At 38.8% G+C, this 129,377-nt stretch overlaps 2 protein-coding genes and 1 non-coding gene across 11 annotated transcripts; 2 read left to right on the top strand and 1 right to left on the bottom strand.

Annotated features, from left to right (window-relative positions):
• Positions 1–4,665: 4,665 nt before the first annotated feature.
• LOC124981618 (U6 spliceosomal RNA) lies at positions 4,666–4,772 on the top strand. The gene has a single exon (XR_007108107.1). It is a non-coding gene; the product is annotated as a U6 spliceosomal RNA (small nuclear RNA).
• Positions 4,773–18,151: 13,379 nt separating this feature from the next.
• Fn1 (fibronectin 1) lies at positions 18,152–81,615 on the top strand. Of its 9 annotated transcripts, none has more exons than XM_047542989.1 (46): positions 18,152–18,573; positions 19,547–19,675; positions 20,548–20,685; positions 22,003–22,134; positions 23,243–23,380; positions 25,182–25,340; positions 27,154–27,345; positions 28,122–28,304; positions 28,876–29,052; positions 30,258–30,410; positions 32,048–32,176; positions 33,160–33,303; positions 38,054–38,175; positions 40,278–40,455; positions 40,648–40,824; positions 41,163–41,291; positions 41,393–41,482; positions 42,128–42,322; positions 43,273–43,545; positions 44,953–45,219; positions 49,308–49,402; positions 50,814–50,982; positions 51,434–51,520; positions 53,562–53,753; positions 55,072–55,344; positions 56,494–56,676; positions 58,994–59,083; positions 60,251–60,520; positions 61,276–61,392; positions 62,047–62,211; positions 62,835–62,990; positions 63,684–63,797; positions 64,613–64,882; positions 66,036–66,223; positions 67,084–67,171; positions 68,046–68,222; positions 69,088–69,177; positions 69,399–69,578; positions 70,179–70,268; positions 71,576–71,682; positions 72,610–72,748; positions 75,223–75,387; positions 77,380–77,505; positions 77,975–78,081; positions 80,338–80,439; positions 80,857–81,615. In XM_047542989.1, exons 1-46 carry the CDS (start codon positions 18,426–18,428, stop codon positions 80,926–80,928), a joined length of 7,065 nt encoding a protein of 2,354 aa, XP_047398945.1. In that variant the 5' UTR covers positions 18,152–18,425; the 3' UTR covers positions 80,929–81,615. The 9 variants fall into 9 exon arrangements, with proteins under 9 accessions (XP_047398945.1, XP_047398941.1, XP_047398944.1 ...); XM_047542985.1 differs by having other exon boundaries at positions 71,225–71,682; XM_047542988.1 differs by lacking the exon at positions 43,273–43,545 and having other exon boundaries at positions 71,225–71,682.
• Positions 81,616–88,975: 7,360 nt separating this feature from the next.
• Atic (5-aminoimidazole-4-carboxamide ribonucleotide formyltransferase/IMP cyclohydrolase) lies at positions 88,976–122,684 on the bottom strand. The gene is given in 17 exon segments (XM_047547172.1): positions 88,976–89,196; positions 89,487–89,642; positions 91,454–91,636; positions 94,173–94,265; positions 97,777–97,905; positions 99,606–99,695; positions 100,582–100,667; positions 101,458–101,565; positions 102,899–103,024; positions 112,779–112,935; positions 113,447–113,598; positions 113,908–113,996; positions 117,188–117,254; positions 118,197–118,236; positions 118,238–118,274; positions 122,105–122,231; positions 122,562–122,684. Coding segments are annotated over 17 exon segments (1,779 nt in total). The 5' UTR covers positions 122,581–122,684; the 3' UTR covers positions 88,976–89,076.
• Between the last annotated feature and the right edge of the window lie 6,693 nt (positions 122,685–129,377).

Genomic DNA, 129,377 nt, shown 5'->3' with positions numbered 1-129,377 from the left:
CATTAACATGGGAGCTTTGGGGGATACCACATATCCGAACGATAACGTAAGTCTAGAGGGGAATTCTTCAAATTGCCACGCGTGGAATAAACATAAAAACTTTCGCTTAATCATTGTTTCCAGCACTGTTTCGCCTCTACCACCCTCCCTGATGATGAGTTTGGAGGTTTCCTGCATAACTCCTGAATCCTACCTGAGCAAGGTTGGGGAGGGTTGAACCAGTCCTAGACTGTGTGGACTATGGGAAGGGCATGAAATTTTTGGTCTTTGTAATTAGTTCTCTATCTGCTTTCCTTCTTCTAAAAGTTTATCACTGTCTGATCTGCTGTCTTCTTTTGTTTTTTATTCTTGTGGGTTTAGATAGTTTTCATCTGAACTATCATATCCACAAGGTTTCAGGAGGGCATGAAGGAAATAAGTGTGTTCAGTCTACCATATTTTAGGTATGTGCATTTTAATTACTGTCAAAATGTCAACATTGTGAAAAGAGCTCATCAATTTACATTCCAAAAATCTGTGTACATGTATAACTTCTTCCAACAGGCACGCTTGCTAATATTGTGTAAATCAAACTTCTTCCCTGCTAACTAAGTTTTACTTTCTGTAAGTTTCAGGCTTACTCTTACCTGTCTTTGTCTCATATACAATGCTTGGCACAGAAACATCTGCAGAAAAGAGCATGTACCAAAACATTCATTCATTCCAGCCCTTCTCCTAGAAGTCTGCCTTTGGGCTTGTCACGTCATGATTTTAGACCTCTGTTAGTCAGGATTCACTGCTAACACTCTTCTCGTCATGAATACTCTAGGCACTTGGATTGATTTGCTAGGCTTGCCATAACAATGTTACTAGGTGCCTTTAAAACAGAAATGCGTTATTCTACAGTTCTAAAGGCTACAAATCCAAAACCAAGGTGTCTGGGAGTCATGAGACAGAACCGATTCCTTGCTTCTCCTCTAGAGTCTACTGGTTAGCTGGCCATCTTTGGTGTTCTTTGGCTTGTAGATGCATCATCCTGATCTCTGCCTTCAGCCTTATGTAGACTTCTCTCTGTGTCAATGTCTGTCTTAAAATTTCCCCTTTTTGTAAGGTCAGTAGTCATATTGAGTAAGGGCTTATCCTAATGAACTTGTTTTAACTTAATGACTTCTTTAAAGGCCCTGTCTCCAAATCAGGGCTAACTGTGAAGTACTGAGGGTTAGGGCTTCAATATTTGAATTTGAGAGAAGAAACCCCTCAAACCATAACAGCACTCATAGCGGATGCTCAAAGGTGTTGAATGGATGACCTGGATTTATTATCTAGAAATAAAGTGTCAGGGAAGTTTAGCATAGAAGCTAAAATTCCGCATGTGCGTGTGAAGAGTCAGGAAAAGAGAGAAGACTCTAGTGCAGAATTGCAAATTTTAGGGCAAAGTTAGTAAGTAAACCAGATGCCTTCCCCAAGAACAGGATATCTTGAACACAGGAAGGAAGGTAATGAAGGCCCACTGTAAAAGTTGGGCTGCTGTCCAAAGGGGCCAAGCAGCCCAGATGCTCAGTGAAAAAAGACATGTTTTCTTCCATCTCATGCAACAGTCCCAGTGTGGATGGCCCAGGTCAGTGGTCAAGCTCTACATTTCATGGTGTTTCAGGTCTCAAGCTTCTCTAAGACACTTTTGTCATCTGCATGGTTAACAGCTGGGTGTCTTCCATGCCTGCATTGCAGCTGGTGGGAACGAACAAAAGAAACTGGAGGAGGTACGGGAAAGAATTAGGTCTCCAAGTATCAAGAATATAAACAACAATAAGTGTTGGTGGGGAGGTGGGGAAAAAGGTACACCCATCCATTGCTGGTGGGACTGAAAACAGGTGCAACCATTAGGGGAAGGAGTATGGAGATTCCTCAGAAAGCTTGAAATGGAACCACCATTTGACCCAGCTGTCCCACTCCTGGGTTTATACCCAAAGAAATTCAAATCACCATACTACAGTGAGCAGCCACATCAGTGTTTATAGCAGCTCAACTCACAATAGCTAAACTGTGGAACCAACCTAGGTGTCCTTCAACAGATGAATGGAAAAAGAAAATATGATATATACACAATGGAGTATACTCAGTTTTAAAGAAGAATGAAACGATAGTATTTGCTGGTAGGAGGATGGAGCTGGAGAACATTCAAGCGAAGTGAAATAAACCAATCCCAAAACATCAAAGGTTCAATGTTCTCTCTGCTATGCGGATGCTAATTAATAAAAAGGTGGGGGAGGAGAGCTGGGGAAGAACACTTACTTTGGATCAGGCAGAGAGGAGTGAAGGGAGCGGAGTGGGGATGGGAATAGGAAGGATAGCAGAAAGAACTGGACATTATTACCCTATGTACATATATGAGTACATCACCTTTGTGATTCTACATCATGAACAACCAGAAGAATGAGAAGTTATTTATGTATGAGGTGAGTGCATTCTACTGTCATGTATAACTAATTAGAACAAATAAAACAAAGATTCAATGTTTTCTAAAAAAAAGGGAAAAATACAAAAAAAAAAAAAAAAAGAATTAAGTCTCTAACCAGTGATAAAACAGCATGTCCCACAATCCACTGACAAGAACTGTTTCCATTGGCATACCTAACTCCAGGAGAGGCTGTAAAATGGTCTAGTGGTATACAACAGGACTAACCAGGGAAGAAGAGGGTGATTTGGGCACACAACTAACAGTTTTCACTACACTCTTTACAGAACCTCAGTGGAAGTGGTGGGGATGGGCGAAGCTTCCTTATAGGAATGAAGTCAGTGCCCACCAACAGAGTTTACACCACTGCTAGGGAGAAAAGAATCCACACAAAAACCTTAAAGAGCTATAATAATATCTTAGACCACATGGAGAAGAGTATAAATATAATCAAAACGAGAAGAAAAATGACAATCACCATCAGCAGCAACTTCACACAGAACTTAATTTATATCACCTTATTTACATACTAATTGTATTAAATGACAATAGATCCTGTAATTACCTACCAATTAGCTTAATAGCCATTTAACTCACCACCTAGAAAAGCCATGGTTCTAGCATAATTTCCTGTACTGTCTTTTCCCCAATGGACTTTTTTTTTTGCCTCCTTTTCTTTTTTTTATAGTTCTTTTTTAATTTTAGTTTTAGTTTTAGATTTACAGTGTTATTGGTCAGAGTGTTCTTGTACATACCATATCTAAGTTGCCACTATTTTTAACATCTCACATTAGAATGCTGCATTTGTCACAATTACTGAATTGACAGTATATTACCCAATGAATTTTAGTTAATGAGTCAATACTTTACATTGGTTCATTTTTATGGTTTGGATGTGGTGTCCCCCAAAAGCTCAAGTGTGAGACAATGCAAGAAGGTTCAGAGGAGAAATGATTGGGTTGTAAGAGTCTTAACCCAATCAGTGAATTAATCCCTTGATAGGGATTCACTGAGTGGTAACTTAAGTGGTAGGGTGTGGCTGAAGGAGGTGGGAACTGGGGTGTTTTGGGGTATACATTTGCATCTAGTAAGTGAAGTGTCTCTGTTTCCTGATCATGGTGTGAGCTGCTTCCCTCTGCCACACTCTTCTGCCATGATGTTTTGCCTCACCTGGAGCCCTGAAGAATGGAGCCAGGCTTCTATGGACTAAGACCTCTGAAGCTGTGAGCCCTAAAATAAACCTTTCCTCCTCTACAGTTTGTGTTGGTCGGGTCCTTTAGTCACAGCAGTGAAAAAGCTGACCGAAACATTCATTTTTGCCTTATGTCCATTTTCGTGTCAGAATCCTAATAAACCTTCCACTTTCATGTAGCCGTCATATTCTTTAGGTTCTTCCACATTGTTGCTTCTCAGATGTGCCTTGTTTTTGATGACCTTAACAATATTGAGGAGTAATATATTTTGAATATACTTTGAATTTTTTCTCATGATTAAGCCAAAGTAAAATGTTTGGGGGAAGAAAACCACAAAAGAAAAAAAAAAAATTTAAGGGTAAAGCAATAAAGTGCCATTTCATCATATGGATGATGTAATGGATCATCATTTTGAATATGACTAATCATTATTTACGTTCACCTTGATCACTTGGATTCAGGTAGTATTGTTCAAGTATTGCCACTTTGAATTCGCCATGGGATTTCAATTAAACATTCCTTCAATTTCAGTCTTTGACATCATACTTCAAAAAAGTTAAAATTTGTTTTCAATTATCAGATTGATAAAAAGGAGATAATGCTACATAAGTAAAAATGGAATATTAAAAAAACAGCAAAAAATTATGAAATAAAATCCCAGTGACTCAGGAGTATCATAAGCTGTAGGCCAGTCTGGGCAACTTGGAGAGACTGTCTGAAAATGAAAAACTGGTGATGTAGCTCAGAGGTACAGTACCCTTGGATTCAATCCCTGGTACTGAAAACAATGTATAATAGAACCTCAAATTATAATTGAAGTAAGGTGCTCCCCCAAAAAATAATGTTTTGTTTGGTTTTTGAGTTATTGTTTAGTATATTTAAATCACTGAAAACTGAAGGGAGACTCTCACTGAATGTTAAGATGAATTAGGAGGGAACAAATGTTACTGTATCATGTGAAACAACCATATTGTGTTGATAAGGATGTTGGGGAACAGAATGCCCCAATATGTTTGGGGGATATAAAATGGTATAACAGTGCTCGCTTTGGCAGCACATATACTAAAATTGGAAAGATACAGAGAAGATTAGCATGGCCCCTGCGCAAGGATGACACGCAAATTCGTGAAGCGTTCCATATTTTTAACAGAAATCCTTGAAATGAAGGAAACAATAAACCAAATTAAGAACTCCATAGAAAGCATAATCCATAGGATAGAACACCTGGAAGACAGAACTTCAGATATTAAAGACAAAATATTTAACATCGAAAGCAAAGTTGAACAAACAGAGAAGATGGTAAGAAATCATGAACAGAATCTGCAAGAACTATGGGATATCATGAAAAGGCCAAATTTGAGAATTATTGGGATTGAGGAAGGCTTAGAGAAACAAACCAAAGGAATGAATAATCTATTCAATGAAATAATATCAGAAAATTTCCCAAATCTGAAGAATGAAATGGAAAATCAAGTCCAAGAGGCTTATAGGACTCCAAATACACAAAATTACAACAGACCCACACCAAGGCACATTATAATGAAAATACCTAACATACAAAATAAAGACAGAATTTTAAAGGCTGTGAGAGAAAAGAACCAAATTACATTCAGGGGGAAACCAATACGGATATCAGCAGATTTTTCAATCCAGACCCTAAAAGCTAGAAGGGCCTGGAACAACATTTTTCAAGCTCTGAAAGAAAATGGATGCCAACCAAGAATCTTATACCCAGCAAAACTTACCTTCAAATTTGACGAGGAAATAAAAACATTCCATGATAAACAAAAGCTAAAAGAATTTACAAAAAGAAAGCCAGCATTACAGAACATTCTCAGCAAAATATTTCATGAGGAAGAGATAAAAAACAAAGAAGCAAATCAGCAAAGGGAGGAATTACCCTAAAGGAACTTTCAAATAAAGGAGGAACCAAGATGTGTCAAAAAATAAATAAATAAATAAATAAAATTTTAAATATGAACCAAATGACCGGGAATACAAATCATATCTCAATAATAACCCTGAATGTTAATGGCCTGAATTCGTCAATCAAAAGACATAGACTGGCAGATTGGATTAAAAAGAAAGATCCAACAATATGTTGCCTGCAAGAGACTGACCTCATAGAAAGAGATACCCATAGACTAAAGGTGAAAGGATGGGGAAAAACATACCATGCACATGGACTCAGCAAAAAAGCTGGAGTATCCATCCTCATTTCAGATAATGTGGACTTCAAGCCAATGTTAGTCAGAAGGGATAAAGAAGGACATTTCATACTGCTTAAGGGAAGCATAAATCAGCAAGATATAACAATCATAAACATCTGTGCCCCAAACAGTGGCTCATCCATGTATGTTAAACAAATCCTTCTCAATTTTAGAAACCAAATAGACCATAACACAATAATACTAGGTGATTTTAACACGCCTCTCTCACCACTGGACAGATCTTCCAAACAAAAATTGAACAAAGAAACCATAGATCTCAATAACACAATCAATAATTTAGACTTAACAGACATTTATAGAATATACCATCCAACCAAGAGCGAATACACTTTCTTCTCAGCAGCACATGGATCCTTCTCTAAAATAGACCATATATTATGCCACAAAGCTAATGTCAGCAAATACAAGAAGATAGAGACACTACCTTGTATTCTATCAGATCATAATGAATTGAAGTTAGAAATAAATGAAAGAATAAAAAACAGAAACTACTCCAACACCTGGAGATTAAACAATATGCTATTATAAGATGAATGGATAACAGAAGATACTAGGAAGGAAATTAAAAAATTCTTAGAGGTAAATGAGAACAAAGAAACATCATATCAAAATCTCTGGGACACTATGAAAGCAGTACTTAGAGGAAGATTTATTTCATGGAGCGCATTTAATAAAAGAAGTAAAACTCAACAAATAAACGACCTAACACTACAGCTCAAAGCCCTAGAAAAAGAAGAACAGACCAACACCAAAAGTAGTAGAAGACAGGAAATAGTTAAACTCAGAGCTGAAATCAACGAAATTGAAACAAAAGAAACAATACAAAAAATTGACAAAATAAATAGTTGGTTCTTCGAAAAAATAAACAAAATTGATAAACCTTTAGCCACACTAACAAAGAGAAGACGAGAGAAAACCCAAATCACTAAAATTCGGAATGAACAAGGAAATATCACAACAGACACAACTGAAATACAAAACATAATTAGAAGCTATTTTGAAAATCTATACTCCAACAAAATAGAAAATTTTGAAGACATCAACAGGTTTCTAGAGACATATGAATTGCCTAAACTGAACGAGGACATACACAATTTAAATAGACTAACTTCAAGTAATGAAATAGAAGAAGTCATCAAAAGCCTACCAACAAAGAAAAGTCCAGGACCAGATGGGTTCTCAGCCGAGTTCTACAAAACCTTTAAAGAAGAGCTCATTCCAATACTTCTCAAAGTATTCCATAAAATAGAAGAGGGGGGAACCCTCCCAAACTCATTCTATGAAGCCAATATTACCCTGATTCCTAAACCAGACAGAGACACATCAAGGAAAGAAAATTTCACACCAATATCCTTAATGAACCTCGATGTAAAAATTCTCAACAAAATTTTAGCAAATCGCATACAAAAACATATTAAAAAGATAGTGCACCATGATCAAGTGGGTTTCATCCCAGGGATGCAAGGTTGGTTCAACATCAGGAAATCAATAAATGTCATTCACCATATCAATAGACTTAAAGTCAAGAATCACATGATTATTTCGATAGATGCAGAAAAAGCATTTGATAAAATACAGCACCCCTTCATGCTCAAAACACTAGAAAAAATTGGGATAGTGGGAACATTCCTTAACACTGTAAAGGCCATCTATGCTAAGCCCATGGCTAATATCATTCTAAATGGTGAAAAACTGAAAGCATTCCCTCTAAAAACTGGAACAAGGCAGGGATGCCCTCTTTCACCACTTCTAGTCAATATCGTCCTTGAAACTCTAGCCAGAGCAATTAGACAGACCAAAGAAATTAAAGGGATACGAATAGGAAAAGAAGAACTCAAACTATCCCTATTTGCTGATGATATGATTGTATACTTAGAGGAACCAGGAACTTCCACCAGAAAACTGTTAGATCTCATAAGTGAATTCAGTAAAGTAGCGGGATATAAGATCAATGCACATAAATCTAAGGCATTTTTATACATAAGTGATGAATCTTCAGAAAGAGAAATCAGGAAAACTACCCCATTCACAATAGCTTCGAAAAAAATAAAATTCTTGGGAATCAATCTCACAAAAGAGGTGAAAGACCTCTACAATGAGAACTACAGAACACTAAAGAAAGAAATTCAAGAAAACCTTAGAAGATGGAAAGATCTCCCATGTTCTTGGATAGGAAGAATTAATATTGTCAAAATGGCCATACTACCAAAGTGCTATACAGATTCAATGCAATTCCAATTAAAATCCCAATGATGTACCTTACAGAAATAGAGCAAGCAATTATGAAATTCATCTGGAAGAATAAAAAACCCAGAATAGCTAAAGCAATCCTTGGCAGAAAGAGTGAAGCAGGGGGTATCGCAATACCAGATCTTCAACTCTACTACAAAGCAATAGTAACAAAAACGGCATGGTATTGGTACCAAAATACAAAGGTGGATCAATGGTACAGAATAGAGGACATGGACACAAACCCAAATAAATACAATTTTCTCATACTAGACAAAGGGGCCAAAAATATGCAATGGAGAAAAGATAGCCTCTTCAACAAATGGTGCTGGGAGAATTGTAAATCCATATGCAACAGAATGAAACTAAACCCATATCTCTCACCATGCACAAAACTAAACTCAAAATGGATTAAGGATCTCAGAATCAGACCAGAGACCTTGCATCTTATAGAAGAAAAAGTAGGTCCAGAGCTTCAACCTGTCGGCTTAGGACCAGACTTCCTCAACAGGACTCCCATAGCACAAGAAATAAAAGCAAGAATTAATAACTGGGATAGATTCAAACTAAAAAGCTTTCTCTCAGCAAAGGAAACTATCAGCAATGCGAAGAAAGAGCCTACAGAGTGGGAGAAAATCTTTTCCAATCATACTTCAGATAGAGCGCTAATCTCCAGAATCTATAAAGAACTCAAAAAACTCTACACCAAGAATGCAAATAATCCAATCGACAAATGGGCTAAGGAAATGAATAGACACTTCACAGAAGAAGATCTACAAGCAATCAACAAACATGGAAAAATGTTCAACATCTCTAGTAATAAGAGAAATGCAAATCAAAACCACCCTAAGATTCCATCTCACCCCAATTAGAATGGCGATTATCAAGAATACAAGCAACAACAGGTGTTGGTGAGGATGTGGGGAGAAAGGTACACTCATACATTGCTGGTGGGGCTGCAAATTAGTGCAGCCACTCTGGAAAGCAGTGTGGAGACTCCTTAGAAAACTTGGAATGGAACCACCATTTGACCCAGCTATCCCACTCCTTGGCCTATACCCAAAGGACTTAAAATCAGCATACTACAGAGATACAGCCACATCAATGTTCATAGCTGCTCAGTTCACAATAGCCAGATTGTGGAACCAACCTAGATGTCTTTCAATTGATGAATGGATAAAGAAACTGTGGTATATATATACAATGGAATATTACTCAGCCATAAAGAATGATAAAATTATGGCATTTGCAGGCAAATGGATGAAACTGGAGAATATCATGCTAAGTGAGATAAGCCAATCTCAAAAAACCAAAGGAAGAATGATATCGCTAATAAGTGGATGATGACACATAATGGGGGGTGGGAGGGGTTAGTCTTAGGGTTAGAGTTAGGGTTAGGGAGGGTGGCAAGAATGGAGGAAGGAAGGACTGTATAGAGGGAAAAGAGGGGTGGGAGGGGTGGGGGGGAAGGGGAAAAAAATAACAGAATGAATCAAACAACATTACCCTATGTAAATTTATGATTACACAAATGGTATGCCTTTACGCCATGTACAAACAGAGAAACAACATGTATCCCATTTGTTTACAATAAAAAAAAAATGGTATAACAAAGTTAGAAGAAAGGTGTTGTCTTAAAATGCTCGAAATTCGCCCACTATATGATTCAGTCCTTTCACTCATAGATGAAAAAAGAATGTATCTATCCAAACAAAGAATGATCTATTGATACAAGAACCAGAGATGAATCTCAAAATAGTTATATTAAAGAGCCAGATACAAATAGCTATACAAAATTCTAGAAAATGCAAATCAATCCACAGTGACAGAAAGCAGATTAGGGATTGTCTGGGGATGAAAAAAGGTAGAAGGGAAGGGTTGCCAAAGAGCATAAGAGAGTATTTGTGGGTAATGGACATGTCCACTATCTTAATTGTGGTGATCAATTCCTAAGTGTATTCGTGTGTCAAAACCTATTGAATTGTACACCTTACTATATGCAATTATATCTGAAAAGAGCTGTTATTATCTTGAGGGAAACATTTTAGAAAAAACAACACAACCATTTAAAAAATTACTTTAATGCTATAATCATGATCCTTCTGAATCAATTATCCTGATTTGAGAACAACCAGAATACAAATTTGCTGTAAAGTTGTAACTTTAAGAAATTTTAATTTGTCCACAATTAAAAAACAAATTTGAAAAAAGAATAAAAAAGATTTTCATTACTTAAAAAAAAATCTTCTAACTTAATATTTAGTGAGCCTAACTGAAATACTCAGTTCCTCAGAGAGAAAAAATTCAAAACAGAGTTGATATTTTAAAATATCAGTTCCATTTACTTCCTATGACTTTTCTAAACTAAAATGGGTTTATAACTCAGGTCCATAGACATTTGTTTTCTTTTGCTTCAAAACTTGCTGGATAAGAAAAATGGAATGATTAATTTATGTACAAGTTGGTAAAATATCAAAGGCATCTTCCAGACTGTTATATAAACTGACCAAAATATGAATACTGTAATAGACAATGAAGTATCAAATACCTTTAAAATGACCATAGAAAAATTACTGCTCCCACATAAATAACAAAGACATTACTTTTAAATTCCAATGTAACACCAAAATAAATGGGTTCTCTAGTTTTCAAAAGATGAGTAATGTAAGTTGAAATATCTCCAGAACACAAGGAGTTTCAAAGTACTGCAAAAGTGATATTTGTGTTCCTAAATACTATATTGTATTATAAGATTAAAGATATGACAGATGTTTGCATTTGATGGAGAGTCTCTAAAAGGAATAAATGGTACTTGTCTATTGAATCTGCCTAAGGAGTATTTCTATTTACATGAAGAATTTTCTACACTAAATATTGGCAATTTCTGGGAATTTGCAGCTTGCTGAAGTACAGCAGATCTAAGCAAGCTTTCCCTACCCTCAGCTAAATTATTTCCCAATCTCAAGTGAACTCAGAAGCAAACTTGCCTTTTTATACATGCAAAAAGATACCTAGAAATATTTTGTTTTTACATACATGGCTTTGTAGATACATTAGGCACTCTTAAAGATAAACTCTGTTTCTGATGTAGTCGGGCTACTGATCCCAACTTCCTTGCATGAACCAAATTACTTGGTAGACAAATCATTTCCAAGGGAGTTAAGAAGTTAAGACAAACACCATATACTTAAAAATAAAATCCTGGTTTCTTTTCTGTAATTTTATGATCACTGGGTCACAGCATTTTACTCTGGGAAAGATACAATGTTGGAAGAGCACAAGCTCAGCAGAAAGCAAAGAATCAGATCATTCAAGACTTGGGGAATGCATGGGGAAACCGCTACATAATACTAGTTGCTAGGTTTGGGGGGAAAAAAAATTCGTGAATCCTAAATCTATTGTGCTAACATCGAAAACTTAAAACCATAGCTATGTAAGCTGCTCATGTCATGATTAGAGACTGTTAGACTTTGGATCAGCAGCATTTCATCAATAAACAGAATTCAAGAGATTTCCATGGGAAGACTCTGGGAAAGGCACTGTTAATAGAGGCCTCTGCCCAGAGAAGGGACGTTGAGGTGCCCAAGGACCAGCAAGGTAAGTTGTTTTGTCATTCCTGGGCTGCCACCAATGAGAGGGATTAACAACTCAGGAATAAGAGTTTTCTCCAGTAGGATTAAGATATATTTAACCACTCTTCCTCCACCTCCTCCAAGAACCAACTTTCACCCACTTGGGGCACTATTGCCCCCACTGAGAATGTGTGTTCCAGAGAGAGAGCCTGCCAGCAGAACTGCATGCTGAGGCCCAGAGCAGGAAGGGAGGAGGAAAGAGGTTCTCTAGCCCCTTGTCTACCTGAGAGGAACCAGCTGAATAGTCCAAAGAATCAGGTTCTTGGGTCAAGATCTGGATAAAGATAAAACCATCAGAGAGTTTTCCCACACTTCTTATAACTTATGTGGCGAAAATTCACTTTGGGGAAAGTCAGGTATGTCTTGGTTAAGAACATGAATTTTGTGTCAAGGACCTTAATTTAAATTCCAGCTCTGTCCCCTCTTACTGGATAAGCTAAAGGATCATCTTTAAATGCACCCTCAAAGAGTAAAACAAAGCTATTAATATCTATTTCTGGCAGTTGCTGTGAGGATAAAGTGAAATACCATATGCAAAGCATTTACTATTGTGTCTGACTGGATTGTCACTACATGTGACTTAGAGTGTTTATCATCTGCCCTTTTTCCTTTCACTTACTTGTTGATCTTTGCCAAGCAATTACCCAGGTACACTGCACCCAATGCTGGGCATACAAAGTAAACAAGAGAGGCTCTGCCTCCATCACACTTGCTGTCTGATGGAGAGTCCCTGATACACAACTTCCACTTTTTTTGTGGGGGAGGGGGGTATTGGGGATTGAACTGCCCAGGGGTGCTCTTCTATTGAGCTACATCCAATCCTTTTTAATTTTTTTACTTCAAGACACAAGTTGCCCAGACTGGCCTCAAACTTGTAATCCTCCTGCCTTAGCCTCCCCATTAGCTGGGAACTGTCTTTGATTCAAAATGCCCAAACCAGAAGATGGCTCAGTTATAGATCATGTGCTTACCGTGTGCAAGGCCCTGGGATCAATTCCAGAACCAAAAATAAAAATTTAAAAAAGGAGTCAGGCTGCCTGAATGAAATTGATTAACAAAAGAATAGTCCTAATGCAAAAGGTATAAACTGGCAGGGTATCAGTTAACAGGGTTATATGTCTTCTAAATGAATTAGTATCCTGTTGCAGAAACCATCCCCAAAACCCATCAGCCAATTGCTTTGCCTATACTGCCATTCCAAGGGGAGATCATTAAGTGATACCACAATTTCTACAAGGCCAGTGACTTCATTTTAGCAATTTTTCTAAACTGCACATCTTCATCTTTAAGGATGAGAAGATGATGATACTTAGCTGCGCTTGGCGCAGTGGTGCATGCCTGTGATCCCAGCTGATCAGGAGACTGAGGCAGGAGGATCCCAAGTTCAAAGCCAACCTCAGCAAAAGTGAGGTGCTAAGCAATTCAGTGAGACCCTATCTCTAAATAGAATACAAAATAGGGCTGGGGATGTGGCTCAGTGGTCAAGTGCCCCTGAGTTCATCCCTGGTACACCCCCACCCCGCCACCCCCAGAAAAACACTTAGCTGTAAGAGCTGTTGATGGGGACTAGTGGTGTAAATCAATGGTAGAGGACTTGCTTAGCACATGCAAGGCCTTGAGTTTGATTCCCAACTCGGCAGATAAGGAGTTATTGTTGATTGGATTAAAACATTTCATCTAAAGTACTTGGTATTCCATCTGGTTCAGATCAGTACTTAATAAAATCTAGCTATTTATTTCTCGTCCGGAACTATGATCTTTGTGATTCTTGTGTTTGTAAACTGTGCCTCGCTTTCCATGTTTAAGATAGTAATGATTTTTAATGTCCATTCTATCTCAGTGAAACTTTCATAGCTAATGAAAGAATATGTCCAATTTATCTAGACAATGGTTCAGTATAAATTTAGGGCTAACTATATCTATACTTTCATTTTTATAATTCAATTTAATATATCCCTAATTTAGTATAATTAATTAATTAGAAAGAGGGATTATTAACTACCTATATCACAAGTTAATTTTCAGCATAAAAGTTCATTTAAAACACAATGTTCATGTTTAGTCTTAAGCATCTAACTCAACTTGCATGACTAGTGATATATAGATGTATGTGAATGTAAAGGGGATAGAAAATAATTAAAATATTGAAAATCTTTAAAGTTTAAAAAAATGCAGCCCTTCAAGACAAACTGATAACAAAAAAATACTGCAAAACTGGAAAAAGGAGCAATAATACACAAAAATAAAAAATTCCCCAAGAAAGTGCTGCCTATTTTGGAGAGTAAAAAACGTCCTGTAACACAATTTTGGTGATGCGTTCCAGCTACACAGTAGTTATTTCTACTTTACTGGATGAATTAGATTCCTTTACAAAGCCTTTTGGGAGTTACATCACTCTAATGAGAAAAAAGTACTCCTGTTAAGAAGCAAAAGACGTAGATTAGGCTTTTAAAAGTGCTGATTAAAAAAATAAAGTAACTTAAAATATAAACAAAATGCTTGCAAAGTGAAAACCAGCTCGCTTTCATGGCAAAATTTAAAGCACTTATCAGGTATTTTCTGGCTGGTTGCAGGCACCCTGTCAGTTCTAGACAAACTGCTCATTCTACCCACGTGGGCCACCCATGGGGCACTTTATTTTCTTTTCTCACACCTGTGCTTAATGAGTAGCTTTTTTTCAAGGGAAGAAGGAAAGAATTTCATGCCAAAATAATTAAATCAAGATAAGAAATAAAAACTACTGTTATTTATCTCCATCCAACTTACCCAGAAAATACCACGAAATTTATAAGTACACCCCAGAATCTTAAGACTGAAAGTTCCACAGGTCACCCAGTCAATGGCCTCCCCTGAGCAGGACTGGGATTAAGAGCAGGGTAAATGCCAAAGGTTTTTAGGAAAAATGGTCCATTGTCATCTAACTCTAACCCTTGGGGTCAAGAAGTTATTTCTTATCAGAGATAAAGTTTCCCCCCACCCAATAGGGAAGGGATTTAATAGGAGTAATATTGTCTATAATGTGTTTATCAGTCTTAAAGGAAACCCAATTTTTTACTTGGAAAAAAATTATTTTTTTAAAGTTTATCCCTTAAGCTGTTTTAATTTCAATTCTTCTAAATTGGTGAACCTGATAAATTATTTTGGTGCTTAACCCAATGTTTCCTTTGCCAATCTTCAACTTGAATAAAGCCAGTTCAATTCAGATTACCATAACTGCCCATGTTCCTCATTAACCCTCTCCAATAACAAAACATCCAAATAATACCCCACCTCCCTGACACACATACAAATATATGTGCTCCTTCTTGTCTGAAATGCTAGGAAACATTCTATCAACCAACGCAATTCCAGGAAGAAACAAGCCACGATCCTCAATGACAATTTGTTCTGTCTCTGCCATAATGAACCCTCACACATTTCATAAGGAGCCACTGGTGTGTAAGAAAATCCTCTTCGGTAGTCAAGGCAAACTTCCTCTTAGAAAAATAAGAAATGAAGGCACCTTGGGTATGTTGCTATCACTTGGGAGCAAGTCTTTAAAACAAAATCAGGAGATGTCAAAGGCACAACTGAATAAAGAAATGCAGTTTTAAAATCAAAATTTTAAAAGAAAAACAACTCTAGTAAGGTATAATTTACATCCCATAGAACACCCATTGTAAGTGCTTAACTCTGATTTTTCGGAACTACCTAATAGGGCGTTAGTTACCCCTACACCCTAGTTTTAGAACACTTATTTCCATCACCCCAGTACAATTCTTCTGTGTGCAGTTTATTTCTGTTCCCAGCTCCAGATATCCACAATTCACTTTCTGTTGCTATAGATTTTCCTTTCTTGTCATGTTTGCTTCTCCAAATGGAGATTTTTTTTTTTTTTTAATGAGAGAAACCCAAGGGTGTTTCCTACAAGTAAAATGCCACTATTCACTGAAGAAGAACCTACCCTGTCAAACTGTTCAGAGTTCTTAAGGAAGTCCAAGGAAAGCTGGACACTGGAGACATCAGCTGACTTAGTGTGGTCTTTAAGACTTAATTATCTCTCAGTTAGAGATAATAGACTTACAGAGCTACAAGGGATTTGGGTAATGAAAGAATGCTGCAGCGAGCCCTGTTATCTTAACTAAGAAAATGTTTCCATCTCCAAAGTTAGAAAACAACAACAACAAAAAACACAACTTTCAAGCAAAAGGATAAACTCCTAAAGTTCCTACAAAATTCAGCCCAATATTATGATTTTGCTTCTGAGACATTAGAGATTTTACAGTTTCTTAAACAAATTATATTTCTATGAGAATGAAATATAAAAATTTCATCTGAAAAGTGTAGTGGGCTTTTTCCCACCACCAAGCCCTCATAGTATATTATTCTAATGTATTTTGAGTACAGTAAATATAACAAGCCATCATGGTTTTGGTTGACAAAATACTTTTCTGACCACTTATTTCCTTCCTCCAGAATCTATGTATTTTAAGAACGGTTTAGCTTCAGGTTTATCTTGCTTACATCCTGATTTCCAGGTATCCTTTCCTCTGGAAGGAACATTGGGCTTCCCAGAAATTTACTAAGCGTTTTACAAGGAGCCCTTTTATATTTGAAAGAGAAAACTTTTTGTCAAGTGATGATGAGAAATTAAAAAAAAAAAAAAAAAACTCTAACCCAGACGGGATTCTAAATTTGGGGAAATCTATGGCGCTCTTTCAACTTAGAGTATTGGTCACAAAGATTCCTCAAGAATTATTTTATACCACTCACAGGGAACAGATATTTGCTGTGGTTTTTTGTTTTTAATTCCTTACATCAACATAAACAAATGTTAGTTTTGTGTCTTTAATGTGTTGGGGATTTTATAGACCATGGAGCTCCAATTACCCCTACTGCACTTACTGAAGGAGGAACTTTTGGAGCAAACAAATACCTTGCAGAAATAAACATATTTTGCTAGTAGCTTTAATAAATTCTCAAAGCAAACCGAACCTCTGCACTCCTAAGGAGAAAACAGAGCTTTGAGTGTGGATCTCTCAGGGGCTACTGTGAAAGCTGTGGGCTTCCCTTTTGAAATCCTTTAAAAATCAGGTGGGCTTGTGTTTGCCTGGGAAAAAAAAAAAAAAAAAAAAAGGAAAAAAAGGACCAAATGTGAGGAGTTGCAAAATGCTAGAGACTTCTCCGGTTCCCTTTCCACCGCCCGACTTTAGAAGGAAAGATAGAGGAGTCTTAAATGGGAACTTCCCACATTCTTGGAGAAAATAACAATTGAAACATAAAAATCTGGCGGCGGGGACTCGAGGGTGGGGTGGGTGAGGACTTATCTGACGAAACTGATTTCTGCAAAAAAGAAAATGCCAAGCAAACGCAAGCCGGGGGCTATAGGAAGGCAAGACTGTAAAGTTCACCCCGCCCCCATCTCCTCAGCTTTTAGTAATTCTAACAAAATCTCTGCTTTGTGTGTAAACGGCACCGTGAACGTGGCAAGGACGCGGATCTTTTTGTCCGTCCCCAACCGGTCAGACTTCCCAGTTCTCAGCTTGTTCACTACTGAGCTTTCTTCCAGTGGAAACGGGCATCCCGTCCCCAGGGAAGAAAGACTTTTGCACATGGAAAAGGGAAACTGTTGCTTTGTCCTTGCAAACAAACAAAACCCCACTTGGTTCTCTCAGTTTTCCCCAGATCTGCAAAGCACCCCACAGAACTCCTGGCACTTAGTAGAAGCTCATTAAAGGCTCACTTTCCCCCTTCGCCCCCTTCGCTTTCCCAGCTGGCCCTTTTTCCTATCCAGGTAGGTAGAGCGTGGAGGAAAGAAGTCTGAACAGGATGCAGCGAAGTCAAAGAAATGGGGTCCCAAGCCAGAGCACATTAGACGGTAACAGAAAAAAAGCCAGCCCCGCCCTGGGACTGCAAAGTCTGGATTCCTACAGCTGGAAGGTGGTGGCTACTTTATGGTTTTTCCTCCCCCACTAAATGCACTCCTGTGAATACAGACTTTTTTCCCCCCAGAGGTGACGCAATGTCCTCAAACACCACCACCACCCCCAATTAAAAAAAAGAAAGAAAGAAAGAAAAAAGGAAAAGAAAGGACGAGAGAGGGGGAAGCCTTGCACCCCAGTCGCTTCACACCCTCCAGCCCCCTCTCCTCCCAGCCTACTTCTCCACAGTCGTTTCCCATCCCTCCCCCCCATCGCACAAAAAGTTTGACGACCGCAAAGGAAACCAGAAAAAAGTTCTCTTGCCCCAGCCCTGGCGGGCGATCAGCATCTCTTTTGTTCGGGGCTAACCCACAGTCCCCCGTGACGTCACCCGGAGCCGGGGCCAATCGACGCGCGGTCGGCGGCCGCGGCGGCGGCGGCGGTGGGAGGGGGTGGGGAAAGCGGGCCCGTCCCTCCTCCCCTGCGCCCAGGGCTTCGCGTGGGGCGGAGGGGACAGTCCCATATAAGCCCGGGCGCTCGGGGCTCGGTCGCTCGCGCTGTACAGGGGGAGGAGAGGGAGCCCCCGGCGCGAGCGAGGGCAAAGGGACTGCAGCCACAACTTCTCTCGCCCTGTCCATCTCTTCGGTCCTTCCACTGGTTCCCCTCCCCGTCTGCGGCTCCCACCTTCTCAGAAGCGTGTCCCCCTCGGAGGCATCAGAGGGGAGTTTTTCCGCAGGTTGCGAAGGGAACCAAATTTGTTGCCCACTTGCTTTGTGGTGAGGGCGGCTTTCCCCCACCCGCTCAAGATGCTCAGGGGTCCGGGGCCCGGGTTGCTGCTGCTGGCGGTCCTGTACCTGGGGACAGCGGTGCCCTCCACCTGGGCCTCGAAGAGCAAGAGGCAGGCTCAGCAAATCGTGCAACCCCAATCCCCGGTGGCTGTCAGTCAAAGCAAGCGTGAGTACTGACCTCGGGCTGAAAACCGGCTGTGGCCGGGCAGGGACTTTAATGCTAACTAAAGTTGTGGCTGAAGTTTTGCGCGCGTGCGTGTGCATGTGTGGCTGTGAGTGCGCGCTTTTTTGAGAGAAACCAGCTGTGGACACAAAAGGCTGTTGGGTTCTGAGGGCCTAAGAGGAGATAATGCATTGGAGGACAGGGGCTCTGCAGTGTCCCGCACTGTTCTCATCAATTCTACACGTCCAGACTGACCTTCTGTGAATTAATCAAAATTTGCCTTTAAAGAGAAAGATGAAGCGTGCAGATCAGTTTTCCATCTGGGATTAGTGTGGTCCTTACCGCTCCTTACTTTCTTTGTTACTAAATAATTTGTTAAATATTTTCCAAGTGGGGGTGAGAAGAGGTTTGCTAAATAATTCGTTTCTTACTAACTTGAAAGTTACAGAATTGGTTCAAATTGCTCTGAGATCCCTCAGGAGTCTTCACCAAGTAGAGACTGGAATTCCTCTTCCAGTTTTTCAAAGACACACCCTCTCTTTGCCTTAGCTAAAGGAAACTTTAAAGTTCCCCTTCTTGACTTATTTTTCCAAAAGGGTATTGAATGAAGTTCTTTGCGTATTTCAAAATATTAATTTCAATTATCCACCTTTTAGAATGTTTCCATTTCTTTGATGCAGACCCTTGGCCATATGGAAATGACATCATTGCATAACATTTTAGCTAAGTTAAAAGAAAAACAAATCCAAATATCCACTTTACAAATTGTGGTTAACTCCTTGGATAACTAATTTCTATGTCTGTATCTTAGTAGATTGTCACTTTTAATTCTCCCAGCATTCTGGTGATTATGTTCTTTTTCTGTTCAGTGCCCAGATTAATCAATTCCATTGTGTAAAAAAAAAAAAAAAAAATCCATAATTTGGAAAAAAGGAGGAATGGACATTTAATGACTTTTTCTTTCGATTATTTACAGCTGGTTGTTTTGACAATGGAAAACACTATCAGATAAATCAACAGTGGGAGCGCACCTACCTAGGCAACACCTTGGTGTGTACCTGTTATGGAGGGAGCCGAGGTTTCAACTGCGAGAGCAAACCTGAGCGTAAGTGTTGGGGGGGAGGATGTCACTCCTGTCTTTTAGTAGATGAAGCAGTGCTTGTTACTTAAACTTAGCATTAAGTGAAAATATATATACACCATTTTTCTAATAGAATTGCCTATTATTTTTTTCTTTCTAGACATTTTATAACTGCTTATGTGGGCTTTTCATATTCCACTTTTACCTTTAAGCAGTGTATTGCAAACTTGTTTCCAGAGTTGTCTTTTTCTTTTACTCTCCCAAAGTTTTTAATGAGAAAAATGAAAGATTTTGTGAGTCCTTTTTCAAAACAAAAAAAAACTTATAAAAGTTTTTTAGACAGTAATCTCAGATCTTGAACTATAAGATTATGGGCCAGAAAACACTTCAGGGCACTATGTATTGTAAAGTGATTTGTCAGCTGCAGTTCAGTGAAAAACCACTAACCACTTCAAAGTTTTCATACCTTAAGAGCATTGATGTATTTCTTATAAATTATAGCAATGCCTTTAGAGAAGCACCAATGAGGCCAAAATGGGAATACTTAGTAGAATTAACAAGGGTCAGTGCCTAGAGCGGGGTGAGGGTCTTCAAACTGCTTTTTATGTGGCCATGACTCAAATTGGAATCTGAAACCTTTTCTTCAGTATAGCCTAAGCTACTACTTTGGTTTTTTTTTTTTTTTTTTTTTTGTCCTGAGAATTCTTTCTGATAGAAATATTTACAGAAAATTTGCGAACTTGTCAATGCAACAACTGTGGCCTTATTAGTGCCAAGGGTGGAGTCTGTAACTCTTCACTTCATTTTAAACTTGCAGTAGCTGCTCAAAGAATGGAAAAGTGGGGCAGAATTGCTTTCACAGATGTGAGGCTCACAGGGACTTTTTCTTTCCTCAGTTGAAGAGACTTGTTTTGACAAGTATACTGGGAACACTTACCGAGTCGGTGACACTTATGAGCGCCCTAAAGATTCCATGATCTGGGATTGCACCTGCATTGGAGCTGGGCGAGGGAGAATAAGCTGCACCATTGCAAGTAAGGAAAATGTTCTGTAAAATGATGATAAACTCTCAGAAATGTGAATTTTTCTATTTACCCCTGGTGACCAGGTGCTCTTCTGTGGCTACCCAACTGGTTCTGTGCTTCTAGAAGATGGTTTTGAGCACTGGTAGAATAAGTATTTAATGTGTGTGAATTTATGAGTATGTGTTAATGTCCCTGTATGTGTGTGTGTGTGTGTGTGTGTGTGTGTGTGCATCCATAGTGTAATCAAGCTGATCTCTTGGGTTCCATTTCAGTAAAATGCGCTTAGGGGAGTTACTATTTTAAACTACCTGGGCATCTTCAGGCCAGACTGATCATATGATTATCTGCAGTGATTGGAAAGATGTTCATGAAGAGTGAATTAGTCATGTCTTGTCTGCTTTTCTTGTTTGCAATGCAGAGACCTCTTGCATATCAGAACAGTCTGGTTTCTTTGTGACCAATAGGTTAATCCAGGAAGCAGATCTCTGAGACAACAATTCCCAGAGATAATATGGAATGATTAGCCCAGTGGTATGTCCAAAGAACACTGGAAACTGGGCTGATTCTCATCAACTCTGGTGAAGCTAAGGCAATCATTCTAGTATGATTCATTGAGTTACCAATATTTTCTATTAATATAGCTTTTTTAAAATCTTTTAAATTGAAGTCATCTTAAATGATTCTGTCCAAAAGAACAAGCCAGCACCTTGCGAATAAACAAAATCAACTTTCCCCACACTTAACCTAGGGTTTATGAAAGTTCATAGGCAAATCTTAAGATCGGTGATCTAGAGTGCTTACTATCTAGTGAACAATTTAGCTTTGGATGTGCTCTTGGGTTAACAGCCTAGAGAGGTATCAGGATTACCACACTTCATATGCACATATCCATTTGCTTTTCACTAAAATTACATGCCTATTCTAGGGTAAAATATAGGCTCTCTATACACCTGAAAATGGGAATGCTATACCCAAGATGGCCTTTGCACTGAGAGGCCTCAGGCTCAACCAGTTGTGCATGGGTGGAGGCCAAGCCTCCCCACCTTTCTTTTCTGTTGGGACCCATTTCTGTGATCTTTCTGGGGAACCAGGATTTATCACCTCTTCTTTGATACTCAGATTTCTCTGGTTTCCCAATGTGCTTTAGGCCCAAAGACATATAATTGAATTGACCAGAGTGACCAGCTGTGTGAACTTTTCCCTGTCTCTAGTAGGAAAGAGTGTCTCACTTGACCCACATAAGTGCCCATTCTGGGTAGAACACGAAACTTTTTTCCTCCTTAACTCTGTCCCCCTCTATCAACCCTTGACTTTTATCTTAAACAGACCGCTGCCACGAAGGAGGTCAGTCCTACAAGATTGGTGATACCTGGAGGAGACCTCATGAGACTGGTGGTTACATGTTGGAGTGTGTGTGCCTTGGCAACGGGAAAGGAGAGTGGACCTGCAAGCCCATAGGTGTGTGACTTTGGGTGATTAATGGGTGGGGGTGGGTGCACCATGCATAGCTATAATGTTAGGTTGAATCCAAATCACATGTACATGGACTGGAGATCTGAATTCCAATTCAGAAATAGTGAAATGGGAATTTTATTTCAGATAATGAAATGTCATATGACCTGCAGTCTTCTTAAAGAAATCAGATTACAAAGTTCTAACCATATACAGAAGTCTTAATTTTGTTTCAAAAACACAAGATTGAGTTGAAATATTTTGGATGAAGGCACTTTTGTTCATATCTGAACTCAGGACTGAAGCTCTGTGTATCTCAGTGGTGAAGTGCTTGCCTAGCATGTTTGAGGCTCTGGATTTGAGCCCCAGCACTGCAAAATCAAAACAAACCCCAATGCATACATCTGATCTCAGATCCCTCCTTGGTCAAGATATAAATTATTCCAAAGAAAAAAAATGATACTTTTCACACATTGCCTTATTGAAATGCACCAAACTGGAACACAAAATGGCATGTGCTGTTGCATGTTGTCAATTTCCTTTCAAAATAAAAATTTGTGAGCTTTTCTTAGTCTCAATGCTCACCTGCACTCTATAAGTACAAGTCCAAAACTTTTTCTGTTCCCTTTGCTTATTGTTCCCCAATTCAGAGGTTTCTTATTTTGTTTTGATGTTAGTCTTATGGAAATCCAAATTTGAAATAGCTTTATGGTCATCTTATTCAGGCTATTCATAATTCATAATTGGTCATTCATAATTAAGTTTGGAATTTCGCATATGGAGTGTCCCATAGACTAGATACATACATACTATTCACACCAAGTGCTGGTGGGAATCTTGAGACTGGCTGAATATATGCAGTCCACGGGCTCATTAGAAGAACAGAAGTTCTCCTTGCCAGTTCAACTGGAGCTTCCTTTTGCTTTGGCTGCTTACTCTGTGCTTAGGTTCCAGGGTGTGCCTTTCTTTCTGAAGAGAGTGCCACTTAAAAAAAAAATGTGGCTGGATTTTTTTGCTTACCCATTACACTTTAAATTATAGGGAGACAGTACAATTCAAAATAACCTTTTTTTTTTTTTTTTTTTTCTGTTTTTTCTTCCAAATTGTTCTACAGCTGAGAAATGTTTTGATCATGGTGCTGGGACTTCCTATGTTGTTGGGGAAACCTGGGAAAAATCCTATCAAGGCTGGATGATGGTGGATTGTACTTGTCTGGGAGAAGGCAGCGGACGCATCACTTGCACCTCTAGAAGTATGTATTAGGTCTTTGTGTTGAAGAAGAGGCCAGGTACTGCTCTCTGGATTCCTAGAGAGAATAGTAATATGATGTCACTTAGAACACATCCAATATAGTATTAGCCCTGGGGAGTTTAGGATGTCAAGAAAAATTCTATACCCAAAAAACCAAAGGCCGAATGTTTTCTCTGGTAAGTGCATGACAATATATAGCCAATGTATTCTTTATCAGAGAAGACTAGGTAGAAAACAACAATCTTAGTTCAATAAGGCCTTAGGCTACCAGCTACTAAGGAAAAAATCTTATTTATTCAGTTGCTAAATGTATCATGTCCTTGAAGATATTGCTCCAAAGGTTTAGGTTTCCTTTTAGCTTTAAAATTTAAATAAGGCATATTTATGAGCAAAATTGATGAAAATAAAAAGGTATTTATCCCGTAGGTTAAAGTTTGTCAACTCTGACATTAAAGATAGTATCTCTTACCCAACTTATTAGTGCTATTGAGAAGTTGGCCTCAGGAATCTTTATTGCTCCTTCTTAAACTGTCTTGAAGTATAAATTGTTGCCTTTGTTTTCAAGTCTCCTTTGTAGAATTTCAAACAGACAGCAGCTATGGCATTTGTTGATGTAAAACAATCATTAACTATTGATGTAGTAAATGAATTTAAAATCAAATCTAAATATCTTGCACCTATTTTACTAAATTAACTTAAAACACTTAATTCTCTTAAAATACTCTTTCAAATTCAAATTCTTTTGCTAACAAGCACACACACACACACAAAAGTCTCATAACAATTATTCTGACCAAGTATTTCTCAGAAACTTACTGGTTCATTAGATTTATTTAAAATGTTATGATCCTCAGACTCCTAAGTCCATTGTGGCAATATTTTAGGTTAAGATAAATTCAAAATCTAACTTTTGTTTTTGTTCAGCCTCCATTCTTGTGTCAGATCCCCTGGTGGATTTGTGTGTGCCTACACCAACTATCTAATTATTATTTTTTCTAACCCAACAGTTTTAATAATATCTGACTCACAAACATATCATCTGTATTCACCTTGTAGCATATGGACAAAGCTAGATTACAGTTTAAACAATCTGTCCGCCAAATAAATGAGCCCATAGACTAATGGTAATTTAGTTCCCAATTATCATTACACATGAAAAATCCCACTTTTCCATTAGAGTGGTAACAGTGAACAATTCAAAAGAGGCTGTTTTGTTAGTGATTTTTAAATAGGTATTTTGGGGGAGGGTAAGAGAACATTTTAGTCAGAGATTGTTCCTCCCCTGAATTTTTTTACATAACAAATGAATAAAGAGATCCTACTGTCTTTTTATAGCTTCCTTGGGGCAATTGGTAGAGACCCTGGAGACCTGCAGGACTTCCTGTTGTTTTTGGTGTTCTAAAGAAAGTTCCTATTTAAAGGCAGCCCATAGATAATTATTACTAAGAGAAGGCCTGGGAGAGCCTAAGAAGGAAAAAGACAAAATAATAGAATACCGAGATTGAATTTGGTTAAAAGAACAGTGTGAAGGGTGTTTTAAAAGACTAATGAAAGATGATGAACAAGTTTTTTGGCGGACAGAGAGGTAGAATTAGTCAGAACCTCCCAATGACCTTTCCACTTAACAAATGCAATTCCAATCTTTCAGAAATGTAACCTCTACAGCACCAGAACTGAATCTAAACATATTACAGAAATGTGGGTTACCAAATATTAAACTACTGTCTTCCTTTTTTGGTTTGAATTAAGCACTTGCAATCTTGACCTGATTTATATATTTAAATGCTTCTTTTCTGAAACAGACAGATGCAATGATCAGGACACAAGGACATCCTATAAAATTGGAGATACCTGGAGCAAGAAGGATAATCAAGGAAACCTGCTGCAGTGCCTGTGCACAGGCAATGGTCGAGGGGAATGGAAGTGTGAAAGACACGTAACCCTGCAGTCTGCATCCACTGGTGAGGCATGGGATGAGCAGGGGCCAGAAATGCGAAGTGGCTCAAGAGAGATTTCTGCAAATCCACCTTTTCCTTGACGTGCCATTTGAGAATTTGCAGAGTTTCAGTTATTAAGCTGAGATCATTTACAGATTCTTAGTTGCTAAAACTTTTTTTAATGTCAGGTTTTAAATTTTGGAGGGAAATTGAAGTGAAACAAAAACAGATCTTAGTGGGGGGAAATATGTTGAAAAGCATGATAGGAGGTGGGATTATAGCTCAGTGACAGAGTGCATGCTTAAGCCTTCTAGAGGCTTTGGTTGCAATTCCCAGCAGGAAAACAAATAGCAATAATTATAACTTCAAATTTGTAAAAGAGAAATTTTTAATAATTTCTGATATGAAAAAAGAGGTTTTTTTTTGCATCACAGATGTTTTGTAAGAGTCTGAAGAAAGAAATACAGTTATCAAGGGTATATGCATGCTCAGCTGTTATTCTCAATACATTATCATCAAGTTTTCACCCTATAAAGTGCCATCAGTGCTACTTAGCCCCTTAGCAATCAGCCTTTTAGCTAAAAATATTAATTGATTAGATTTTTCTCCTTTTGATGAGGTTTTATTTTGATCTTACACATATAAAAATGAGCAAAATTAGATTTGATGATCCCTTTGAGTTATTTATTATCAATAAAGTTGTTGTTGAATAAAAAGCAAAAACGAAGCAAAACAAAATCACAATTACCTACTGAAATAGATTGAAGAGGTCATTGGAGTCCACACTCATTAAATATTACCTATTTTTATTAATTACTAATACTATACTAAAGAGGTTTCCCTGTTCCAAAAAAGCTGCACAGGTCTTTTATGTACCTTTTCCTCCTGATTCTCATGGTAGGGCATATGGAGACAGGACCATCTCCCCACTATGTTTGACCTGGAATCCTTTCTCTGGGCTCTAGTGTACTGAATTGAGTCTAGCAGTCATTCTAGCCTCAGTTCTGACTCTGCTTGGGGGCCTTGGTCTTCAGGAGAACAAATTTCCAAAAGTTGCAAGAAAAAATCAGCACATTCTAGTGTGTTAATCCAGAAGGAAATTTATTGAGAAAGGATTAATTAATTTTAGAAACATAAATAACAAAAGCACAAGTAATCCTGTTGAGAAACAAGATGCGTAAGATAGGAACAACTTGTAGGGAATCCAGTCCACGCGCTCAGGGTGCCCTCCCATTACACAGGTGACAAGAGGTCTGCTGCAGAGTGGCAGAGGCTCCTAAAATTGGTATCAGAAGAAGCAGTGCCCAGATGTGTTGACTTATTGCAGCTGCTAAGAAAGGAAGGGCCAGGCAGATCATATTAAGGTGAAGGGAGATGCCCAAGGAAAGGTCAGAATGTTACTCCAGGTATACTTGGGGTGTACAGCTCAGTGGACTGAGGCAGAGAGCAGAGAAGAAAGTGACCAGAAGTGAGGCTGGTAGGAAGTTACTGTGCAGGATTGTGACACTCATGGACTGTGAGTTTCCTGGCTTGAGTGGGTATTTGTTTAAGGTATCTGCTCTGTGAAATGGCAGTGATGTCTGTCATTTAGAAACATAATCCCAGTAGCACAGATGAACTGGAAGATGGAGATTATTTGGTAAAGTTTGGTGGATAATTTCTTAGACTGAATGCAAAAGCTACAGTGCAGAATGGAAGGGACACCTCTTTCTATTTCCGGGCCAGTGACACTTGGATTTCAGAGCACTCTCTGTGAGCACCTAAGGATTCTGACTCCAGAAGTCCTTCACTGTCTTTTCTCATCCAGTTTTGTGATTTTCATTTCTCATGACCCTAGGCTCTGTCCGCTACTCAGATGTCCGAGCAGCCGTTTACCAGCCCCAGCCTTACCCCCAGCCTGCTTCATATGGCCACTGTGTCACAGACAGTGGTATGATCTACTCTGTGGGGATGCAGTGGTTGAAGACCCAAGGAGACAAACAAATGATTTGCACTTGTTTGGGCCATGGAGTCAGCTGCCGGGAGACAGGTATGCATTATCTTTTCAAAAAAATAATACAGGTGATTTTGCCATTTATATTTTGCAAGGCAATACATTCATTTACAAAATATATAAAGCAATAAAACAAGAAAATCTTATAATATTACCCTCCTGCGATGACAGTCGGGGTGACATTTGATGTGTTTTCTTCCAATCTTTTAATTTATGTATTTCCTTCCTATTGTGGAGCTCAAACTGCTATGCATTATCTTTATTGGCCTAAAATATTGCTACAAGAGGGTTGTTTTCGGAATAACTAAGCACCCATATTTTATACTCTACATCTCAAATTTCATCAGCTTTGTGATGCAAATGTCTTTCAATAACCTAATGCACCTCTTCTGGGCTACAATCATGGTAGCAACTCTAGCAATAATAAATGGGCACCCTTTTAAAAAGAAATTGCCCTAAAATAGCCTCAAGCGTTGTTTCTTGTGGCTGATAGTCATATGTATCCCCTCAGCATCTTCAAGCCCCATCTTTAATTAACTTGTATAAATATAGCCTTACAAATAAAGAAAGCAAGGCATGGTAGCAGAAGTGGTAACAAAAGACACGAGTAGCGGACTCAGGTCCACAGTTCTACCCGTAGCAGGCACCCGGTTTCCTGAGTAATGCATTTTGACTGAAATGAACCAGATGATCATCCATCTTTCTAGCTTTTTCCTTTGTGGGCACAAGCTCAGTCTCTCATTTAAGCTATAAATAAGCAGCCATTGGTGAGAGAGCTCTATTGACTGAGATTCTTTTGGTTATGCTTGTAGCCGTGACCCAAACTTATGGTGGCAATTCAAACGGGGAGCCATGTGTCCTACCATTCACCTACAACGGCAGGATTTTCTACTCCTGCACCACAGAAGGGCGACAGGATGGGTATCATTGGTGCAGCACAACTTCAAATTATGAACAGGACCAGAGATATTCTTTCTGTACAGACGACCATATTGGTGAGTGTTCCAGGAGAAACCACAGCAGTGAGAACAACCCATTTTATTTGCCAGCAGTCTAACCATTAATTGTGAGGTTGCACAAGAAGCATCATTTTTGATCTGTCTGGACCCAAAAGACGTGGTGACTTAGCAGCTGGGTATCTCCCCATGTTCCTCAGCATTGCTGGGAATGCCACTTAGGGAAAAGTCCTTTAGTTCATTTATTCTGATATGTAGGGATTATGATGTGACTAAAGATACATCTTGAAATCCCACTGAGCTGAAAAGGACTCAGGAAGGGTGTGTGAGTATCTTCTGGTTAAAAGTGTGTTTTATTCAAAGCTATTTTTTATTTTTATTTTTTGCTGGGAAAATGAGAGTGAAAATGGGATTTAACTCTGTTTTGAAGGTGAAGGTGAATACACTAAGAAGCTTAGAAGTAAATTATCAGACCTCTTTTATTCTGGGATAGACTCTCTGGGAATTAATGCAGAAATCTGGATCTCTCAGAACCATGCTGTAGTAATCCCCCTGTGTACCAGGGAAAGCTCAGTTGTAATCTTCTTCTTTCTGTTTGTGTGTTGGGCAGTTTTGGTTCAAACTCGAGGTGGAAATTCCAATGGTGCCTTGTGCCACTTCCCCTTCCTATACAACAACCACAATTACACCGATTGTACTTCCGAGGGCAGGAGAGACAACATGAAATGGTGTGGAACCACACAGAACTATGATGCTGACCAGAAGTTTGGATTCTGCCCCATGGCTGGTAAGAGGAAGCCCCCTGTGGACAACCATTCGGGGAGTAGAGACAGATGAATGTCCTGTTTATTCCTGCTTCACCACCCAATAAGACAATTTGGAAAAGAAAAATGTATGTGATATACGTGTGTGTATACATGTTACATCATATACATTAGAACTGAAAAGATATGATTATATAATTACTTGAATGCTTTTAAAATCTCATTGACATGATTTAATGTCCAAAATACACAGACAATTAAAAATGTTTTTTTAGAAGTCTGGAAATACAAATTTGCAAAGGTCTGCCTTTTGTCAAGAGCACATAACTGAGTCACTTAAAACAATCTATGTTGAAGTCACAGAGCTACAGTATTGACACATGACTGGCTGGCATTAGCTTTAACACTTATTAAATACCAAAGTGATGGAAACAAGTCAGAAAATTTGTTTTCATTTTCTGACAAGTAGGGAATTTTTTTTCCTTTTAATCTCCAGTTTATATGAATGGAGAAAGGGGAACCAATACCTTTTATTTGTTTTCAAATTTCAAGAGTTCCAAAGAGTACATTTGATTTTTCTGGTTGTGGAACCAAGAACCTGTGTACCCTACAGTGTCGAGCGTGAACAAGACTCAAGGAAACTACCCGCGCTTTTATTGCTCTCATTTCAACAAAAGATCACATCCAGTTTAAAAGGAAAACTCACTTTTGCTTACAATTCAACACCCAACATAGTTTTCCTTCGAACTAGAATAAACTGGAAATAGGAAAATTGCAAGGCAGTACTCAATTCAGGCTTTTGGAACAGAGTGAACCCTTAGTAAACATGTAGGCATCACATCAGTTTAACATGCCCAACCCTTCCTGCAAATGTCCTACAACATACTTCCCCTAAAGGACCAAATTATATCCTGTGCATGTACAAATGTGGCATCATGAGTCCCACTATTATGTATAATCTTAATACATCAATAGTAAGAAATGAGAAAAAAAAAAAAAAAAAAAAACAAGCAAATGGAAAAACATACTTTCCCTCCGGATGATGCTGCCTCTCTCCGGGACTCAGAACACTATGCCTCTGCCTTGCAGCTGGTATTTTTGAGGCACACAAGTCTTCGCAAGTGAGAGTTCTCAGGATGACCAGACTGGACGGGTAACAGTGCTTGCACACCTGTGCCTTGACCCTGTGATCATTTACCAAATGCATTTCTTCTCCATTTCAAAACAGCCCATGAGGAAATCTGCACAACCAACGAAGGGGTCATGTATCGCATTGGAGACCAGTGGGATAAGCAGCATGATATGGGCCACATGATGAGGTGCACATGTGTTGGGAATGGCCGTGGGGAGTGGACATGTGTCGCCTACTCCCAGCTTCGAGGTATGCTGCCTTATAAACTGAAGCATTTGAGAAAGCAAAGGGTTCAGAGAGAGGCTTTCATGGGAAAACTTGTAGCCAATGCCACTCCATTAGTCAGTCTACCATGCTGGAGAAGTTCATCGTTTGGGGCAGCCAGTTAAGAAAAGCTGGTATGGTAATTCTTTTCTTTTCTCAAAGAGATTTCCAGTGATTATGTTTGATGGGACACTATAACACTGAAAGGATTTTAGAAAGATTTTGGAAGAACTTTATAGAAACCTATGATCTTTGCAATTTTTTCCATTTTTAGTATTTTTCTTTGTCTCAGTAGCAATGAACAAAAGCATTAAAATGGAATGGCTCTGAACATTCGCCCTGTGGCATTGAAGGACAGGGGAGAGGGAAATTGATTCTTGAAGGAAGTACATTGGGTGATATCAGCTCAGAAATAGAGGAAATGCACCAAGTCTCTAGACCTCTAGCAAAAAGATAAGAAAACCTAATGGAGTCAGATTGGGCTTGGGCTTGGCTCTAACTTTGACATCAAAAGGTCCATGAGGTTCACTGAGAGATAAGGTGGCACAGTGATTCTAAGGCTCTGAAGCATTCTGAAGTTGGAAGAACTTAGACTGAGCCAAAAGGGTGGCTTTAAAAGCAAGAACACAGATATCTGATCCTCTGAGCTTTACATGATATCATGGCATTTGTGTCTAAAAGAGATGGGATTATTTCTACACACACACACACACAAAAATGCCATTCTAAAATCAGATCCTTGCAGATTTGAATTTAAGAAGAATTTAAGAATAGAGTGATTAATTTCCTTTGCTCAGATCACTTTTCTCCCTTTGAACCCACATATATAATGTGAGGAAGTGTTGATTCATTGAAACTTTCAGTTTTCCATTTCTTTGATTTGAAAAGTAATATTTAGGTAGAACTGTGAGCTAATAAATCGTTCATAATAGTAGCTAGTAAGCAGATATTGGCTTGAACTTGTTCCTTTTGTGGTGTTGAATGGATAACACAGTCCAGGAATAATAGTAGTTGAATATGATGTGGCAGAGCTGAAAGGAGCCTTACTTAATTCTGTGTGCAAACCAAGTCTTCCTTTTACAAATGGAGATACTGAGACCCAAAGAGCAAAGCCATTTTCTCAGGCTCTCTCAGGGAGCAAGGCATAGAGTTGAGCTTGATTTAACTTTTCAAACACCCAGAGATATAATTTTATTTCCCTAATTCAATGTCTCCTCCCTTCTCCCCATTCCAGAGACCAGCTCACAACACTGTGCTGTATACTGTATAAGATGTTAAAACATCTTTTTTATAGCAGTCAGAGATTTAAAGAAATTTATTACCTAAGTAAGAACTTTACAGAAACTAAGACATATATTTGTTCAAAAACTGGCTTTTAGTTGTATTTGTTGTAATCTTCAACAGTCCTAAGTGTAGAAGAGAAAATCTGGGGGAGGGGAAAAAATTGTAATACTGACTAAGCTTTGAAAAAAAAGTTTATTCTATATCAGTAGAAAGTTCTTCTCATGGAATTTTTGATAATTAAGTGGGAAAAATCTATATGCTTTGAAAAGTTTAACTCATTTTATTTCGTCAGCAAGATTTTTAAAAGTTCCTCACCCATCTGACTGCTCTCTAAACAGATCAGTGCATTGTTGATGACATCACTTACAATGTAAATGACACATTCCACAAACGACATGAAGAGGGACACATGCTGAATTGTACCTGCTTTGGCCAGGGCCGGGGCCGATGGAAGTGCGATCCCATTGGTAAGTAGCCCTTCTTCTGGGATGGTTCAGCCAGCTTTGGATAAGGAAAGTTATTCAATGCTGTATGACTGAAGCTGACGCCAGAGTTTGCTTAGTTGTTTACAGAGATTTGCAAAGTCTTTTCTCTCTCAGTAGTGATAATCATCTGGTTGTTTTTGGTTTTTTGTTTGTTTGTTTGTTGCAGAATTTGATGACAAATGCAGATTCATTTCAATTCAGTGCAGTTAGTTCTTTAGTTCTGAATCGTGTTAGGAAAAGGCACTTTTATTTACAGACTCTGCAGTAACATGGGCAAAGAAGTATGCCAGTACTATCTCCTTCTAGAACACTCCATTTTTTGGCTGCTCTTTATAGTAGCACTGAGCAAAAAGTAAAGGTTGCATCTTAAAAGAGCTGGGTTACTAGTACTCCAAAGTTTTAGGGTAATTCATTAAGACTCCTTTACTGAAAGAGGCAAGTTACTCACCAAGAAAACAAACTGATAACAACTGTTGTTATCAGTTTCCCTGAGATTGATCAAGCTGGGAAGGATCCTAGGAGGTTTTCTTAGAAGCTGCTCAGAGGGTACTCATAGTTAAAATCTAGTTCCTCCAGATTTTGAAGAAATATATAAAGTGAAATTATTGTAAGTGTTTCCTAGCCATTCAAATGGTAAGCTAGTTACATTGATATCATTAAAATGTGTAATTTTTAAAAAATTAATGCTCAGATTATCAATATATACTGATCTTAATCTTTTCATTTTTACTTAGAAATATGTCCTTTTAAGAAAACTAAATATTTCTTCCCATGGATAGTTTTTTAAACTAATCATCCCATAAGGCAAAGAATGTGAACAAAGTATTTTTTAACTGCATGTATTTGTAAGGAGAGTTGGACAGTTTTACTTAAATTTCTAAGAATCCATGCTCTAGCACACTGAAATTAACTTTTGTACCCTTAAATCTTCAAGGCTATTTATCTTTTTCTTGCATATATTCTAGACCAGTGCCAAGATTCAGAAACCCGGACATTTTACCAAATTGGAGACTCGTGGGATAAACACGTGCATGGTGTCAGATACCAGTGCTACTGCTACGGCCGTGGCATTGGGGAGTGGCACTGCCAGCCCTTGCAGACCTATCCAGGTAGGCAGCTCTGTGACTGCAGACCGAGAACTGTCAGTGGTTGGAACAGACAGCACCAATGCTCTTCATAGTCTGAGACCCAGGGTGGGGGCTCCTCTCTTTCCCATTCTTTTCTCATATCGTTGTTCAATAATAGATTGAATTTTTGACTTACATGATTTTCCTTTCTCCCCCACCCAATCCATCCAGAAAAAGGCACGAAGGCTCTGAAAAGGTGCATATATGTAATGTTCTTTCTTACGCTGTAGAGCATTCCATTAGGTTACAACACTGGCTAATTTTATCTTCCCAGCCATACATGGAAATAGAAAATACAAAGTGAGTGATGCTGGGTGTTTGGGTTTTCTATGATGGTTTTTGATGAAGTTGCCTGGAGAGGGCATGACATGCAACATGGGGCATGTGTCCGCTCCCCATGTCACCTAAGCCCTCTTTGTGTCAAGCTTTTATTTGTTTGATCAGTTGGAATGTGGAACAAAGTATCCTGGGCCAAGAGTTGAGTAACTTGGTCATCTCTGCCTGCACAGTTCAAATACCCTCAAATATTTGTTGCTGGGTGTTTTCAGGACACAAAGACATTATTCCTAGCTGTAGGTGTTATTAATTCATTTTGGGAAAATTTAAAAATTTTTAAATTTGCTGAGTGATTATAATAAAACATGTTAAATTATGAAAGTCTACTTATTCAGCATCAGTTTTTTTGAGCAACTACTGAGGAATAAGGTCTCTAAGTCTCCATTAATTTTAGAGAGAATATGGCCTACTTTCAGAAAGAAAAAGATTTTGGGGGTACCAGAATCTGCATGCAATAGAAATTAAGATTAAATTAACTTCCTCCCCCTGTAATGGGGTAGCAGACTGTCTCACAGAGAGTGAGCTATGGGAGCCGTTGGCCAAAAGCATCTTTAGCCAAACCCTGGGTCCCAGCCCTGCATGTGCTGCCAAAGGGATGCCAGTCAAGCTTCTCTCCCCCATTTCCTCATCCATGAACTGGGGGGGATTGTAGCTAATTACCTTTAAAGTTCCTTCCACACTAATGATCTGACAGTTTGTGATCCTAAATACCAGCCACCCACTGCATCCTTTCTGTGACCTTGGAAGATTCAGCTCTTGCCAATCCTCATACAGTCAGGCCTGGAGAAGGTGAGCCTGTGGGCTCAGACCTCAGACTCACCTGACCCTTAAGTTGTATTTCTTGGTAGATTTAGGCTAAAGAATCACTTTAATTTTTTTTTTTTTTTTAATTCAACTGGGTGCTGTGGCACACACCTGTAATATCAACAGCTTGGGAGGCTGAGGCAGGCGGATTGCCAAGTTCAAAGCCAGCCTCAGCAACTTAGTGAGATCCTGTCTCAAATTTTAAAAAATAAATTAAAAAGGGCTGTGGTTAAGGACACCTTGGTTCAATCCCTGGCACAAAATATTCTTGTTTTTATGTTTATGATTATTGAAATTGATGTGGCAATTGTTGAAAACCGCTTTCTCCTGAGTGATTTAGAGAGATCTTTTCTCTTTCTTTTGAAATAAACCTGTCCACATACCTGCTTGCATTTAGATGGATCTGTTAGAGATAAAATCTGTCTGGGAAGGAGTCCTCTGTTTATAGAGTTTTACCTGATACCTTTGTTCCAATTCTCTGAAAAGGGGAAGGGCCAGGAGCCCATAGGGCACAGGAGATCCTGGGGAAAGGGGCTGGACGTTTGATCTCAGCCTCATTCTTGGGTGTTTATCTCTTGGGTGTTTATCTCTTGGGTGTTTATCTCTTTGCTCAATGGCTCATGCCAAGCATGTGGGGCTTTAAGAGTGTGGAAAGAATAAAGGGACAACAGATTACCAATAGATGGTCTCTGAGCCCTGGCTCTGTTTGTTCCTCCTACATAGGACTTGGTAGACTTGTTCAAACTAGCAAAAGATAAGCGGCTTTTGGTTTGTCAATAAGCAACTAGGAGAGCACAGATCTTAGCAAATTAAATAGAGGAAAAAGTGACTGAGCCTAAAAATCATGAATGTTTAACTTCTACGGGGTCACGATTACTGGAAATTACTCATTTTGACCTTATTTTAAGCTGATGTTATAAGGGTAGACATGGTGTCTATCTTAACTACATTATTGTTTGTTCGATTGTACTAAAGAAGAAAGGGAGTAAAGATGTTGGTGGTGAATAATTGCTAGTGTATCGCTACTATATGCCAGATAAGTTAATTGAAAAAGTTCTACCAACCAGCCAATATTAAAAGGATGAGCAAACCCAACATGGTTATGCACCCTGTAATCCCAGCTACTCTGAAACCTCAGGCAGAAGGATCTCAAGTTCAAAGCCAGTGTGAGCAATTTAGTGAGACCCTGTTTCCAAATAAAATTTTAAAAGGGCTGGTGATGTAGTTCAGTGATAGAGAGCTTGCTTATTAGCACATAGGAGTCCCTGGATTCAATCCCAGCACCACCAAAAAAGCAGGTCAAAAATTTAAATCTAAATAATGTGTAAACAGTGTCTGAACTATATGGAGTATAAAGTAGAGCATAGTGATTAAAAGGAATTTAATTGACTTAACAAATAACCGACACAGTTTCCTTTGCTTCCTGGACGAAAATATGCTAAATCCCCGTTTGTTATTCAGTGCAGTTTCCTTAGAGGTATGCCACAGCATAAGCCTAAATGTTAAAGCCTAGACTTTCAGAACAGGGAAGGAAAAGAGGCTTCTGTGGTGTACTCCTTTCCCGCTGGGGCAAAACCATCATGGTAATCTTTTCCCATATCCTTTGATTCCCCTTTGCCATCCTCCTCTTTGTGTGGACATGGGAGTATGATTACTCTTAAAGGTGACTTATTGTCTTTTTAAAACAATCTTCACAGACATTCAATCTTCATATACTTTCCCCCCTCAAAATCATGATTGACATACTAAATAAAATGCATACTAGGTGTCTCTATCTGAAGTGTAGGATTTCTTTAAAGGATCAATATTTAAACAACCTTATGCCAGTGATCATAAATAACTTAAGGATCTGATAGTCCTCTATTTACTGACTTATATGAATGTACTTTAAATAGTCACATCTCTAAAACTTAAATATTTATTTTTAAAAATATATTCATATTTGTGAGACTATCCATAAACAGAGGGATGATTCAAAGAGGGCCATGTGAGTAACTTCTGCCAATCGATTAAAACAAACATCCTGCATGTTCTGTGAAATATATGTCACTTTAGGATGGAAAACTGAGAATTTTATGTGTGAACGTTTTTTTTTGTTTTTGTTTTTGTTTCTGAGTGCTGGGGATTGGACTCAGGGGTACTCAAACACTGAGCCACATCCCCAGCCCTATTTTGTATTTTATTTAGAGACAGGGTCTCACTGAGTTGCTTAGTGCCTCGATTTTACTGAGGCTGACTTTGAACTTGAGATATTCCTGCCTCAGCCTCTCAAGCTGCTGAGATTACAGATTGTGCCGTTGAACCTGGCTATATGTGAACTTTGATAACCATGTGGCTTGGAAATATGTGCACTCAATGAAACTAAGATTCAAAGAATATTTGAATTTCCAACCAACTTTGAATTATCAGTATGAAAGTTAGTATATTATTCCAGAACTTTTGAGTCCACATAGATCTACATGTTTATTCTGCTGGAAAGAATTTAATGGCTAAGATACTAAATACATTTACAAATAAATTATATATATTTGAAAATAAATATACTTTTTCCTAAGACCTTTCAGAAAACTTGAATCTGATAATAATCTGGTGAAGTGCTTTATTAAACATACAAAATTCTTGGAAAGGTTATTTATTACAAATAACTTTATTTGTTTACTTCTAGCAAATTGAACATTGACATTATAAAGAATATAGCATGTAGGAGAAAGATAGTTTTCTGTTCTCTAAACCTAAATATTTCAGTGCTGTTTTGTTTTATCCCAAGTGGAGTTTATTATATAAAGAAATTGATCCCTTTTCCTTATTTTTCCTTTTCTTTAAACAAAAGAACCAAGTTCATATTTTAGATTTTGTTGGCAACAGTCACACATACCAATATGTGGAAACATTGAATTTATTATATACCTTATAATGTCATTTTAGTTGTTAACTCCTTTTGAAAAAAACTTTGATCTTTTAATAATTCTACCACTGATGTAATTTTAGTGGATATGTCTTGAATAGAAATTTTTTTTCCAAAGTGACAGAATTCTTAGGCCAATGAGAAATAAAACTGGGGTTTTAATTATTACCTTTGTCTATTTGCCTAAGATTCAAACATTTAGAAATGTTTGTTTTACATCACATCATATGGCCTTTGGAATGTTGTTTCCTTCTTAGATAGCAGATTCATTGGTGATGAAATCTTCCACAAATTAGAATTTTCTTTAAAGGAAACTTAATATAATCAGTAAATGAAGTTTATATTCTGAATTATATTATTTGTGTCACAGCAGGTTTCACAATTGTTTTGCAATTCTTCCTTTGAAAATAAAGAAGAAAACAGACTAAAGAGATTTTTTTAATTGTTTAATTTGTTATAAACATTTCCGTTTCTCATTTGAAGAACAATAATATTCACCTAAGAAAGTATTTGCTGTATTGATTTTCAATGTCAGGAGGTAAAAGACTTAACCAAGCCCAGTTCATTTTTATTATACTAATATTAACTGATAAGCAGTCTGTTTTTAATGATGGTCCATGTATATTAAATTTTAAATTGAAGTGAGCAAACACTCTATATAACCAAATCCCATCTTTTCATTTTTAGGCAACACTGGTCCTGTCCAAGTAACCATCACTGAGACTGCCAGTCAGGCCAACTCTCACCCCATCCAATGGAATGCACCAGAACAATCTCAAATAATCAAGTACATTCTCAGGTGGAGACCTGTGAGTATCACCCAGAAACCTTGAACATTAAGTATCCCCACCTTACCAAATTCTCATGTTTTCTTTGTTTCTAGCTTTTGAGTCGACACATCTGATGAACTGTCACACAGTATATTTTCTTAGTGAGAATATGTAGTCAATCAAATTGACTTTTTTGTATTTAGAATTTAGAAATTTATGTTATAATGATCTTAGCAAGGAGTTAGAAATGATGGCATAAACAGCCTTGCCCGATATGGGAAGAGAATCTATTTTTTTGGCATATTTTTCAACTCTATTAAAGGAAGGATTTATTGGGATCCTTTCCACAAATTAGCTCCTTTCTTTTTGGATTCACTTTTTAAGGCATATGTTTGGGTTTTTGTTTTGTTTTGTTTTGTTTTGTGTGTGGTACTGAAGATCAAAACCAGGGCATCCTGCATGCCAGGCACTGAACCACATCCCCAACCATATCTCCAGTTCATTGTTTAAAGCATTAATTTTATTCTCTGAAGTTATTTAGATAAAAGAGAAAGAGGTGATGAGAGGAAGGTGCAGATGAGGGGTGATAGTTGGTTTATTTAAAGAACAAGCCCTGTAATTTTATAAATGTCTAGAAATTGAAGAAACCACAGCAAGGAGGATATTGATCTATTAAGGTTTGGTTTCTCTTGACCTCTCAAACCTGCCCTGATATAACTCCTAGATTCATAATGTAATTTGAGGAACAGTACTTAAAATACAGGAGAAAATGTCTATTAAAACTAAAACTTTCAGATTGTTTCCTAATGAGTATATTTTCTAATATTTTATTCTGATAGCTAATTTTAAAAGCTCCATTGAATGTTATCATTGGAGATAACATTAATGACTAATTTCAAAATTTTTCACAGTGTATTTGAGTTAAATTTAAGTTCAGAGAATACTAGGATCACCTTCATTTATCCCCAAATATAAATGGGCACTTGAGCATTTGAATTATTGAGAAAGCAGTTGATTGGATAATTAAAAAGAAAAATCACTGAGAATATAAAATGTGTTTTGATACTCATACTACTTTGAATATTTATACTTAAAAGAATTTCATCTTGTTTGAAGTTAGGGTGTTTCTTTTCCACACATTCTATTGCAATGAGCTTTGTGATCCATGACATATTAATGAAGTTAGACAGGATGTGAAAATGTAAACTAGAAGCAAAAGATTAAATAAACTGAAATTAAGTTCTTCTATAGTCTTGCCCGAAGTTGGCTACCAGTCTTGATGGGATAGTTTATATCCAAGAATGAGTCACAAAACCAGACCTGTTGAACCTTGTTTGTGCTGGTCCCAGAATCTGAGTCACAAAGCAGTATGGTGTCTTTGGACACTTCTGCAGGGCAAGAAACTTGAATTGTATCCTACCAACTTAAAAGATAGAACATATGGCCTTTTCCCATTTTAGAAAGGAAAATATCTGTGTTTATTGTATTAAACATGAAAAAAAATGGGCAAGATGAAAATTTAGGTTATCATAATTATGTTAACCAGTATTAAGTAATTACTCTGGCCAAAGGGAAGGTGTTCAGCACCTGCAACCACATAACCTCCAGCATGTCATGTAACTTTGCTTCTCCACCTGTAAAATGGAAGCAGTGATACTGTTACTAAGTTGGATGCAGGGAGGTGAAGATCAATGGGAGAAAGCAGGCAAAAAGCAAAGAGCTATAAACTTGATAAATATTACTTACAATAGAATTATTAATATCAACAAACTTTACTACTGGCCTTTATCCAGAATCCAGTTTTCCATGATTTTCCTCCAGGATGGAGCTAAAAGGCTCCTCATTTGTCTTTTTTGTTTTTTTTTAATACACCAACTCACAGAAGCTGTATTTGTAATAACCCCAAACTAGAAACAATCCAAATTTGATTTTCAATAGGTGAATGGTTAAATTTTGGCATGTCTATGCTTTGGAATCTATTCAGTTATAAAAGAAACAAAAAATGCATAAGTCAACTTGATAGTCATGATGGTGAGTGAAAATTCAGTCTCAAATAGTTACATATGTGATTGCTTACCATCATCTCTGAATGTTCAACCTTGCAAACTCTTGTTTTTTTTTTTTTTTATTTAAATTTTCAGAAAAATGTGGCAGGCCGTTGGAAGGAAGCTGCCGTTCCTGGCAACTTAAACTCCTACACCATCAAAGGCCTTTCCCCAGGAATGATATATGAGGGGCAGCTGGTCAGCATCCAGCAGAATGGCCACAGAGATGTGACACGCTTTGACTTCACCACCAGCAGCAGCAGTCAAGTGACCAGTACGTACCCAGCACCCTTAGATCTACACCTGGGTGTCCCAGACTCGGGCTGTCTGCAGGACCTGCTTTATTATCAGTTCCATGCCTTCCATGAATGGCACCTACGTTTTTAAAATTGCAATATTCTTCAGACAAGAATGGTGAACATTCTAGAAAACTGAAGAACTGCTCTCCCCTTCTGTGGCACTCTAGGCAACACGGTGACAGGAGAGACGACACCCTTGTCTCCTGTGGTAGCCACATCTGAATCTGTGACTGAAATCACTGCCAGCAGCTTTGTGGTCTCATGGGTCTCAGCTTCGGATACTGTGTCTGGATTCAGGGTGGAGTATGAACTGAGTGAGGACGGAAAAGGACCCCGGTTCCTGGGTAAGCTACACGTGTGTCCCAGGACAGGCTTGGAGGGGTGATGGGTAACCCCTGGGGAGAGGGCATCAGGTTCATGGCCTCTGGAACTAATCAGTGGCTCAGACTGAATACCCTCTGATAAAATGCAGAGAGGGGGTGGATTATACAAACTATGCATCTGTAGGAGAAGTTTTGGAAAATGAAAAAAGAAATATCCCATAGTGCATTAGTAATCACTGATTATCTTTTACTACATTTCCTTCTAGTCTTTTCCCCCCTGTGAACATGTAGTTCTTCTTATATCAGCTATGGAGGCACTTGTTTGCTTTGGTCGATAACCTTTCCTTTTTATTTCAAAGATCTTCCAAGCACGGCCACTTCTGTGAACATCCCTGACCTGCTTCCTGGCCGGAAGTACACTGTAAATGTCTATCAGATATCCCAAGAAGGAAAGCAGAGTTTGATCCTGTCTACATCACAGACAACAGGTACCTGTGTGCTACAGGGCATTAAAGGAATCCTTTTGTAAAACATAGAGCTGTAGCAAAGTTGTCCAACTGCCTCACTTCCTCCTTCCTTTCTTCCTTAGCTCCTGACGCTCCTCCTGACCCTAAGGTGAGCCAAGTTGATGACACCTCCATTGTTATTGGCTGGAGCAAGCCCCGGGCACCAATCACAGGTGAGCTGAGCCTTGTTCTTTGGCTTCTTTTGTTAGTCTTTAGGGCATTAAGTGTGGAGAGAGCAGATCCAGACTGTGGACCAGTGTTAACATTCCATTTCACCAACTCCCTTACACACACCCACCCTGCAAAGGCAGCTCATTGGCCATTAAAGCAAGCATTCCCAGGGCTGCATAGGTGTAGTATTCCTGAAAACCTCACGTTAAGGCTTACTCTTAAAGAGGGAGCTGGGTTGCCTATTCAGCCTCATTCTGGAAGTTCCTCAAAGACACAGACAGGGCTTGACAGCTCTGTGTTCAGGCTGGTTCACTAATTGCTTCCATCATCCAGAGCTCAAAGAAGAGAAATCTGCCTAGCATGAATATTTCTACCAACTGTCTTTTCCAATTGACAGTTATTAAGTATCTCGAGTCTTCAAGAATGATATTTATTATTAAAAAGGTTTGTATAGCTGTTCTTATGTTATCTTTGCACTGAATAGTCATTATTATAAGCAGTGGTAGTATTGAAAGAATCAAAAAGAATCTTGCTGATTCTTAACCAACCAAGCAAGATGTAAGGGTGACTAGAGAGGGGAGGATTTATGATTTTCTTAGTCTCTGTTTCATAAAACAGCTTATTGCACTTTTCCCCCGACCCTGCAGGGTATAGAGTAGTCTACTCACCAGCAATAGAGGGCAGCAGCACTGAGCTGAACCTTCCAGAGAGTGCCAGCTCTGTCATCCTTAGCGACCTGCAACCTGGCGTTCGGTACAACATCACCATCTATGCTGTGGAAGAAAACCTGGAGAGTACTCCTGTCTTCATCCAGCAAGAAACCACAGGCACCCCACGGTCAGGTAACATGTGCCCCCCTTGGTTTCTTATCTCTTGGGGCAGCCAGATAATAGGTGGACCTCCTTCTGTGGGAGAACAAAGCCTCCTGGGATCATTCCATTAGCCTCCCAGGGAGAACTGAAAATTCAAGACAAAGGCCCATTGTCCCTGAGGAGGGAGGGTTGTTTCCTCTCTGTCAGCAGTTCCTACATTCAAGTCATCTTAAATATTTGTTTTCCCCTAAACTTACATTATTCAGCTGAAATGTCCACAATATAAGGGAGCTTATCAAAGACAGAGCTATTGGTACTTAGGGCCAAAAACGATACCATCAGTTCTTCTTATTTTTTCCTCAGAAGCTTAGGGTCATTTCATCTGTTGTTCTTAAGTATTATAAAATGATTCAGTAAAACACAACCATTATATCCTTTGGGTAGTTACCTTAAACTTGATTTTTTTTTGAATGTTTATTTTAATTTCTCAATCCAAATCAACCCCTCTTAAGCTATAAACTCATATATTTATCTATGCATTTTAGAGAAAAAACTTCAGCTATCATAATGTAAGCAGTATGACTGACCCATGAAAATCTATGCAAAAAAGCAAATTATCTGGTTAAGAGACAAAATTTAGCAGTGCTCTGGAGGACCAGCTCCATAAAGTGCCTAAAGTGTCCCGGAAAATAGCTTTAAAGGTCATCTTCAGCTGACTAGGATGGAGTACATCTATGATCCCAGCAACTTGAGAGACTGAGGCAGGATTGCAAGTTTGAGGCCAGCCTCAGCAACTTAGCTAGGCCCTAAGCAACATAGTAAGACCCTGTCTCAAAATGAAAAATTAAAAGAACTGGGAATGTTGCTCCGTGGTAAAGTTTCCCTCGTTTAAATTCCCAATATAAAAATAAATAAATAAATAAATAAATAGTTAGTCTTCTGTAGGAATGGTGAATGACCTGCTCTTTCTTGTCTGTTAGATGAAGTGCCCCCTCCCAAGGACCTGCAGTTTGTGGAAGTGACAGATGTGAAGGTCACCATCATGTGGACACCCCCTGATAGTGCAGTGACTGGCTATCGTGTGGATGTGATCCCTGTCAACCTGCCTGGGGAGAATGGGCAGAGGCTGCCCATCAGCAGGAACACCTTTGCAGAAGTCTCCGGGTTGTCCCCTGGGGTCACCTATTACTTCAAGGTCTTTGCTGTGAACCAGGGGAGGGAGAGCAAGCCTCTGACTGCCCAACAGACCACCAGTACGTACTGTTGTTACCTGTGTCTGCCCCACCCCGAGGTTCTCTACCCTCATGTTTGACCCCTGTGGAAGTGCAACCTGCTTTCTGTCAACCTCCTGAGTTTACAGCTTAGCAATAGGAAAATGACCAACAGGGAGACTGTGTATTGGATGTAAAGCTTACTAAACTTGGAACAAAAACTCAGATAAGCTCTGTGGATGGTAAATGGGTAATCCATTTCCAGTACTCGCGGGAATGGCATGAAGAGGGGAGAATCTAAGAGAACCTGATTTCCTTTGCTAATGGAAACATGGTTAAGTAATTTGAGCGCATTTTTTGTTTAATAAATATATCTAGATCTAAGTTAAAATGTAAACTGTTAACACTTTTCCAGTAGAATTTAAGAATTGTAGTTCCTAGGCTAGGGATGTAGCTGCACTTCACTAATAACCTGAATTATATATATAATATATATATAATCCCCAGCACTGCAAAAAAAAAAAAAAAAGAAAGAAAGAAAAAAGTGGTAATGAATTAGCGTGTACTGTTTGAACACCAGGTTGTCTGCTCACTTCTATTCAAGCATCATACTCATTTAATCTTCACTTTAACCTCATAAAGGAAAACATTATTATCTCTATTGGATTCAAGAAGAAACTGAAGCCTTTATAAATTCTGCAAGTTATAAGGGCACAGAGGTAGAAAGGGATAGAGCTGGCTCTAAAACCAGACTTTTTGATTCCAGGCTCCGTGTTCTCAATTATTATACTGAGACACCTCCTAAAGGTTTTTTTTCTGTCTGAAAGGTGTTCTAGAATTCTGAGGGGAAACTGCTCCTTATCACACTCAAGAACAAAACCCACAATTGATGTGATTCTTTCCAATAATACAAAGTCACTACTGAGAATCTGAGGTTCTGAGCATGTCCTAATGATTATAATTATTGTCTACTCAGAACCATGTGAAAGAACTTTTATTTCTATAGCAAATGACTATTCATTTACTAAATTCATGGGCTATTGCTTTGAACCATAGGAACTTCCTTCTTGCTTTCCTTGTATTGGGTTTCTCTCTCTTCCCATAACCTTTGCAGAGTAAATTGTGGGGTTTACAAGTATTTGTTTTACCTTTTTAAGAAAATACCCTCACTCTAATGTAACTAATTTCTGAGTGTGATGAGAGATCTTGCTGGAAAATGAGACTTTCCGAAGGATGACACTCAAGAGGAAAGGGTCAAGGATTTCTCGTGGCTGACACAGTGTTTAGGCAGAGCTGGACATAGCGCTCTGTCTCTTAAAGGCTCAGTTTCTCGAGGGTTTTGACTTTCCCTTCAGTTTCCACCTTGAGCAGAAAAAAACTCAACACTTTAATAGAGCTTTAAGATAATTACTGATCTAACTGTTTCTTGACATGTTTCATTTTATCTAGACCTGGATGCTCCTACTAACCTCCAATTTGTCAATGAAACTGACTCATCCGTCCTGGTGACTTGGACCCCACCTCGGGCCCAGATTGTAGGCTACCGAATAACAGTGGGCCTGACCCGAGGAGGCCAGCCCAAGCAGTACAGCGTGGAGCCCTCTGCCTCCCAGTACCCGCTGAAGAACCTGAAGCCTGCGTCTGAGTACACTGTCACCCTTGTAGCTCTAAAAGACAACCAGCAGAGCCCCAAAGCTACCGGAGTCTTCACTACATGTAAGCCAAAATTTTAAGTCTTCTCCTAGTGGTATTATAGGTTCTTTACTGTATTTTTGTAGTCTCTGTTCTTCCATTTTTAAAGGTTAACTTAAAACACTTAGTACATAATTTTAAAATAATGCTACTAAAACTATGCTCTGTGGATTGGCTGCTGGGTCATAAATTGTTTATTTTTCATCTGCCACAAGACAAGGAGCTTGTACCAGAATGTAATTCAAAAGCATGCTGTTTAATTTAGCTGATACATTTTTTAAGAAAGATTTTCTGTATGAGGGCTGGGGATGGGACTCCATCAGCAAAACACATGCCTAGCATGCCCAAAGCCTTGGGTTTCATCCCCAACAACTCAAAAAAGGAGAAAAGATGTTTTTTTGCATACATTGCCAAGCTTCTTATTTCCTCCTAGGCCAGCACTGTGAGTAGCATAATCACCCTGCAATAAGAAAAATTGAATTCTATTGGATAAAATAAATTTTATCAAATAGTTAAGACAAAAGAAATCAGCACCTCTATCTCTAGCCTATTACTTTGGGCAGCAAATGATAGCCCTATAAGCAGAATAAAAATGATCTCGGGACTGAATGGAAACCAACCAAGTAGAGCAAGAAGCTAAGGAAATTATTTCTCCCAAGTGTTTTGACTGCAAAGGATTAAGTACTTCTACAGAACACAAGGATGAACTTTCTCTCTCTCTCTCTCTCTCTCTCCTTCCTTCTTTCCTTCCTTCCTTAAAAAATTCTTGAAATCTTACAGAGGGAGAAAATACTGACATGATCACTTTTATGCTTTTGCTCAACATTTTAGAGGAAATGGTCTTAAATCTCCTATATATCCACATCACAATAAAGGCCTCTATTCACAAACTGATTTCTACTGAGTACATTCTATTTACATTACAAAGAATTATGAGACTCCTTATTGCTAGCTGAATATTATTTGTTATTTTCAACTTGACATTTTGAATTATGGAAGCATCTAACATAAGCACTTTTTTCAGCATATATTGCAACATATACTAGTTTGCAATTTCCTAGAAGCTTTCCACAAATCTTCCTCTTTGGCTAATTTAAAAATATAGACATTCAAAAGTAGTCAAAAAAGTCAAGATAACCTTAGTTTGCACATAACTCTGGAATTTATTTCCCAAAGAAAATTCTCTGTAAATGTTTCCCCATAGGAATCCATACTCAACAAAAATTTATTTCTGTTTAAATTTGGTGTCTGACCAGTGAAGGCTTTTTCCGAAGTGATTGTTATTTATAGGCAAGTGAAATTTGCTTTTAATTTGAAAGAAAGTTCACCTTCAAATTTTACCCTTTTATGTCATCTAGTTCTGAGAGAGCCTTTTTAGGCTCTCATGAAATTAATGTCTTCGTATTTCTTGTAAATGTCTATTTTTTAAGGAAGACCTTTGCTGAATTAGAATGGAAATTCCAGTGTCTGTTTCCTTTTAGTAGAGAACCTCTTTTACTGAAATGTGGAATTATATAGTTGTCTTTTTCATTAATTAAGACATTTTATGTTCTTTTTTTTTTTCTGGTAGAATGCGTGTGAAATGAAAGAAAATTTTTAGTGAGGATAACGATAATTAAGTGGATTGAGGGAATCGGTACAGGTGATTTCAAACATTTTGGGGACTTTGATATACTTATTGGAAATGTTATTTTATGCTCTCCTGAATATGTTTGTTTATATGCATTTATTTAAAATATAGTTATATTTGAATTAAAATGCCAATAGCAAAATTAATTTTTATTAGATAAAGGTTAACATAGTGCAGTGCAGGGAGTGTACTTTCAAAAAACATTTGTTGAATAGATGATTGATTGAGAAAGAAATGATAATGAGAACCACTCAGGCTAGCTTATACTTAAATAATCCAACGTGAACAAGGAGTTATACAACTTCATTTGAACCTTAAATACGCCTAAGGCTGTAAACATCCGCAGAGCTTGCTGTTTTTTAAAATACTTTTAACTTTCTGTAGCTTTTTTACTGTCTTACTAAGCTGAATTCTGGGAATAACTTTCCTGAGTTTTATAACTTGTGCTGAATTCTTAAGAGCCAACGTGAGAAAAGTGGGAAGAACCAGCTATTTCTGGGGAAAATGCGGCTCACTCCTTTATTGATAGGGCATATTTTATTTCTTTAACAGTCAGGCAGTTCTTCACCTAACAAAACCTGCCAGAACCCATAACTCATACTTACAGTCACATCCTTTGTTTGACATCAGTTTGTGGGTTTGCGGTTTGGTGATTTTCCTGTAATGGTCTTCCCAGACAGAGAGTATCATCTTAAACTTGGGAAGATTTTCGCTGGCTGGCTCAAGCAATAGAAAATACCTAGTTCTAAAGTCCAAGACTGTTGGAGAGAACATAATTTGTGAAAAAGTTGTGGGTTTCACAGATGTTCAATGAAAGAAATTGACTGTTCTCTGAATTGTTTCTTGTGGGTCATTAAAAATGGTGACCCCCAGCTGCCCTGATAGTTTGGCAAAGTGAACTGCAGCCAAGTGGTATATGATTTCAGAGGTACTGGAGAGCACCATGTGTCACCCACCTCCGTTTCCCCAGATGCCACCTGAATAACATACTTAACAAAATAACTCACTAAACCTTAGCTTCAGTTCAACCATTACGGCAATCTTTGCAAGGTGGCCCACATAGATATTGGGCTTTTTCCCACACAGTATTTTAAAAATAAAGATAAGAAATGAGACATTGAAATCCAGACTGAAAAAAAAAATGGAAGAATTGCAGTGTTGAGCCTAAATTCCCACATGGCATAGAAAAAAGCATTTGACTAGAGATACGTAGATGAGAGTCTAAGGACTTTTTAATCCCTGTTTGTATAATTCTGGAGGATAACTCTTTGTCTCACTAATCATTCATGATTTAGTATAAATGCCTTCAGTAGGTTTTTTCCTAGCAGGAACAGAGTTTGGGACATAAAGCAGAAGAATTGTGAAGGCACAAAACAGAGCTATTAAATAATGTGCTTGAAACATTTGAATTTAACTCGCTCAACTCAAACTTCTTGGCTTCTAAGGCCTCACCTTTCAAAATTTATAGCAAGAATTTTCAAGGCTGTGGGAGTACCTGCCTTAACTGTATACAAATGCTCTTTCTCCCCCTTGCTTTAAAAATTTTTTAAAAATTTATTCTCATTAGGTGTACGTGACAGTAGAGTGTATTTTAACAAATTATACATACATGGAGTGTAACTTACCCTAATTAGGATTCCATTCCTAAGGTTGTACATGATAATTGAGTTTCACATGGTATATTCATATATGAACACAGGAAAGTTCTGTCCAATTCATTCTACTGTCTTTCCTATTCCCACCCCCTCCCTTCCCTTCATTCCCCTCTGTCTAATCTCTTTGCTTTAAGCAATATTCTCACTAAGAGAAACAACTAGTGCCAGGATGCTAGGAGATGCAAAATAAACCTTTGTTATGATTTCTAATTCTAAGGTTAGAATACTAAACTTCTGTAGAATTATTACTCTGTTTAGGGAATGAATTTTTAGAATTTAAAATGCATCCACAATTTCAGAGTTTTTAATTTTCACATGATATCACTTACTGCAACCAAAAATATTGCTCACCATTGTGGACTAATTCAGCATGAAGCTATTTTTAGATCAGCATCTGTAATTGTACTGTTGTTATTAATGTTTTAAGAAATCAAATGATCATCTGTTTATAGTGACCAGTTATATATTTTATGAGTGATATAAGAAAACTTATTGTCACCAAACTCAAATCCCAACAATGATGAAAAGACACAAATCATAGAATCTAAGGAATTGAAAGGGACTTCCTTTGAGGTCACCCAGTCCAAAAGCCATCATCAGAAGAGCCAGCTCCCCAAACCCATGCTGGACCTCCAGAATCGGGGCCGAGATTTTTACCAGGTGATTTTTCATTGAGAAGCACTGTTCTTTCTTACCCAGTGAAGGAACACCTTCTCCAGCTACTGGTTTATTAAACTCAGATTCTAGATAAAAATACTTGTTTTTTATAATCTCTGCCATCATCTGTGAGTCAAAGGGTTGAACACATGTGTTGGTTCATTTCCCAGTGCAGCCGTTGAGCTCCATTCCACCTTTCACCACAGAGGTCACTTCGACCAGCATCACGATCACATGGACCCCTGCTCCAAGGATTGGGTTTAAGGTAAATTGCAGATGTTCCTAAACTCCTGTGATGCATCCTTGAGGTGCCCTACTGATTTTGCACGCAGTAGATAGAAGCTATTCAGGAGAGGACACCTGGGTATTGTCACCTGCTTCTGTTGTTCCTTGCCTACCTCATCACTTGCTGTAAGGATGGACTGAGTGCTTTGCAAAGGAGAAACCATTAGCATGGACCTGTTAGTTGTTGCTGTTTTATTTTCTCTATCCTTTCCCCCAGGGAACTGCATTTAAGAAAAATATAGGAGAACTCCATTTGATGTGTTGTTCTAAATGGGTGCCAAGGAGTTCACAAAAGTCAATTTAGGGAAAACAATTAAACTCAGAGTCATTTAAAAATCACATTTTTATCCAATCAGTTTCCTCTCCACTTGTTCAAAGTCCTGTGGGTAAATCTCTTAATAGAAGTTAAGATTGAGGTCTCCCCTGTAGATATCTGGATTCATGTTCTTTAAAATAATGATATTAGGGAAATGATGAATACAAATGAATATGCTTGAAAGAATTACTTTCATTGGTATATAGAGTATGGAGGAAGAAATAATTTATTATGACTGAAATTAAGACTAAACCCCCAGGATTGTTTAAGAAATAGACCAGAGGTCACTTTTTGAGTATGCAAATGACTATATTGATTAGACCACTTAGAGAAACTCCTTTTTGAAGTGCACCAATGTACCTTGTCAATTTTCCTTAATAACATCAATCTAACCTTCAGAAACTACATAGCATATGAAGGATTTCTCTGGAATCTAACACCATTTGAAAACACAATGTTACCTGGGTTTTTGAATTAGAAATTTAAAAGGATTTAAAACTATGGGCACATTCATTTTAATTCTTTTGTAACATATCCTGCAGTTGAAGCTATGAAGCTATGAACATACTTCTTCAACGAGACGGTTTTGTGTGTATTTTTTTGTGTTTTTTTTTTTTTTTTTTTTTTTTTTTTGGTAGCAAAGTGCTACAGGGGCTGTTGCCTTTAAATGGCAACTGAAAAGTGAATTGGATGTGAATAACTCATTTAACAGAGTGCCTAGGGAATTTCTTGTAGCACAAAAGAAAATAGAAGTGAACTACCATGTACCCCAGAGCCCCCTGTTTGTACCAGGAGATCCTTTATCAAGCAAATCAGCATTTTTAATGGAAGGTTCCAGGCATTTCTCTGGAACCTTCCATCACAAACCATCTTAGTGCCATTTGGAAGACACTTCTCTCACCCTGGCCCCAATACAGGAATTTCCAACTGAGGTGGGAAATGGAGTTGGAAAATGTCCCCAGTAAAAGTACATTGTGCATTTCTGAGGAGTCATGTTATGTTACAACCACAGCCTGTCAACAGTAACGTGCCTGAAAAGCTTGACCTGGGTGTTCATGTGCTCCCCTCCCTCTAGCTGGGTGTGGAACCAAGCCAGGGAGGTGAGGCCCCACGAGAAGTGACTTCAGAATCAGGAAGCGTCATCATGTCCGGCTTGACTTCAGGAGTGGAATACATTTACACCGTTCAAGTCCTGAGAGATGGGAAAGAACAGGACGCACCAATTATCAACAGAGTGGTGACACGTAGGGAGAGTTCTTGTGTCTTTTTCTTTTCTTTTAGATTTTCAAACCGTTTCGCTTTTTAAAATCTGCTGTCAATAGCAGTACTTATGAGAATGATATGGGAGAAAGATTTTATCCCGACTTATTATTTATAAAAGTTTGGAAGAGCAGATTCAACTCATGCCATGAATTCTGGGGCATAAGAAATGATCTTTCCCCATCAAGAGTATTTGTGAACTAGAATGATGGAAATGATTCCATTAGTAGTGCAAAATCATTGATCAAAAAAAAAAATCCTCTATTGGAAGATTACTGTCCACCATGTTTTCATATTTTCATAGTATAACCTCTATAATTTCAGCAATTCTAGAAGAAAGGGAGGAAGGGAAAAGAAGGAAGGGACAGAAACATTCCTCTGGCCAAGTGCTTTGTGTTAGCTCTAATTTTTAATTAACATTTTCTTTCTGCATAGCGTTGTCTCCACCCTCGAACTTGCACCTGGATGCCAACCCTAATACTGGCATACTTACTGTGTCCTGGGAGAGGAGCACCACCCCAGGTAGGTCTGGGACCAGTCAGAGGGTGAATACCTACTATACCTTCCCAAAACCAAGACTGTAAAATAAACAGAAGTTCCGGCTAATGTTGGTTGCATCGGTTCCTGTTATACTTAACTTGAGGAATGTATCATTTAACTATTTCTAATTTTACTGTTAAAAGTTTTGCAGGTAGTAGCTGGGTGCAGTGACCCATGCCTGTAATCCTAACAGCTTGGGAAGCTGAGACTGGAGGATCATGAGTTGAAAGCCAGCCTCAGCAACTTAGTGAGACCCATAGCAACTCAGAGAGATCCTGTCTCTAAAATAAAATATAATATTAAAAAAATAACAAAGGTTGGGAATGTGGCTCAATGGTAAAGTGCCCCTGGGTGCAATTCCCTGGTACCAAAAAAAAAAAAAAAAAAAAAAATGTAAAAAGTGTTTCTTGCACACTTTTTACTGCTATGTGGGTATAAAGCTGAAGTGATTATCTCTAAATCTGATCAGTCTTTATAATCACACAAAATAAAAGTAGCTCAAAATGTCCTTTAATTTCCCTCTGCAGTCTAGAATGATTTTGGTGAATTTTTTTTTCTAAATCTATGAAAACATAGTTTAAGCCAAAGCTACCTTGTTTCCAACTGATTTACTCTGATTTTAAAATTTCCTGCTGGGCAGTTTCATGCTGGTTGGCACCTGATCATTAATGTCCAGTCTCAATGACCTCATCAGATGATCACCAGCAAATGCAATGACCTAAATATTTCGTCCCATCAAGTTGAATTTCCTTGTAGATACCACTTTACTGTTCACCTTGTTCCCAATGATAAAATCCACCATTTGGATTGGTGTCCTTTGGTGAGTGAAAAATCCTACTTCCTCCTCTTATCTTTCTCTGGGTCCTTCAGATCTGTAGTTGTCACTATCTTTGAATGTTTCCCTCCTCCCCCTCAAACCTTTTACTGCCCAATTTCCATGATTTCTGAGGTCTTCAATAATTTATAATCTTTTTCTAGAATGAGCATCACCACCTTGAGAGTGTTTCATACTGTAAAATGCAGTAGCCCTCAACTGTCCTGCAGAGAGTTGATTAATTAAGGAAAAGCAGGGGAGAGTGGTAGAAGAGAGGAATTGGTTATCACTTCCTCTCTTTCCAAGATTTTCTTTCTTCTTCTTCTCCTCCTCCTCCCCCCTCTCCTCCTTCTTGTTGTTTAAAGGTAGCACTGTTTTTTGTAATTGATGCATAAAATTTGCACATGTTTTTGGTATACAGTAAAATAATTGGATATATGGATACAATGTATAATGATCAAATTAGCGTTTTCATCTCCTCAAACATTTATAATTTCTCTGTGTTGGGAACTTTCAGATTCTTCTAGTTAGTTCAAAATAGATCATAAATTATTGTAGATTATAGTTACCCTACCATGCTGTAGAACACTAGAACTAATCACTTCTATCTAACTGTATTTTGGTACCATTATCTAACCTACCTACCTTCCTTTCCTTTCCTCTTCCTTTCGTCTTCTTTCCTTCCTTCCTTCCCAGGGATTAAGCCCAGGGGTACTTTACTGAGCCGCATCCTCAGCCCTCTTCTTAAAAATTTTTTTATCTTGAGACAGGGTCTCACTACACTGCTTAGGGCCTTGCTAAATTGCTGAAGCTGGCCTCAAACTTAAGATCCTCCTGCAGCAGCCTCCCATCACAGGTGTGCACCACTGTCCCCCATTATCTAACCTTTCTGGATTGTCTTTCCTTGCTACTCTTCCTAGTCTCTAGTGACCTCCATTCTACTCTCTTCTTCTATGAGATCAACGTTTATAGTTTCCACAAATGAATGGGAATTCACAGTTTTTCTTTCTCTACCAAGCTTTTTTTCTTCAACGCAATGTTCAAGATTTTCAAGACTGTACTCGGACTCTTGGTCAGCCTCAAAGGGTTGGATGACAGTAGAACCCTCAGTAAAACTCAGCCTCCTTCGTGGTCCAGCACGGAGTCTCCTTTAATACTCTGTAGGTCATCAGTGCTCTGCCGTAACTGCCTCCTTTCTGTTCTCTCCAGATATCACTGGCTATAAAATAACCACCACCCCTACAAATGGACAGCTGGGATATTCTTTGGAAGAAATGGTTCCTGCCCATCAGAGTTCCTGCACTTTTGAAAACCTGAGTCCTGGCCTGGAATACAATGTCAGTGTGTACACTGTCAAAGATGAAAAGGAAAGTGTCCCTATCTCTGATACCATCATCCCAGGTAATAGAAAAATAAGCTGTTATCCTCAGAGTGGCAGTTTCAATAAGAAGGGATTAGCATCTTAATCCCCAGCTGGCTGAATGTGTCAAGTGTGTTTGGGATTTAATGCCAGCCTCCCAACCACACTCTCCAAAACTGCAAAGTCAAAACGACTGTTTGGACAAAGGCTTGCTGATAACACTGCTTCACTGTCTGTGCTTCACTGGGATGCTCTTTGTTGCGATGGGTATGTAATGGAGTGGCAACCATGGCATTAACTCTACTCTTTGCTCACGTGGAAATTACTAAAACAACGTCATGTGTCTGTACTCAGTGCTGACGGGCTAAAAGTAATATGGTAAATGCATCCCATTGGGACGTTTGTGCCTGATTTTATAGTCCATATCAGTTTTTAGCAGCTCTCTAAAAATAAAATATTTTTTGTCTCCATGTGTGAGCACTGAAATAGTACATGGTTGACAATGTCTAATTCCTTATCTTGCAACTTCAAAGCCACCTTTTTTAACATTGGGGGAGGGAAGAGAGAAGGAAGACGGAAATAAAGGCCACGCCCACAGGGCATTCCTTCTTACGAATTAAAAAACAACATCGCAAAGCCCTATCTAGGGATAGGTTCGTTGTTTGTCCAAAATTGGATTATGACAGAATGAAATTACTGGACAGATTGTGTTCCCTTTGGCACTGTTTGGTATGTGTTTACTAATGCTAATTAAATAACTTTGATTATGAATTAAAAGATTGGCAGTGGCCTTGGACTCAGGCCGGTCTGTCCTTGGCTTGAATGTGCTTTTTGAAAGGCACATTTCACACCATACATCCATAATGCATTAGTATTATCACCATGTTGTTGACATGAGTTTGTATGGGGCAAAAAAAAACCATTCATCAGCCAATTTTTTTAAAACCTTCATGCAAGCTTTTAGTTTCCTACTGAAACAGTTTGAGATGTTTTTTAAAATCATTGCTGATACTTACTGTGGATATTGTGTCTGGGTTTGTGGAATGATTTTGACATCCTCAAATGGCCTATGATTTTTAGGAATCTGAGAAGGTCAAATTGTACTGTTTAGGGACATTTTCAAAATGCAAGGAAATCCCTAACAGAATATTATAACCTGTTTTATTCTCCCAGGGAAGCCAACTACTCATGTTACTTAGGAAATCTTTTCAGATAATTTGAAACAGATTGCATATTACCATCATTGCTTTACCATTCCACCGATTTGACTACTGGTAACCTGATAAACACTGCTTTATTTTTTCCTCTTTTTTTGCCTCTATTTTCCTGTTGCCCCCTCTTTGCTTTGTAACTCAATAGAGGTGCCCCAACTCACTGACCTAAGCTTTGTTGATATAACCGATTCAAGCATCGGCCTGAGGTGGACCCCGCTAAACTCTTCCACCATTATTGGGTACCGCATCACAGTAGTTGCGGCAGGAGAAGGGATCCCTATTTTTGAAGATTTTGTGGACTCCTCAGTAGGATACTACACAGTTACAGGGCTGGAGCCCGGCATTGACTATGACATCAGCGTTATCACTCTCATTAATGGCGGAGAGAGTGCCCCTACTACACTGACACAGCAAACGGGTGAATTTTGAAAACTTCTGTGTTTGAGACATGGATGGTGTTGCATGCTGCCAACAGTCACTCTGGTTAAATATGGATGTTTCAAGGGAGAAGCCAGCAATTGGCCACATAGATTAAAATGGGTGGATTGGGCATAAGGAATCTAAAGCATATGCCTGACTAATTGAATGAAGGTGTATGCAAGCAGTCTTAAGTGCACTTTGATTTAAACTGCAAGTATGCATAAAACTAGAGAAATCTAGATGTCTGGTCTATTAAATACAAAGCAGCATAGGTGAGTTAAATTTGTAGACCTAGCATTTAAAAAAAAAAAAAAAATCTAACAAGAATACCAAATTTTAGGATGAGCACCAGTTAACGCTGAAAAGATATACTTCCAGAATATGCCATTATGCTTTTCTTTCTACCTCTTGATAAACTCCACCAGTTCCTTCTCTGTAGCTAACCAAAAACTCACCAAAATTTAAAGTAGAATGGAAAGGGTTGTTTTGATGTATGAGAAAAATAAACTTCGGAGCATTTTAGATTTTGTTGCTATCGTAAGGTAAAGGAACTCCTCTTTAACCACAGTCTGGGGACCAGCATGCAACATCGTAAAGGTTCTCTGCCCTGCATGGGAAGAAACATGCTGAGAACCAATTTGCATGAACCCTTCTCACTTGTAAGTAGAATTCACGGAATGGAATTGTGTCTATGCCAGTAGCTTGTAGACATTTCACATCGGGGCGGGGGACATTTAGGACCTTCTTGTCTTGTGTCTGTGTGCATGTGTTTTTTTGGAAAGTAACCGCTATGTTTCTCTTTGCTGTGTGGCAACTTAAGCCTCTTTGGCCTGGGATAAAATAATCTTCAGTGGTATTAGTCTTGTATGTAAAATCAACCTGTTTGAAACTAGATTAAAATGATTCTTTAAAACACATTGATGATGGCAGAAAGCTTCAAGGGGCCTAACAGTACTGGATGTAATGTTTTATTTTTAACAGTAGTCCACCATGACTTAGATTAGATTTAGATTAGACTATTTGCATGATTATGACTCTGTTTCCTTTATGCATGAAATATTGACTTTTTTTTTTACCTTTCCAGTGGATTTGTGAGCTTTGACTTTAAAATTACATTAATTTGATCTTCTTGTTTATTTGAAACCAGCTGTCCCTCCTCCCACGGACCTGAAATTCACCAATGTTGGTCCAGACACTATGCGTGTCACCTGGGCACCCCCTCCATCTATTGAGCTGAGCAACCTGCTGGTGCGCTACTCACCCGTGAAAAACGAGGAAGATGTTGCGGAGTTGTCGATTTCTCCAATAGACAATGCGGTGGTCTTAACAAGTAAGCAATAGGGTGCATCTGTTTCATAAGTAGTAATTTGGAGCATATGTACTGGCTCTGAGTTCTCAAGGAGAATCAACTCAGAAGAAGAGCCATAGCATAGCTCCAAACTAAATCCAAGTCCAGGTACGCTTCTGTAAATTCTGAAAGACACAATGCTTATTTCTACCTCAATATACTTTTTTTAAAAAAATTATTTATTTATTTTTTTACAGACTGCATTTTGATTCATTATACACAAATGGGGTATATCTTTTCATTTCTGTGGTTGTACACAATGTAGATTCATACCATTTGTGTAATCATACATGTACCTAGGGTAATGATGTCTGTCTCATTCCACCATCTTTCATACCCCACCTCCCTCTCATTTATTTCTACATAATCTAAAGTTCCTCCCATTCTTCTCTCACTCTCCATCCCCCACCACTATAAGTGATATAAACCAATCCCAAAAAGATCAATATACTTTTGATATCTATAACTTTCAAAAATTCATAGTGGAAACCCCTAGCAGTAATGTTCCAAGACTTCCAACCCATTCTGCTTCCAACTAAGCACATAAAAATAAGTGAATATCAAGAGAAATTATTGACTAAACCTAAGTGTTTAGAAAAGAAAAAATATGAGTATTGAAAATATCACCATAAATGTCCCCATATCTGTTGTGTTTTCATTTTTTTCTGTTTTAAGTATCAGCAGATAATCTATCTAGCATTTGAAAACTTATAAATAGTGGCTGATTGCTTGGGATAGATCAGGATATTGCAAAGACAGAAGTTTAATATGTACTTCAAAAAGCATTTATTGGCAGGATTTCTCAGAAGGCTGAGGTCTTAGAAAACAACTGACATTAAACAATTTATGGAAATTGTCTTTTTCTAGTCCCTGCCATTTTGGAACAGAATTTTTTTTTGAAAGAAAATAAAGAGTAGGCTGCAATATGGTGCTGTGTTTCATATAAACATTGCTCCTTATATTTCACTATTGTGGTACAATGTGTAAGAACAGCAAAAGATCCACATAACCAGAAATGGCTTACATTTAGGTACATTCCCAAATGATAGTCTGAAAACATTCTCTTCCTTTCCAACATGTTTTAGAAATTAAAACACAAAGAAAGGCACCTATATGTAACCATGATCTTGATTTCTTACTTGCTAGCTTATGGCAGAGAACATCCTTACATCTGCATGATAACATCCACAGGGCTGTTTTTGTTCTAGAGCATTCTGGAACAGTGGTGACCTCATTGCCTGGTATATAGTCAACCCCACATTCCATGTTGGTCCCAGCTTGTCCAACACCTGTTTGCATATTCATGTGTTCTAAGACCTTTTGGTCCTAATGCTGTGACCTCAAGGTAGCCAACTCCCCCTTAGAGAATTATTATCCTGCTTTAAAGATGAAACAACCAAGGCTCCCAGTTGTTAAGTTATATTGCCCCTGGACAACTAGGAAGGAAGATACAAAGTTCAGGCATCTAGCCCTCTCGTCTGGTCCTTTTCCAAACCTTGCAGGAACCTCTGCAAAAAAAGACTGAAAAGTTGACAGTGCACAGGGGAATGAGGGTCTAGTGAGCAGAAGTTCAAAGTTTGGAAAGCTTCCTCTGTACCCTTGGCTATATCAAAATGGAAGAAAGGACACTCAAGGATATATGCTAAACGTTTTAAACATATTCATATGGAAGAATTGATTGCTGTTCCTTTAGCACATGTCCCTTTTCCAGTAAAGGTTCATTGTTAAGACCACTGAAAGATCTTATGCAAGTCAATTAAAAATGATCATTTCTATGTGCCTCAGCTTTCTCCTTTATAAAATGGGAACAGTTATCATAAACCAAACTCCCAGAGGTAGTGGCTGTTTTTTTCATGTTGAATGTAGTGATGGTTCACATCGGTTAAATCTATGTCAAAACTCGTCAAACTGCACATAGTAATATTTGCAGTATATTGTATCATAATAAAAGTGCTTTAGAAAATAGCAAACCACTGTAGGGTTGTTGGGCAGGGTCAGTGATCACCCATGATGCCGGAGCAGTTGTCTCTCGTGCTCACAGTGATCACACTGTCCAGTGCAGATGGAACTGAGTCACACAGAGGAAGCACTGAGGGCAGGGCTTAGAGAGGACCCAGGGCAAGGTGACCCGTCCTCATTACCTGCTTACAGACCATCCAGGTATTGCTGTTCACATAGGTATAAGTAGGCTGCAGGACTGAACGCTTGTATATGATACTAGTTGAAATAGTCCCAGGAACGCTTTAGTTTTTCATGCCTTCAAGCTCAAGTTTAAAATGAATCTCACTTGCTTCTTCAGACCTCCTACCTGGGACCGAATATTTAGTCAGTGTTTCCAGTGTCTACGAAAACCACGAGAGCATACCTCTTAAAGGAAGACAGAAAACAGGTAAGTCTTGGAGCAACATCATTATCACCTAGCTCGTACCTACCAATTTTAAAGAACAAAATGAAACACTACTTCTAAATATATACCTTGTGTTTTGTGGTGATGGTGTGGGCAGGCTTGTCATTACTTTTTCTTCAGTGGTCTTGAAAATTAAAAGATGTCTCACTCAACAATTAGTAATTACTAATTAGCAATTCAGTCTCTAACATTCTCCTCCTGCTTCCAGAGAGAGGACTGAAATTAGTTCAGAAACTTTGCTATCTATCCTTTAAAAAACAAACAAACAAACAAAAGAACTCCCAAGAAGAATATCTCATAATCTCTGTTATTTTAGAGTTGCTGGACATTGCTTTCCATTAGATAATATGTTCTTTCTTAAATGTGCTTCTTTTAATTTTTCCCTTTAAAAAAGCAAACTTTAGTATGTTTATTACTTTATAATCCAAAAAGGATTTCCAAAAGGAAGTTAATATGTCACAATTCGGTCTGAGTATATTATTAAATAGAATTAGTGAATGTTTCAACTCAAACATAAATTTTCTGGAGGTCCCAGAAGGGTGTAATAATTTGAATATGGGATTAATACTGAATTCTTGATAGTTTTTAAGAGTTCTCAATTCCTGAAGGATTACCTGCATTTAATCTGTCCAGGATAATGTCTTCAGTTTTAGAAAGTTTTATGTCCAGCATCACCACTGCTCCATTGACATATCAGTCTCTTCTTGGGCATAGAAAGCTTCTTTGGGAGCTTCTTTAACTCAATAGTGGGCAGATCTTGTTTTACTTTGAGAGATACAGGATGGAACATAGACTACTTGAACATTGAAGCACTTGAAAATTTCAGTTCCCACAATATCTTAAATATCGGTCTTCAGATGTGATACTGAGACCTACTGTAATGACATGTATACAACGCTGAGATTGCTTAGAAAAAGAAAAGTAATGTGTGAATTGGCTATTGTGAACTGTGCATATATTACTTTAAACTTCATCTGTGGCTTTGAATCAGTGCATCATAACCTGAGGTTCAGGTCACCTCACTACATTCATGAGAAATGCTAAAAAAGTTGGATGGATGTAACTTTCCCCTACACCTTCCTCACATTTTAAGCTGGTGATATCTTGTCTTTTTTCCTCCCCTCCTCCTCCCACGGGTGGGAAATACAGGTCTTGATTCCCCAACTGGCATTGACTTCTCTGATATCACTCCAAACTCTTTCACCGTCCACTGGATTGCTCCCCGAGCCACCATTACTGGCTACTGGATTCGCCATCGTCCCGAGCATGCTGTTGGAAGACCCCGAGAAGACAGAGTGCCCCCCTCTCGGAATTCCATCACCCTCACCAACCTCAATCCAGGCACAGAGTATGTGGTCAGCATTGTTGCTCTTTATGGCAAAGAGGAGAGTCTCCCCTTGCGTGGTCAGCAATCAACAGGTAACTTCTTGTCTGTTCTTCAGAGAAACAGACTTTCCTATACAGTTGGTACAGTCTATGAAATAGCTTAGCTTTGTGTCAGCAGAATCATCCTTTCCTAAAAAATAGATCACGGTTAAAGACACAGAGAGGCCAGTGAGAGAATGTGTGGAGAAAAATCTCCCTCTTAGAATATAGTGAAGAAGATAATTTCTTTACCCCAAGAAATTTTTCACCTAATTTAGATATTTATGTGTTTCTAATTATTAAAGTTTTATTCAAAATACAGAAAACATAATGCCATTTCAAAGTTCCCTTAAAAATATAATTTTAGTATAATAGTGCCGTTATTCTTGGAAGATAGATGCTGAAGCACTTAGGGGCAAAGTATCATCTTGATATCTCTACCTTAGTTTGGAATGATTGAAAGAAAGAGAAGCAAATGTGCAAATGTTTCCAAACAGTACACACCTAAGATGAGGGTATGTGGCTATTCATTGTATTATGTTTGTGGCTTTTCTATGGTTTTATCAAAATAAAAAGTTGAGGGAACAGAAACCTTCAATATATTTGAAATAATCATTTTATCTCAATTTAAATAGTCTCTTAACCCCTTTCCTTGAATTGTTCATAACTTTTAGTAATACTAATTTCATAGAGTATTTACATTTTTGTTTGAAAGAAACACTAAAACAATTACCTGGAAAATGAACAAAGAGAATCTAATTATCATTTGAAAGTTATGGATGTGAAGATTTGTCCCTCATATTTTCTAGTTTCTGATGTCCCAAGGGACCTGAAAATCGTTGCCTCAACCCCTACCAGCGTACTGATCAGCTGGGAGCCTCCTGCTGTCACAGTGAGGTATTATAGGATCACCTATGGAGAAACAGGTATGTTGGTTACTTGCTGCTTCACATTCTGAGCTGACCAGAGTCTGCTGTGGAGAATTCAAAGGCTCAAAATGGACATAAAATTAAAATAATTTTGGCAGCGCACTTGCAGAGACTTGTCTACTACAAGAATGACTGGAATCTATGTATGTATAGTTGGTTGTAAAATCAAGAGGAAAAGCTGTTTGTATGATACAACTAGAGGAGGAATAGCAGAACTAGGGAAAAAAAGATTTTCAGTTCACAAATATATTATCATTGGTAAAATGTGATTTTTAACTTTTTTTCTGTATTCTCTAATCTTTAACATAAATATATTCCATGAAAATTTTTTAAAAGGATGCAGGACATGCAATCCTAGTTTGAGTAAGGGCTTACCTCTCCCCCTTTTAATGTTAATCTACAGCTCAGTAACATTCCAAAGCTAGAATGTTAAAATAACATTAACTACAATTGTCTCCCTACATTATATACTTATCAAGGTTTATTACGTGCATAAATACACCTTCCTGTCCAGGCTCTATTAATAGCACTCTTTAAAGAGGAATAAGCAATAAAATGTGATTTACATACTGCTTTCAATATGTTAATTAATCAGTAATGCCCAAGTAACTCCAAGCCCCTCACATTATGGACTAACCCCTTTTCACACAGGAGGAACTAGCCCTGTTCAGGAGTTCACTGTCCCTGGGAGCATGTCCACCGCTTCTGTCAGCAACCTTAAACCTGGAGCAAATTACACCATCACAGTGTATGCTGTCACTGGCCGTGGGGACAGCCCAGCCAGCAGCAAACCAGTTTCCATTGATTATCGAACAGGTACAAAGTTCTTTTCTGGGGCAACATAGGATTATTTATTCAGATAATTTTTACAATGTTCTCCCAAGGTGTTTTCCTCATTGTAAAACTGATTTCCTTTCTTTTTTTTTCTTTTCTTTTTTGCTGGGGATCAAACCCAGAGCCTTATACCTGCCAAAAATGCACTCTACCACTGAGCTATAACCCCTAGCCCCAATTTATCTTTTTAATAAGACAAAACCTGTAGTTAACATTACAAGTCAAATATACCAGGAAGGACTTCAAGAGCACAGATTTTTTTTAATGTGTTTTTAATTGATACTTCTCATGTGCCTGCAAGTGATAGGCAGAGAGAGAATATTCAATAAATATTTGTTGAGAAACAAATGAATGTATTGATAAGGTAGGAAGACAAATGCCTACCTGTGTAACTTCTTTGCGAATAAAACCATCATTTTGAAAACATTTGTAATGCACCTCCACCCCTCAAAACTATCTCTTTATTCTTACAAAAGAAACACCTGGGAGAGGTTAATAGGAGTAAGGGATCTTTTGAATGTGTATCAGAACTAGACACAAGGACTTGTCCAGTCTTGTCTCCCAGGACTGGGCCTGCACTGATTTCTTTTTGCTTTTATTTGTAGAAATTGACAAACCAACCCAGATGCAAGTGGTTGATGTTCATGAAAACAGCATTAGTGTCAGGTGGCTGGCTTCAGGTTCTCCAGTTACTGGTTACAGAGTGACCACCACTCCCAAAAATGGCGCAGGACCATCACAAACTAAAACTACAGGTCCAGGTAAGGATAACCCCTTCTCATCACATACAGTAGGATCAACAGAGGAGGACAACATGATAGTCCTTCCTAAGTGGATGGCCACTTTGTCATGGGAACCATACATTTCATGCCATACTTCATGTTTCCCATTCATGGGTTCAGGACTCGAGACCATTTCCAACTCATTTCACAGTAGAAGTTTTAGGATGCACACATTTCTGGTTTTATGTGCATGGTTCTTTCTGTTTAGTGACGTGGACCTCTTAAATTATCAGATCCACCTTTGTGGTTTGGTTTGCCATGCACACCAAGATGCATGACTGACTTTTTCAGATCTTCGAAGATCTGTTGTTTTATTTTATATGAAATATTTGTGAAAATAGGATCTTAAGGAACCTCAAAACCAAGTTAATTTTCTTTCTTCTTTTTTTTTTTTTTTTTTTCCAAGAGCAGCAGCATTCATTGTTGGGGGCATCATATTAAGTTTTTGACCTTCTCCATGAATGTGATTTTATTGCAATATGGGAAAATTGCGTTAGCAATAAACAGGTGTGGCCAGGAGGAAATTGATGTCTAACTCCTCCATATTTTCATGACAATTCTGCAAATAAAAATTTGACAGTAAGCACCACATGCTTACTGTCAATCTCCTGAAATCCCTTCGATGACTTTTTAGTGCATAGGTGCTACATTTGCTTTTCACTGCCCTTACAGATGAAACAGAAGTTACCATTGACGGCTTACAGCCCACAGTGGAGTACTTGGTTAGTGTTCATGCTCAGAATGGAAAGGACGAAAGCGAGCCCCTGGTTCAAACTGCAGTAACCAGTACGTAAACAATGTGTGGTTTCCATTTCCAAAGTCAAATTTTATTCTTGGGTCTGAATCCCCTCTGCTTGTCTTTTGCATTTATACAAAGGAAAAGCTAGCTTATTGGTTAGTTTGTATCTTGAGCAGAGTCCTTGCAAACATTTTTCTTTCTCCATGCCAAGTAGTGAACTTACAGGAAAAGAAATCGTGGAATTACCATAGTGAATTGCTGTGCTTTGAATTTCTTTTGCTCAAATGGCCTCAGCAAAATCTTATTTGCCTATTGCAAATCTACAAAATATTTTGCTAGGACCTTCTTTTCTATGACTGGATGGTGAAGTTGATTAAAGTATGCATCATGAAGCTACCATGTTTGAAGGACTGTGGCTGGAAAAAAATTTTCATATAAATAACTAATAAGAAAAAAAGAAGAGTTTTAGAAAGCTTATAGCAATCTGAATGTAACATTGAAAATCAACTTTACCACTTCCAAGGCATAGAAAATCCAGGTCTATGAGACTAACATCACATTGCAAAACAAATCTTAGTTGAACATCTTTATATCAATGCAAATAAATCCCCCAACATGGAGACATTTTGCAGGGTGTCTACACATCTCATGTACACCTGTTTTAATAAGTAATGCAACATCAAATATTTCCTAAACCAAAAATATTTAAGTAAGTGTCAAGTAATTTTCCATTGAATAGTGGGTTAATTGCATTTTAATTCATCAAAAAAATGGTATCTGCAAAACTGCTTTGCATGTTATAAAAATGCTTATTTCACAACTTGCTTTTCACATAACTTCTTACCATTAATTTGCCTAACAGACATTGATCGCCCTAAAGGACTGGCATTCACTGATGTGGATGTCGATTCCATCAAAATTGCTTGGGAAAGCCCACAGGGGCAAGTTTCCAGGTACAGGGTGACCTACTCAAGCCCTGAGGATGGAATCCATGAGCTATTCCCTGCACCTGATGGTGAAGAAGACACTGCAGAGCTGAAAGGCCTCAGGCCGGGTTCTGAGTACACAGTCAGTGTGGTTGCCTTGCACGATGATATGGAGAGCCAGCCCCTGATTGGAACCCAGTCCACAGGTATCTTGGTAATTGCACCACCAGGGTGCTCATGGGAGCAGAGGCTTTATGCCTTGCTGAAAGTATACTTTATTGGGCTACTGATTCCCATGTAAGGGATTGAAAAAAAAATAAACCTCAAATTCTTAGTTAGAAAAGATCCTCTTTAAAGAGGGATGGTAATAGACAATTTTTTGTGATATTTAGGTAAATAAATCTGATTAAAAGAAATCTTAGAGTAGCTTGGCTTTTACATAAGGCCATGAAACCAGACAGCTGAAGATGATACTAAAATTTTGGATATTTCCTAAGCTATGACTCCCTGTGGTTATTCTCACACTATGTACAAAGGAAAGAAGTTTGGCATCCTAGAGTTTATTCTAAGAAAAGATCCCAACTAGGACATTTCATAGCAGCACGATTCTGAGAGCATGTGGGTAAGACCTTTCTCTCTGTTTAGATAGCTTGTGCTGGTGTATAATTTGCTTAAAGGATTCTGATTCAGAAACACAGGAAACAGTCATTAAAGCAAATTCTTTCCACAATTCTTTATCTTCTTGTGCTTTCTGAATCAGAGCAGAATGCTAAAGATTTGTCCTGGTGACGGTATAAACCTTAGAGTTGACAATCTGATTATTGCTCTTTGCTTCTCTTTTCTGCTTCTATTGTGATCCAATTTTCTTATGCTGCACACAAAGAATACTTTAAATTTAGCGGTAACATCTGCCTTGGGGTCCAAATAAAGAGACAATAAAAACATAATTCTATCTTTTTTGAATGGAATACTCTGAAATGGTTTTCCATACAAAGATAATTTATAGAAAAATGGCCATTGTTGTTTTCATACAAATGGAAAATCAATTGTAATGACCAGTAAGCCAATCTGACTCTTCTTTTTTTTAAGGAAAAACAAATTGAAAACCCAAAGTTTTCTAGAGCTCTAGTATTTAAAGCATTTCCAGAATTTGAGAATTGGCAGATATAGAACATACATTTCAGCAAACACTTTTTTCCTTTTATATTCCTTCTTGTTATTCTCTTGTACTGAATCTTTTCTGGACCAGGGAATTCACCTAATCCAACAAGAGCAATCCCTCTACTTCTTGGAATTCACTCTATGTTCCCTTTTCCCCACTTCCTATAAGATAACTTTCACCAATGACCATTCCAACAGCCATCCCTGCACCAACCAACCTGAGGTTCACTCAGGTTACACCAACAAGTGTGAGCGCTCAGTGGACAGCACCCAATATCCAGCTCACTGGATATCGAGTGCGGGTGACCCCCAAGGATAATACTGGACCAACGAAGGAAATCGACCTCTCTCCTGACAGCTCCTCTGTGGTTGTATCAGGTCTCATGGTAAGAAGTGACTTCTCTCATTGGAATAAAGGAGGGCCACTTTTCTGTAGTTTATAAGGTGGTAGAAACATAATCTCATGCTCAATCTAACTGATCTTTTCCTCCTGCCATCAAATAATTTTATTATGATTTTATATCAAGAGAATTCCTTTTTGTTGACCTAAGCTTTTCCAAATGACTAGTGGAACAGAATTTTATAAATAGCTTTGGATTTTGTGTAACTCTTTTGGAAGTATTCTACTTATTTTAAAAGGTCATATGTATGTGGAGGGCAATTTGCATATAGATAGGCTGAGTACATAAATTCACTTCAGTTATACATTTTTCCTTGGCAAGAAATATTCTCCAGACTGTACTGACCCAACTTGACCCTACCCTCATTAAAACATTTTTAAATCCTCCCAGACTTGTATACAGAAAGCTAGCTAGGATCCCAAAGGATTGGGAACATCTTAAGACCAGTTCCAGGGAAACTATAGAAAGGGGGATTCAGAGACAGAACATAAAATTTTCTTTGTCTATGATCAGAAAAAATCATGATTTATACCTCTCATATCACAAAAGAAAAATAAAAACAGACTCATACACATTTTCTTCATTTTTGTCATCAGCTTTGCATGAAAATCTAATAGTTTACTTGGGCTTAAGCCCTAAGAGCATTTTTAAAGTCATTTCATTTAAGTTTGTTGCTGATCATCTGTAGTATAGAAATGAAATTAATCAAGGAATTTACAGTGTTGTGGGATTTGTTAGTTTATTATTATTTTTAATAATAACCAATGAATTATCTAAAGCCAAGGTGAAACTCTCTGGGCTTCTTGCAATGACTTTGCTGAAGTTCACCATGCCCTTATTTCTAGGTGGCCACCACCTATGAAATGAGTGTCTATGCTCTTAAGGACACACTGACAAGCAGACCAGATCAGGGGATCATCACCACTCTTGAGAGTAAGTAATCAAATCTTCGAGTCTCAAAAAATTTCCTGTATAAACAAAATTAAAGAATGGTAAATGATTTCTGTGATCACTAAGTTAACAGTGGAATGAGTCCCAGTCTTGAAACTGATATGATGACGTTTTATGCCCCTCCAGAAAGTGTCCCACTGATACCTAAAAATGAAATCCTTTTGTAATGTTATAACATTGATGTGGCGGATCAGGACTATCAGCTACTTTATGTGCCACTTGTTAGAATTTGTTTTCGTGGAGTTAGGTCTGGGGAGGACACGTTGGCTTCTGCTCTATCTTAACAGCACCATAAGTATGGGATCAAATTTGGCCCAGATTTAGTTTCTGCTCCATCAATAACTTGCTGAGTGCTCTTTCAGCAGTCACATAAAGTGTCAAAGTTTCATCTATAAAACAGAGATAAAATAGGAATCTTTTCTGTTGAGAGAAAAGATATGAAGCCCTATAAAAACGACAAAATACTAGCAATAATACTGGCTATATATACATATAATTGCTAGCTGGCCATACTATTATAATTTCTACCACATACTTTTACAGTATAGTAAATTAATCATTTTAATACTTACTGAGGTATTTGTAGGTACTATAAAGTCAGACCTAGGAACCACTGGTAGTATGTATAAAGCTTTTCAGTTCTTCAAAGAAAAAGGCACTCAAGGTGAATATTTCCACGTTTCCTAATGACTTTTGAACATTCTCTGAATGCCGAGGGAGATAATCTACACACTATTTAGCCAATGTATTTTCTGGAGGGGATGTATTTGGTGTGTAATAAAGATATGTTTTAAAAGACAGAAATCTTACTATATGAGCCAGGCAGGCACTAATCTCTAGCTATAATCCCATGCAGATACCAGCCCTCCCAGAAGGGCTCGTGTGACAGATGTTACTGAGACGACCATCACCATTAGCTGGCGAACCAAGACTGAGACGATCACTGGTTTCCAAGTTGATGCCATCCCAGTAGGTGACCAGACCCCAATTCAGAGAACCATCAGACCAGATGTCAGAAGCTACACCATCACAGGTGAGGGGACCCACCACCCTCACCACAGGTGGCAACCAACATTCACAGTGGAAACTAGCTTCTTAGTTACTCTGTGACTGACACTAATTTGTTTCCAATATTTTATGAGAACAGTTTGAAAAACTTATTGTGATACCATGATCAAAAATAGTTTTGTCCTCTGAATCTCTGATTTTTGTTCAGTGTGTCTCAAAGAAACAGCCTGTTTCATTCATCAGATTTGTTCTTTCATCCCTATGCCCTTTCTTATTTAAAAAAATAACATTGTACTAATGTTTAAAACCAAAAGAAATTGGGACTGAGGATGCAGCTCAATGGTAGAGCACTTGGTAAAGTCCTGGGTTCCCTCCCCAGAACCACAAGAAAAAAAGAAAAAAAAAAAGAAACAGTGGTATATAGTTCTTAGCATTAACATAGATCTTAAAAAACAAACTAATAAAGACAAAACAACATTACTTAATAAAGTTCAAAGTTGTAATCAGAGGGAGTTAATCTGGAGCAATTTAGGTCTTTTTGCGCTGTACAATTCTGATTCCAGGTACCAAATAATGACACCTGTTTACCCTGCAGAGAAAACCCACTCAACCCCTCATTCTCCAAGAGGGCTGCTTCTAAAATAGCATTTTTGCATTCCAAAATTTATTTTCGTCAGTGTCCTTCTTGGTATTAGTGATTTGCTTATAGGTATGCTCTACAATAACAGTTAAGATCCACACCACGTTCTACTTTGTTGTTCAAAGGTGGACCACTCCTGTGGTCTACATAAGTATGGGTTGGTAGATGAGTCAAGAAGATAGCAGGTATGAGCTTGAAAACTTTCCTAGTAAAGAAGAACCTGTAAAAACCATCTCCTCTCACACTCCAGGTTTGCAGCCCGGTACCGACTACAAGATCTACCTGTACACCCTGAATGATAATGCCCGCAGCTCCCCGGTGATCCTGGATACCTCCACTGGTAACTATCCTTTGTGCTGAGGGACACCACTGGTTCATGCTGTAACCAGGCATGGGAACTTAAGAAACGAATGAGGGGTCTTTGTAGTATGACTCCCTGTGAATCATGTGAACAGTTTATAGAATTCTCACTCTCTCAAGTCTGATTAGAAGGGCTTGGGGAAAATATGGGAGTGTTTTCTTGGCTTTTATTTTCTGAAACTTAACTTTGGTTTCTTTTAGCTGTTGATGCACCTTCCAACCTGCACTTCCTGGCCACCACTCCCAACTCCTTTTTGGTGTCATGGCAGCCGCCCCGTGCCAAGATCACTGGCTATATCATCAAATATGAGAAGGCTGGGTTCCCTCCCAAAGAAGTGATCCCTCGGCCCCGTCCTGGTGTCACAGAGGGCATTATTACTGGTACTGTGCTCCCAAGTTGTTCCTTTCCTCCTTATTCTCTCTGACAGTCTAACGTCTGAAACTCCATCTGTGTCTTTGATGCTATGTCATGAGCAGGGGAAGCTGGGTACTTCAGAAGGCATTCTCTACACAGGAGCAGGAGAGCTCACTATATCTCAGAAGGCCTAAGTTCATGAAAATGCAAGTTTTGATCCTGTTAGTGGCATAACCAGAGTTTTGGCTTTTTCTTGATTGGTTGGTTTGTTGGTTTTTGTTTTTGCCGTAAGCTTACCTATCAGTTCAGTGCTGGAAAAAGATGTTTTTCCAAGTACACTAAGTGTGATCCTGCCATCACATTCAGCTCCCTATAGATCGGGTAATCTTGCGGGACTTGCCAAAGTGCTTGGTACCACAAAGTAGGCCTGGAAGCAGAGCCACCCCAACAACACACATTGTACACATACCTGGAATGCAGCAGAAGTCCTGGTTTTTTACTTCTCAAGAGGTCAAGAACTGGCTAGCAAGGGATGCTTCCTCCCCAGGAGCCTCAGCTGCTGAGACTGACTCCCACTTGACTAGCTGAGCCCACAACATGACATGATGGTTCTGTTTTCCCATCAGGCCTGGAACCAGAAACGGAGTACACAATCTATATCATTGCCTTGAAGAACAACCAGAAGAGTGAGCCCCTGATTGGGAGGAAAAGGACAGGTAAAAAGCACTTTCTGGCTAATGAGAGGAAAGTTAAGATCAAACTAACGAACGATCGATTTTGCTTTAGGAAAAGGGTCTCCTTGTTTTGATGCATCTCATGAATATTTTTTCTAATAGCCTACGTTTATCTTATTCTCTGACAGGAGGAATAACTAAACATCCTCTGTAGAGTTCCATTTTATTTATTTCTTTACTATAAGAGTAGTCAGTATAAAAACCTTGTTATTCACCTTTCAAAAAGTCAAATCCAATATGAAATATAAAACCAAGTTGTTATTGCTATTCTTCTATACTTTTTGTTGACTTTTAATTTTAAAAAAAGGGAGAGAATCCCCTCCCATTGTCTATTTGATTTCTGAAACTTGGAACTAAATAATGTTTTACTTTGTTATTCAGTTTAATTTGGAGAAAATGCTATAATGGCAATAGGAAAGCTTTAAAAACAAATGTGTTCTTATCTATTTTTTATCATTTCAAACCATGAAAAACTGTTGAGCTAAACCTGAGTAATTCTCATACTTCAGTTACTGATATGATTGTTTTGGATTCTAGTTCCTGTAACTTGTTTCTCAAATTTAAAGAGAAGTGGGGGTGCTATATGCTGCAGTTTCATTAGCCTTTATTTGAGCAGAGGTAGCTTCTATGGTGCTCAGCAGTTCAAAGCTTTGTGTGTATGATAAATTCATGCTAACACTTTCTCAACTATCAAGAAACCTTTGAGAAAAATCATAAAGTTTTCTTTCTGGAATAAGTGTTTTGTAACCTGAGAACTGCTGATTTTCCAGGGGCTTTGATCAGGCTGATAAGTAATCTTTGTTGCCTGAATTGATAATGGTTATTGCTGTGATCAGGTTGATAAATAATCTTTGTTGCCTGAATTGATAATGGTTATTGCTGCTACTTACTGAAGTTTAACACACTTTGATTTTTTGGCTCTAACCTCTCTTGGCTAGATGAGCTTCCCCAACTGGTAACCCTTCCACACCCCAATCTTCAAGGACCAGAGATCTTGGATGTTCCCTCCACAGTTCAAAAGACCCCTTTCGTCATCAACCCTGGGTCTGACACTGGAAACGGTATTCAGCTTCCTGGCACAAGCCATCAGAAGCCCAGTGTTGGGCAACAAATGATCATTGAGGAACATGGTTTTAGGAAGACCACACCACCCACAGCGGTCACCCCCATAAGGCATAGGCCAAAACCATACTTGCCGAATATAGATGAAATCGGTCACGTCCCCAGGGGAGACGTAGACCATCACCTCTACCCTCACGTTATGGGGCTCAATCCAAATGCCTCTACAGGACAAGAAGTTCTCTCTCAGACCACCATCTCTTGGACCCCATTCCAGGACACTTCTGAGTACATCATTTCATGTCAGCCCATAGGCTCTGAAGAAGAATCCTTACAGGTAATCTATTTCCTCCCTGCTGGTGGCTGGGAAGCCCAGAAAGGAGTAAACTAGGGGACTGAAGCCACAGATGCTCTGATGGAAAATGGCTACTCTTTGAGGACGCTTAGAGAGATGGCACATTTAAGCACTGATCATTGGTTAAAGCTCCACATGGCTGTGCTTGGGAGGATGTACCAGGGAGCTTTCATTCAGTAGAGAATGAAATCATTTTTATTATCCTCACACATTAGAGGCTCCATAGTGAGATGAACAAAGAGATGGTCTTAGAAAAGAAGAACGATATCCTATTGAATGTGTGTGAAGAGTCTAAAACACTGTTCTTCCAGTTTGTCCTTGAAGAATCCCGTTATCTAGAGTAGGTCCGAGGAAAAAGAATGTAGGAGGAGCTGTGGGTGTCAGCTGTTAGGAGTAATCGATTCTCTTACTAATACCCCATTCTTTAATTTGTCCCACTGGTAGTTTTAAAAAATGACCATGCTGTGGGAAATTCCTGAGCTTAGAAACATGAGTTTGAGGATGTGCCATTCTTTTAAGGACTCCATGTTGTGGTCTGCTGCCCACCTTGCTTGGCATGACTGTCTCCAAGAGGGCAGTATCTGTGCTCGATGTGGAAGGGTCATGGCCAGGGCTTCCTGTGGGCATCTACAGAACCATGACTAGCAGGACTAAGAGACACCGAGTGTCGTCAAGGGTTCCTGCTAACTATGGAGCACATAGGAAGACTTTGAGTAGGAAAATCTGACAGAAATGACTGTTCCTTGCTCATTCCATTTCTCTCCTTGGCCAGTTGGGACTCCAACATACCCCTGGTCTTTATTAATCTCCCTTTGCATTGTGAGGGTTAATGATAAGGGACCAGGGGAGCCCGCATCTGTTCTTTGCTGTAATGCTTTCTCCCCATTTCGTATGTATCAATAATTGCAGTTCCGAGTTCCTGGAACTTCCACCAGTGCCACCCTGACAGGCCTTACCCGAGGGGTCACCTACAAAATCGTGGTGGAGGCACTGGAAGGCTCAACGAGGCACAAGGTTCAGGAGGAGGTTGTGACCGTGGGCTCCGCTGGTACGTAAATTCATGTGTGCCTTAGGGGCATGCTCCTTGTTGGACTGCACCTGAGGCAGCTTTTTCTAGTGACTTCCTTTGTTGCTGTTGCCTTGCCTACCATCAACATGAAGTAAATGAGCAACCTTACATATATTTAACATTCAGTGTTCTCACTAACACCCACGCAGAGGTAGAATGACAGGCCTGGAAGGGGCTTCAGTTACTTAGCCCAGCAGTCCTGATCCTTCTGAGGGTCTCAGTTGATATGAGGCTCTAGTTTCCTGGTATCTTTCTCCTTCCTTCTCACCATGCCATGGTCCCCTGGAGTGAGTCTCAGTACCAAATCTAAAGGGAAGTTCCCCTTGGCAACCCATTTCTATCCAAAGAGCTCCTTTATTCTAAAGCTACTTTAATTTTTTTCTGATGATATAGTGTAAAACCTTAATAAAGGTTAAATGACCATTGACTGTATTTTGGGGGGATACTAGGGACTGAACCCAGGGGTACTTAACCACTGAGCTACATCCCAGCCCTTTTTATTTTTTTATTTTGAGACGGAGGCTCACTGAGTTGCTTAGGTCCTTGCTGAACAGCTGAGGCTGGCCTAAACTTGGGATTCTGCTATGTCAGCCCCAAGTAGCTGGGTAGAAAGGCATGTGCCTATGTGCCCAGCAACCACCGACTCTTCTTTGTAGCATCTGGCAAGTCCTTTCAAGCCAGTAGCATGCCAGCTGGCTTTTACTTTACAGCAGCTGATGATATTCACCCAGGAACATGAGATTAAAAAAATCAAAATCATGAATCTTGAATCTTCCCACTGGAAGGGTCTCTACTCCACATCAACAGGAGTGGTAACTCCTGTCTATGCCACTTGACAGAATTTCTTCTTAGAGTCAGTTACTTAATTTCAGTTTCCTTCTTCATCTGACAGAAGACTACTATTTTACATATGTAAATTTCTGTGAATTAAGCAGCTAACTGTTGGCAGGTATTGGGGGAAGGTTATTTTGTGTTTGTGTTTGCTGTGTTACATATCCACAGTAACACTTATCTTTTGCTTTTTGTGGTCTTAATGGCAAAATACCATGTGAAAGGAATTTTTGAGAGCAAAAAGGTTTTTGTGCTTTTCCACATCTTTTTTTTTTTTTTTTTTAAGATTCCATCTCCATAACGTTAGTTAGGGTGGAATTTTAACTCCTGGCTATTTTTAGAAGAGTGAGACCCCATTCAACAGTCTGAGTTCCTTCTGTTTTTCTTTCCAACTCCTATTCCCACCATCAATATTCTTCATTCTAGCCAGGTTGTCTTGACTTTGAAACATTTCAGACGTTTTAGCTCTCCAAAATGTATTTTCTTCCAGAGTGCTGCCTTTCGAAATATTAGGCACTTCCAATAGCTACTGGATTTGATTTTACACTGTAAAAAAAACAAACAAACAAACAAACAAACAAACAAAAAAAACCCCACAGATTTAAAGTCATAGTAAGTTATCACATTCAGTTTTTAGAGAATAATTTGAGGAATGTTTTATTTACACAGATTGATTGATTATTTATTTATTTATTTATTTATTTATTGGTACCAGGGATTGTGCTCAGGGGCATTCAGTCACTGAGCCACATCCCCAGCCCTTTTATTTTTTGAGACAGGGCCTTCCTATGTTACTGAGGCTGGCCATAAACTTTGAATACTTCTACCTCAGCCTTTTGAGTCACTGGGATTACAGGCATGCACCCATCGCCCCTAACTTACACAAATTATTTTCAAACAAATTTTTCCACAACATAGAGATAAGATCTTAGGTTACATGATGAGACTGTTACTTACTCCTAACTTATGTACTTCCCATTTAATTTCTCTTATTTGAAACAGTTGGCTTTATTAATAAAATAAAGCAGTTTTAACATTATAACAACAGATGTGCAAAATCTACGATTTCTGCCCTATTATGCAAAAAAGGCAATAATGAAAGTTGAGACTGCATTATAACGGTATCTAAAAATGCTAAGACTTTTGTGTTATAAGCAGAAGGCAGCCTCTATTAATAGTTCTTAGTTTAGTGAGCACTTTCTACAGGTTGGCAAAGGGACAATGCTTTGGTTTCTTGGCCTCGTAAGAGATGTTAAATAATCATCTCAGGGTCACTCAGGTACTTACGGAGAGGCATTGCCACCCTTGTTCTTATGTAGCTTAAACTGCATCAAGATCCATTCCATGTTCTATGAAGTAGATTTACCAGAAATGATCATTTTCACAATTGAAGACAAAAATGAAAGATGGGCTCCTTTTCAGATGTCTGTGTCAAGTGTCCACTGCCCACACCTCTGCACTGTTTATCAGACTGGCTGATGCACCGATAGAGCAGATGGAATTTTAGTGCTACAGGAATTTTTCTGTTAGATTAAGTCATTGTATATAATGCTTCTGGTTTCGTCTTATGGTCCCAAACTGCCAATAATATGTCCTTTGCTTTTTCCTCCTTTTGCTCATAGTCACTGAAAACATGAACCAACCTACCGATGACTTCTGCTTTGACCCCTACTCGGCTTCCAATTATGCCATTGGAGAGGAATGGGAGCGATCCTCTGAATCTGGCTTTAAACTCACCTGCCAGTGCTTGGGCTTTGGCAGTGGGCATTTCAGATGCGATTCATCTAGTGAGTAGCTTGCTCTGACCATCCACTCTTCCTCCATCTCCTCCAGTTCCACACATTCGCATTAACGTACCAAGGAGTCATGTTTGGTAGACTCAAGCTCTTCTAAACATGAAGCAAACATGAAAAACTGTTTGACTCAAAGTAACATTTTGCATCATAGTAAAATGATGGGAAATTTTACTTGTTGAATATTGCTTCATTTCAGAGTTGTATGCTAATATAACTACTAATTCAAAACAAGTTGGTGGTGGTGATATTTCTGAAATTTTCTGTTAAGTCAAACTCACTGGAGTCAGGTCTCATTGAGAGTACCAGTCAGAGAAACCCCAAATCTTTTAATCATTAGTGTTGAATGTGGTCAAAGGTGAAGATTCATATTCACTGTTTTATCATAGACCAACCATACACATGCTCTCGCATTATATACAACACATCACAGATACATACAATGCATATGTGCATACACACACAACACACACACACACACACACACACACACACACACACACCAGCCCACATAGCTTGAAGATTGCTAGTAATGTAAAGGCAAGTGTACAGGTAATTCACTTGTCCATGATGAAGAAGCCACTTCACCAAAAAATATTTGATTTTCAAATTACAAAGAGATTTTAATTTTTCAAACTGATTTTAATTATAGTGATCCTAGGATTTATCTATCATGCTTTGAGAGTTAGTATTAGAACTTATAAACTCTTATTCTTTGATTTTAGGAGATAATCATTATTGACCACTGCATCATTTTTACAGGTGTTAACATTTATGTCTTATAAATAAGTTGTCTATGGACTTTTACAGAAATCATATTCTATGGCAGTAAAACAGAACAGACTTTTAAAATTTTTCTTAAAAGTATTTTAGGTGATTTGTATACATGAAGGCTTAATCCAGATTGAAATTCAAAAACCCGCTGATTTTTTCAGTATAGACTTCTGTGCTTGGCCACCTGAAAATGGAGAGGCTAAACAGAAGTATGATCATGCACTGAGGTGGAGTTGAGCATGCTAACATTTGGCAGCAATGAGGTGGTTGGTTTTTAACTTTTGAAACTGAACTACTTTTAAGTTGGCATATTTTTTGCCTGTGTAAGTATTAGGTGCAATTGTGGGAGAACTCTAAGGTCATAGAGTCTTTAGCTCAACTTAAACAGTCTGTGCTTGAATGTCAATTGTTTAATGCCTTTTCTTATAATTTAAGGAAGGCTGAATTGGATAAAATGGAGGAAACAATGCATTCTGATGTAAACTTCTGAAGTGTGTTCTATATAGTATAAGTCTTGGAGACTCACGGTCGTCTTTTCCATATGGTAAAGACATATGATTTGTGGATATTCTTCAGCACCAGGCTTCCATTTGTAGGGATAACAGCCATCAATTTGTCATTGTTTTTGTCACCTTTGTTTATTCTTTTGCTCTTTCAACTTACATGCAACAGGTTTCATTGAACTGCTTGGTATCCAAGGTCTCTGCAAACCTAAAAAAAATTTTTTTTAAATATTCCTAAAAGAATAATCTGATCCTGCTTTAGTTCTCTACAGTTTTATTTATCTTTTAATTTTTTACAGACTGCATTTTGATTCATTGTACACAAATGGATACATCATTTCGTTTCTGTGGTTGTGCACAATGTAGATTCACAGCATTCGTGTAGTCATACATGTCCATAGGGTCATGATGTCTGTCGCAGTCCATCATTTTTTAGTTTTAAACCTTAATAGTGATAATTGGAATGGAAGTCACTGACCAAGTGCTATGACATGATGACTACAGAATGTCTTCAAATGGCCTAGAAAGTAATAAACAGTAGAAACTATAGTTTTAAATCCAACGGAAGAACTGGTTCACAGTAGGGGTTGTGACCTTTAACTTGCCATTTTTTTCAGATGCGTGGGTTTTAAGACCCTGTGTCCCCATGCGCTGGCTCTTGAGAGTCAGAGCACAAATAAGTCTGCCTGTGATTTTTCCACCCCCACAGAATGGTGCCTTGACAACGGTGTGAACTACAAGATTGGAGAGAAGTGGGATCGCCAGGCAGAAAACGGCCAGATGATGAGCTGCACGTGCCTGGGCAACGGGAAAGGAGAATTCAAGTGTGACCCCCGTACGTCGTGGCTGGTGGTTTCCAGAGCCCTGTTGGCACCCACTTCCATCACTGGAGACTAGGTTCCCTTGAGGATCAAACAGAGGCTTTTTGTTAATCTTTCTATTTGGAAAAAAGTGGAGGAGAGCTTCAAAGAGGAGTCTTGAGCGAATGTTATTACAGGCCACTTGAGCACTTTTCTACCTTGAGTATTTTGATCACTAGCTGCAGTGAAAATGTTCCAAGTCTCTATTGGTCTGTAGATGCAACTTTTAAAATATGATTTCCATTGAACCTGTTAGATCTAGTGTGCGGAAGTGCTGCCTTAAGATCTGAGTAGAACGTCTCTTAGGATGATTCACATAAATTTGTGTAAATTGGGCTCTGATGATAGAAATTTAGGATAAACTAGAGCCCACCCTTGTATCCAGTTGAGCCTGCATTACTGCTTTTGGTCTTACATGTGCTTCTGATTTGTGCCTACATGTAGATGAGGCAATGTGTTACGATGATGGGAAGACTTACCAAGTTGGAGAACAGTGGCAGAAGGAATTTTTAGGTGCCATTTGCACCTGCTCATGCCTTGGAGGCCAGCAGGTAAGACCGGATGTGCGAAGCTCCCTGTGATTTAGATACGGCACACAGGCGGCTCCTATATTGACATGCCGTATGCAGGGTGCAGCCATGTCTGTTAAGAGTCCATAAGACTCTGGAGCGTCCTCCCCCAGGTGTTCTCCTTGGCAGATAGCCCCTCCTCATGCCTGCTCTTCTCGGGCTGTTTGTTCTGTTCATCACTGAAGTGTTACCTGCTGGGTAGCACTGAGTCTACAGCTCTATGGTGATGGACAGTTACCCTGTGGCATTATTGTGAAATATTTTGAATAATATTTTGGTCTAAGAAAATTCCACTTTGTGCCCTCTCTCAGTTCAAAAACATATCCTTGTGCTAGCTCTACCATTGTACTAAATAAATGGGACAGAGGAAATGAGAAATGGTTATGGCTCTTAATGATATAGTCAGAAATTAAATTAGCATATATTTAAAATCAAGCTAATTAAGGAAGGTTTTGAGTTGAGTCTGACAAATACTGTTCTGGGTAGACTGGAGTCAGGAAGAAAGGGTTTGTGGAAAAGGGAAACATTGACTGGCTGGGACTTAGGATGGCTAAGATTTGGTTGGGGGAGCAGAGAGATATAAGCACACCCAGGTGGACTCCAGTGAGCCAACCCTCTGCCTACTATCTTGTGGCCAAAATTAGATGGCAAGAAATCCATTATTTAAGTACTCCTCAGCCATTTCTAATGTGTCTTCCTTTCCCTAATAAGTGAAATTTCAAAGTGAAATGGTTCTTGTAACTTGAAAGTAATGGGAGATGACAGTCCTTGGTTTTCAATGGAGACATACCTTTCCAAATAGCTCTCCAAATTCTGGTCTGTGAGAAACATGCTTCCATCCCAGGGTGAGGTTCACAGCATGATATATTTGGCATTAACCAATTACAGATACATAAGAAGAAAATGAGCATGATGGAAAATGGACTTTAGGGGGATTCATCTGACATCAGGGAAGTTTCTTCAGGGTTCTCTCTGCGTTACTTTACCAAGGACAGCCCAAGGAAACAAATAGTATTCCATCCCCAGCATGTGAAGTTGATCTCTCTTTCCACCCACCTCCCATAAAGACTGATCTTGTTCATCTTGGTATAAAAATGTGTGAAGGAGAATTTACAGGGAAGCAGACTTTGGTCACACCTCAATCTCTGTTACTTAATGTATGTGAAACCTTTCCCATGTGACTTGTATTCTGTTCCAAAGTGATAAATGAACCCCTTATGACAGGAGTGAGAATATTCATTGATTCTGTAAGTAGGCATTTTACCTGTATTGTGTTAGGTGTCATGGGAAATAGGCTCCAGAATGGAAAATATGTCTAGAATATATAAAAGATAATATAAGAAAGAATAGAATATTAGGGTTCTTTGAGTTGTAGGAGTGAAGTCCCATTGTAGTTAAGTGAGCAAAAATGGCTCCCATAACTGAAAAGTCCTTGATCAGACCAGCTTCAGGGGCAGCTCCCACCATGGCACTTGGAGTCTATTGTTGGCATGCCTCTCCTTCTCTAGTACATTCCCTGCTAATGGTGACATTCTTGACCAGCTTCAGTTTTACCTTCTCCTACTTTAAGAACAGAGGAAGAGAATTCTCGTTTCCTCAGGCTAATATCTCAGGGAGCTTTACTGGTCTAGTGTGGTCTGTTCCTGTGCTCCACTCCACTGTTGATCAGAAGCAAGGCTTCCATGTTACTGGCCAGGGTAGGTAGTAACCATATTATGCAGTGGAAGGACCATGGCCAGAGTCAGCCCAGTTCCAGAGTGACAGCCCCACCTCTACCCATGGCCCATTATGTGACTCCCCACTCACTCCCAGCAAGCCACTCTTCTTCTCTGGGTCTCTATTTCCTTTGCTATAAAATGAAAGTGTTTGTCCATGTGATCTCAAGTCCCTTTTAAAAGCGCTAGGATTCTTTGAAAATCTCCATCATCTCATGTAAAGAGCTTGTTGCTGAGGCAAGTTGGGAGTGCAATCAGACTTAGCAGATGAGTGGAGTTTAGATAGGAAGAGATGGAATTTCAGGAGAAAGAAAAAGCTTATGCAGAGCCAAGTGTGAGCTATGGTGATAAGCCAAAATGTATTCTAAGAGTTGCAATTGCACAAGATTCTGATCAGTGCCTCTTTAGTGATTAACTGTTTATATTTGACCAATGCACAAGAACTGAAATTCTTAACTCAAGCACTAAATTATGATGTCCTTATGGATCATAAGCTTCATTTGATTTCATCCCTCTCCTCCAGGGCTGGCTCTGTTCCAACTGCCACAGACCAGGTGCTGAACCTATTTCTGAAGGTGGTTCCTCTTCCAACCTGTATACACAGACATATCAGAGAACGAACACTGTAAGTGCATTTTCCCTGGTTGACTCTCCCTAAATGCAGTTGGGCTTTCTGCAGAATCTCTTTCTTCTGAATGAACCAAATGTTTATTTTTAGAAAGATCTCTAAGTGACTCATATAGAATACTACATCCCAAAGCATTATTGAATTTTTGAACATCTCCTATCGCTCAATATATGACTAGGCTCTTGAAATTAGAAAGTATCCTTTCTATGAAAGAGCTCTAAGTGACTCATATAGAATACTGTATTCTAAAGCATCATTGAATTTTTGAACATCTCCTGTTGCTCAATATACTAGGCTTTTGAAACTAGAAAGTATCCTTTCTATGAGTAGTTGTCACACAAGTGTCCCCTCTCCACCCCCCCCCCATATACTTTAGAGTATTTGCTACTGATTTTCTTCTTCTTCCATTAACAGAATGTTAATTGCCCAATTGAGTGCTTCATGCCTTTAGATGTGCAGGCTGACAGAGAAGATTCCAGAGAGTAATATTTGCAACCCAAAGGAACAAGCATGTATGTCTGCCACGGTCCATCTGAACTCAAGTGATATTAGCAGATCCCATCTTTTGAGTGTTTGTTTCTTTCTTAGCCTTTTGCTCTGGAGTAAGTTCTCCAGCTTCAGCTCAACTCACAGCTTCTCCAAGCATCACTCTGGGAAGTGTTTTGAAACTTTCCTCATAAATGAGGGCAGTACGTTACCTGTTCTGCTTCAGAATAATTAATACTGCTCAGTGTTTTAAATGAAATGATTCTCAGTGTGATTTGGTTTGGGATCAATAAAGAAGCATATGCAGCCAACCAAGATGCAAAATGTATTGAATACTATTACCAAAATTTTAAATAGGAAAGTTGCCCAAACACTTCTGCTTTCATTTAACTGTCTGGCCCGCAATACTGTAGGAACAGCGTGTCCTTGCTACTGTGATAAAATATCCACGGTATTCACTTTTTCCAAATGATTCTAACAGTTGCCTAGAAATATCTTTCTCTTACCTGTTATTTATCAATTTTTCCCAGTATTTTTATACGGAAAAATTGTATTGAAGACACTTGGTATGCAGTTGATAAAAAGAATTCAGTATAATTATGGTTGGTGATTATTTTTTATACTGTACGTGCCAAAGCTTTACTACTGTGGAAAGACAACTGTTTTAATAAAAGATTTTACATTCCACAAGTTGAAGGCCATTTCCTTTTATTTAAGGTATTTTGGGAGGAAATAATAATCATCGCGAATGTTCTTTTTCTTTTTAATTCAGCAAACATTTGGATAGCTCTGACATGCAAGGCTCTCTAATTCTTGGGTGACTTCTATACAAGGCTTTCTGCTTTTTGCTGCAAAAACTCAGGTTCACTTTCATCATTTCTCCACCCTTCAAGAGCAGAGAGAGATTTGTTTTTTCCCTTAACAGAGTTAAGTGGACTCTCATCTTTATGAAATGTGCCAGCTAGCACTTCAGAAGTAAAATTGAAACAACCTTTAGTTGCTTTTTTCTAAGCATTATTATTCTTCCCTCCCCTCCCTATCTCCTCCTTTCCTTCCTTCATCGAATAAACATCTATTCAAATAGATTACCGGCAAGGAAAATAAAAGGATAACTGAGCTGTTAACACTTCTCTGTACTATACTATTCAAGTAGTTTTGTCTTAGGGAATCCCCATGGTATGATAACCTCATCCAATCTATCTTAATTCATGTCGACTGACACTTTAGCATGACTTGATAAACAATCATCTCAACGGTTTTCTTACTTGTGGTCTGCAAAGATAATTTCTTTTTCAGTTTCACCTTGGGGAAGCAACAAAACTCTGGAATTAAATCTGACATTCAGGGGTGGGGGTATAGCTCATTGGTGGAATGCTTGTCTGGAATGTATGAGGCCCTGAGTTTGATCTCTAGTACCACTTTAAAAAAAAAAAAAAAAAGGAAAGAAGAAAAGAAGCCGGGCATGTTGGCGCATGTCTTATAATCCCACAGGCTCTGTAGTCTGAGGCAGGAAGATCATAAGTTCAAATCCAGTCTCAGCAAGTTACCAAGGCCCTAAGCAACTTAGTGAGAACCTCTCTCAAAATAAAAAGTGCTAGGGATATAAGGTCTGTGGTAAACACTCCAGGTAAAATCTCCAGTAGAGAGAGAGAGAGAGAGAGAGAGAGAGGGAGAGAGAGAAAGCCCATTTGAAAATCTGACTTTCAGAATATAAATCATGGCACAAGAAATAGTTGATTATTAATTAATAAAAATTCAGGATGTTTTTATATACACATTTGAATTGACTTACAGTTTATAAAATGCTTTCACATTTAGTATCTCATTTTGGGGAGATCTTACAGCTTAATTTCATAGAGACTACTGCTCAGATGAGTTTTCCTTAGCAATATACAGACCCCAGACTCCAGATATCTATTTAGTATCACTAATCTTTCAGCTTTGCCAGTCTGCTACAGGCTAGCTGGCTCTGTCTGTTAAAACAACACAGGAAGCGCAGATCAAGGTGCTATTAAATGACCTTCAGACATAAGTGGGTCTCTGCTCATGGAAGAGAGACTAGGACCTAGGACCACTCTACGCAGTGTGCAATAGGAAATCCCATCAAAGCCGCCTGCCCTAGAGAAAGCAAACCCTCGTGCGTGAGGTGCCAAGCAGCACCTTGGCTTGAGCTTATTTAAAGGTTCTTATATCTGAAAACGTCTACTGGATTTTCTCTGACATAACTTTCCTATGTTCATATATGAATACACCACATCATGTGCAAACACAGGAATGGATCCTAATTAGAGTTAAGTTATACTCCATATATGTATAACATGTCAAAATATACTCCACTGTCATGTATACCTAAAAAGAATAAATAAAAATTGATTTTAAAAAACAGTCCAGTGGATTTTAAAAGCAGCATATTAAACTTAGGAGTTAAACTTAGAACAAATCGAGTAAATTTAAATGCTCTTTTCTGTTTAAGAATCACAATGCCAGAGAGGTATAATATTCTTTTTTTTAACTATTTCTCAGCAAAATTATTCAATAGAAAGAACCAAGTATTTCCAAAGATCTATTATAGTTTTTATTGACTCATATGACTGTTTCCCTGAGAAATTTCTAAGCAAGCCAAATAAAAAAGACATAATTAAAAGACCAATCTGGATTTAGGCAGAAATGGGCAACTCAAGAAAAATCAGATGGAAAGTAGTAAATATAATCAGGCTTTATAAAGAAAAATAACAGTTTTTAAGTTTTACTGTGCCTGGCTGTACTTGATTTATAATGAAATTTGTTGTATATTTATATTGTTCTCAGCTCTAATGACCTAAATGAATTTTGCAAATTAGCCTATAATAATATCACTGTCTGTAAGGCATACTTTCTAGGGAGGTGAATAAAGAAATAATCAGGTGGATATTACAAGTATAGGAAATGACTTTTTCTATTTAATTATATTTCCATTGAAAATTCTATTCCATTTCTAGTTGTATGAAACTCATTAAAGTGATTAAGAAACATCACATCAGCACATTTAAGTGCTGAAATTGCTTCCTATTCAGTAAGTTCCCATTACTGTAGTAGGGAAAGTGGCAGGCTACAATTTTAAAAGTCTCATTTTCAGGGGCTACAATGCTGTTAAAAAAATTTTTCCTGTTGGGATTCCTCACGTTTGGGGACATTTTATGCTTGTCACAAGGATGGCATGGCAGAAGCACACACAGATGACCTTAGATGGACTAAAGAAAGTTCTTTTCAAGAGTGATGGCACTTACATTTGAAATGCAAGTTATTTTCATTATCACCATTGTTCCATTCCATAATCTCATTAAAATAACCTTCAATTTGAATTGCAAACAAAAATCCATATAAATTACAAATAAAGAGAAGAAAATGCCACATGTAATAAGAGAAATGGTGCTTCAGCTAAAACCCCCAAATGGAAAATTCCTTTTTTAACATTCCTCAGTAGAGTCAGATACGGGATATTAAAGCGAGTTTTACGTTTCCTTGAATTCTTTTTTACTTACTCTTTAGAGACATACAGATTTTAACAATTCTAGGAGCCGAGTTTCTCTCTCAAACAGTTTTTATGTGGAGTCCCCCAAAGGCTTTGAAGTTGGCATTGGCAGGAGAGGGCATGAGGCTGTGAGCCTGGAGCGATGGGCAGCTCTCTGCACTCCAGGGCTGGAGTTGCCCATCCTGTGTGCGGTGCACCATGGTGGGCTCCCTTGGGTCAAACAAACTGAAGATCAAGGATTCTTCCAATGAGCTCTTTGCATCACAAGCACTTTGGAAATTGCCATTTCCTTCCAGAATGATGGAGGTTTTGTCAGGCGACCACTAAACTGCCAGTCTGTCTCAGCATTGGTTGTAAAATGCTGAACTAAATACTGTTATGGCTTGGATATGAGATGTTTACCAAGAGCTCCTGTACCAATGTTCAGAGGTAAAATAATTACAGATTATGACAGCTGAAACTCATCAGTGGACTAATCCATTTGATGGATTAATAATTTGAAAGTACTACTGTACTAGCACATGTGGGACATGGCTGGAGAGGTGGATCACTGTGGTGCGCCACGGAGGAATTATCTTCTCTGTGGCCCCTTGCCTCTTCCCCCTCTGCTTCCTGGCTGCCATGAACCAAGCCAAGCGGCGCTGTTCTGCCACACCCCTCCACCATGATGTTCTGCCTCTCTTTGGGCCCAGAGGAATGAATCCTCTGAAACCACGAACCAAAACTTTTCCTCTCCTAAATTGTTCTTGTCAGATATTTGATCACATCAATGAAAAACTGACAAAAACATACTAAAAAACTATTTTCGACTCAAAAGCATGCTGCTTTTGTGATGGGCCGGGTTATATGGGCAATGACCAGACTCCGTTTTACCCTGAGTCTCCACGTCACGCAGGAAAAGCTTTTCCTGTGGGAATGCCCCACCTCTGTACCCATCAACAGTTAGCATAGCATGCTTGGCTACACAAAATGGCAATTCTTATATAATGTAAAATTGTTCTCTTTCTGGTTCCTGTTTTTCTTGGACAATGTACCCTATCAGAGAACACTTGTCTAGATGTTAGTAACCATTCTGTAACTCATACCCAGCTAAGGTCATTTTGACCCACTTCCCCTTCTGCTTATGATTTTAGATCTCATAATGTTAGTTTGTAGTTTTGAATCATAGCAACAGCCACTTATGATTAATGAACCAACATGCTTTACTTATGGTATAAAAAGCCCTGTAACTCTATGCTTGGGGCCGTTCTCCCAATAGTCATTTTGGGCACTGTGAGAGACAGTCATCTGGGCTGGTTAATAAAGATTCCCAAATTGGACTTCTCATTGGTGATTGGTCTGTTCCTAAGTTGCGCCCCACAACAGGTGGAAAAATTGAAATCCTCATACAGTGCTGGTGGAAAGGAAAATAGTGCAGCTACTGTGGAAAACAGCATGGTTGCATCTCAAAAAGCTAAATATAGAGTTACCATATGATCTTCCAATTCCACTCCTAAGTATATACCCAAGAGCAATGAAAATGTTTGAATCAAAACTTGTACACTATATGTTGCCAGTAACATTATTCATAAATGCCAAAAAGTAGAAACCACCCAAATGTCTGTCAACTGGATGTATAAAACAAAATGTATCCATGAGATGGGATATTTGTCTATAAAAAGGAATGAACTACTGGTATTTTCTACAACCCAAACCTTCAAAACATTATGCCAAGTAAAAGAAGCTGGATGCAAAACCATTATGCTAAGTGACCCCATTTTGAAAATGCCCAGAATAGGCCAAACCCACAGAGACAGAAAACAGATAAGTGGTGGCCTAAGGCTGGGGGAAAGAGAAGGAGAGAGCGTAATAGGAACAAAGCTTCTTTTTAGGACGGAGAAAATATTATGGGAATGGACAGTGGTGGTGGCTGCACAGCTTTGTGAATATACTTAAAACCACTGATTATTACACTTCAAAATGGTTAAAGTGGTGAATTTTTGCGGGGGTGGAAGCAGGGCAGTACCAGGCATTGAAATCAGGGACACTCAACTGCTGAACCACATCCCCGGCCCTTTTTTATATTTTTATATAAAGCTGGTCCCACTGAGTTGATTAGTGCCTTGCTATTGCTGTGGCTGGCTTTGAACTTGCCATCCTCCTGCCTCTGTTTATTCTAAGTAGTAAGAAACAGTATAGATGAAGGTTGAAAGAACTCAGGAACTTTTTGGTTACCAATCTGAAATATAAGTAAAAACATCCAAAAATACACACTATTTTTCATAGTAATTTCCATACATTAAAATTATCTCCCACTACTTTTCACATTTCCATATACACAGAAACAATATGAAAATAATAACTAGTATTATTCCAAACAGCATTTATTATGTCCCAGGTGATGCTCCAAGAATCCTTAGCATTTTGTTTCACACCCTCTTTAAAGCAATCCTAAAAAGTGAATATTGTAATTATCATCATCCTGTTAAGTATGAAGTAGGAAAGGCTAAGTGAATCGCCTAAGGTCCCCATGGCTTGTGGGTCACAGAGCTGGGACTCCAAGCTGACAGATTAGCTCCAGGGCATGTGCTTTTAACCAAAAGCTCTCCAATTTCTGCAAGGAGTGAATCCATTTCTGCTGAGTGGAAAACAAGGTAGCATTTATCCTAAAGGACACGAAGCTGGTTTCTGGAAGAAGAGGTGTGATCAAGAACAAAAATGTGCAGGGCTGCTGGCAAATGCTATTTCCTGACCTCACTGGTGATGAATGCATGTTTAAAAAAAGTATTCTTTACAGATTTTTCAGGCACTTTAACATGACTGCTTACAATTTTTTTTTATTTTTTTATTTTTTTAGATAGATTTGTGCCTTGCAATGTCAGCAAAAATCAGGTTTGAGTTTCTAAACAGGAGGACAGTAGAATGAATTGGACGTTACTTTCCTATGTTCATATGGGAATATACAACCAGTGGAACTCCATATCATGTACGACCACACGAACTGGTAACTACACTCCATGTATGTATAATATGTCAAAAGAGATTCTACTGTCATGTATCACTAAAAAGAATTTTTAAAAAATTTTAAAGCGTATCTAAGACTGGAAGGCACTCAGAGTTTAGAGCCCTGCGGGTTTTTGTGTTTTGAGGAAGGGACACTGACTAGGCTTCAGAAAGAAGGTGCTCCTGCTGTCAAAGGACCAGGCGATAGATTGAGTGAAGGGCGCCTCTAATGGATGGCACCTACAAACAATAAGGGGTGCTTCTCCCTGTGCCCAGGTGCTCTGCCAACTTAAAGTTTATTGATTTAGGTTTATGTTATAGGCCTTCTGCCCTTCTTTACACTGAAATAACAGGTATGAGGTCCTTATGCTTTTCACTTAAACATCAGTGTTAAGGGGCTTGTTTTTTGCACCCCCACCCCCCCATGCTGGGGATTGAACCCAGGGGCATCCCTAATCCATTTTATTTTGGGACAAGATCTGACTAGGTTGCCCAGGCTGACGTTGAATTTGCAGTCCACCTTCTTCAGCCTCCTGAGTCACTGGGATTACAGGTGTGCACCACTGCAAGTGGCCAGTCTTGAGGTTTTTTGTTTTGGGGGCTTTGTTGTTGTTGTCTTGGGTACCAGGGATTGAACCCAGAGGCACTTACCACTGAGCCACACCCCCAGCCCATTTTGTTTTTTATTTTGAGATGGGATCTCAGTTAGTTGCTTACAGCCTGGCTAAGTTGCCAAGGCAGGCTTTGACAGCACTCACCTTTGGTTCAAAACCATAAGGGGAATATTGGCACTATTTCTAGGCACAAAAATACTGACCACTTTGGAGGGTTTATTTTTGGTGCTGGAGATTGAAGCCAGGGCCTCATGCATGCTAAGAACACATTCTATCACTGAGCCACACATACTCCCGACCTGTTTTTTATGTAGTTCCAAAGGGCAGAGCCCACTGGGCACAGAAACACACACCTATAATCCCAGTGACTTCAGAGGCTGAGTAAAGGAGGATCACAAGTTCAAGGCCAGTCTCAGCAACTTAGCAAGACCCTGTCTCAAAATAAAAAGTAAGAAGGGCTAAAGATGTGGCTCAGTGTTGAAGCAGCACTGGCATCAATTCCCAGTACCCAGAAATAAACAAAACAAAGCAAAAGACACAAAAAAGGGGAGATCTTGGACTCCTGAAATTTTGGCCATTCTACTTAACAGAGAAAAGTATGCACTAGCTGTTAGCCACAAAGGGGGTCAACATAACTTACCAATTAACCCTCTCTAAGCATCCAGTTCATAGGGAATAATTTGCCAATTGTTTAGGAAGTAGAAAACTACACTGCCTAGAGAAATCCCCTAGGGAAGCTGGAGGAGAAAACTGTGGTGTTAACCACTCATGCGGCTCAGCTTCTCTGGCTCACTTGTTTCATGCAGGGAATGCTGTGGGGTGAGCCGTGCTCCAAGAAGCAGGGGTGTTGCTGGGCTCTGCACAGGAAAACCTCTACTGTGAAGTGCCAGTGTAAGTGAATCTTTTAGATAAATAAAACCCAACTACCTAAAACCCTGGATCCAATCACTACAATGTTTTATTTTTTAAAAAGGTATTTTCAAAGTTTCACATGATCATTCCCCTACACCCAAGCAAACCACTGAACAATGTGTGGCACAATTAGTGGTGGAAGAGCCGAAGATCCGTGTGAGCCAAGATGATTCCCAGTTCATCGCAAGCCTCAATCACAACCTTGTCAGCAGCAGAACCAGAAGGGGCTGCAATGTACGCCACGCCGCTCTGAAGGAGAAATTGGTATTGATTTTCAAAACCAGTTTATGCAAAAACCAAAATCCCCCTCTACAAAGCATAAGCCAATAATGACTCATTCAAACAGGCAAAATAACAGCATTTGGATTAGCCATACATCAAATGGGAAGTCAAATAATCCTCTAGGTAGTACTGATTTATGTCATATCACCACAGTTTTGATAGGTAACTCCAAGAAACTTAAAAATCAGAAGCAGGACTTTGGAAGTCATTTCTACATGATGCTCAATGCTATGCAAACGCACATGATTCCTACTTACCCTTTTAGCTCTGTCTACATTATCCCTGAAAGGAAAGAAGGCATCGGAGCTGACGGAAACCTCACTCAGTTTGTCCACCCACTCCTTCTTCTCAGCCTCAGTTAACAACTCAGGGACTTCCTCAAATAGTGCCTGCCACTTCCGCAAATCTTCACCCTGGTGGGGGGGCAGGGACGGTTAGTCCATCATCTTCAGTTCTAACTGATGAAAAGCAAAGCAGCAGGGCCAGAGAGCACTTGGGCATTTTAATGACATATCTAGACATTATTTCAAGAAGTTTGCTGATGTTTCTTAAAACATTTTCATTAAGGAAGAAAAGTGATTCTAAGGTTACCAAATACAGACTATATCATTTTACTTTCTACATCAGTTTATTCCAAATATTTGCTTCTTGAATCTCTAAGTTAAATCCACTATTTTATATCCCTGTACCAAAACAAATTCATATTCCAAAGGGTTTTCAAAGCAATCCTCTGTATCCAATCTAGGAAAGAGATGACAAAAGATAGTCTAGAACTATATTTATACAACAATTTTAGGCTCAGGTATAAAGTCAGGAATAGACAAATCAAAACATGATTCACATTGCTTAAATGTTTGTATAACACCCCCCAAATTTATGATGAAATTTAACCCTCAGTGCAGTGGTACACAGAAGTGGGACCATTAGGCCAAGAAGGCTGTCATGAACTAGCACCTTATGAAAGGGCTCCAGGGGACACGCTCACCTCTTTTTTGTGTGAGGACACAGTATCTGTCCCGCCACCTTTAGGGAGGCACCAAGAGGTGTCATCATTGAAGCAGAGATTAGCCATCACAAGACAACAAGCCTGTTGGCAATTTAACCTTGCCCTTTCCATTCCCAGAACTGTGAGAAGTTTCTGTTGTATAAATTAGCCAGTCTGGTAACGCTGTTATAGCAGCACAAACAGAAAAGGCTGTTATTCAACTTTTAAAGGTGTTTAAACTTTTAAGGGTGCTTCCATTTTGACTTTAATATACTTTTATTCTTATTCATACATAAAGATTCTTCCAGGACTCTTAGTAGATATTTGCTCGATAATATCAAATTGAAAAGTTCAAGTATCAAAGTGAAAAAGAAGCGTGTTTTAAGTACTTGTGCTCACAAGGCGCAGTGTGCAGTCTCACTCTTCAAAGACACTTGAGTTGCTTCTTGGTCCTGAATGAACTATTTAGCATAGTCAATTCACCCATTCAAAAGAACATCTGGTTCTTGATTACCAGATCCTTTTTCCATCCAGTATTTTGTTAAGCACTTGCTGTGTCCAGAAACTGGGCTAAAATCTTTTTCTCTGGCAGGCTACCTGATGTTCTCAATTTAAAACCTCCCACATGCTTTCCTCAAACAGAAGGCATTTAAAAACATGAAAGACAACAAAACTATACGGAGCTGTTAATGCTGCTTGTTAGAAAGGTGCTGGGAGAAGAGGAAAGCCACTAGTTACCTGCTATCAGGTAATTTGTATTTATTGCTGGATACACACCTATCATGTAGCAAGCCTTGTGCTCGGCACTGTCAGACACCTCAAGATGGGTAAAAACAATCCTGGTCAGAAAAGCTTATAACCCACGGAGGAAGTACAATCATACAAAGCTAAACCAGTGGTTATTACTTAAAAAAGAGAATGTCTGGGGTTTTGGAAAGAGACAAAAAACAATGAAGTGAGCCAGGAACAGCACACCTATAATCCTAGCACTTCTGGAAGCTGAGACAGGAGGATCAAAAGTTGGAGGTCAGCCTCAGCAACTTAGTGGGACCCTGTCTCAAAACAAAAACTAAAAAGGACGGGGATTGGGGGCACAAAGAATTAGTAAGAAGTTTCAATTGCAGACAATATGGAATTTCAAGAAAAATGTCCTCTACTCTAGTAATGAAATTAATATTAAAGTCTGTGAAACATAAAAGGGTAAACAGTCTGATTAGAACACAATGACAAGACTTTTACCTCACCAATAGTGCCAGTCACGTACTGATCGATGGCATTGGAGATTTCTGCTCTCTTTACCCCTGTTTTAAACTTCATCGAGAGCACTCGTGGGTGATGTCTAAGCCACCAAGAGTTTGCTTTATCCCCTGCGAGGCGTGTACAGTGTATTCGAGACTGCTGTCCTGCTCCAATGCCAATAACCTGAGAACACAGACATTAAAATGAGTACCTCCTAAAACAATCCATTCTTCTCAAAAGATTCAGCAGTGAAGCAATCATTCTGCATGGCCTTACTGAATTTTATCAGAATCTGAGTCCAAGACATCAATAGCCACACTTTCCAAAACTGTTACTAGAGACTGGCAACCTTAATCACTGGCAACCACTAAAGGATCTTTCAGGTCACAAGCTAAGTAATACTCTCTTGCTTCTACCCTCCCCCTAATTATAGGCCGAATAATTTAAAAAATGTCAAGAGCCAAGCTGAAGACACTCTGAGAAAAGGAAGGGCTGTGATTTGGCTACAGACAGAAGTTTATTTCAACAGTAAGAAATGTTCTTCTACATAGGTAAGCTTGATCTGTTTGCTAGTATGATTATCCAGCCCCAAGTAACAAAGATAAAAGGATCTATACTAAACACAGAGGTTATGCCAATAGAAAGGTATTTTACAAAAATCAGATGGCATTATATATCTTAACTACATCTTATAAGGGCATATATGATGTTATAAAAACTAAGTGTACATTCCTGATAACTCTGACAATATAACTAATATCATTAAAGATTTACATTCCCAAATACAAGCTGTGTGCTCACTGGTCTGGTTATGAGAACAGCTTCTTAGCTCTTGCACCTCCTGGTGAGAGATTACTGGTTTCTATCATATCAGTGACATGTTCCACATGCTGCGTCATTTATTTTGTATTAATCATGTCTTTTTGTTTCTCTCATAGAAGCACCCACCTCCCAGCTGACTTTACAACCTGTTGCTTCCAAAGCAGACTTTTGCCAGGGACCCCTTGAGAAACCCAAAACATTCCTAAAAGGGAAACCCAAACTGCTTGCCCACATCACCCTGGCCACATTGCCCTCTCTAGCCAGAAGCAGCCAGAGCAGTCACCATCTATTTCCGCTTACAGCAGTAAGGGCTCCCTAAACAGAGCAGGCATGGCAGGGGAGGCCAGCAAAAAGACAGTGTCAGTAATGAATGACTGGGTCAGGAAGTTGGGGGCTCTTTCAAAAGGAGCACTTTCCCCTCCTCCAACCTGTTGCCAAGGTTACCTGCCTCCAGGGAATTGTTCCTTCCTACAAAGGGCTGTTAAGGAGTAGCCCAGGGCCAGTTCTTTCAGGCCCTTGGATCACTCCACCTTTTGGGTCACCATAGGCAGGATGGGAGGAGAGGGCGTGAGAACAAAGGAAATCTAAAATCTATAAAAGGGACAGCACACCCCCACTTCCTCAACTTGGACCCCACTCTGTGGTGGAGTCTGTGTGTGTCTCTTTCTCTCTCTGTTCTACCCTTTAAATAAAACTTTAAGCTCTTGCAAAAAAATAAATAAAAAAGAAATGTTCAACACAGATGCTCCTCAACTTACAGTGGGCTTATATCCCAATAAACCATAAGAAGCTAAAAGGATCCTAAGTCACAAATGCACGAAAGGCTGGGAGCGGGGGCACAAGCCTGTAATCCCGGAACAGAGAAGGCTGAGGTAGAAGAGTCTGAGGCCAGCCTCAGCAACTCAGCAAAACTCTGTCTCAGCAATAAAAATTAAAACGGAACTGGGGGTGTAAAGTGGCTAAGTGCCCCTGAATTCAAGCCTCCATTAAAAAAAAAAAAGCCACTAAGTGCACCTACCCTACAGAAAACCACGGCTCAGCAAGGCCTGCCTCACACACGCTCAGAAGACTGACTAACATGAGCTACTGCTGGGCAACGTGATGTACATGAGGCCTATTCTACCCTGAAGTGCTGAAAATCTCACTCTGTACTGAGAGTGAAAAACAGAACGGTAATCTGGGCGTGTTTAACACCCTCATCAAGCCCCCAATCCTAAATGCAACCGCTGAATGTCTGGGACCATCTGCATCTTGATTGTGGCAGTGGTCACACAACTGTATAACTTGAGAAACATTTTTAAAAGATGAGTTTTACTGTGTACAAAGCATGCCTCAATAGACCTGATTTTAAAAGAATGGATTAACTCCTTTCTAGTAGTCTTTCTATTCAACAGATTTCTGAGAAGACAACATAAAAGGCTGAGGACGTGGCAGAGTGCTTTCCCTGCACATGCAAGGCCCTGGGTTTGGTCCCCAATACTACAAAAACAAGCAAAAAAAAAGCATAGGAATATGTGAAAATACCATGCAAGCTGCAAAAGTAGAGCCTGCTGGGTGCCCATACCATTCCTCCTTCCTCTCCCCTGGAAGTATTATCATACGGGAAGAGAAGGTGAAGGAACCACATTTACAACAGCTCACTAATCCAAACAGTGTGCCAACACATTCTAGGCAAGAAGCACTATGGTTAATTTTAGTACTTGGTTCCAAAACTCCTTAATCATCATTAGTTTTAACCATCTACACCAAGGCGCTGAGTAAATACTGACAAACCTGGAACTAAAAAAACCCTGGCAAATGTTCCCTTTCAAGCTGTACAGTACCAGAGGCAGATGGATATTTGAATATCATTTTGTAAAACAACAGTTCCCCTGTGGGAATCTGATAGCCTGGTTACCTGTCCGTTCTTGGCATAGCACACAGAGTTAGACTGAGTGTACTTGACAGCAACGGTGGCCACGATGAGGTCTCTGAGGGCAGACTCCGGAACCTGAGACAAACATGGAATGGAAAGTCACATCAGGCTGTTTAAACTTCACTAACTTTAAGCTTCTTACATGCCAGTTAAAGTAACAGACCTTTAATGTATTTATGCCACTCAAATGACAGAGTGAAATTAAATGTTCAGGCTACACACTACCATGTTTTACTAAAAGGATCAAGTATTTAACATATTCATGGCAGAACTTGGCACAAGCCCAAGATGTCACAGACACAAACTAATGCCATTTTGTAGCAACTCTGGATTAAGCTCATGTACATCATGAAGGATATGAAATATTGCACTCCAAAACTGATGAATGATGTCTTCTTGACAAGAGTACCTTTAACTATCTGGAGACATGGTTGAAACTTATGTTGAAGAATAAGGCTGAGATTAATTTTCACAGCTATTACAGACCTTTGTGGAGAAATAGCCAAAACCGTTCAGGGAAAATCAAGTAAGATCATATTCTGCTTTGACGAGAATATTGTAAGCAGAACTATCAGCCCTAACACAACAATATATACAATAGTCAAAAATGCCACCATCTTTAATATAAAGGGTGAATGCACACTGATAAAAGGACCATGATCCACACTGGTACGCTAAGTGGACAAAGGATACTAGCTGCAGCTTACTGAAATGTTAGCCAACTGAAAAGTGGTAAGTTGGACTTCATCAAAGTGACAGGTTTCTCTTTTGTGAAAGACCCCTCATTAAGAGGATGAAAAGACAAACCAAAGACTGGGAGAAAGTATTCGCAATATATAACTGGTTAAGAACTGTAACACATTTAAAAAATTCTCAAAGCTCAGTAACAAAAAACAAGTAATTTAATTAGAAAATGGGCAAATGACAGATGGCAAATGAGCACATAAAAAAATGTTTAACATCGTGAGTTATTAGGAAATGCACATTAAACTTAAAATCAGTGATATTACTACACACTTATCAGAATACAATGTCTTTTCAAAAGTGACACCAAAAATTGGTAGAAACTGAATCATTCATCTGTTATGGGTAGGAAGGTAAAATGGTATAGTCACTCTGGGAAATACTTGGCCTGTTTTCAAAAACCTTAACCTACAACTACCATGCCACAAAGCAATTCACCAACGAAATGAAAATTTGTGTTTATGTGAAACCCAGTAAATGAATGCACAATCAACGAAAATTCTACAAAGGAAGAACAGATTAGTGGTTGCCCAAGGTCAAGGGGGGTGTAAGGCAGCAGGGAAGTGAGTCTGGCTACAGAGGAACAGCAGGAGGCACCCTTGTCTGATGGCAACGTTCCGTATCTTGACTGTGTTGGATCAGCTTTATGGCTGCAGTTCTACTGTATGTAGCTCTGCAAGAAGATTATCACCAGGGCAAAGGGGACGAAGGGGACACAGGAACTGATACAACCATGTGTGAATCGACAATTTCATTTTTTAATCTCAAAATTAAAAATTTGAGTAAAAATATTTTTAGAATTTCTAAAAAATTTATTATTCTAAGATTACTATTGTTATATACCCTTTCTTATCTCTGCTGTTTTGAGTCACCCGCTACAAATCTGATTCTTTAGGTTCCAAGGAAGATTAAATAATGAAAGCCAGCCTCCTGGACGTCTGCCTTCAAAGGTAACCCTGGTTTTCTGAGTTAGGGTCAGGAATATGAGAAATGCCTGCGGTGGGAGTGAGGGAATCCAACAAACTGAAGTACTTCAAGAAAAATGGGAGAAGAGGAAATAATTCAAACATGTTCAGTATTAATACACGCTCTTTCCACATGTCCAGCTCTCTCAGGACTGAACCTGCTGCAGACGTAATAGTGTGAACTAGTGATTTTGAGACAGGAATGTTAACAAAAATTTGCTGTAAAATAAAGGGGATAGAGAATGCAGAATATAAAGAAGAATAAAACTATCACTCTCATCCTTAAGTTTCCAAATTTCTACTAAGAATATTTAAGAAACCTGGAGAAAAAAAACTGGCTAGAAGATTAAGATCATACCCTCTACCCTTGTAAAAAATATTCAGACACAAAACCTATCAAAAAATGCTGAATTGCTGAATTATTCATCAGTCCAATACCCCTGAACCTATTAAAAATTTTTTTGAAAAAATGAGACTCTGAACAGATAGATTGCCAACATGAGTACCAGGGAATCTAGGTCAATACCCACTCAATGTTTTAAAAAATACATTGAACTGGGATATAAGGCAGTGGTAAAGCACCTGCCTAGCATGCGGGATGCCTTGGGTTCCATCCCAAACACTGCAAAATAAACTTCTTCCAAAAAATTAACCAACCAGGTCAACAAAGTGATTTCAAACAAACAAACAAACAAAAAACCCCATGAGCCTGTAATGCTAATGCAAAATACTGTTTCATGTGGAAATTGCAGAACCTCACAGACCTGACAGAGAATGAACTCCCTAGGTTTCAAAGATATCCCTAAGTACAATGTCTACAGGGTTTTTGCATCAAAGCAATGCTAATTTTAAAATAAAAAGGAAAAAAATGTACATTAAATCAATAAACAAGAAGAAGAAAGATATTTTCTTTACCATGACGTGTTTAACAGACAGAACAATCCTAATAAACTCTTTAAAGCTTATTTTCAGTAATTCTAGGTGCAACCTCAGGAGTGAGAGCTGGGAACAAAAGCACGTTCTGTTCCGCCTTTAGTTTCACCTCCAGGAACAGCTTGTAAGACCAATCATCAACGAGGAACAACAGAAAGATGGACCCAGAGCTCACACACAGCAAACACTGACAGCAAAGATCCTAAAGACTGGAGCAGGAAAAATGAGACTGCCATCCTATGCTTTCACCTCAAGGCACTTTCTGAGCCGCATGCACTGAACTAAAAGGTAAATAAGTTGGGCATAGATGCTGCCAGATTTACAGGACTAAGGGACAAACAAGGAGTCCAGAGAACATCAGAGAAGAGGAGACCAGGGGATGCCCATGGTTTCTGCAGAGCAGAGCTGACCCATCAACAGACCAGCTCTCACGAATGGTGAAGCCCAAATTCCAACAAGCTCAACTCCTGACACCTTTACCTGCCTGCCAGAAGTATAAATTGAGTCTCTGGAGCAAAATGCCACCATCCAGACGCTCAAAATATCTCTCCAGGTTTTCATACTAAACCGAACCAGAACACAAAGTGGTGATGCCGTTAAAGCACTGGAAAAGCCAGGCGTGGTGGTGCAGCCTATGATCCCAATAACTCTCCTGAGGCAGAAGCATCCCAAGTTCTAGTTCAGCCTCAGCAACTTAGCGAAACCTTGTCTCACAGTCAAAAAACAATATAACAAGACCTGGGAATCTAGCTCAGTGGTAAAGTATCCCTAGGTTCGATCCTTAATAACACAAAAATAAAGCAAGCAAGCAATCACTGGAAAAGAACAGTATAAGGGCTGGCCATACAGTTCTAGATATGGACCTTATTGATAATTTATAAATTCTGACAACAGACAGACCTACCAAAATTACTAGCATTCAGCTGAGATATTTTCAAACTTACCTCTTTATTCTTGGTAACAACATTGCTAAATAATGACCTGTCAATGACACCATTATTTCTCTTCTGGCTTAAGCGAAGACCAAAGAGAGTTCGAACTTCATCCTCATCTGGTTTGTAAGATTGATCCATCTAAGACACAAATTTTTAAAAAAGTATTAGATTCAGGGCTGGGGCTATAGCTCAGAGGTAGAGCATTTGCCTAGCATATGTGAGGCTCTGGATTCAATTCTCAGCATATATAAATAAATGAATAAAATAAAGGTCTATCAACATGTTAATGAAGTCACTACTCTGTATAACTGTACAGCACCAACAGAAAAGACCTGGAGAATAAATAAATAAGAAAAAAGAAAAAAATAATAAAACCAATTATTTCAATAAGCATGTGTTTTAGGTTACATTAACTACTACAGCACAAATATCACAATCTATTTTTCCTTTCTTTTACTAAAAGAAATTTTTCTAAAAATCTATTACAAAACACCTAGTTATCATTTGAATTAGAATTCAGGCTGGAGAAAGCAGAATTGGGAGTCTGTACTTTTGCTGTTTGGAAGGGAATTTGTCATTTACTGTCATCTTCCTCTCTCAAATTCTGAACTCTTTATAAAGGGAGCTGAACTTTGGTATCTGATTCCTGAAATCAATCCCCCAAGGATGCTCAGGAACACCATTATACTTAGCAACTCCCAGTGTATAAAATTGGGATTCTACAGATTTTCTGATAAGACCTATGGAAAATAAGGTTTTTATTTTCATGAGCTGATTGCACTAATGCAGAATTCATAAAAATCAGTAAAGAAAGATCTCAAAAACCTAGTAGAAAAACAGATGAAGAAAATGAATAGTTCATTAAAAGAAAGAAAAAATACTTCACATTTAAGAAAGCAAATGTGAAGATGGTCACCCCAAACATAATGAGAAATTAAAACTGCAATGAAATGCCACTTTCAAGGATCTGTGAGGATGAGAAAGTTTAAAAATACAATGTTGGCAATGTGCTGAGAAAACATGCCCGCTAGCACATTAAATTGGTAGCTAAGTGGGATGGCGCTTGCCTGTAATCCCAGTGGCTCAGATGGCTGAGGCAGGAAGATCTCAAGTTCAAAGCCAGTCTCAGCAACTTAATGAGACTCTGTCTCAAAATAAATAAAAAGGGTTGAGGATGTGGCTCAGTTGTTAAGCACCCCTGGGTTCAATCCCTGGTACCAAAAAATAAATATATAAATTGGTTGTACAACTTCTAAGAGGGGCAGCATCTATCAGAATCATCAATATAGACAGCCTGGATTCAGTCTTATTTCAACTTCTAGGATTTTTCTAGTTATTCACTGCACAGATGTATAGAGGTAACTGGTCACTGGCTAGTAAGTTAAGATGTACAGAACAGGACAAACTCCCAACTCAGAAACAAGGTATATCTGTCTCAGTAGGAAAATAGAAAAAGAAATACAAGTACTATTATTTGATTAATATGTAAATACCATTTCAAGAAAGACAAGCAAGAAAGTTACTTCTAAAAAAGGAAACAGTAGCAGAAGAAAAGAATGGGGAGATTTTCTCATCAAACAACACACACTTTCAAGAGGAAACCATGTCTAATTCTTTAAAAAATTAAATATGAATAGAGAGGAAGTTATATCCTTACTTTAAACACCAAAATAAATACAATTAGAACCTGCATGATTAAGGATAAAGATGCTACAATGAAGAGGGATAACTTAGAAGGGTGTCTACATAAAAAAAACATGGGGAAAACATGGGATTAAACATGGGGAAAAGAGACACAAAAGAAGAGCAAATAAATGTTTCAAACCTATTTCATTTACCTGAAGAACACAGTAGTTCCCATTTTTTTTTTTACAAAGTATTTTCAAGGCTTCTTCTTCATATCCTGGGGCAACAATACCATCAGACACCTATAAATATACTCAATGTCAGTTTCTATAATTAAAAAAAAAAGAATGACTGAAAAATCTAGCAAAAATTATGTCTTAAATATTATACCATTTTCAGGTTTCTACCAACAGATAAAGGCTGATACTAAATTCTTAAAAAAAACTTTGTTAGACTACATAGAATTATTTTCCACAACTGACCCTATCACCTTGCTTTTATTGCAATTTTGTAGTTGTTAATTTTCTTCAGTTTTAACTAAAAATACATGAGGGTTTGCTCTTACAATTGTACCTTAGGAAGAAAACCCAATTCTTAGTATTCTCTTCACAGGGTGATATTCTGCACTAGGAGGAGCAGGTTCTAACCCAGGTTCTGTCAGGACCTAGCTCAAGAACATTAGGTGAAGCCTGCTCCTCCACAGAAAGATAAACAGATCAGATTCAACCACAGTTGTAACTCTCCCCCCGTTTTCTGTCTCCCCAGCACCAGTAGCAACTCCACCTTTCTGGAATGTTTGTAAGATATTCAAAGCAATTTATATTTTTCTCCCATTATGATCTCTTTAGGCTCTATAAAGGTTTACAATAAGATTCATTATTTCATCAGCAACCAAGATGGCCCAGCTCTTCAGAAACAACTTTGGCATTAATACTCACTAGAGAACTTAAAAGAAATACATATATAAAGAAAAGCTATCCATTTGAAACATCAACTCACTACATCTTAAAATTAGCAATATTAAGCATTCACACTCTACATAAAATGTGAACATTCTACATGATAAACTTCACTAATTTACAGCAGGTACATATATAAGTTCTATAGGTTATGGCTTCAAAAAACACTATGAGCAAACAATGCTTTACTCAGTTACACACAGATCAAAATACATGAATGTCCACTTACTTCTCTGGAGATAATTTTCGCAGTTGGGACATCACAAACATCAGATAATGCAACAAAATCACCAAAAGAAGACATCCTATCAGCCCCTGCAAATAAAAATTAAAATAAGGTATTCATCATAAAGTATACTTTCACAGAAAATGACATTTAAAAAATGCCTATCTGATCATATAAAAATTTTTCTTAATCTTATTGTTTACATAAGGCAAATAACAGATCCATCAATGTCATTTAAGTGAAGCAATTAGCTCATCAATTTTACCTTCTAGAATGGCATGTAACATTTTTTTCTGTGAAGGGCCAGACAGTAAACATTCTTTTAGCTTTGCCTTCATGTGATCTCTATAGCAACTGCTCAGATCTGCAGTTGGAGTTCAAAATCAATCACTAAAAATACATTAAATAAGCACGTGGCCTGGATCCAAGTAAACTTATTTACAAATAAAGGAAACAGGCTGGATTCAGTCCAAAGGGTATCGTATGCCGACTCTGCTATACATGGTAAACTACAGTAGGTTTCCATAATCTTCTACAAAATCACAATAAAATCCACATGTTAATAAACTCAAGAATTAGATATTTCTGAAATATATAAAACAACATAATTGTATAAAGTAACACAGTTTTATCATATAATAATCAAAATGCATTCAATGTTTAATGTGAAATTATATGTACCAAATTTCATTTATTACATTAAAATCTAACATAATTTTACAAACACATTCCCGAGGCACTCATACTCATTCCAAGTATCAATAAAAACAAATTTAATTTGAAATTTATACTAAAACAAAGGATATTACTATTTTATTCTTTTTAGGATAAAATATTGCTTTTTCTCCCCCAAAGACCAAAAAAACCCATTAGTCTCACCTCTTGCTCTTGCATATGCAGTTGATATTGGTGTAAGGGTGTTATAGAGGTCATAGACCATGCAAACTTTGGCCTCATCTTCACTGAGTGGAATTCCAACTGCAGCTCCTAGTAGAGAAAATCACAAAATAATCAATAAACCTAAAGCCTCGAGTTGCTACTAATCGACTCCTAAATCAAGACTTTTTAAAACAACTAGTCCATGCAGCACATTTTCTACCACCTGTGCCAAACAAAACTTTATTTATCCAGAGAATTAAACAAAAATAGTTGTTGAAGGAGCCAGAGCAGCAGGAGGGTGCGATTGGCGGGTAAATCTCCACTTTAGCCTCTGCAAACAGAGCCACTGAAACTTGACAGCACCCAGTGTGTAGGAAGCTGGGTTACTTCCTTACTGACTGTTTGCCTGGTATCACACACCATTTATTTCTTCCTTGCTCGTACTGCTTTAACAAGTAATAAATAATTGAGAAATAATTATGTGTTGCAGTGTCAGCAAAGCTGGTGATATGTATGTGTGTGTATACATCTATATTTCTTTTTATATATAAAAAAAGAATATATTCATATTCTTGGGGGGGGGTACTGGGGATGCAACTCAGGGGCACCCCACCACTAAGCCACATCCCCAGTCCTATTTTTTGTATTTTATTTAGAGACAGGGTCTCACCAAGTTGCTTAGCGACTGGCTTTTGCTGAAGGTGGTTTTGAACTCACTATCCTCCCCCCTCAGCCACTGAGATTACAAGCATGCACGCAGCCCAGCCATATATAAATGTTCTTAATTCTACAAAACATATACATACAGACATACACACACACACACACACACACACAAACTCATACATAGTAGAATATCTGTGTGTATACACACATATATCACATATATTGGAATTAGGACTTAAATTTAGAAGCAAAAAGGTATCTCACACGATGGCTATAAAAAGTTATTGTGGTACAGGCCTGTAATCCCAGCAATCTGGGAGGCTGAGATAGGAGGATTGCAAGTTCCAGGTCAGGCTCAGCAGCTCAGTGAGACCCTGTCTCAAAATAAAAGGTAAGACAAAGGGCAGGGGATGTAGCTCAGTGGTAGAGTGCCCCTGGGTTCAATTCCCAGTACTGGAAGGAAAAGAAGTGTCATAAGAAAAATTTCTTTATGTTTATTAAGATTCAGTTTTAAATATGGAAAAATATTTATTTTCGTTGATAAAATCATGTTTACAATGCCAAAAGGCCTGATTTTCCTATCTCAGGATACTACCAAATAATTAATTATATGTTACATATTTCCTGATATTATTGTATTGACACTATTATCAAGACTCACCAAAAGCTTCACAGAACACCTATATTCACATTAAAGCTTGTCAAGTATACCAAAGAATTTTAAAAGAAACACACTGTGAGCAGCTCCAGAGCATTCAGGAACACAACGCTTTACCTGCTGGGCTGACGTGTTTGAAAGAGGCCGCAGCTGGAATGTCTAAAGCCTCCCTCAGTTCCTTCACCAGCTGCCACGCATTCAAAGCATCGCACAGGTTTATGAATCCAGGCGCTCCATTGAGAACTGTAAACAAGCACACACTTTACACTCCTTACAAAAATAAAACTTATAAAGTCTACACAAGTGTGTCAAGTACAATTAAGAGACAAACAGGGAGGCTTCAAGATGGCGGACTAGAGGGTGGCAGCATTTCATGTTGCTCCAGGACGCAGGATTCAAAAGAGGAGATAGTGAGAAACTTGGGACCAACTCAAAGCCGCCGGGTGAGTCTCTCCTGTTGGGGAGGTGTCCCGGATGGGGCGGTAGCCCCGGAACGCAGGGAACTTTGTGAAGTGGAGTTGCTCGGCGAGACGCCCCTCCCCCCACAGGAGCGGTAAACACGAGAAACTGGGATCATCGTAGAGGAGGCGGCTCAGCACAGCGCTTGGACTCGGAGCAACCACTGGGGCTCCGGGCGGCTGCCTGAGGAGGAGCTGCGTGGCGAGCTGTTTGGACTCAGAACGAGCGCTTCTGAACACTGGGGGGTTGCCCAGAGGAAGAGGAGGAGCGCGGCGGGTCGCTTGGACTTGGAGGGACTACACCAGAGCTACAGGCGGTTGCCAGAGGAGAAGCTGCGTGGAGAGCTGTTTGAACTCAGAGCGACCGCTTCTGAACACCAGGGGGCTGCCAGGAGGAAGAGGAGGAACGTGGCGGGTCGCTTGGTCTAGGAGTGACTGCTCAGAGGAGGAGGCGAGTAGTGAGATGTTTGGACTCAAAGCGACCGCTCCTGAACACCGGTGGCCTGCCTGGAGGAGGAGCGCGGTGGGTCGCTTGGTCTCGGAGCGACTGCTCCTGAACACCCGGGGGGGCTACCCCGAGGAGGAGGAGGAACAGGGCGGTTCACTTGGACTCAGAGTGACTGCCTAGGGCTACCGGCGGTTGGCGGGAGGAGGAGACGGGAAGTGAATTGCTTGGACTCCTAGTGACTGTGTCGGAACACCAGGCGGCTGTCCGGAGGAAGAGGTGTGTAGTGGGTCTCTGTGACTCAGAGCTATTGTACGGGGCTCCAGGTGGCGGCTCAGAGGAGGGGCCGCATAGCCAGGTGATTAGGTGCAGAGCAGGGTCCCAGAACCGGCTTCTTGATGGAAGAGCCCCACAGAGACACGCTTAGGGTGGAGCGAACTTTCCAGGACTGCGGGCAGATTCTCTGAGGACAGGCAGCCTAAGGAGACTCGTCTGCGAAGGGTGAGGCTCCCAGGCCCAGGAGGTAGGTCCGGGCCCCTGGGAACGTTGCAGAGGAAGACAGCCCAGCCCAGGCAGTAGTTGTAGATTGAGGGGAACCTCTAAGAGGGGAACTGACCAGCGAGACCTTCCCACCGGGTGAGTCTTCCCTGCCGGGTGAGGTTTTCCCACAAGGACGGTACAACCAGAGACACAGGCTCAAACAGGCCATGCCTCAGCCTGCAGCCTAGTTCCCCTTTGGATGACCATTGGTCAACAAGTGGAGGCACCTCTGCTCACTTGTGGAGCACCGCATTATCAACTTCCTCCAAGACTTCAGGCTACTGAAGGATAAGAGGGTATATACTAGCAATCTTCAGGGACATTGTAAGTCAATAGAGGAAATCTGCAATATCTTAATGATCCACTGATTCCTGAACAATATGAGAAAACAAGGGAAGAAAATGCCCCAAACAAATCTAGATGTTACATCAATAAAATCCAACGACAGCATGGCAGAAGAAATGACAGAAAGGGAGTTCAGAATGTACATAATTAAAATGATCAGGGAAGAAAACGAGATGAAAGAGCAAATGCAGGCATTGAATGATGAGATGAAAGAGCAAATGTGGGCATTGAATGATAGCACCAATCGACAGTTAAAAGAGCAAATACAGGAAGCAAAAGATCATTTCAATAAAGAGTTAGAGATATTGAAAAAAAACCAAACAGAAATCCTTGAAATGAAGGAAACAATAAACCAAATTAAGAACTCCATAGAAAGCACAACCAATAGGATAGAACACCTGGAAGACAGAACCTCAGATATTGAAGATAAAATATTTAACCTTGAAAACAAAGTTGAACAAACAGAGAAGATGGTAAGAAATCATGAACAGAATCTGCAAGAACTATGGGATATCATGAAAAGGCCAAATTTGAGAATTATTGGGATTGAGGAAGGCTTAGAGAAACAAACCAAAGGAATGAACAATCTATTCAATGAAATAATATCAGAAAATTTCCCAAATCTGAAGAATGAAATGGAAAATCAAGTTCAAGAGGCTTATAGGACTCCAAATACACAAAATTACAACAGACCCACACCAAGGCACATTATAATGAAAATACCTAACATACAAAATAAAGACAGAATTTTAAAGGCTGTGAGAGAAAAGAACCAAATTACATTCAGGGGGAAACCAATACAGATATCAGCAGATTTTTCAATCCAGACTCTAAAAGCTAGAAGAGCCTGGAACAACATTTTTCAAGCTCTGAAAGAAAATGGATGCCAACCGAGAATCTTATACCCAGCAAAACTTACCTTCAAATTTGACAATGAAATAAAATCATTCCATGATAAGCAAAAGCTAAAAGAATTTACAAAAAGAAAGCCAGCATTACAGAACATTCTCAGCAAAATATTCCATGAGGAAGAGATAAAAAACAAAGAAGCAAATCAGCAAAGGGAGGAATTATCCTAAAGGAACTGTCAAATAAAGGAGGAACCAAGATGTGTCAAAAATAAATGAATAAATAAAATTTAAAAAATGAACCAAATGACCAGGAATACAAATCATATCTCAATAATAACCCTGAATGTTAATGGCCTGAACTCATCAATCAAAAGACAGAGACTGGCAGATTGGATTAAAGAAAGATCCAACAATATGTTGCCTGCAAGAGACTCACCTCATAGAAAGAGATACCCATAGACTAAAGGTGAAAGGATGGGGAAAAACATACCATGCACATGGACCCAGCATAAAAGCTGGAGTATCCATCCTCATTTCAGATAATGTGGACTTCAAGCCAAAGTTAGTCAGAAGGGATAAAGAAGGACATTTCATACTGTTTAAGGGAAGCATAAATCAGCAAGATATAACAATCATAAACATCTATGCCCCAAACAGTGGCTCATCCATGTATGTCAAACAAATCCTCAATTTTAGAAACCAAATAGACCATAACACAATAATACTAGGTGATTTTAACACGCCTCTCTCACCACTGGACAGATCTTCCAAACAAAAATTGAACAAAGAAACCACAGATCACAATAACACAATCAATCATTTAGACTTAACAGACATTTATAAAATATACCATCCAACCAAGAGCGAATTCACTTTCTTCTCAGCAGCATATGGATCCTTCTCTAAAATAGACCATATATTATGCCATAAAGCTAATGTTAGCAAATACAAGAAGATAGAGACACTACCTTGTATTCTATCAGATCATAATGGATTGAAGTTAGAAATAAATGAAAGAGTAAAAAACAGAAATTATTCCAACACGAGGAGATTGAACAATATGGTATTATATGATGAATGGATAACAGAAGATATTAGGAAGTAAATTAAAAACTTCTTAGAGGTAAATGAGAACAAAGAAACATCATATCAAAATCTCTGGGACACTATGAAAGCAGTACTTAGAGGAAAAAATTTATTTCCAGGAGCGCATTTAATAAAAGAAGTAAAACTCAACAAATAAATGACCTAACACTACAGCTCAAAGCTCTAGAAAAAGGAGAACAGACCAACACCAAAAGTAGTAGAAGACAGGAAATAGTTAAACTCAGAGCTGAAATCAACGAAATTGAAACAAAAGAAACAATACAACAAATTGACAAAATAAATAGTTGGTTCTTTGAAAAAATAAACAAAATTGATAAACCTTTAGCCACACTAACAAAGAGAACACGAGAGAAAACCCAAATTACTAAAATTCGGAATGAACAAGGAAATATCACAACAGACATGATTGAAATACAAAACATAATTAGAAGCTATTTTGAAAATCTATACTCCAACAAAATAGAAAATTTCGAAGACATCAACAGGTTTCTAGAGACATATGAATTGCCTAAATTGAATGAGGAGGACATACAATTTAAATGGACCAATACAATTTAAATGGACCAATTTCAAGTAATGAAACAGAAGTCATCAAAAACCTACCAACAAAGAAAAGTCCAGGACCAGATGGGTTCTCAGCCAAGTTCTACAAAACCCTTAAAGAAGAGCTCATTCCAATACTTCTCAAAGTATTCCATAAAATAGAAGAGGAGAGAACCCTCCCAAACTCATTCTATGAAGCCAATATCACCCTGATACCTAAACCAGACAGAGACACATCGAGGAAAGAAAATTTCAGACCAATATCCTTAATGAACATCGACGCAAAAATTCTCAACAAAATTTTAGCAAATCGCATACAAAAACATATTAAAAAGATAGTGCACCATGATCAAGTGGGTTTCATCCCAGGGATGCAAGGTTGGTTCAACATCAGGAAATCAATAAATGTCATTCACCATATCAACAGACTTAAAGTCAAGAATCACATTATTATTTCAATAGATGCAGAAAAAGCATTTGATAAAATACAGCACGACTTCATGCTCAAAACACTAGAAAAAATAGGGATACTGGGAACATTCCTTAACATTGTAAAGGCCATCGATGCTAAGCCCATGGCTAATATCATTCTAAATGGTGAAAAACTGAAAGCATTCCCCCTAAAAACTGGAACAAGGCAGGGATGCCCTCTTTCACCACTTCTATTCAACATCGTCCTTGAAACTCTAGCCAGAGCAATTAGACAGACCAAAGAAATTAAAGGGATACGAATAGGAAAAGAAGAACTCAAACTATCCCTATTTGCTGATGATATGATTATATACTTAGAGGAACCAGGAAATTCCAACAGAAAACTTTTAGAACTCATTAGTGAATTCAGTAAAGTAGCGGGATATAAAATCAATGCACATAAATCTAAGGCATTTTTATACATAAGCAATGAATCTTCAGAAAGAGAAATTAGGAAAACTACCCCATTCACAATAGCATCGAAAAAAATAAAATACTTGGGAATCAATCTCACAAAAGAGGTGAAAGACCTCTACAATGAGAATTACAGAACACTAAAGAAAAAAAATTAAAGAAAACCTTAGAAGATGGAAAGGTCTCCCTTGTTCTTGGATAGGAAGAATTAATATTGTCAAAATGGCTATACTACCAAAAGTGCTACACAGATTCAATGCAATTCCAATTAAAATCCCAATGATGTACCTTACAGAAATAGAGCAAGAAATTATGAAATTCATCTGGAAGTATAAAAAACCCAGAATAGCTAAAGAAATCCTTGGCAGAAAGAGTGAAGCAGGGGGTATCACAATACCAGATCTTCAACTCTACTACAAAGCAATAGTAACAAAAACGGCATGGTATTGGTACCAAAATAGAAAGGTGGATCAATGGTACAGAATAGAGGACACGGACACAAACCCAAATAAATACAATTTTCTCATACTAGACAAAGGGGCCAAAAATACGCAATGGAGAAAAGATAGCCTCTTCAACAAATGGTGCTGGGAGAATTGGAAATCCATATGCAACAGAATGAAACTAAACCCATATCTCTCACCATGCATGAAACTAAACTCAAAATGGATTAAGGACCTCGGAATCAGACCAGAGACCTTGCATCTTATAGAAGAAAAAGTAGGTCCAGAGCTTCAGCATGTCGGCTTAGGACCAGACTTCCTCAACAGGCTCCCATAGCACAAGAAATAAAAACAAGAATCAATAACTGGGATAGATTCAAACTAAAACGCTTTCTCTCAGCAAAGGAAACTATCAGCAATGAGAAGAAAGAGCCTACAGAGTGGGAGAAAATCTTTGCCAATCATACTTCAGATAGAGCACTAAACTCCAGAATCTATAAAGAACTCAAAAAACTCTACACCAAGAATGCAAATAATCCAATCGACAAATGGGCTAAGGAAATGAATAGACACTTCACAGAAGAAGATCTACAAGCAATCAACAAACATATGGAAAAATGTTCAACATCTCTCGTAATAAGAGAAATGCAAATCAAAACCACCCTAAGATTCCATCTCACCCCAATTAGAATGGCGATCATCAAGAATACAAGCAACAACAGGTGTTGGCGAGGATGTGGGGAGAAAGGTACACTCATACATTGCTGGTGGGGCTGCAAATTAGTGCAGCCACTCTGGAAAGCAGTGTGGAGACTCCGTAGAAAGCTTGGAATGGAACCACCATTTGACCCAGCTATCCCACTCCTTGGCCTATACCTAAAGGACTTAAAATCAGCATATTACAGAGATACAGCCACATCAATGTTCATAGCTGCTCAGTTCACAATAGCCAGATTGTGGAACCAACCTAGATGTCCTTCAATTGATGAATGGATAAAGAAACTGTGGCATATATATACAATGGAATATTACTCGGCCATAAAGAATAAATTTATGGCATTTGCAGGCAAATGGATGAAATTGGAGAATATCATGCTAAGTGAGATAAACCAGTCTCAAAAAACCAAAGGAAGAATGATATCGCTAATAAGTGGATGATGACACATAATGGGGGGTGGGAGGGGTTAGTGTTAGGGTTAGAGTTAGGGTTAGGGAGCGGGGCAAGAATGGAGGAAGGAAGGAATGTATAGAGGGAAAAGAGGGGTGGGAGGGGTGGGGGGAAGGGGAAAAATAACAGAATGAATCAAACAACATTACCCTATGTAAATTTATGATTACACAGATGGTATGTCTTCACGCCATGTACAGAGAAACAACATGTATCCCATTTGTTTACAATAAAAAAAAAGAGGGAAACAGACATAAACATACAGAAACCTGATAAAGAAAAACAAAGCAGCTGAGCCTGAGTTCATATTTTAAAAAACCAGATTCAGTCAGACTAGAAATCAACCAATCAAAGGGCTTCAGGAACAGAACGGGAGGAATCAGGACAAGACTGGAAACCAGTCAGGGATCACAGAAATTCAGAACTAAGATAACAGTTGTAATTATAGAGAGTATACATTGACAATTTACAATCTGTCAATTGAAAAATTATAATACAAGCTAAAACAAGAGTTGTGGTGGAAGGAAAGGAGAGGGAAGAAAATGCCGGGTGGTGTTTTCTTCTTTTGCAGCAGATGCAGTAGGCGGCCTAAAGCTGAGCCCAGTTATGAGGAGACTGCAACCTCAGAGTGGGGTATTAACTATTTCCTTACCTTTGGCATGAGTTAGTATTTCTCATGAATAAACATAAGATGTGTATACAAGCAAATAGTGAGCCAGCACTAACTAAAAACAAAGTTGCATGATTTCATTTTCCTCATGTAGAGAGTTTTTTAAAAAGTAAAAACTTTGCAAAATGTTTGGCTCTCGCCTACCACAACATTAGTGGCTGCTCAGGGACTCGGGATACATCAGTGAATTAGGGAGCTCTTCCCACCCTCCCCAATATCATTAACTTCATCAGGTTCATGGGGGAGGCAAACACACTAAGCAATAAAAGGAAACAAGCTACTATGCCATGAAAAGACATGGATGAACCTTAAATGCCCGAGGCTTAGTGTGACATTGGGGACTGAACCCAAGGGTCCTCTGCCACTGAGCTACATCCTCAGAACTTTTGAGATGGTCTCGTAAGTTGTCAAGGCTGGCCTTGAAGTTGCCATCCTCCTGCCTCAGTCTCCTGAGTAGCTGATGTTACAGGTGTGCACCACCTGTGTTTTATCTCAGATACTTCCTCCTCGTAACTTACATTCCTCACTTAGGTTCTGAGGCAAGAAAATATCTCTATGTACTTTTAGATCCCATACTTTTCGTTGTCAAAAGCATTTTCACTCATACTGTGTTAAAGTCTTGATTTATTGTTCCTTATTTTAATGTGTGGGGGGGTATGAATGCTTTTTTTCTTAAATTTTATAGTGAATGTGGCAGAAGTGGCCCTGGACATATAAATAATGACTTACTGTAAGAGACTCATTGAGTTTCTCCCAAATATGCTTATTTTCACAACAGAGGGGGCATTTTGCTTTATCATATACTTTGAATGTTTTTTGATAACTATTTAATTACAAGATATATGCTTGTTTATGTGTCTGGAAACAAAACTGAAGCAAGAGTAAAGATGGAATTGAGTGTGTGATTGTAATGACTGGTTTCTTGACTAGAGATGAGATCATTTCTATTTGCTTCAGCAATTTAACAGATTCCAAATTTCTCTGCAGAACTTTCCATCTGACCAATTATTAGGGCCTTTAAATATTTGAAATTTGAAGGGTACTTGTACTCAACTCTTGAGATATTTCAGAAACCAAGTTTTCTCCCACGCATGACATAGCTGAGCTGTCTAAGAAGCAAGGGAGATGGGAGTTTATACATAGAGTATCTCACTTTATTTTGAATTCTTGTACGTCTTATGAAATATTTTACTTTTACAGTTCATTACTGTCTAGTTTGTTTCTTCGACGTCTCATCCCTAAGTTCCAAAAGCACTATATATATTTTATAAACATATACATATAATATATAAACATATTTATATTATATATTAATAACATATTTGTGTATTTAAATACTTTATATTTTATAACATATTTATATACATATTTATTATTTGTTATATATACATATAAATAAACATATATTAATTGGGGGGAGGTGGGTGGGGAGACTTTTTAAAGTACTCTCCAGGAGGTGAGGGGCTGCTGAGGAAGTAGATCTGGGCAGGTACTTGAGGAGGGGAAGCTGAGAAGGGTTTCAAGCAGGTGTGACATCATCTGCTGCACATTTTTAAAAGATGCTCTGTTCTGAAAACAAAGGGCCCAGAGAGAAAGCAAAGATTCCTTAAGACAATCATGTCTGGGAGACTTCCTGGGGTGACAGGTCGTGAGTACTGTTAGACACGAAATGTACGTGAGGTAGAATGAAGACAGATCTCAACAGAATGTGAAGGGTAAGGAGAAGAGCGTTTTAAGTTAACAGACACCTTATCCTGCTCCCCTCCACCTCTCCCCAAGCTGTTGACACCAAAGGAAGCTGACAGCAAGGTCTGCTTCTTCCTGCCAGCAAAGGCCTGTAGGCTTTGGACTCACCCTTGTTAGTGAGCAAAGCTGTCCTTGCTCTATCAGTACTTGGTCTCCAAGGCTGCCACGCCTGTAATTCTCTCCTCTGCCGGTTCCCCACTCTCCCCTCCCAAGGAGGACATGTTCCAACAGCCCACCTCAGGGACAAACACTGGAAACCCTCTCTTCACTTTAGAAACCAATGGAAATTCTGATTTGTTTGAAGAATTACCTATCATCCTTATTTCCTAACCTCACACTTGTGGTTTGGCCCACTTCAAATGGGTTCCTAAAGCTATCTTCCAAGGAAACTCTTCTTGAATCACTCCCCAAACAGTCCTCCTTCTGTTCCAAAGCATTCCAACTCATCGAATGTGCAGGTTTTCCTCTGCTGGTCCCTTCACTACTTTACCACCAAGTGGAGAAGCACCCCAAGACTTGGTCTTGATCTTCCTCTGTGAAATTCAGGCATCCCATCCTATCCCACATCTTCACGAATACCCACATACATGAGACATTCTAATCTGCATCTCCACCTTGACCTCTCCACCACTCCAGATTTCCTCAACATTTCACAAATCCAATGGTATTTCAATTTTGGATGGTTGCAAGAGGTATTACGTAATTTGTCTTCTAAACGTGATTCACGTCTGACATAACACAGAGAAAGACATGCAAGTATCCAGACACAGCACAGTCACACAACACTAGGCTTTACCTGTGATGGGAAGCCGGGGCTTCAGTGTGTAGAGCTGGGCAGGAGTCTGATGAGGGTTCATTCCATACCGCAAGGGCATCTGAGATATTCCTTTACTGTACTGCTTCCTGAAGTAATCTGAAATTGCTTCATCATATTGTGCTGTGTGAGTGAATGCCTACAAAAGGTGTAAACTTTGTGAGACTCTAGCAGCAGGGATAAGAGTTTTAGGTACATAGCAAGCTACATACCTTGGTCCTGTGCATGCACACAAACACAAGACACAAACACTGAATAACTCAACAAATGATCCCTTTCTATTGTCTTTCCATCTTTTTGGTAAAATAATCCATTTTTACAAAAGGATAGCAGTTCCAAAACCTGTTAAGTGATACATCTAAGGAAGAGCTGAATACCATTTGTTTTGGCAAACACTGCACTAGATATTTTTTGGTATCAGAGACTGAACCCAAGGGGTCTTAATCACTGAGTCACATCCTTAGCCCTGTTTATTTTTCATTTTGAGACAGGTTCTCACTAAGTTGCTCAGGGCCTTGCTAAATTACTGAGGCTAGCCTGGAACTTGCAATTGATCCTCCTGCTTGAGCCTCCGAGTCATTGGGATCACAGGCTTGCACCACGCCTGGCTCAGATGTCGCTTTAGGACTATTATAGAAGCACACCCCCACCTTCAAGGCCAACTGGCGCCTCGTCTCCAAGGAGGTGTCTTTACTATCAGATCTTTGCATCTCTGTGGACACTGCCACATAGTCCTCTGGTTCACACACAACTGTCACTCGGGCATGGTTTTTGGCTGCAGCTCTCAGTAAGGTCACTCCACCTTTCAAAAACAAAACATTTTTTTTGGCATTTCCACAATAGCTGATGAACCTTTTTCAAATATAGTCATTGTACACAAAGTTCTCTTTCATTCTTGACTTAGGAAGGAAAACAAATAAGGAAAATAAAATTCAGATACAGCTCCATACCACAAATAGCTAATAAAACAGATGAATTATAATTCTTAAGAATATAATCTTGGAGAAGTAGCTACCTTTGCTTCATTAATAATTAAAATTAAAAGAAAATCTCATTAGAATTCAAATAATCCCCTCCTCAGTCAGTCCTCAAAATGGTTTTTCTAACTTACCAATATCAATTTGCTCAACAGCCTCCTCAACAGTTACATCTGGAGAAGAAACTGTCTTCACAAAGGGATACAAATTGCAGGCAACAACTCTAGAAAGGAGAGGAAGTGAGTGTCATTGAAGATTGTCATTGATGTATAGCTACCTAGGAAAAAATAAGTCAGTACTATACATGTGATCAAAAACCAGAAAGATCCGGGGCTGGGGATATAGTTCAGTTGGTAGAGTGCTTGCCTTGTAAGCACAAGGTCCTGGGTTCGATTTCCCAGCACAGCAAAAAAAAAAAAAAAAAAAAAAAATCCAGAAAGATCCAAAATATAAAATGTGAGTCTGACATTCAGAATTCCAAAAAGTTGTGCTAAAAGGTCTGCTTGTCCTGGAGCTCTGGAGTGCAGACGATCCAGTCAGCTGGAGCTCTGATCTGGTTACACACTGGTCCCTTCAAGCCATATTGCAGTGTTCCTGTTTGGGGAACCTCATCAGGCCATTATAAACTTCAAACACTTCTACAGAAATGAAAAATACCAAATTACAAATAAAATCCCCATTTTAGACTTTTATCTAGGATGTTTTAGATTCTTTTACCAATGGACTGTGCACAATGATGAAAACAATGGAGCATTCTAAAGGTGAAATATTTGTCTTCCCTTAACAGAAGTCATAAAAATGATGTTAACAGGAATGCCAAAAGAACGATTTAAAATACAGAACTAATTTAAAAATTAATGACCAATGAAATGGACTTCCACTCCCAGGACTGCAACTTCCTGTGGGCAGGCTCCTGAACCAAACAAGTCTAAAGTGATTAAAACTCCCAGGAAAACAGGAAAGAGAACCTCCCAGTTCTTTCTATTAAGTGTATTCCCTGATATCAAACCAGATAAACATGTCATGAAAAAACTACAGGCCACTATTTCTTATATATGTTAACACAAAAATCCTCAAAAATTATCCTAATAAACTGAATCCAGAAAAACAGAAAAAGAATTACATATCATGGCAAGTTGAGTTTAATCCCAGTAATGTAGAGTTGGTTTAAGTATTGAAAACAAAAAACAAAACAAACAAACAAAAAAGAAACCAGTTAATGTGATGTCAACAGAAGGACAAAAAATATTTGATCATTTCAACAGATGCACAAAAAAGCAACTGACAAGCCAGTGATGCACACCTGTAATCCCAGCAGCTCAGGAGGCTGAGGCAGGAGAATTGGGAATTCAAAGCCAGCTTTAGCAACATAGCCAGACTCCTCTCAAAATAAAAAGGGGATGGATGTAGCTCAGTAGTAAAGCACTCCTGAGCTCAATCCCCAGTACTAAAAAAAAAAAAAAAAAAAAAAAATTCAATCTTACCACTGATATTCAACACTGTGCGGGAGGTTTCAGTCAGAGAAACTCACAAAGAAATACAAAGCATCATAAGGATTTAAAAAAAAAAGAAGTGATGTTATCTCCACTCACAGGTGACATGATGTTTATAGAAAAACCAAAGAACTCACAAGAAAACCTACTAGCACCAATAAAAAAATTCACGAAGGTTGCAGGATATATGATTAATACACAAAAAGCAACTATACACATTACCAAGGACCAATCAGAAAATGAAATTAAGAAAACAAATCTACTTACAATAGCATCAAAAAGAATAAAATATTTAAGAATAAATTTAACAAAAGCAGAAGACTTGTATACTGAAAAGTACAAAATAATGTTGGAACAAAAAGAAGAAAAGTGAAATGAGACATCCCATATTCCTGGGTTAGAAGACTTAATACTGCTAAAATGGCAATGTCATCTATTGATTTAACACAATTCCATTACAATTACCTTTTTTGTAGTGTTCCTAAAAATTATGTGGAAATGCAAGGGTCCCTGAATGGACGGTATTTTTTTTTTTTTTTTTCTTTCGAGAACTGGGGATTGAACCTGGGGATTTCTGAGCTACATCCCTAGTCCTGGTTTAACTGATTTTTGAGATAGAGACTGGCTAAGTTGCCCAGGCTGGCTTGGAACTTGCCATTCTCTTCCCTTAGCATCCTGAGTCTCTGGGATTACAAGCATGGGCATTATACCCAGCCAAAACATTCTTGAATAAGAAAAAAAGTTAGAAGACTCACAGCTGCTGATTTTGAAACATAGACAAAGCTACAGCAGTGAAGTAGCACTGAAATAATGGATGTACAGACCTAGTGGGCCAAACTCATTCAATGAGAGTAAAAACAATCTATTCAACAAATGATGCAGGTCAACTCGACAGTCACATGTGAAAGAGTAAAGCTGAACCCCTACCTCACACCTATATATGAAAATTAATTTAAAATGGATCAAAAAACTAAGGTTACACCTAAACTAAAAACCCTATAAAGAAAACATACAGGGACTAAAATCTGAAGTCAAGGTTCAGTCAAGAGTTGTTTTCTCTCATATGTGAAAGGTAAAGAGGGAAAAGAAAAAGAAAGGTGAGGGGATCTCAGGAAAATCAAAGAGAAATCCACTGAGGAAAGGGACCAAGGGAAGAGAGGAGGGGAGAGAAAGAAGGAAATACTAGGGAATTAAATGAAAAATAAAATAAGATGATGTTAAAAAAAAAATGAAAACAATAAACAATTCACAGGAGGAGAGGACTTTGAAAACATGCTCTGTGAAAGAAGTCAGTGGCGAAAGATCATATATTGCAGGACTCCATTTAAATAAAGTATTCAATATAGGCAAATCCACAGACAGAACACAGATAACATAGACCAGTGGTTGCCAAGACTGGAGGCCATTTGGGGTAATGTCTGAATTCTAAAGAGTACAGGCTTTTTTGGGGGGTTGGGGGGTGGATAATGAATATGATCTAATATTCAATATGATGACAGCTGCGCAAATTCTATAAATATGAAGACCACTGAATTGCATGTTAAATTGGCGAATTATACAGTAAACAAATTATACTTCAATAAAGATACTATAGATATTTAAAAGAAATAATCAACTTTTAATGCTAATAACTAAGTTGGTTGTACATAACAAAATACAGATCATAACTTCCTGAAGTAAAGTTCAGGGGCTAGAGGTCTAGTTCAGTGGTAGAGCAATTGCCGAGCATGTGTGTGAGGCCCTGGGTTTGATGCCCGGCAACAAAAAATTAAAAAAATAAAGCAAAGGTTGTTTTTATACACACAAAAAGAACTCTGTAAGGGCTTTTAGTAGGGGAAAAAATGGGGTGAAGAACATCAGGTTTGGCATATTCTTTGTCTTTGTTCCTTGATACGTTAAAAATTCAACTTCAGATTTTTACCTTATAAGATTAAAATCAAGTCTGGCCATGTCAGCATTATCTTGCGGGATATTACGAGCCAGGATTCCTAATTTAACAAAGTTAAAGAAAGATTAAGTTCAGAAAACAATAATGCACTTCTTTTAAGGTAGTCCCATCCATGAAGTTAAATCCTCTAATGCTCTTAATTAAAAAATACAAAATGCAGTTTGAGAGTTATTGAGTAAAAAATTAAGAACAGAGAATACATTTTAAAATCTCTTGGATCAGTACCTAATAAACTTCTCTTGAGTAACAAATTGTAAAAAGCTGTAAAACAAATTTTTACACCAATTGTGTCAAATCCATTACAGTCTAGGTCCCTAAGTCAACAGCTTTTCTGATGACTCTTAGCCTTCCAGTCTTTATTTGCCCAATTTTATTGCAACTGGCAAGTTAGCAATATACTATTTATAGTCATTATGGTTTATTTGCAATTTACTGTGTCAGACAAATGAATAAAGCACTTTAAAAAATATCCTTTAAAAATCAGGTATGTTGGGATGCTTTATTCTAAGTTTGAACTGTTTTAAAAGTCAATACTTTATACTACAAAATCCAAATATTTTTAGTTAACTCCAATAGGAAATGTAATACTCTAAATTAGTAGTTAAGATAAGGCTAAGAGTAAGCAGAAGTAAACAATCTGAATTCATCATGTAATAAGGCAAGGCAGATTTTAAACAGGTTCTAATGCATTATGAAACCTGACAGCCAATGAGACAAACCAATATAACCTTGTGAGTAGTAATTCTTTTTTTGTGCTTATGACTTGCCTTCTTTTTCCTTTGTTCTATAAAGTTCTAAAATATTCTTGAAAGCCACTGATTTTTTAAAAAAACGTTTTAGTTGTCAACAGATTTTATTTATTTATTATATGTGGCACTGAGGATCGAACCCAGGGCCTCACACATGCCAAGCAAGTGCTCTACCACTGAGCCACAACCCCCGCCCAAAACGCTGATTGTTTTAAACTGAAAACATCACTTACCAGCGTGGACTGCAGGATGCAAGGTTTTCACTCGCCCCCCCTAACATTTCAGGAAATCCAGTTAGCTCAGAGACATCTCTAAAACAGATAAACAGAACATCAGGGCTATTTCTGTACTGTCACTAAATCAAACATCTCCCATTGAATCCACAGTTCTCATTTCAAAAAAATTTTTTTCACAGTCTGAATTGAACAAAAAAATTATTCCAGCTTCCTAAGTTCCTCAGTACATTTGATTTCTTCTTCTTATTATTTTTTTTGGTACCAGGATTTGACTCCAGCAGTGTTTAAGCAGGGAGTTACATCCCCAGCACCAGCCCCTCCTTTTCTTTTTTTAGTTTTTAAGACATGGTCTCACTAAGCTGCTTAGGGCTTTGCTAAATTGTTGAGGCTGGCTTTGAACTTGTGATTCACCTGCCTCAGCCTCCAGAGTCAATGGGATTACAGAGGTGTGCCACCATGCCCAGCTATATTTGATTTCTTACATAAAATTCTATTTACTTTCCAAAAAAGTGTTGTTATAGTTTCAAACTGATGTATGTTCAGGGGAAATCAGTAAGTATTAAAGCGCTGATTTTACATTTTTTTAGGAATTCAGAAATTGAATCATAAACCATACTAATTAAATATTAAGAAATAAATTCAACCTGAGAAGCAATTTGGCAGTACCTAACGAAAAGCATTAAAAATAGCCTTATCAGGCTGGGGCTATAGCTCCTTTGGTAAAGTGCTTGCCTCACAAGCACAAGGCCCTGGGTTCAATTCCCAGCACCACAGGAAAAAAAAAAAAAAAAAAAAAGTCTTATCTCAGAAATTGACAAGTAGAAATAAGAATTTAGTTTTATGATTAAAATAAGTGGCATATCAAATAAGTGGGGAAAGAAGCCTGTTCTGAAAAGCAATGCAGAGCCTGGCATGGCAACACACGCCTATAATTCCAGCTACTATGAAGGCCGATGCAAGAGGATTGCAAATTCAAGTCCAGCCTCAGCAACTTAGTGAGGCCCTAAGAAGAAACATAATGAGACACTGTCTCAAAAAAAAAAAAAAAAAAGTAGGACTTGAGATGAAGCTCAGTAATGGTGTGCCCCCCTGGGTTCAATCCTCAGTACCAGAAAGGGGCGGGGGGAGCAGTGTAGATATTATAGAAAACATCATTAAATACCAAAATTAAATATGTTAGGAATACTCTGTAGGCATTTAATAAAAGACTGATGGCTATTATTATGTAAATGTTAAAACTGCATAGAAAAAAGTAACAGGATCACAAAATATGAGTAAGGGCCATATGAAGGGCAATTTTAAAACATTAACCCACGTCGGTCAAGTTGACCTCCAGAAAGCTACACCCATAAACATTCCCTGGCAGAATTTATAAACTGTAATGATGGGGGGAAATGCCCATAATATGTAAGCAAGGAAAAAAAAAAAGCAGAAAGCAAAACTATCTTCTGTGAGAGCTATGAAATAAAGTAAATGCTTATAAAAATACTGGAAGGAAGACATTAACATGTTAAGAATTATAAGCCATTTTTTACTATCTTCTTTATAGATTTCCACACTTTTTCAAATTTTTCGCAATCAACATATTTGGCATTTATAGAAAGAAAATAATAAACATTTTAGAACAGCAAATTCTGAAAGTAGGGTACAGATTTCCTGGGTATACTACCCAGGAATAAATTCAGTAAATAAAATTCAGTTCCTCCAACTAAAGATGATCACTTAAAACATAAAATAGCAGATTTATTCCTAGAATTAAACATGTGGGGTTAAAAAGCTTGTTATTCCTTTCTATTTAAGAATTTGTCTGTAGAACATGTAGTCTTCAGAAACACTTCTCCATGTACTATGGTACACTCTGAAACTTCACTAGTTGACCACACAAGGCAGCGGGACCTTCCTGGGATAACATCTTGGCCTCTTTGCATGCTAGGTTAGCACTCTACCACTGAGCTACACACCCAACCCACTACTGATTTCTTTGTACCTCGGTTTTTTAAATTGTCCAATGGGAACAATACCACTTGTACCAAAAATGTTACTGTGAGGACTTATATGAAATAATATACATAAACACCCCTCAGATAGGGAGGGCATGATGGCACAGTCCTGTAATTCCAGTGGCTTGGAGACTGAGGCAGGAGTACTACAAGTTCAAAGCCAGCCTCAGCAATTCAGCAAGGCCTTAAGCAACTTAGTGAGACACTAGCTCAAAATAAAAAATAAAAATGGCTTAGGGATGTGGTTTAGTGGCTAAGCACCTCTGGGTTCAATCCCTGGTACCCCCCCCTCCCCCCCCCCCCCCCCCCGCCCAAAACAACAAACAACAAAAAACATCCTACTCCATTCAATGAAGTTTCGTGTGCTGGGCTCTAGGTAAATCACTTATGGAGAACACTCTCACCCCTTTAATAGGACAGAAACATATCTATCTTCCCAATTTAAAAAAAAAAAAAAAAAAGCTATTAAAATGGGGGGGTAAGGGAGGAGTAGGGAGACAGAAATAATGCTGAAAAGCTGATTAAGTATTTAAACTGGATAGGACACACATAAGGGGGTCACCACTATATTTTATACATTTTACTCATTATGCCTGGAATGTTTTCATAATACAAAATTTGAAGGAGAAAATGGTGGGGGCACAGGAATTTGTTTATTGAAGAAAGCTCCCACTGTAACAGTAGAACCCAACTTAGCCTAATGGAAAGAACACATATGGACTCCGTATTCTCATCTTGCTGTTGCTCAAAGAACTCACAAGGTCCCCATAAGAGAAGAAATGCTTATAAAAATACTGAAAGGAATACATGTTGAGAATTAGAAGCCATTTTTACTACATCAGATAAAAGATGTAAAAAGTATTTGAGAAACAGCAGGGTGTAGTGATACACATCTATAATCCCTACTATAATCAGCTACTTGGGAAGCTGAGGCAGGAGGATTCCAAGTTCCAGGCCAGCCTCGGCAACTTAGTAATACTGTCTCAAAGTAAAAATTTTTTTTAAAAGTGTGTGTGTGAAGGTGGGGAATAGAGGGAGGCTGGGGAAGTAGCTCAGTGGTTGAACACCCTTGGGTTCAACTCCCAGTACTAGAGAAGGAAAAAAAATTTTTTTGAGAGAAAGTATTTATTTAATAAAGCAAAGCATTCTTGGCATCTAAACTTGTAATCTGGGAGGTTGTGCACTGCTCATGCACCACAAAATTTATATAAAGAAAAAGGTGGATAATCGACCCCTACATGGATCTGGAGGACCAGAGTAAATTTTCCACACAGCAATAAAGGCAGGTTTCATTCCTTTTCTAAAATCTCTCTCTGGAGTGGGTATGGTCTTCCTCTGAACTCCCACTAGTTTATCTATCCTTTTCACTTTCTGTCTTTCAGTGGAGTTACCTCCTCTCTGGTCACACCCACCCTTAAGCTCCTTGAGGTCAGGAATGGCCTGCTTTATCTCCTGTATACCCCTTTCCACTGCCTAGTAAGGTAATGAATGAGCCAATGAATAACTTCTTTCATATGGTTAGGGGAGGTGCTAAAGGAAAGTAGATGCGACTCCTCAAGATGTAAACAACTTTATTAAACAGACAGTTAATCAAGTGAACAGAGTTCCGGAATTATAACTTTAGAGTTCCTCGTGCATAATAGATGACCCACCTAAATTAATCCGGGGTTCTAAGCTCAGGACCACCTGGGTTCCAAACACACACATTACTCAATTCTAGATTTGTCAAGTTACTAAACCCCTGAGGCTCATTTTCCTCTTACATAACGTGGGTAAGGGGTGTTCCAACCTTGCAGCGTTACTGAGAGGAGGATAGGTGTTTTACTCAACGAGCCTGCATTACATTAACTTCTAGATGGATCACTTTCTGCCTGGACTTACCTCAAAAACTAAATTGTGCCTTACCTGACCGCCAGGCCAGCATCCCTGAGAGCTTTTGCAGTCCCTCCGGAAGCGACCAGATTCAAACCAAGAGACGTTAGGTTTCTGGCAAATTCCACAAGGCCAGTTTTGTCAGAGACACTGAACAAGGCTGAAAGAAAAGGCATTTTTTCTCATTACTCGCAGTTCGTTACACTGTGTCCTCCAGGGCCTGGGGGAGGAAATTCATGCGTGACGATGCCAGCCTGGGCCTAGGACACGCAGGCCCTGCCTCGGGGGCCTCCCGGGTCGCAAGCTGGCCAGTCGCACCGGGCAGGGGACGCTGGGCCGGGACAGGGGGGCTCTGGGCGCGGATCGCAGCCCACAGGGCAGTCGGGAGCCCAGCCCATTTGGGACCGCGATGCCCGCCGGGCCACCGCCATGGCCCGGCACGGGGCTGAGGAGCAAGCTGGCAGACGGCGCGGCTCCGCGAGGGCCTCACCGAGCTGGCCGGGGGCCATGGCTGCAGCGCCTGGTCCGGGAGAGCTCGGCGGCGGCGGCGGCAGCGGCTGCACCACGTGCGAAGGGGGAGGCGCGGCCTGGCCTGTCCCGCGCAGGAAGCCGGTGGGCGGGGCGGACACCGTCCTGTCACGTGACCCCGGCCCCGCCCAACCTCGGAGCCTCCGGCTGAGACAGGAGGAGGGTGTGGCTCCGGACGGGGCCCCAAGGCCAGGAACGTGAGCTGGAAGGGATCCGGTCTCCGATCCCAAAATCTGGGCGTGCGACCTAGTGATGGGCTTGCGCCCCTAGAGTGCGGCCACCCCCACGGCCTCCGGAGCAAACTCCTGTGGCCCACGACAGCCTGTCTCCCGGGGCTGGAATGCAGACCCGAGTGCCAGAGCACCGCTGCTGAATACGAAATCAAAGACACTCAAGGGGTAGCTCTCAGAGTGGAAGAGTCGGAAAGGATCTCGGCAATGGTCTCGCGTGCTCCTGTTTCAGTAGGTTGGAAAAATAAAATCGAGGTCTACAGATTAGGTGACTGACTGCAAAGTGCCCCGATAAAAAAGAAGTGAAACTGACACCCATTTGAGTTTGCTTATTCCACATTATAAAATGGCCTGATATCTGCAAAAAGATGGTGTCTTTCTTGCAGATCTGTAAATGTTATGTGCCCCAAGCCTAGAGGAAAGGAATGATAATGGTTAAATGGGGAGGAAAAAGACCTTAATTCTTTGAAAACAGGAAGAGCAAAATTGAGCACATTTTTTTTTAATGACACATTTGCCTCAAAATAAATACACAGAATAGGCTGTCTACACAAGCCTATTTTTGCGTTCTTCATTAGAATTATGTTACAAAGTAATAGCATAATAGCATGGTCTTTTGGGGAGGGGGGTTTACTGGCAATTGAACCCTGAGAGCTTTACCACTGAACTACATACCCAGTTCCCCAGGTTTTTTTTGTTTTGTTTTGTTTTGTTTTTTTGTTGTTTGTTTTGTTTTGTTTTGTTTTGTTTTTAATTTGATTCAGGTGCTCACTAAATTGCCCAGGTTAGCCTGGAATTTGCCATCCTAATCCTCCTACCTCAACCTCCCTGATCCCTGGGATTACAGGCACCTTACACTACACCTGGAACCTTTTATTCTTAGTCGTGAGACTCACATTAGGTGGAAAGGAATCTATTTGTTTCCGTTTTTCCTTTTTCTCTATGCTTCTGGTGCTTCTTTTACTCCCCCAAATAAATACTTATCGACTAGTATAAAGAATTATTTCTTTCTTTCTTTACTTAGGTACTAGGGATTGAACTCAGGGATTTTTACCACTGAGCTACATCCCCGCCCCCCAGTCCTTTATTTTGTTTTTTTAAATTGCTGAGGCTGACCATGAACTTGTGATTCTCTTGCCTCAGGCTCCCAAGTCCCTTGGCATTACAGGCCGACCCCACTGCACCTGGTCAGAATTCTAGTTTTGATCTCTAAATTTGTTTGACTCCTTACTCTAAATTTTCAAAGAGAAATGTATAAAGATTATCACAGTACCTTTGGAGTGTACTCAGAGTGTGGTATTTTCCCCCCTTTCTTTTTGGTTTTTGTTTGCCAACTTTGAAATTTAAAAGACCAGATTCGTCACCAAGGAATAGAACAACTGACCAATATTCCTGATGAACTTAGATACAAAAGTACTTAATAAAATATTAACAAATTGTGTTCAACAACATATCAAGATTATACACCATGACCAAGTTGATTTTATTCCAGAAGTGCTAGGATGGTTTAATATGTGCAAATCAATAAATGAAATTCATCGCATAAATAAAACTAAGGACAAGAATCACTTAGTCTATCTCAGTAGATGCACAGAAGGTCTTTGACAAAATTCAGTACCCATTTATTATAAAAAACACTGAAAACCTAGGGATGGAAGGAACCTGTTTCAACATCATAAAAGCTACATATAAAAACACAAAGCCAACCTCAGGATAAATGGGAAAAAGCTGAAAGCATTTTTTTTTTAAATCTGGGACAGATAAGAATATCCACTCTCACCACTCCTATTTGATATGGTGCTAGAAATACTAACCAGAGCATTTAGGCAAGAGAGGGAAATCAAAGGAATAAAAATAGGGAAGATAGAAGTCAAATTATCACTGCTTGCAGATGATATGATATGATCCTGAATCTAGAAGATCCAAAGAACTCCACCAAGGACTGCTAGAGCTAATATACAAATTTGGCAAGGTAGCAGTTTACAAAATCAACATACAGAAATCAATAGCTTTCCTATACCAACAAGGAATCTGCTGAGAAAGAAATCAGGAAAACAATTCCATTCCTTTCACAGTAGTCTCAAGAAAACACAAAACAAAACAAAAAAACTAGGAATAAATCTAACCAAGGAGTTGAAAGACCTCTACAATAAAAACTATAGAACAGTGAAGAAAGAAATTGAAGAAGCCCTCAGAAGATGGAAAGACCTCCCCTGGTCATGGATAGGCAGAATTAATATTGTTAAAGAGGCCACACTACCAAAAGCAATATACAGATTCAATACAATTCCCATCTAAATACTCATGACATTCTTCACAGAACTAGAAAAGACAGTCCTAAAATTCATTTGGAAGAATAAAAGACGCAGAATAGTCAAAGTGATTTTATGCCAACATAAAGCCTAAAATGCCTGCTGGCGGCATCATAGTAACTGTCTTCAAAATATACTACAGATCCACAGTAACAAGAAATGGTTGGTATTGGCATAAAAACAGATACATAGACCAATGGTGCAGAATAGGAAGCACAGAGACAAACCCACACAGGTACGGTCACTGATCCTTGACAGAAGTGCTAAAAACACACACTGGAAAAAAGACAGACTTTATAAGAAAAGGTGCTGGGGACAACAGGTTATCCATATGTAAAAGAATGGAACTAAACCCTTATCTCTCACCCTGTACAAAAATCAATTCAAAATGGATCAGAGACGTAGGAATTAGATCAGACACTATGCAGCTTCTAGAAGAAAATATAGGGTCAAGATTCTAGCACGTAGGCACAGGCAACAACTTTCTCAATAGAACCCCTATAGCTGAGGAAATAATGCCAAGAGTTAATAAATGGAACAGCATCAAATTAAAAAGCTTATGCACAGCAAAGGAAACAAGAATGTGAAGAGAGAACGTAGAGGATGGGAGAAAATCTTTGTTAACCTATTATTCTACAGGATTAAGATCTAGAATATATAAAGAACTCCAAGAAACTTTACACCAAAAAAATAATAGTAATAACCAAATGAATAAGTGGGCAAATGAATTAAACAGACCCTTCTCAGAAGAAGAAATACACAGAGCCAACAAAGATATGAAAAAATGTTCAATATCATTGGCACTTAATGAAATCCAAATCAAAACTATACTGAGATTTTATTTCACACCAATCAGAATGGCAGTCATCAAGAATACATATAATAATAAATGCTAGAAAGGATGTGGAGAAAAAGGCACACTTTTTACATTGTTGGTGGGATGGTAGATTAGTACAATCGCCGTGGAAATCAGTAGGAAGTTTCCTCAAAAAGCTAGGCATGATCAAATGCAGGGTCAGGCAGTGGTTTCAATGGAGCCTTTGGCTCAAGCATGCATTCTAAATCTCGCTGGGGAAGGTAGATAGTGGGTTATGGTTGGTTAGTATAGAATGGTGGGAATCAGATTTTTTTAAACTCATGGTAAGTACATTGTAAAATACATATGTACTAAGAATTTTCAAAATTGGTTTGTTCAGTGAGGATTTTTGACATTTTGCTTTAGAAAAAGAGGAAGAGTTAGAGGAATTTTTTGCATAAAGAGTTGAACTATTAAATGGCTTGAAAGTGAATTACTGTTTTCCTGACTGGTAAACCAACACACTACAATTGATAGCAAAAGGTCTCTCCTGTAATGTTTTATCCCTGGACTTCAGTGAATTCATTGCATGTTCCAAGTGAAAACCATTGATTAGAACTACATTCTTTTCTCCTTGTTTAATTTGAACCCCATCATACGGATTTTTTCCTTAGGAAAATCTCCTTTTGGGAGATCATGGTGTCACGGAGTTTGGTTCTTTTGGTTTTGTTTTTTAACACTTGTCTCCTCTCATATACAAAAGTTACAATATGAAGCCTTCATTTATTCTCTGCAGCTCATCTCATTTCAAATGTTTATGGAGGAAGCACTTCACTGAAAGTAGTGCTGTGATTATCTTCCATCTACATGATTTCTCACAAGAATTCGCCATCATGCTGCACACACTGCGTCATTGACGGTGGCTGTCCCATTGTTACTGCTACTCTTTATTTATGGAGGCATAGCAATGCTATGAACACAACGCTTGGAACCAGAAGGTTGTTGGAACTTTTGAAACCTTGTGTGGGATCGATGGTGGAGACAAGGCATGGAAGGCTAGCCTGGGCGAGGAAAGGAGAGAGTGCGTGCAGAGACTTGGTGGTGCTTGATGGATATTTTTTAACTTGGCCAGTTGTGTCTCTCAATCCTGTGGCTTTGGTGAGAGAGCATGCAGAGAGCAATGATAGCAAACGATGTACAAATGTTTTTTGCATTCAAAGGACATCCACATCTGTTGGAAGATTTAAGTGAGTTTTGGTCTTAGATAACCAATGTTAGTTGAATGTGTTAAGTCAAATAATACTTGGACTTCCCCTACCCCTTTGTCAATGGTGACCGCTGTATGGTGCATGTTCTCCTCTGTCACTGATATGTAGGTGTAGTGTGAACCAAAGCTGATGGGCTGAGAATATGGTGTGCTTTGCAGGAGTACTTGGAAGCAGAGTTCACCAGTGAGCTCAGGTGTTTCAAAGAAGGGTGGAAGTTCTAATGTCTGTTAGCTACCCATAAGAATGCTGTTTGCTGTAGTTCTGTGTCCTGTGCTTGAATACTTTTTATAAGAGTTGTCAATGTTGGAAATTCTTAAATAAAACTGATTAAAAAAAAAAACAGCTAAGCATGGGACCACCATATGACTCAGCTACACCACTCATCAGAATTTTTCCTGAAGAAGTAAAGTCGTCATATTACAGTGGTACATGCTATGCAGGTTAATAGCAGCACAATTTACAATAGCCAAACTATGGAACCAGCCTAGGGGTCCATCAAGGGATGAATGGATAAAGAAATGGAGTATATATACACCATGGAGTTTTATTCAGCCATAAAACATGAAATTATATCATTTTCAGGAACATGATTAGAACTAGAGACCATTATGTTAAGCGAAGTAAGTCAAATTCATAAGGGTAAGGGTTAAATGTTTTCTCTCATATGGGGAACCTTGAGAGAGAAAAGAAAGAGGGAGGCAGATCTCACGAAAATCAAAGAAGATCAGTAGAGGAAAGGACACATGGGGTAAAAGGTGTGGAGGGAGGGGAAAGCCCTAGAAGTGATATTGGCCAAAGTATATTATTACATTGCATATTGTGTGCATATTGCATTATATTGCATATGAGTATTTAACTACAGATTCCATCCGTATGTACAACTGTAATGCACCAGAAAAAAAGTGTGGGGGAAAATGTATATCAAATATATTTTAAAAAGACAACATTTGTGGCCAGTAGTAAAGTTTCTACTTTAAGTTTCTATAGGAAATAAAAAGCAGATAAAGAAGAAAACAATGCTGAGATCCATTCATAAGAGGAAATAAATAAGGCAGGCACGGTGTCCCATACCTATAATCCCAGTGGCTCAGAAGGCTGAGGCAGGAGGATCACAAGTTCAAAGTCAGCCTCAGCAACTTAGTGAGACCCTAAGCAATTTAGTGAGACCCTGTCTCAGAATAAAAAAATATAAAGGGTTAGGGATGTGGCTCAGTGGTTAAGCACCCTGGGTTCAATCTCTGGTACAAAAAAAAGGAAGGAAGGAAGGAAGGAAGGAAGGAAGGTTGGTTGGATACTAGGCATTTTCCCTTTATGTAAGTTACAAATTAGTATTCGGTTCAATAAATATCTATGAAACCCTTTCTGCCTGGGTGGCAGAAATACAGTGTCAAGAAGACAGAGAACACCAAATTGCTATCCTAAAGGAACTCTGGGTGGAATCAAAGTGTGGACATATAGTAGGTAAGCTAGAAAATACTAGTGGAAAGAAAAAACAAGGCTGTAAACTGATTTTTTTAGAGGTCCCTTGGTTACAGAGCAAGACACAATTCCTTTCATTTAAAGACATTTCTATGATAGCTGGGCCTGGTGGTGCATGCCTGTTATCCAGGATCCTAGGAGGCTGAGATAGGAGGATCAAAAGTTATAGACCAGTCTGGAGAATTTAATGATACCCTCAGCAACTTGGTAAGACCCTGTCTCAAAATAAAAAGGACTGGGGATGTAGCTCAGTGGTTAAGTGACCAGTACAAAACAAAGAAAGTTTTTGTTTTTGTTTTTGTTTGGTACCAGGGATTGAACCCTAGCCCTTTTTATTCTTTATTTTGAGACAAGTCCTCTCTGAATTTCTTAGGGCCTTACTAAGTGGCTGAATGTGACCTTGAACTTGCAATCCTCCTTAGTCTACTGAGTCACTGGGATTACTGGCGTGTGCTACCATGCCCGACTCAAAACAATATTTTAAAAATAAAGAATAAATAAATAAACAATACATTTCTAAAAATAAAGTATATTTCCTATGATTAATTCTGATTAATTCTCCCATCGTTTTAGAATCCAGACTTGACAATTACTTCATATGTTACTGGAAAGAAGAGTGTTATGGTTTGGATGTGAGGTGTCCCCCAAAAGCTCACATGTGAGACAATGCAAGAAGGTTTAGAGGAGAAATGA

This window comes from Sciurus carolinensis, chromosome 3, assembly GCF_902686445.1.
Source record: "Sciurus carolinensis chromosome 3, mSciCar1.2, whole genome shotgun sequence".
NCBI classification, from domain to species: domain Eukaryota; kingdom Metazoa; phylum Chordata; class Mammalia; order Rodentia; family Sciuridae; genus Sciurus; species Sciurus carolinensis.
Note: the sequence above shows the minus strand (reverse complement) of the source record. Positions and strands in the feature narration are given on the sequence as shown.

Excerpts from the sequence above, each read along its gene's own strand:
- Fn1 (XM_047542985.1), top strand. The coding sequence starts at position 18,426 with ATGCTCAGGGGTCCGGGGCCCGGGTTGCTGCTGCTGGCGGTCCTGTAC. Across the intron at positions 19,676-20,547 it reads CTGCGAGAGCAAACCTGAGC|TTGAAGAGACTTGTTTTGAC; the intron begins GTAAGTGTTGGG and ends TTCTTTCCTCAG. Across the intron at positions 40,456-40,647 it reads CAGCAGCAGTCAAGTGACCA|GCAACACGGTGACAGGAGAG; the intron begins GTACGTACCCAG and ends GTGGCACTCTAG.